This window comes from Sceloporus occidentalis, unplaced genomic scaffold (assembly GCF_023333645.1).
Source record: "Sceloporus occidentalis isolate IW3139 unplaced genomic scaffold, rSceOcc1.0.p SCAF_5, whole genome shotgun sequence".
Lineage (NCBI taxonomy): Eukaryota > Metazoa > Chordata > Lepidosauria > Squamata > Phrynosomatidae > Sceloporus > Sceloporus occidentalis.
The window spans coordinates 26,796,024-26,919,119 of record NW_028316985.1 but is presented as its reverse complement, the minus strand read 5'-3'; the positions used below and the strand labels follow the sequence as shown (position 1 = coordinate 26,919,119).

General features: G+C 39.6%; 4 protein-coding genes across 6 annotated transcripts; 3 read left to right on the top strand and 1 right to left on the bottom strand.

Annotated features, from left to right (window-relative positions):
• Positions 1–31,290: 31,290 nt before the first annotated feature.
• Positions 31,291–32,703, top strand: LOC149311812 (pro-MCH-like). The gene is made up of 3 exons (XM_089526718.1): positions 31,291–31,560; positions 32,181–32,373; positions 32,654–32,703. The coding sequence occupies exons 1-3, from the start codon at positions 31,291–31,293 to the stop codon at positions 32,701–32,703; spliced, it is 513 nt and encodes a 170-aa protein (XP_089382844.1).
• On the bottom strand, positions 32,605–66,117 carry PARPBP (PARP1 binding protein). The gene is made up of 10 exons (XM_089526720.1): positions 65,965–66,117; positions 57,001–57,225; positions 52,287–52,370; positions 50,414–50,584; positions 48,634–48,788; positions 40,540–40,723; positions 39,673–39,839; positions 36,628–36,709; positions 35,479–35,641; positions 32,605–33,343 (listed from the first exon to the last, which is right to left on the bottom strand). The coding sequence occupies exons 1-10, from the start codon at positions 66,112–66,114 to the stop codon at positions 33,006–33,008; spliced, it is 1,719 nt and encodes a 572-aa protein (XP_089382846.1). The 5' UTR covers positions 66,115–66,117; the 3' UTR covers positions 32,605–33,005.
• Positions 66,118–67,629: 1,512 nt separating this feature from the next.
• On the top strand, positions 67,630–97,764 carry LOC149311810 (nucleoporin Nup37-like). 3 transcript variants are annotated; one of them, XM_089527975.1, is made up of 11 exons: positions 67,630–67,712; positions 69,021–69,166; positions 69,627–69,798; positions 73,065–73,189; positions 76,564–76,636; positions 79,634–79,728; positions 90,183–90,273; positions 90,921–91,102; positions 92,328–92,378; positions 93,576–93,669; positions 95,796–97,764. In XM_089527975.1, the coding sequence occupies exons 3-11, from the start codon at positions 69,643–69,645 to the stop codon at positions 95,907–95,909; spliced, it is 981 nt and encodes a 326-aa protein (XP_089384101.1). In that variant the 5' UTR covers positions 67,630–67,712; positions 69,021–69,166; positions 69,627–69,642; the 3' UTR covers positions 95,910–97,764. The 3 variants fall into 3 exon arrangements, with proteins under 3 accessions (XP_089384101.1, XP_089384099.1, XP_089384100.1); XM_089527973.1 differs by having other exon boundaries at positions 69,587–69,798; XM_089527974.1 differs by lacking the exon at positions 69,021–69,166 and having other exon boundaries at positions 67,631–67,712; positions 69,587–69,798.
• Positions 97,765–101,011: 3,247 nt separating this feature from the next.
• Positions 101,012–122,759, top strand: LOC149311809 (WASH complex subunit 3-like). Its single transcript, XM_089527971.1, has 7 exons — positions 101,012–101,152; positions 105,372–105,470; positions 110,318–110,383; positions 111,117–111,248; positions 111,335–111,442; positions 119,387–119,451; positions 120,111–122,759. The coding sequence occupies exons 1-7, from the start codon at positions 101,102–101,104 to the stop codon at positions 120,193–120,195; spliced, it is 606 nt and encodes a 201-aa protein (XP_089384097.1). The 5' UTR covers positions 101,012–101,101; the 3' UTR covers positions 120,196–122,759.
• The last annotated feature ends 337 nt before the right edge of the window (positions 122,760–123,096 follow it).

Below are 123,096 nucleotides of genomic sequence, written 5' to 3'. Positions count from 1 at the left end.
AGCAAAAAAATTAGCCACAGACAGAAAGGAGATTTCAATAAGATTGGATGAACCTCAGTGTTTACCAAATTGTGAGAAGAGAAGATTATTGTTTTGGAAAAAAACAAAAATTAAGGACTGAATGTGCTCTGTGGAGACTATTGACTGACTTTTGGAGTGCAGACTGAAGCAGGGAATATGGACTGAAACAGAGTATCCTGGCAATGTACCAGGGTGACAGGCATGCACACTGCAACATTTCATTGTAGCTGTCTCACTTGTTCAATGTATGGAGAATACCATAAACATGCTAATTTTAATAACCATCTCAAGTGACTATTCCCTACCATTTCTGATTGTAGATTTCAAGACACACAAAATGCATTATGCAAAAGGATCTTGTAGCACCATTCAGCCCATCTGGAAGATAGAAACTAGTAGTATGAGCTTTCATAGACCTGAGTCTTCGTACAAAACGTATTCCCTTTTACCATGCATGGATGTGAGATCTGGACAGTTAAGAAAGCAGACAAGAAGAAAATAAATTCATTTGAGATGTGATGCTGAAAAAGAGTGCTGAGAATACCATGGACAGCCAAAAAGTCAAACAAATGGATCCTAGAACAGATCAAACCAGAAATCTTTCTGGAAGCCAAGATGACAAAACCAAGATGACAAAACTTCTCACATCATGAGAAGGCACAACTCATTGGGGGGAAAATAATGCTAGGAAAGGCAGAGGAAAGCAGAAAGAGAGGAAGGTTGTATGCTAGATGGATGGACTTTTTTATAGAGGTCATAGGTATGAATTTCAAGGAGCTGAGTGAGGCAGTGGAGGACAGGGGGTCTTGGAGATGTCTCTTCTACACGGTTGCCATGGGTCAAGATCGATTCAAGGGTGGATAACAACAACAAGCATGTGACCTCTTAAAGTGTATCTACACTGTAGAAATAATGCACTTTGATACTACTTTAAGTACTGTAGCTCCATCCTGGTGGTGCAGTGGTTAAATGCCTGTACTGCAGCCACTCACTCACAAACCATAAGGTTTGTGAGCAAAAGGGCTTAAGCTCAACTCAAGGCTTGCATCCTTCCGAGGAGGTCACTAACATGAGTACCCAGATTGTTGGGGGCAATTAGCTTACACTTTGTAAACTGCCAGCCACAGATGCTGACGAAACGTCAGGAAGAAACTTTTCTGAACATTGCCACATAGCCCGAAAAAACCACAAAAAACTATGCTTAGGGAGTGCTTAAGTGCACTGATAAGCAGTATAGAAATATACCTGCTATATATATCCTATGGAATCCTGGGATTTGTAGTTTTATCAGATCTTTACCCTTCTTTGAGTGCTGGTGCCTCACAAAACTACACATCCCAGGATTCTGTAAGATGAAGCCATGGCAATTAAAGTGGGGGTGAACTGCATTATTTCTACAGTGTAATGCACCTTCAGTCTTCTTTTCTCCAAGGTAAACATATCCAGCTCCCTCAGTAATTTTTCATAAGGTTTGATTTCTAGGACAAAAATAATCAAGGCTCTGGTTTCCAAGCATATATGTATTTCTAGATAACTATATATTAAAAGCATTTAAACATAGATGTGAAATGTTACAGGTAGTATAAAATCTACTGCTCAAGAAGTCAGTCTAGCTGTAAACATGCAACTAAAAATAATATGTATGTTAAGTCTGTGTGAAATGTGAAATGTTTTTTGCTCATGCCATAACATTATGTAAGCACGTAAACACTTCAAGATCCTGGTGTGGGCACCAAAGAAATCTCATGTGAACAGTTGGTGTACTTAATAGGATACACAGGTACAGAATGCTGAAAAACAGGAATTGCATCACTATTTTTTTAAGGACAAAAAATTTCAGCTCTGGGTTCCAAGTATGAAATGGTGTACCATTTAGTGCTGTTCCAGAAAAGTTGCAGCGTTGAACTGACAACATTTTGGTTCTTAAAAGTGAATCGCTTCCTAACTTGAATCTGGTTCTAGACATTCTAATCTGGCATTAACATTTTGCAGGGAAATTGAATTCCATTGGTCAAAAATTTTTGCTGAGTTGTCCTCAAAATGACTTTGATGTTGATTTGGAGAGGGAGGAAAACAAACATCCAGCTGTCATTCCACAGATGTAAAAGATGTCAGAAACAATTGGCACTGATTGTAATTATAGCATTCACTGCCCATGTGAAAGTCAAAAGCTTTTTGAGCTAAGGAGCCCAATGATTTGGTAGGAGGTCTAAGTGTTTAGTCTTCCTGCACTATTCCAGCATGACAGTTCATAGTGCTAATATCTTAACAAGGTACCAATTCTTCTTACAGTAATTACACCAACAGAGGGCTACCAAATATACTCTCTGCAGTGATGACATAATGCCTCAGTGTGTTGGTAGAAGAAATTAGTGGGATCTGCAACTGCAGTGTGGAATGCTGCTGTTCAGATTCCATCCATGCCATTCCATTCCTTCCTATACTGACTGGGTTTTCAATTTCTTATATGCACCCCTTAGCTATCAATCAATCAACATTCTGTGCTGTTATGCATGCTTACTCCCTGATTTGATTTGGAGTGCTCACCTTCCCACTTAAAATCTTTCTCATAAACATTTTTCATACCCGCCTGAACTTGCTGATACCATCATCTTACGCATGAAGGTGTTATACTGGTTGTATAAACAATTGCCTGAACATCCAAAATATAGACGTCACTGGTCCAAAACGTACTGCAGAAATAATCCCATTCGAGACAGCTTTAACTGCCCTGGCTCAATGCTAGGGAATACTGGGAACTGTAGTTTTGTGGGACATTTAGCCTTCTCAGTCAGTAGAGCTCTGGTGCCAGAATAAACTATGATTTCCAGGAATCGCTAGCACTGAGCCAGAGCAGTTAAAGCCATCTCAAACTGGATTATTTCTGCAGTGCGTTTTGGACCACTGTTAATAACTGCAACAGTGTAATGCAAAATGGAGTGCTCTTGTTCTAGATTCCAGCTGGGCGGTCACACTTCTAAAGGAACCTCCATGTCCTTTCTTCACTTATCCTTCCACTAGCATGTCCAACCTCAGATACCATTTTGTACATCTGTTCCATCCAGTTATCTTATTTGTCTGTTTGTTTGTTTTCCCATTGAGTCAATCAACATTCTAACCCACTGAATCCTTATGGAGCCATTTTCAGACCCCTCCATTTTAAGATGTTTTTCTTCTTCTTAATATTTAGCTGTAAATGTCAGGATTCTAGAGGTCTGCCCATACCTTCCCCCCCCCCCACCTTCATATTTGTATAAGATATAAAGCCAAGGCCCCAGATTTATTAGATAAACTCTTTGTGTGCTGTGGTACATCCCAAGGCATCTCCATCTTTTGCCACAGCACATTGGTTTCATCTCAGGAGCCCAGGCTTCTAATAAAGATGGCTTATTACAGGTAGAGAGAGGTCCTAGTTCCTCTTCACTCCACTCCTACTGAAAATGGTATTAGCATTCCTCTGGACATTCCCCTGACAGTTAGGCTTGGACTGTCTTTCCACCCTCTCTTTGTTAATGTCAACCACAACATTATTTTAGTCCTCATAATTTTGACAGTTTGGCATGAGGCCAGATTCAAATGGGGAGATGGGCCTGCAAACCTTTCCATTTCCTGGCTGGGAATGTTGAGATTGCTTGGATTATGTATTCCTGCATGGCAGGGGGTTGAACTGGATGGTCCTTGTTATGAACTCTTCCAACTCTATGGCCCTTATACTGGAATCATGAGCCAAATGACTCAGAAGTGCGGAGGTGGGATCGCCAGTCACACTTCTCAAATGTCATTGAGGCATTTCGCTGTTCTTCCATCGATGAATCATTCAGAGAGAACCATTTCTGTAATAATGAAAGATCCCGTTATTACAGAATGGCTGCTCCACGAATGATTCAACGATGGGAGAACAGGTCACACTATGATTCCATTATATCCTTAAGGGAACTTGGGGTGCAGGTAACCATGGGGACAGGCCCAACTGGGGGCAGTGGCATCATTAGGGGGGCACAACCAGAAAAGTGGTGACAGTTGGGCCTGTCTCACTCTACATCCCTCCCGGCTTTTCCAAAGTGGCAGAGGCCTCATAAGTAGACATCCACTACCATGGTGAAGGAGAGGGCCAAGCATTCCTTTCCCAGCAGAGGCCTCCCCATGAGAAGAACTCCACCACTGTGGTGAATGACAGAGCCAAACATAACCTTTTGGCTGCCACTCCCTGGCAACCCCCCAGCATCAGGTGACACCACAGGTGGGGATGTCACTGCCTGCCTCAGTACCAGGTAGCAGTGAAACCACTCAAATGGCAGTGTTCCCACATGCTTCCCTTAGCTATAACCACATGGATACTACTCAGCAGGCAGGCCATATGGATGGGATCTCTAGAATAATGCATACTCCCCCCAACTGTCTTGATTTGGCAGGGACAGTCCCAATCAATCCTCTGCCTTCCCGCATTTCATTTGCTTTTAAGATGCCCCAGTTTCTCTCAGCTTTTTCCACCTTCTCCCCTTGTCCTCATCTTAGTGCAGTTGCTACAAACTGAGTTCAAACTGCAAAAGTAGTTTTCACTCAGTTAACTCAGCAGGGAGGAGGAGAGAAGAGGAGGCAGAATCTTACCCTTCCATCCTATTGGGCTTAAGAAAAAGCAAAGTGTGGCAGCCTCTCCTAGTGTGTGTTTTTTTCCTCATCAATATCTTTTTGCCATATTGACCACATTCTGACATTGCTTGGCCACAGTTTTCATCTGTGAAATGTTAGAGGGTATGACGGCATGTGGATTATCTAATCCCTGGATCTGTGCCACATACCCTGCCACTATTATACAGCTGTAAATGTGGCCTTTTTTCTCATGATTAAGAATTATGTGTTTGTAGCTCATTCCAACCAGACTGCCCTCTCACTGCTACACCCCCAAACAGTATTTATTCCACTTGTCAGAGGAGGTTTTTAAAATAAATAAATAATATAAAATAACACACAAAGTTATTTTGTGTGTTAATCCTGTTTTTTTCCCCCATTCCAGGTCTTTCACTTGAATAGAGTTTATAACAGGTTGTGCCTATAATAAGAATGCTTTTAGTAATCTGGTCTGTAGCCCAAGTCAAACTGACCTGGCTGTAATCTCTGGGAAACTATTCTCACACATCTCTCTGACTATATATTACTTTCTGTTATGGTATCCAACCTGAGTCAGTTCCAGGTTAAATTGGGCAGCTGACAGAATTGTTGTTATCATAATCATGATGACAAGCACTGATGCCCTTAAGTAACTGGGACAGACATGCACACATGGTATTAGGAAATCATTATTAACATGAAATTGGACTGATTCTAGCATGCTTGGAAGATGAATGTCTATCACATTCTGTTATATCACACCACCTCCGGTGGCCGACTTACCTCTTCTGAATTTGAGCCAAATTCAGAAGTTACGCTGATTTTATTGCATGGACTTTCCCCTCAAATGACTTCTCGTTGCCCCCAGTGTTGAGTTCGGGCCCTGTAAGTCACTTCAGTGGGTGAAAAGCGGGGTATAATTAAATAAGTATTATTATTATTATTATTATTATTATTCCAATTCTGAAGCTTCCGATTTGGAAAAAATGGCCACTGAAGTGACTTATGGGCGCGAATTCAACACTGGAGACAATGGGAAGCCATTTTGAGGGAACAGTCCATGTAATAAAATTAGCGTAACTTCTGAATTTGGCTCAAATTCAGAAGAAGTAAGTCGGACACCAGAGGCAGTGCAGTAAAGTGGTCTCAGACCCTGACCTAAAGGATGATTGTTTCTGTATTGTATTCCTAGACAAGCCGAAGAGTGTCCCAACAGTGTGCATTCAGAAATAAATAAATAATAATAATAAATAAAACTTTTATTTATATACCGCCCTTCCATTGATCAGGGCGGTGAACAACATGGTAAAAACTATACATACATTACATAGTTAAACAGTACATACAATTAAAACAAATTAAAACAATCATAAAAAACCCCTCAGTCAGCCATCCGACTTGCCGTCGGCAAGAGAGGGAGGCCATCCAGGTCTTCACTCGGGGAATGCCATTTGAAATAGAAGGGTTTTTAAATCCCTTCTAAACTGGGCCAGGGAGGTGGCCGAGTGGAGCTCTGTGGGCAGCGTGTTCCAAAGGGTCGGGGCAGCGATGGAATACGCCCTCCTCCTTGTGGAGGAGAGTTTGGCCCCAGGAACCCTAAGTAATTGCTGCCCAGAAGTTCTGAGGGTGCGGGGCGGAATGTATGGGGAGAGGCGGTCCTTCAGGTATCCTGGGCCCAAGCCATGTAGGGCTTTGTAGGTAATCACCAACACCTTGTACTGTGCCCGGAAGCGAGTAGGCAGCCAGTGCAGATCTTTAAGCACCGGTGTAATATGGCTGGTCCTGGAAGTACCAGTGACCAGCCTGGCCGCCATATTCTGTACCAGCTGTAGCTTCCGAGTATGATACAAGGGTTGCCCCATGTAGAGCGCATTGCAGAAGTCCAATCTAGAGGTTACCAGAGCATGTACCACCGTTTCAAGGTCCCTCTGGGCCAGGTATGGGCGCAGCTGGCGAATAAGCCGAAGCTGATAACAGGTGTTCTTGACCGTCACATTCACCTGAGATGTATGGTGAAGCGACGAGTCAAGAAGCACCCCCAAACTGCGCACGGAGTCCTTCACAGGAAGCGTGATCCCGTTCAGGACAGGTGGAACCACCGCCATTCCTGGACCAGGGGAACCTATCACGAGTACCTCCGTTTTCTCTGGATTCAGGCTGAGTCGGTTTTTCCTCATCCAGCCCATTACCGACTCCAGGCACGCCACGAGAGGAGAGACGCCATCCTCGGTCACTGCATCAGTCGGAGACATAGAGAAGACTATCTGGGTGTCATCAGCGTACTGATAACCCCGCGCCCCATGTCTCCGGATGATCTCTCCCAGCGGTTTCATGTAAATGTTAAATAGCATGGGAGACAGAATGGCTCCTTGGGGGACCCCAGTTGTAAGGGCCCTCCTATCAGAGCACACGTCTCCCAGCTGCACCATCTGGAACCTCCCGGAGAGGTAGGACCGGAACCACTGGAGCGCAGTGCCCCCGATTCCCACCTCAACCAGGCGTTCCAGAAGGATACCATGGTCTATGGTATCGAAAGCCGCTGAGATGTCCAAGAGCACCAACAGGGACACGCTTCCCCTGTCGATGCCCAGACGGAGATCATCGACCAAGGCGACCATGGCCGTCTCAACCCCGTAGCCCGCCCGAAAGCCAGTTTGAAATGGGTCCAGATAATCCGTTTCATCCAAGACCGACTGAAGCTGGATTGCAACCGCCCTCTCGATCACCTTCCCCAAAAATGGCAGCAGCGAGACTGGCCGATAATTATTATGTACCAGGGGGTCGAGGGAGGGCTTTTTTAATAAAGGTTTTACAATGGCCAATTTTAACTCCGATGGAAATTGCCCTTCCCTCAAAGATGTATTAATAATCCGTTGCAGCAACAAAGTTACTGCCGGTCCCCCCTGTGCTGCTAACCATGAGGGACAGGGATCGAGAGAGCAGGTTGTCTTCCGAACACTTCCGAGGATCTTGTCCACATCATCGGTACTTACCAACTCAAACTGATCCAGTTTAATGGAGTCCACGGAGGCTCTGGACACCTCTACCCTAGGTTCTGCTCCAATGCCAGCGTTAAGACCTTCGCTTATCCGAGAGATTTTGTCCGCGAAGAAGTTGTTAAATTGGTCACAGCAGGCCTTAGAAGGTTCAAGGATCTGGTTCGGGGCGGGAGGGATCTGAGTTAGCTCCCTGACCACCCTGAACAACTCTGCTGGACGCGACTCCGCGGACGCGACACGAGCACCATAGAACGAGTTCTTAGCTGCTCGTATCGCCTCTCCATAGTCCTCCAAAAGGCGGTCTAGGAGAGCCTTGTCGGCTAAGCGTAGGTGTTTCCGCCAGCGGTGCTCTAGCCGTCGCAGGACCCGCTTCCTTGCCTGGAGATCTTCCGTATACCAGGGCTTGCGTTTGGAAGCGGGCCTGAGAGGGCGCTTGGGAGCGATACTGTGTATAGCCCTGGAGAGACCGGTATTCCAGATACCAGTCAGGGCATCAACAGAGTCGCCGTCACTTCCAACCATGTATCCCTCTAAGGCTTCCTGGAACCTATTGGGTTCCATCAGCCTTCGAGGGTGGACCATCCTAATAGGTCCACCACCCCCGGGGGGGATCTGGGTGGAGACCTTGATTTTTGCCTCCACCAGGAAGTGATCCGTCCATGGCAGGGGGGAAATATTAGTTATTTCTGCCCACGGATTTTCCGCATCCGAACAGAAGACCATATCAAGTGTGTTACCCGCAAAATGCGTTGGACCCGCAATCAGCTGGGACAGGCCCATGGCTGCCATGGTATCCATGAATTCCCGAGCCGCACCAGGTGGAACATAGCTGGCCGTGAGGGCGATGTTGAAGTCGCCCAGGACAAGTAGCCTGGGCGTCTCCAGCATCAGCTCAGTGACCAGCTGTGTCAGCTCGTTAAGGGAGTCCGCTAGCGCACGGGGTGGCCGATACACTAACAGAATCCCTAGACTATCCCTAGCTTTTAGGGTCAGGTAAATGCACTCGATAAAGGATGTCTGTTGGATGTGAATCTTGACAAACATGTTGATATAGTCTTCCTTGTATATCAGAATCTTGGCATATTCTTCCTTTTATATCAGTGACAACATCCCTGTACATACAGCTGGCCCGCCCCATAGGCAGGCTTGCATTCCACAGCTTTGAGCTTACACGGAAGACAAGCCCCAGCAGAAGTAATGGGGTGCGTACCCATGTTGTGCCATGAGCGCATGCCCCATTATTTTCTATGGCGTTTGAGCATACTCTCTTTTCCCCATACATGAGGGGGGGGTCCAAAATGGATCCCCCATATCCGGGGAGGGAAGACTGTATACACATTCAGGATAGCCATGCTGATCATGCAGTAAAATACAGCAAATAACCTCTAACAAAGGATAAAACTCTTTCATTTGGACTACAGTTGGCAAGTTTTACATACAGCACCTAAATTTTTTTCAAGATGTAACAGATTGAGAAATCCTGTGTTCTCTGTCAAAGAAAATGGAAGTAAGTTTCACACAGAATGGGGACAGCTTGGATCTCAAGGGGAGTTACTTTCTGTTGCTAATAGAATTGAAATTTTATTACTTGTCTTTTATTCCCCATTGTCCCTGGTCCCCACATGGCTAAGAAAGGGAATGGCCTCTCCCTGCACTGAGATCACTTCAGAACTACTGAACTGCAGCAGAAACAACATCTGATACAAAATATAGGCCAGTGACTCTGGCATCATTACTTTTCACCTTCTGTATGATTTTGAGCATCTTTGCTTGATGAAGAAGCCAGTGGAACTTTGAAGCTGGCATGGGGTATTTTCTTCATTGTGGTTGGCCAATAAAGGTATTGCTCTTTGTGGATTTTTATTTTTGATGCATTTTACTCTGTTCAGATGTAAAACAGCATAAGTCATGTTGCTGTGCTTAGGAAATTTCAGATTCCCCTACAAGGCTCCCAGGTTCCTTCCTTCTACCTGCCTTGGTTAAAAAAAAAAACTTTTTTCTGATTGTCAGGGCGAATCCTAGTAAGGTTGTGGTAAACAAACACAGATACTCAGTGCATTATGTACTGTAACATATCTACAGTGAGGTAAGAAAAAAGGAGACTAGAACCTACTGTGAACATCTTTATGTTTTTCTTCCTCCCACAATTATTTTTAAAAACAAGTTCCTTCCTCCTGCTCATGATGAAATCTGGATGTTTTATTAAGATTTTATACAACAAAATTCTCATTCATCTGCGCTGGCAAAATCTGATAGGTACATGAAGAGGGCCATGTTGCACCTACCTGCCATGTGGCTGTTAAAGATAAGGGACTATACACTCAAAGCTCTCTGTGCATACAAGCAAATTTATCAGTATCACTTTCTCTCATATTCAAGTATTATTAATCACAAGTCTGGTCCCTTGAATTTGAAAAGAAACCAAATGAAAATCTGACTGATCCTTGCCTCTGAATGATTTACAGTAGATTACTAAGGATTTCTAGCTCTGAATTTTTTAAAAAATAACAACAGTGTTTTCCACCAACTCATACTGCTTCAACAACAACAACAAAAGACTGAAAGGAAATCAAAAACTGGTTTTTCTGTGAGTGGACAGTGTGCTCTGTTCCACTATAAAAACAAAACTGAATCAATGATCTCCCTGTTTCTGAGCTAAATGCTTGCACATGATTCTAGTTGTTGGATCCAGCTTTCAAGAATGAGGGAAGGAGACAAAGTAAATCTCATAAGCTTATGGTCACCCCACCTTTTCAACTACAGAATTCAGAATTCACACTGATGTTGGTAGTTTACCATATACTGTTTTATATACTGTTTTATTAAATCAGTTATATGGAACTTTATGTCTTGATAATCCATTTATTAGGGATTTTTTATGCCAAGCAAAGGATTCAAACTCTAGATCCCTCTCCACAAATAAGTCTCCATATGTACAACATGGAAGCAGAATAGAACTAAACTTGCTAGCTTACCCACAACACTGTGTATCCTACTAGTCCAGTTTGTAATGTCCACATTGTCAGTGCAGTCATTTACACAGAAGCTGGCGGTTGCATTAGAGTATAGTGCATAGTTAATTCACTATGCCAGAATACAAGATACATATTGGGTATGAAGCTCTGACCTAGCTTTTGGCCTGGCTAGGGCAATAACTGCCCAGTTGCCCTATTAACTGACTTGCCCCGGAAGACAGATGAGAAACTGCACCTTTGCTCTCCTAAATCTCTCAGCAGCACATATTACCATGACCATGCCACCCTATCGGGGTCATCTCAATGAAATGGTAATTAACAGTGCCATGCTGAGCTGGCATCCTTCCTAAATGTTCAGGAGATGCCATTTGTGAGGAGTGCCTTTTTCCAGTTTCGGATGACTTTCCAGCTATGACCGTTCCTGAGAAAGGAAGACCTTGACACAGTCATTCATGCTTCCTTACTTCTGGAAAATGCTAATAACCTCCTCTATGTGGGGCTGCTCTTATACTCATCCTGGGAGAGGAAATCCCATCCTGGCACAGGTCCAGAGATGTTCTTCCCTTCTCTGAAGCTCCATCCCTGCACACAACGTACCTTCCAATTGGGAAGGCAAACTCCAGGCAGGGGGGCTATTGCTGTTAATTCTGTTTGTTTGTTTGTTGGATTTATATCTTGCCTTTCTCCCAAAATGGGATTCAACGAGATAACAGTGGGATTTCCCCACCACCAAGATGTTTGTGTTCCTGTTGGTGATTAAAGACAACAGCCATTGCATTTCATGAAATTAGCTGATTGATAGGGGGGGAATTAAAGTGGGGCTGCATCTCTGTAACATCATCTGGCCATGGGGCTGGGGGTCAGACAAGTGAGTCCACGGGTGAATCCACTTTCTCACCCCTGATCTTCTCTGATCTTCACATTATGGAATGCCTTACCAACAGCAATGTAGCAACTCTCAATATTCTACTATTTTATTCTATATCTTAACAACTGGCTCTTTCATAAGAAGTTTAGTTAAAAGTGATAATAGCCCCTTGGGGGATGTTCTCTTTTTCATTTTGAACAGATATGTTCAGCTGGTGTCCTTATTGGAGGTTGTTTTACATATTTCTATCTCAGAAATAGCCACTGTATATTTACAATAAACAAACAGAACTATCCGTGTTCTATATATAGAGAGTATAAGCAGTTTTACTGCTGGACATGAAAGAAATAAAAATAAATGACTATGGAGGATCTACATAAATTCAACCTAAATAACAAGAAAATTGAAATAGTTAAAGATTTCCCATACCTATGATCAAATATTGACCGGGACGGAAACTGCAGTCAAGAAATCAGAAGAACATTAGAAATGGGAAGGGCTGCTATGAAAGAATTAGATGAGAACCTAAAGTGTAAAGATATGTAACTGAGCACTAAGGTTAGAATCATCCAGTCCATTGGATTCTGCATCACCACGTATGGATGTGAAAGATGGACCATGAAGAAAGTGGATAAGAAGGACATCAACTCATTTGAGATGTGGTGCTGGAGAAGAGTGCTGAAGTAGACAGCCAAAAAGACAAACAAATGGGTCCTAGAACAGATCAAGCCCAAACTCTCCCTAGAAGCCAAGATGATCAAACTGAGTCTAACCTTGGCCACATCATGAGAAGGTAGGACTCATTTAAAAAGGCAATAATGCTAGGTAAAGTAGAAGGTAGTAGAAATAGAGGAAGACCACAAGCCAAATGGCTGAACACAATCAGGGAAGTCATGGGCCTGAGTCTGCAGGACTTAAGCAGAGCAGTGGATGATAGTGGGTCTTGGAGATGTCTCATCCACAGGGTCACCATGAGTAGGGGGCCACTCAAACAGAGGCTAGCAACAACAATACAAGTTTAACATTTTTGCGCTATTCTCATTTCAAGTGGGGGTGGGGATTATATTCCAAGTGATGGGTAAAGTGTGGCCCTCCAGATGTTCTTGGGCTGGAACTCTCATCATCCCTACCAAGAATAGTTAATGGTAAGATATAATAGCAGCTGCAATCCAGTAACATGGATGGTGCATATTCCCATCACTAATATACTCTTTGTACAAAAAGAAGTTTATGAGGGAGAAATCTCAGTTCAGCCTCTTTTCCCACCTTTAAATGCTCATTTCCATTTAAACAGTGAGGTTATCACACTATACTCTTAACGAGCTATGATTCCAGTGTGACTCCTTTAGCTGCCTCCTGCTGCATTCTGGGATTGGCAGTTTTAAGGAGGGGTATTTAGAATTCTCAGGCACAGAAGTTCTCTGCCTGAGAATTCTAAATACCCCTCCTTAAAACTTCCAATCCCAGAATGCAGCAGGAGGCAGCTAGAGGAGTCACACTGGAATCATAGCTCGTTAAGAGTATAGTGTGATAAACATCAGTGTTTGGCCCAGCTTGATTCCAATATTAGAAAGGAGCCAGACAAGTAGAAAGTGACATATAGTAGCACAGCATTTGAGAGTCAGTTTCATTCATTCACCTTGCCCACATAACAATGTTTTTATGGGCTTTGTAGTCAATATGGAGGAGATTCAACATTCAAGGATGGAAATTAAGGTCAACAGTAACAACTTCCATGCCATTCTCTATAAATCCTGTGGCCTAGCCCTTACAAAAGTGTTTTGGATGGTAACTTGATGAATTATATTATTTAAATCATTAGTGTTTGTCATTTAATTGAACTGAAGTCATTTCCCAGTTTCTAATGGTTACATAATAATAATAATAATAATAATAATAATAATAATAAATACATTTTATTTATATTTCCCGCTTCTCCCAGAGATTGAAGCGGGATTACAACAGAATATAAAACAAACATGAATGCTCAACCCTAACATTCCAAGTTTCCTTCCTTTTGTGTAAATAACAACTCTCCATGCTTGCTTTGTATGTAAATGTGTATTTAATAGGGACAAAGTTGTTCCACATCTTGGTTTGGCATATATTGCTAAAAAGGGCAGCAAACAATTTTCTCTTTGTCCTGTGTGTGCTGCTGTTTCCAGGACTTGACCTCTGCCTTCACTTACATTCCTTTGGATACAAAGATTTTCCTCTTTATTATTTCCTGCCTTTATATTCCATCTAAGCCTCTTCACATTATCTACCTCACTAATTTTTTTTAAAGGAGATAATGAGAATAGGGGGAATCTCCATAGTAATTCTATGTTCCAATTTGTTTATATTCACTTTTTAAAGAAAAGAGCCAGACAGCAATCCCCAATGTATACAAACAAATTTTGAAAAAGTTCTTTCCTCTTTTGTTCTGTCATTTTTTTCTTATTCTAAAGAACTTCCCTTTCTTAATCTTTCTTAATCTTAAACTTCCCTAATCCCCCACTTTTTCTCATTCAGTTTGTCTGATCTCTACACCATCTATACTGGGTATTCTTTTCCTGCCTCCCCCATAACCTTCTTCTTCTCCCCTTTACCTTCTTCCACTGTAAATTTTCTTTTATTTACACATTCTCCCATTTTCCCATTACTTTCTCATTAATTTTTAACCTTTTCTGCTTCCATTTTTATTACGTCTTTTCCTTCTTTTTCTGGTGTAACCATCCTGATGAGCATAACATCCAAAAACTTGGATAGCAAGGTGTCCACTATTACAGTCGAAAGTTACAAACATCTTCAGTACAGGAATTTTCTATTTGAAAGGCATTTAAAATTTTGTATGCATTTTCTGTTTGAAAAACTGTCCAGGTCAAGTTTAAGAGGTCTTGGAGAAACTGGTCCACATTTAGTATCTGGACAGCAAACTGAGCAAACACATGGGTCACCTGACCACAGTTTTCCCACTCTGTTGAGATGCATTTTTTACATTTAAAATTATAGTAATTGCTGCTAAAATTTCATTTATACATATAAAGAAACCTAGAAAAATCACTGTTCTTTGGGACGAGTTGATGAAATTACCTTCCTTATAGCAATACACAAGTGATCTAAGGCAAAGTGAGACCTCAGCTATAGAAGATATGTAGTAATACTGGTGGTACCTATGAAGCATGCATGTCCTTCTGCTAAGTCATTACAGTCCACAACCACCAATTAGAAGACAGGTTCTCAAATCAGAATCCGTTTTCCTTCCTGCATCTTGCATGAAACATGGCAGGTCAGCAGTCAGGAATAGGTGGAATTGGATTCACAAAAGAAATCATAATTTCCATCTCACTGTTAAGTAATAAGAATATTTGCAATTAAATTTGCAATTATATTTGGAGTTAAAAACATAAGCATATTGAAAATTTGCTGCTGAGCTCACAAACTAGATATTTCTTTAGATATAAAACACAGGTACACTCAAAAGTATCCAACTACAGTATATGATATGAACATTAATTTAGTATTCTTTTACCTATTGGAAAAGCAGGGGGAAAGTTACAATTGTCTAATATACTTGAGGTGTGTATCTCAATTAGATAAAGAGCTACATGCAATAAACATATACATATAAAATGAGAAGAAAATAGTATTTATATATGGCTTACACCATGGAAACAATAATAAATAAGCCTATTACTGCTATTTGTCATTTGTAGGAGAAATCTTAGCTTTTCAATCCACTTTCAAAATTCAATCAGACACTTGGTTTGCATATTATAACACTGAAACTGCAAAATATAACTTACAAAAATTAGAAAAAGATGGCTATAAAATGTTTAAGCAACCTACCAGAAGAGATTATCACATAAAACAATTTACAGTTTACAAAATAAAATAAAATAAAATTTACAAGCATATACATTACATCATAATTGCCATCTGACTTCATCCCCACAATTCCTTGATGCCACTTTACCTGATAATAGCTCACCGATTCCTAAATCCTTGGATAGAAAACTTAATGAGTAACACAAAATAGACTCATTATCAGCTTGTGAAACCAGACAAGATTGTGGTGCTGGTGGTAGTGATGGATGATGATGAGGATTTTTTAAAATCTTTTTTCATTTTGTCTGATACCAATATATTGATTTTTCATTCTTGACCCCCCCCCCCTACACTAGTGGAGATTAGGTGTTGACACCAACATCTAACTGGTAGAGATACCCTAATCGTTGTGCCAGGAATCACCAATCCAGAGCCCAGATCAATTCATATTAAAGAACTTCACTTGCAGTATTCTTAAACTTTGTCGTATCACTTCTACTCAGCTAAAGCATAATTTGAAAGTCATTTTTTGCTGCAAGTGAAAATGATATTAATTATTCTGCATTCATCAGTGATGAATGTTGCATAAAAGATGCATACTATATGCGAAATAGCATCCAAAGAAGATGGACTGAAAGACAGCAACCACCTGGATTCAACCAACCTGACTATTAAATCTGAATGAATAGGGAACTTTTGGGGCTGCAAATTATTATATATTAATACACAATTATACCTGAGGGCTTTTTCTTCTGTTCAGTGAGTAGAATAACTACAGAACTCACAGAGATTTTTCTGTGTGAGGGAAAAGTTGGCATACTGTTTCTCCCTCCTTCCACTGGTTAGAACTTGATTAGCAAATTATTGTCTGAGCTACCCAGGATTTGCAGTTACTACAGTATAGCTACCTCCAAAAAATGAGAGTCAGGAAGGGATCTGTGCACAAAAAGGAAGGAGAGGAAGGGGTTTTTTTTTAACTTTATTTTTTATATATCAAATTATAAAACAATCAATTCTTCATATACAAAAAACTAGGATTATTATATTCAATAATCCTAAAACTAAGATAACACCTAATATTACTTCCATAAATTGTCTCAATAACTTGTCCTAAAAGAACATGTCATCTACTTGTCTTATTTTTCACCTATAATAAAGAGTAAATCTATATAAAATATACATAACAAGAAAAAGTCAAGATAGCAATTTCTCTCCTTCAAGAAGATCTCTTGGAGCATACAAATTCAATTAAACTTCACAATCTCTGCACTTGTATACCTTAATTCCATCTCAATGTACAAAATTTAATTATCAGTTACCATTCCTCCTCAGTTTGCTTTATATCTTTATTATTTAAGAGAGCTGTAACTTTATCTATTTCTAGCATCTCTAATAATAATAATAATAATAATAAATTTTATTTATACCCCGCCTTTCCAAAAAAATGATCAAGGCGGCTTACAAATGTTAAAAACAGTTACAATAGGATTTACAATACAAATTAAATTACAATATAAAAGTTAAAACATTACTACAAAGAATAGGAACAGGAGTCAAAAAATACACATATCAGGGTACAAACAATCTAATAATTTCATCAGTCAATTTTCTACTCCCGGTATGTCTTTGTTTTTCCAGTTTTGAGCTAAAATTAATCTCGCTGCAGTTATCAAATAGAATAAGATGCGCCAATGCTTCCTTTTGACTTGGGCTGGGATTTTGTTTAACATGTTCAAAAGGTACATTTTTGGCCTTCATTCAAACTTAAGCTGAAAAATCATTTCATTGGACACGTGTATTTGTTTCCAAAATTTAATCAGTTTCGAGCAATGCCACCAAACATGAAAGGATGTACCAATTGCTGATTGACATTTCCAGCATGTATTCGAAACTAGTTTATAAATCTTCACAATTTTGTTAGAAGTCAAATGCCACCTTTGCTCCATCTTAAAATAATTTTCTTTTAAGTTTTGTGATTTTGTGAATTTACTTGCTTTGGTCCTAGCATATCTCCAGCTCTCTAATTCAATAGTTCTACCACAGTCTGTTGCCCATTTAATCATCAGTTCCGATATTGGATCCTCCTATTGCTCATAGTTGTGAATAGTCTTATAAATTTTGCTACTTTTTTTTACTCTTTACCATTGATGTTTTAAAAGGCAATCTTACATCAGCACTGATGAAAACCTAAATTTTATCAATGGGTTGTGATGTCTATACACTTTATCATTTTATTACATGAATATTAATACTCCATTTTTGAAATAATGGCCCCTCGCCCTTTAAAAATTAGGTAGAAATTAATATTGAAACATATGTAATATCACTATTGTCTGATTACTACATGAGATGTTTTCCCCACACCAGTAGCTTCAGACAGGAAACAAGATTTTGGCTCCTGTTCATTTGGTTGCTTGCCTGAAGATGTTTATGGAACCTATGGAAACTATTCAATTTAGGACAGCCTATGGTGATGCTGCATAGAAATATAACATTTCCCAAGGCCATCTATGTCTTTAGAAAGTCATTAGTAGTTTGCATTTATGGTGCATCTTGTAGATTACTGATAAGATTCAGTTAAGCATAATGACATTAGAAAATCCTGCTCTCATTATGAGGTTTATATAGTAAGAAGGTTTTAAAATGCCATTATTATTTCTCATGTGAATTCACTACTGCTAAAAAAAAGTGCTGACTGAAAACTGGCACTGTTGTGTTTTGTATTCACCAAACAGGAAGAGCACTGGAGTCACTTTACCATCATGGCCCTGCCAACATAGACAGGTCCTAGTTTAGAGGTGTTCTGTTAAACTGATGGTTGCTAATGTCAGCAAGTGTTGCTAATGCTATCTTTCAATGGGCCCCATAACAGTGCATTTAATAACAATTTGATGTGCCAACACTGTGGTTGACTCCAAAGAGAGTTTCTGCTCTGCAAACAGACAAGAGATCCTGTGGATAGAAGGATGTTTTCTGTAGCCAAAATAGGGAGTGCTAATACAGCATATATTCTGGTTTCATGCTTACCCTTCCAGTTTGATCATAGACCTGTTAGCCCTTTCTAAATGCCTTGCACTGAAATAGCTAAGCTTCAGAGAAGATACTTTGAATGTAAGAAAATCAAATACTTGAGTTCTCTAGTTAAACGATCCCAAAGTAGTACTGCAAGAGAACTGGAAATATCTTTACCAAAAACTGTTGGAAAGGCACAGAAATCGGAGTAGACAAACAGTGTTAGAAGGATGGATGGTCTGAGTAAGTAGTACATTGTTATGCAATTCCTTTTTTTAAAAAAAATGTAATTTTAGGATAGAGTAATGGATGTTTAGTCTATTAATCACCTGAACTAATAGGCATAGTACCTAAACCAACTGAGCCTAGATGTCAAACCCTGATCCCTCTCTTGTGAGCCTCAGGAAGAGAGGAAAAATCTTGAAAATAAGTTTTTTAAATATTGCTTGTGCTCAGTGTTGCTGCAGCATGTTTTACAGTGGCTGCTGTAGACCTTCCATGTTAAAATCAGGCTTTACAGAAGTATTAAAGCATAGCTGGGCAGAGTGTGTGTTTTTTTTCTGTTCAAAGCAAGATTGGTAAACTTTCTCTAGTTAGACTGTAATGCCTATATGTTACTATTTGTGGCCCCTTCCAACTCTAAGATTCAATGATTTCTCACTCTGATTTGCAGTTGCAATAGCCTTGTGGTCCCTTCCAACAGGATGACCAGATGTCCTAAATGCAAAGGGGGACAAGGCAGCACAAAACATAGGACATTCAAGAAAAATATAGGACATTAGAAAATAAAAGCTAAAAACACTCATATACATGTAAATTCATGCTTCTTGGTCATAAATGGAGAACATTTCTGAATTCCTCCTGGACAGAAAGTTGAAATGTAGGACTCATCTGGGAAAAGGAAGACTTCTGGTCATCCTATTTCCAACAATATGGTTCTGTGATTCTATGAACCTCAGACGTTGTCAGAAATACTTCCATTGTAAATGAAAAACTAATAATATGTTATAAACGGTCTGGAAAATACAGAGCAATAATGTGGTGCAATACTAATATGAAACAGTGAGATCTTTGGGCCTGGTTCATTCTTGAGAGCTTATTTTTTATTTTATAGCCCTGACATTCTCCCAAAATATGACCCTTCACAGCTTGGGAGGATAATGTAGCAATTGGTTACTACCTGAAAACAGTGCATATTTTTTCTGAATTTCCTATTGTAGTAAACTACTTGAAGAGTGAGGCTGGCATGCAAGTGTACTGTTTCTGTAAAATGAATGAAAGCACAACAATGATAGAAAGTTGTTTGCCAGTCATAGTTCTACATGGTTATTTATGAAAAGCAGACTGATTGCATGCTTTTGAGTGTGGTAAGATTGTTGTTGTGTTCAAGTCATTTACAACTTATGGTGACCCTAAAGCAGGCTTATCACAATCTTGGCAAGATTTGTGCCAAGGAGGGTTGCCTTTGCCTTCCTCTGAGGCTGAAATAGTGTGACTTGCCTAAAGTCACCAGTGGGTTTCCATGGCCGAGTGGAGATTTAACCCTGGTCTCCAGAGCTATAATCTAACACTCAAACCACTAAACCATGCTGGCATTCTGTGGTAAGATATAGGTGTAAATTATTAAGCTGTACAAAAAAAGGCCAGCATTTGTAAATTAATAAAAAATCCTACTTTTGTGAATGAATTGCTTAAGTAAAATCTTAGCAACTTCCCTGAATGCTTATTCTTAGAATAGCCATCAAAGTCACAGACCTATCTTCAGCGCACATACCTCCCTCTTAATATTATTGCAGTGTTGGTTTTTCAAATAAATTGTGTTTTAAAGCTGGACTATTCACCTATTCCCAGCTGCCCTTTGCTGTTTTCAATGGACAACATAGTTTCAACTCATCTGCAAAAAATCAACTCTAGTCTCATCGTTTTTGGTACAGAAATGAAATATTCCTGCCAGGTCTTTTTCTGGCCAGTAGACAAGCATTGACAAGCAGCCAGATTAATATTACCAGACTACCTTTTTTAAACTAAAAAAATACTAAATTATTGCTTATAGAGGGAGAAGAATATTTTCCTTAATGTGTCTTCTTCCTTTAAGTCTAAAAGGTCTCCAAAATCATATTAAGGTACTAAAACATGTTAAGGTAAATATAAGATATACTGAAGTTTTAATCTGCTTTGATTATTAAACTGTATAAAGCAAACTTTTTTGTATGGCATATCCAAGAATCTATTCAGAGGTACTGTATATGCCCCCTTTTTGTACATTTTAACATTGTAATTGCTGTCAAGAAACCCGGGCAGGGGGGACTGGGAGGAAAAACGCTTTTGGTCCAACTAACTGCTAAGTAAATTCTCACTGATAAGTGAGACTATTTTCCATGTTACATTCAGTCCCTTAACCCACCAAATTCCCCTGGACTATAACCCTGGTTTCATTTGTCTGCAACCTGTTCTGGGCTCTGGTCTCAGGCCCTCATAAGAAGACATTTAAGATAATGATAGTTAATGATATTTATCATGCCACCTCTCAGTCTTTTCTTCTCCAAGCTAAACATAACCAGCTCCCTAAGTTGTTTGTCAAAAGCATGATTTCTAGGCTTTTGATCATCTTGGTCACCCTTCACTGGACATGTTCCAGCTTGTCAATATCCCTTCTTGTGTTAAAAAAAAATACAGTATGTTGTCTATCAAATTACAATCTTCATACAAAGAAACATCTTTTTAAACACAACACCTAGGAATGTAGTTCTGAAGCTTTTAAATGGAGCAATGACTGGCAACAACCTTGGGTCAAAACAGATGGGCTGGAAAAGTGGTGCTCTTTTTGCCGCCACCATGTGCTCCGTGTGGTGTCTAGTCGCTGTGCTGCAGGAACGTTCCAACACTGTCCTCTGTCTGGGCAGGTGGGCAGTGTGATACCGGATTGTGCATGGCACTGGGGCATGCGTCATCTAAACGTCATACCGCCACGACACCTCCAAGCCTCTGTATCATGCCTATCTGTCACACACACACACACCATCTATTGTATTTGAGAATATATCTTATGGAATTCAGTAGATCTAACCTCTGAGTAGGCATGTAGGAATATGCTGTAAGTATGCACTGATGAACTTAGGTTGTAACTATAACTGGGAGCAGTAACACATTCCATGTTCATTGCAATTATTTATATCTTTCCATTCAGGATAGAAATGCTTCTCAGGCCTATGGCAGATGTTCAGTGATTAATGAGAGTCTGTCCACATGGGCCCAAAAATCCCATATTCCCCCTGGTTTCACATCATTCTGTTTGGATGACACAAGCTAATACCCTTGGGCCAGGGCCATACAGACCAGGTGCTAGTCCAGCAGACCCAGTCTGACAGCAGTGCAAAGAGGCCTTAGCGCATGTCAAAATGACCTGCAGTTTGCTATGAAGTTTCAGAGCAAACCCTGACAGACTTGAGGGCCTGAATGTCCTTTACCTTCCTCCACCATTGCTGCTACTGAGCAGGCTGGGTAGACTGGTAGAGTTACATTTTTAAGCGACACCATCTGGAACCTCCCCGAGAGTTAGGACCGGAACCACTGCAATGCAGTGCCTCCAATACCCAACTCTCTCAGGCGTTCCAGAAGGATACCGTGGTCAATGGTATCGAAGGCTGCTGAGAGGTCCAAGAGCACCAGCAGGGTCACCAGCAGTGAAGTCCCTGCACTGGCTGCCTATTAGTTTCCAGGCAAAGTACAAGGTGTTGGTGATCACCTTTAAAGCCCTTCATGGCTTGGGCCCAGAATACTTGAGGGAACGCCTTCTTCCCTATTGTCCGCCCCGCACACTAAGGTCCTCTGGAAGAAATCTACTACAGCCAAAAAAATCTAGGTTAACATCAGTTTCCCAGAGGGCCTTCTCTACTACTGCTCCTAAACTATGGAACAACCTGCCGGAGGAGATCCGTCACATTTCCACTCTGACAGCTTTTAAGAAAGCACTCAAGACGGATCTCTTCCGGCAGGCCGTTCCAACTTAGTTACCTTCCCCAGATATAGAGATATTGTCCCCTCATTTGTCTATTCTTCCCCGCCGATGTTTCTGCCTTTTTAAAAAATGCTTTTAATGTTTTTCATACTATTATTGTTTAATTCTGTTTTAGTACTGGGTATGGGGGGCGGGCGGTAGGTCTAGGGTTTGATTTTTAACTGTATTGTAATTGATGTATTTTATTGTTGTAATCCGCCTGGATTCTTCGTGATTGGGCGGGCTATAAATAAATCTTTATTATTATATATTATAATATAACAAGTTATGTTTATTTGTTACATTTTCTCATTATTTTAGGGACATAAATGCTATGGGAGCATTTGGAAAGGAAGTTCGAAAATTTTCATAATGATTTTTTATTTTCTTAAAGCATTTTGGATGGACTGATTTCAAAAAGGAACGCGTAACATAGCAAGCTACTAAAAATGCACTTCTAGTATTACCAAGATAACTTTGTAGGGGCCCTGTAACAAGGTACAGAATTAAATACATTCAGAAAGTAATTTTCAAAGCTGCAGGAAGTATGAAGTTTATCTAAAGTTATGAAATCATGCTGCAGATTTATTGTTGTTGCTGACTGCTAAATGTTTTTGGACTGAGCTGAAGCTTTGGGGCTCAGTGTAAGCTTTTTTGTCTATGAATGCTGTGATCTTAACACAAATCAAGGGAGTCACACTCCATATTAAATGTTAAAAAATATTTCAGAGCTACATGTGATATATTTAACATAATGTAGTTAGGCCATCCTATGTTTTGTTACATATTCAGAACAATCAGTTCTCATAAGGAATTTCTGAACTAAGTCTGGTTCCACCTACCCAGCAAGAAGAAGTGGAACAACCTTTAGGTGACATTGGTTCAAGTAATACTTGGGGTTTTTAAAGGATGTCAAGCCCTACGCCCCCATTGCCACTACTCTTAGGTTCAAAATAGGAGTAATTTCCCGCCCCCAGGTTTGACCTATGAGCAGATAGACAGAGGTTCTCTGGAAGATACAGAATAATTTCCTAAAACAAACGGGCTTACTTGTGGAAATATTTTACTGCCAGAAAGCAGTAACCGCCTTTTAACAGGTCTGGACTATAAATGATTAAATCAGAGGAGAGGGAATTGCAAAGTACATTTTCTCTGAGAGGAAAATGTTGAACAAACATATTCCTAGAACAGAAAGACATATAACACTAGCTTCCTTTGCAGAAATAGTGTGTTTAACAATGATGATTTATGTAAGGTGTCACCGACTACTTACTCATAACAGGTCCTAAATACTCTAAAGGCTCCAGATCCCATCTAATCTTGGAAGTTAAGCAGGGCGAGCTCTGGTTAGCACTTTTATGGGAGACTGCCAGGAAATACCAGGTGCTGCAAGCTATATTTTGGTGGAAAGAACTGGCAAAATCACCTCTGAGAATTCCTTGCCTAAGAAAATCCTATGAAATTCATGGGGTCACCATAAGTTGACAGGCATCTTGAAGGCACATATACACACAATGTTCACTGATGTGTGATTAAATACATCTAATTAAAAAATATGTTGTACCAATTCCACATCAATCATTTATCAATATTATCTGATAGTTGTTTAGCTTTAGAATCTAGTCTTCATGTTAAAGTCAGAACAAAGTTTGACAGAAATCATCTCCCCAAAGATTGTATTCTGTAATTTATTGTTTTTGGAATAAGTATCCTACTGTCTGCAATTCTAATTATGTACATATTGTCACAAATTTTAAGTAACAATATGTACATAATTAGAATTGACTCATCCCATTCTATATTGCTGAGGTTAAGAATGTTTGTTATATGGACACAAATCTTACTGTTTTTCTGACTCTGAATAATGTTGTAAGTCATAAGATAATACTGTTAGGTACACAGAGACAAGCATTGTGGGTTGTTTTTTACTAGTTCTTATAGACTGAGAAGATTTAAACATAGGACTTTGTCAACCAATATAAGGATGCCACAGAAACTATTTCAATTTATCTTAGCTGAGATCATACATTTGGATATATAGTACACACATACACACAGAGAGAGAAAGGTTTATTGAAAAATGTATATGCTTTAACTACAAATTGTCTCAACACATCTAAAATTTCAGTAATTCTTAAAATCCTGTTCAACAAAAACATTGGAAGGAAGGAAGAGAAACAAAGAAACAATCAATCAGTGCCCAATCTAGGTTGTAAATAGTTGCTGTCAATATTAAACTAAAACATTTATTCATTAAGCTATGTGGCCAAAGGAGAGGGAAACATTTCCGAAAATCATTAGTAAGAAGTGAGGTGGAAAACTAGCTTAATCTCAGCCTTAAATTTAAAATTATAACTCACGTCTGTATAGTGCAGGTTATATAAAATTCACAGCAATGTTCACCTGATGGCAACAAATTGTGTATTGTACTATATCTATTAATTGGAGATGTCTCAAAACTACAGTAATCTACAGCATAGGTGAAGAATGTACTAGCAGAGTTTCAAGATGCAAGACTACATATGAATGGCAACAGGAATTCTGATTTATGTTACATTTATATAACAAAAAGGAAAACTCCACCCATTTTACTTAGTGTGTGTGTTTTTCACTATGAAATGGAAAAAAAATAAGCCTCAAAATTTATTTGAAAGCAGCATTGTTTAATTACTACTGGCTTCTTCAAATATGTCACTATGGTTAGCCACTGTGATGCAACAAGTGACATAATTCCCTACCACCTGCAATCTGGAAACTATCCTCTAATAGACAACATAGACATGTTTCTGATTTAATATGTCATTTAACAGTCAAAATACTTCAGCTAACATTTCTTTAAATACCTTTGTGATACTTAATTTCTATCATTACTGTATCATATATTCAGACAAAATTTAGGAGCTCTCTTAGAATCAAACAAATTTGCTAGTCTTGGCAGCTTTGCAAATATTGGCAGCACTCCAGAGGCCAGGGTTCAATTCCCAGCTCGGCCATGAAACCCACTGAGTGACCTTGGACAAGTTGCACTCTCTCAGCCTCTGAGGAAGGCAGTGACAAACCACCTCTGAACAAATCTTGCCAGAAAACCCATGATAGGTTTGTCTTAGGGATTCCATAAGTCGGAAATGACTTGAAGGCATGCAACACACACACGGGGCCAACCTATCATGGGTTTTTCTTGGCAAGATTTGTTCAGAGGAGGTTTACCACTGCCTTCTCCTGAAGCTGAGACCATGTGACTTGCCCAAGGTTACCCAACAGTGAACTTAAATTGAACCTATCACATGGTTTTCTGGGGCTGAAAATGTGTAATTTTCCATAGGTCACCCATTGGGCTTCCATGGCAGAGCATGGAATCAGACTCTGATCTCCAAATATGGAGTCCAGTGCTCAAACCACTGCACCACATTGACGCTCTAACTAGCCAGACTGCCAGTGTCACCTTATTTTAGTGCAGGCAATAAGTCAGCATCTCAAGAAAAACACATTACTTTAGTGGATAGGGGTAGGCCATGTAACACTCCCTGTCATGCCGTATCACCTGATATGGCTACCTCACTCTGCCTAATGATAGCTCTGTCCCTGTATCTGGAGATGATTTGGTTAAGATAAGGTCTGCCTTTATTGTTATGCAAAGGAATCTTATAGCATATTTAACTCAGAGGTGAAACAGACCACCCCAAAAGGGCGGATTGCAGGGGCCGCTGCCACCATTCACACAGGGGCCCCTGCAACCACATGCATGCGGTCCCAATCCACGGGACCAAGATCCACTGGGCCGGTGTGGGCGTGGTTGCCCAGCCCGCGGACGCTGCCCCTGGGATTTGCTCCATGCTACTGTAATGTCCCTTTCAAACAAACGCAGAGGCTAGGAATGGCTGTTCAATAACACCACAAACCGCTTTATTTCCACCTCCACCAGCCCCAGCTACACCCAATCCTCAGGTCCAGTTGCCTCACTGGGACCGAGGGGAGTCTTTGCTCTCTCAGCTTCTGGCCCGGGAACACTTCCTAACCCAGTTACTTCACTGGGAAGGTATGTCCCTCCTCCTTCTCGGGGATGCTGCGCGGACGTACTTCTCTTCACAAGGTCCGGGGGCGCTGGGGTTGATAATCCTTTGCGAGGCTCTCTCGTTCTCTGTCCTCCGGGGCTCTTGCCGTCCCACCTCTCCTACAGCGGCTCTCCCGTATCACCCACCAAGGCTCTTCCCCCTCTCTAAGCCCCTCTCACCTCCAACTCCCTTCCGGGTTCCACGGCTGGGCACCTCCTTCAACCTCGCGCCTAGGACAGGCCGGGTGGGTAGACAACACGGGGCCAACCCGGACCCGGCCTCCCAGTGAGGGGTCTCTCTGAGCACGGCGGCCCTCCCCGAACCCCGGCTGCTCCTTCTCTCTCCCTCTCCTGAAGTCTTCTTCCCGTCCCAATCTTCCGCTCTCTCTCTTCTCCTGTTGCGCCTCTCCCTTCCTTCTTATCGGGCTCCCTGGAGCCCCTCCCCTCTCCCCCGGGGTTGCCCTTGATTGCCTCCCTATTTCCAGCTGGCTTCTTCCTGGTCCCTTCTCTTCTCCTGGGTCCTCACGCCCCTCTCTCGCCCGCTCAACCCGACCTCCATTCTCCTCCTCTCTACAGCCGGGTTTGGGCCACCTTATGTAGCCCAGGCTCAGCTTGGGCACAGCTTCAGCATGCAGTGGGGACATGCATCATCTAAACACCACACCCCCGAGGCGCACTGGCTTAAAATGCCCATCTGCTTCAGGCCTTGGTGAACAAAAGACATATCATAAGCTTCCATAGACCAAGGGGCTCAACAGATCATCCCTTTGGAGCGGCCTGCAGCCACCCCTTTCCTCACCAGAATACCAGCCTTTCCACAGCTCAAAAAGAAGCTGCAAAAAGTGGCTCCTTTTTGTGGTGCGGAAAGGGCACGCCAGCTGGGGTGGTAGTGACTTTTCAGTGCTCATGTTCAAACACTGCACCAATGGAGTGCTGTAACACTCCTGCCAAGCAGTTGGGCATGCGGTGTGACGCCGGCATTGGGGGGACCAGCATGCATATGCTACACCCCCATGCTCGTGTATAATGCCGGTCTGTAGAGGCTCCAACTCTACAAAAGCTCATGCTACAAGGTCTTTGCTCAGTTAGTCTTAAAATGATACAAATTCCCTTTACATACAGATATTCCAGACAAACACTGCTATGTCTCTGAATTCCTCTATTGTTGTTTCTTCAAAAGAAGGTAACTTTCTCACACATACAATCTTCTTTCTTCAGGGAAATAAGCTGTAGCATAGATAATTGGCAGCAGTCCTTTAGTCATGAATCTCTTTTGCTCTTTAGATGAGAGCCTGCATACCCTTCCATGGCAAATCTAAGTTTAAATCCCCCAATTTCACACTGTCACATATTGACTCAGAGAAACAGGTTTAATGGCTGTTGTTGGGTCATGGTTGTTTTAACCAAGATACTGCTTTTAAAAAAAATTGTAGAGCTACAGAAATGCATAAGCAAAAGTATTTTGTCCATTTGTTAGATACTTGATGAAGTCTCTCCCACACACTCTTTGATTTTTGCCGACTTGACTCTGTGGGAAGTATAGATTCAAAATTTGAATACAATTAAATTGCTTTCCAACTTTACAATATTAAAAAGATATTTCATCCTCTCCCCCTTCCTACCACATACCATTCAATATACTTGGCAGCATAACCATATAAGAACAACTCTGCATCTGCAAATACTATTAGTTTATAACATTTTCTCTGCACTGTGTTGTTATAAAAGTCATTTCTTAGTTTGTGTTTTTCCATGTTACAGGACTCAAAAAAATCCATTTTCTTTTCCCTGCATAATGACAGTTTTAATTCTGCTGCTTTGGCTGTGTCTAAGCATTTTCCCTGGTCCAAATAAAATAGCCTAGAGCTGGTCTTGAATTACCACTATGAGCTTTGATAGTTAATTAGATTATCAGGTAGAGAGGCTGAGACATGTAAAGCTGAAGGCTCTGTCCTCACTAACTGAACTGTTGACTACCATCACCCACAACTTTGGCGATTGGGTGGTGGCCGCACTGTCCATAAAGAAAGCAGACAGTATAAACCCTGGTCTTTGTTTGAAGCTTTGTTTCTTGATTCCTTCCTTCTCCCTTCTAGTTAGCCTATCTCTTCCCTACTCAATATCCTGGATGGAGCTTCATTTATTGTGCCTAGCTGCAAACCACTACACCATGTTAGGTCTCACATCATGCTGGCTTTCTGAAATGTAGTCTCATACATAGCTGGCACTGGCAATTAGAGATTCAGCTAAGTACTTTTTGATCCTGATTTAATATTCTTACTAGATTTACCTGATTTCTGTCAGTCTGGAGTTTGAAGCTCACAAAAAAGGCCTTGGATGCTGCTTTGGGCCTAATTGTAAGGCAGAATGCTACCAGAGAATGCAATGAACCTTTCATGAAACACAATCAGAAAACATGAAAAAGCAGATATAAGTATTTTTGGCCCAAGTCAGAAGTTTACTATAGATAATCCATTTGTTACCAGACAACTCCAAGGTATGTTACATACTATGGTCAATAAATATGAATATTAGACTCTGATGCATAAGATAGGAAAGCTGTCTGTTGCCAAAGTCTGCACATTGTTGTTTTTTTTTAAAGCATTCTACAAAGTCGGGGCTGCTGATGGTAGCCCGACCCTTTGTTCATCTTGGGAAAAGCCAAGCTTTATTCTAAATTGCAAATGGGAAATTCCATCATTCCCCCTTCCCCTGACGAGGAAATGGTTTATTGAGGTAGCAATCTGGACTTAACTGTCTTGTTTACCTCCACAGAATAGAGACCTGCCAAGCCTGCTCAGACTGGTGTCCTCCCCCCTACCCCATCTGAGTTAACTATCTATATTTGATTGGGTTTGTCTGGTGTATACAACCCATTGTGTCTACTGCTCAGCCCCTACTGCTCAGCCTCTTAAGAGTTATTAGCAGTATAATGTTCACCTCTGCCCCCTGCAATAACAGACTTAGGGAGCTAGGTATGTTTAGCCTGGAGAAGCGAAGGTTAAGAGGTGATATGATTGCCCTGTTTAAATATTTCAAAAGGTGTTTATATCGAGGATGGAGCAAACTTGCTTTCTGAAGCTCCAGAGAATAGGGCATGGAGCAATGGATTCAAACAAGAATAAAAGAGATTTCACTTCAACATTAGGAAAAACTTCCTAACAGTAAGAGCTGTTCAATAGGGAACACACTTCCTCAGAGTGTGGTGGACCTCCTTCTTTGGAGGTTTTTAAACAGAAGCTGGATGGCCATCTGTCAGGGGTGCGTTGATTCTTTGTTCCTGCATGGCAGGTTTTGGATTGGATGGCCCTTGTAGTCTCTTCCAACTCTATGATTCTAATTTTGGGGATTTTTTAAGAACATCATTGAGGTCATGTTTTGACCCACTCAGAGGTGTTCATTTTTAAGAGAAAGCTAGAAAGAGGTTAAAAGATTTTGTCCTTCCACCTCATTTTTACTTGGCGTCATGTTAATTGTCTGTTTTTAAAACCTTCAGCCTACACAATCCACCCTGCACACTCAGAACATTGAGGAAGAATTTACTGGATTATCCAAAAACTAGACTAATATCAACTTCCCATAGAGCATTTACTGCCATGGCCCCCAAACTGTGGAATAACTTACCGGAAGAGATCCGTCTTATTACCACCTTAGACGCCTTTAAGAAGGATTACCACCTTAGACGCCTTTAAGACGGATCTCTTCCGGCGAGCCTACCCCCCCCCCCCGATCTTCTATAAACAACTATAAGAAGACACTTATCCTGAGCATGATTATTTGAAATGAGATGTTGATATAGATATTTTATACAATTGACATAGTATTGTGATTTTATGGATTGTATTTTATAAGTGTAATTTTAATTGAATTGTAATTTTAATTTTATTGCTGTAATCCCGCCTTGATCCATAGGGAGAAGCGGGAAATATAAATAAAAACTATTATTATTATTATTATTATTATTATTATTATTATAGTAATCAACAGTAAGTGAATGTGTTTAGAATCAAACGTGTGTTAGTCTGACCAAATATTATTTTCCAGTCCTCTTTGGAGGGGCAGATCCAGAAAGTTGTGCTAGGGGACACCTGTCCGACACCCTGGCCACTTTTGTGCTTAATGCTTTAGTTCTATCTTTCTAAATTACTGTAAACCTGGAACCCCATTTTGGGAGAAAGATGGGATATAAATCCCATAAAATAAATTAATAAATAATTTCAACAGTGCCCAGCCACAATTCCAGAAGCTGACAAGTAACAGCAGTATGGTGATATGTATTGTTCCCCCTCACTTTTCTCCCTTTTATTTATAAAACATAAAGCTAGGTGCTATGGCTTTGTAACACAATCTTGCATGAATTTTTCCAATCCTTTTAAGGATTAGGAATTACCATTATATCTTGTAGGAGTAAAGAAAAATACTTATTTTTTTTCCTGATCTGACAAAAAATAAAATTCATGCGAAGTGACTTTAAATTCTAGGGATTCTATCTATTTTCTCCAAATCATTTACAGTTTTAAAGAACCTTTACCATGTGCGCTTCATTGATACAACTTTTTGTATCTGTTCTTGTTTCCAAAGTACATACAAGAAACATTTCCCCATTCCTTTTCCCCCCACTCTTGATCAAATTAGTTCCCGTTCTAATATTTTCTGAAGTGGAAATTAATGTCCACTTCAAAAGGAAAAGAAGTTTTGACAAAAGTAATAGTAGTGAATTATTACATCCTGTGATGTGTGATACATTATAATCCCAAGTCTATTAAAAAATCACCTATGGTTCAAAATAAAAGAAATTTAATAGCATACAAAAGGTCACCCTCTTAACTAGTGGCCATCTCACAAATGGCATAAGCCATTCAAGTGGTACCTATTCATTCCACACACTATATAAACATAGTGTTGCAGCAGTCTCCCTCTCAAACAATATTTGAACTGTATTCATTTCCATGCAAACATTAATGCGTCAAAGAATGTATACCTCATTCTCCACATTACTACTAATTTTCTCTCTCTTTTCTCAAGGTTTTTTACTTTCAGTTTCAAAGTCTATACGAAAAACAGAAGATGATATGCTGCTAAGTACATTCAGACTTGGAAAAGTAATACAGAATGGAGGCAAAGCTCAAAAGTCATGGCCTGCAGCTTCTCTTGAACATTATAAAACTGAGGACAACAATTTTCTGGATGAAGACGAAGATGGAGCCCCAAAGTTCTCTGTGAGTTTCTCATTTTCTAAGATGTTATGTTTAAACATATAAGCACCCTCTCTCTCTTCTCAAGCGGAAATACATTTGTTACAAAGTATTACATTTGTATTCCTTGTATGCCAATGTATTGTTATATTTGACTTGGTTAATAACATCAAGAATACACTGACCTTTTCATTTCCATTTGAGAGTATCAGTATAATGTCTTCAAATAACATTTTCAAACTTAAATCTTTAAATCCAATGCACATTATTTTAAGCCATACTGTACTTTAGTTTTTCAAAATTCTCATTATGTTTTTTAGGGTCAGTTAAAAAAATACTGCCCCCATCAATTAACACCAAGGGAATATGAACTAGGATATTCATACTAATCTGGCAAAATCTTAAATCATGGAAGTACCTAGAAGGCTGGAGTCTCAAAATTCAAATTAACTTCCTTGCACTGAGGCATCCCTGGTTTACCCTCCAATGTTTTGCTTAGGGAGAAAGCCCTCAGGCACTTTAAGAACCTGCAATGAGAAAGCCACTCCATATTTTTGAAGAGATTTTTCAGTGGGATTGGGACCACTGTACTCTGGATTCTGGATAGTGCTAGTGTTCCCTTTACATTTATTTTTTTTCATCAGAATATAGGTCCTAAGCATCACAGACAGCCACTGAAGCTGGATATTAAGCGGCTTCCTTATATTGCACTGGAAGGACCAATGGCTTTCCCAGCTGATGCTGAAGTTGAAAGTAATGAATCAAGACAAGAAAGGGGAGAGACAGAAGATGATGAAAATTCAGCTAAGATACCTATTGGCAGAAGAGATTTTGACAGTAAGTGTAATTCTGAAGTTATTTTAAACAGATCATATGGCTGGATTGTTTCAGCAGTAATGTTTGAAACAAATAATGTGGACAGCAGCTATTTCTAAAAATATATAAATGATTTTAAAAATTTATCCTGGAATTTATTTATAAAAACTCACCCAAGTACTTTAAGGATATAAAATTAGGGAAGATATGTTGACATATAACTAAAGATACAAATGTGATTAAATAATTTTATTCAAATATGTCAATAATTTAATATCATTTCTTGAATGTTTTTCTTCAGTGCTTAGGTGCATGTTGGGAAGAGTCTATCGACCTTGTTTGCAAGTTTAAAATACTGAACTTCATCATTTGGAAGAAATAAAATAATTTCTTGACAATTCATTGAAGACGTAGCTGTGGTTTAAAGTATTCCTATGTGTCCGTACATATCCTGAATATTTTTGTCATTATCACCCACACATTATTAAAACTAAGAATTCTGCAAAGCTTGTTGATTCATTTGTATAAATACAGCATACATATAATTTTTGCGTGAGTATTCATAATCATAAGAGAATATTAATGTTGTAGACTTTTCCTTCTTTCAGAATTTGCAGTCAGGATATGTGCAGAAATATTTACAGTAATAACATTTACAACCGAAAGAACTGAGTTAGTTTTGATTGACCAGTAATCAGTTTATTTTTGGCTAAAGTTTTGTTGCATTTCCTCTCTCTCTTTATGTTGCTGTCCAAACTATTCTGGCAATTTGTTGCAGTCTTTGGTTTCTTACTGTGTAAGTGCTGAAGTGGTTCATTGTCATTAGTGAATATGATGTTTTCACTAGTCCTGTCCACCTGCTTCCTCTTTGCGCTCCTGTTTTTTGGCTCACCACTTACTTTTCCTATTTCTTTACTTTTACTTCCATTCTGATGAAGATTTCCAGAACATGTTCCAAGTGCAGCACTTTTAAGATTTGAATGTAGAGAGTCTGTTGGTTAAGAGGACAGGGCGTTTGTAAGGTGGAAAAAGCAGTAAATTATTACTTTATTACACATCATTTTTTTTTTACTTTCTTGTAAAAGAAATCAACACAATCCAATTAAGCAAGCTAAGCTGTTCTTGTTGTTGTTGTTGTTGTTTGCCTCCAAATCGTTTCCGACCCTAAGGCAAACCTGTCACAGGGTTTTCTTGGCAACATTTATTCAGAGGAGGTTTGCCATTGCCATCCTCTGAGGCTGCGAGTGTGACTTGCCCAAGGTCACTCAGTGGGTTTCATGGCTCAGCGGGAATTTGAACCTTGGTCTCCAGAGTCATCAATACTGAAACCACTACACTACACTGGCTCTCAAGAAAACCAAATGTGATATGAGACCTTAGCCATTGTTTTTTCAGAAAAAATTCCAGCAGCCATTCCAGGAAATGGACAAAGGAGCCTGAGTTCAGGGGGGAAAAGCAAGAAAAATGAACGCATAATCTACTGATCTAACTAAAGAAATTAAAACTCTTTCTATTAATATACTTGGAGACCTTAAAAAGCAGGTCCAACAGACATTTTCAAGAAGATATGGAATAGTGATTGAGGGAAGACTAGTTCACACAAGATAATTTACTTTGAGAAGTCCTAACTGCACTTCGGCTTCCGTCACTGATGTAGCAATTGCAATTACCATGATCACAATAAACGAAACAGTTTTCTGATAGTCTTTGTGAACAAAAACATAATGGTATACTGTTTTGTGAACTAACCATTGGGCTTACAAAAACTGCAGCAAGCTATCTCCATTGTTGTCAAACTCACACATCAGTTTGCCTTCCAAATGCACACCCAGTGATATTTATCTATCACATACTAAGCAACAATAAATGAAAACATACAAGGCAATATTATTTTTACTATCAGTGACAACTATATGATTTTGAATGCCTGAATGTTTCACAGTTGAGGTTAATAGAAAGGGCTTTTTAAAAAATAATGGTGGAGAGAAGCAAACAGTGGAGTCTCCAAGGGATCTGCATTTGGATGGGTGGTATTTAATGAGTTCATAATTCATCTCAAATCAGGAATGAGCAGTCTAGTGACTAAGTTAAAGAACAACGTAAAATTATTCAGGACAGTAACAGAACAACAAACAAGTGAGCTATGAAGGGCTGAGAAAGAAGTTCTGGAAACTTGGTGACAGGGCAACAAAATGAAAAATGCTGTTTTATGTACTGGTAAGTAAATACAAATTAATGCACACTGGGATAAAGAAATAATAATTTTCCATAAACATGAACTGATCATTAGGAACCAAAAGTATTGGAGTCCTTGTGAACTGTACAGTGAAAATGCCCTACACAGAGCAGGGTGAGACCTGCTGTGAGTTTGACTGTAATAGTCACCTTAGGTAGTGGGGCCCTAGGAATGTCAAATTCCCCCCGCCCATAAGGCCCACACTGCTCTGGAGAGGGTCATGATTCTCCTGAGCAAGCGGCTTCCTGAATGCCTATCAACAATGGATTCTCACAGCCAGACCCTATAGGAAAAGTTTAAACCAGTGGCCATAACCATCTTTAAAGGATAATTAGCAAATTTGTGAAGTTTATAGTTTTGAGTTTAAGCCAGGAAGATCTGGTTTCAAATGTATCAGCCAGAACAATAGTAAGTGACTTTGAGACAGTCGCTATTCCATCTTTAGTTATGAAAGGAGGAGGCCACAGATATTCTCAGAAGAGATTAAGAAGAGAGGGAGAATTTTAGAAAGTGCGGTATATTAAAATATAGCAAAAGAGCTGGGTCAATAGATCCCATGCCAGGGAATATCCAGGTGCAGAGGCAGTATATGACTATGTGTTAACTGTTGTGAAGTAAACAATAGGGAAATTGCTATTGTCTCAATGACTCAATTGTGAGAGTCTCAGAAACATTTGAATGGCTACTGTGCAAAACAACCTATGGATGAGATGCATCTTTGGTGTTCAAGAATACCTCTTCTTAAGTTTTTATTTCAAGCAATAAATTGATTCCAGTTTGGCAGCATGCAAATTCATTCAGCTTATTAGAAATAGACAATTATATATGAAGAAAAGGAGGGAGATGAACAACAAAGAGGTCTTGAAGGATTTATGACCAACTCGACTTACCTACAGGCAACTCATCTTGAAGGAACAAAGCTGCCAATCTTTTTGGTACAGGATGTATGAATTTTGGGACCTGAAATGAGCTGAAGTGCTTTCTCTTTGACTCTGTCATCTGATCATCTTTATAGGTGCAAGCAAACTGCGATCTAATTAAAGGTTGCTTAAGCTATAAAATAAAACAGATACAAGTGAGCTACTCATTCTTACAGACATAGTTTTTATCTCATGGCAGAAAACAGTCCTGCTATTTTTTAGCCATGTGAAATATCTCTATAAATCCAAGATGTAGCACATAATTAATTTTTCTTATTTCATATGAATGAATTCTCAGAAAATGCAAACCCACTAACATTTTCAGAATGCTTAAAGAAATGTTTTTCTCTTTTTAAGGTCTTCTTACCTCAATTAAAAAGATACCTTGTTTTCCCTCATATATGGAGATACATTAGACATCTAAGAGAATAATCATTATAATATCTATTCAAAGAGGTTAAGCACGTGAGATTAAGTCTACAAGAGAAAAACCAAATTATGATGAAGTTTTTAAAAGATTAAAAACCCAAGCACAAATACATGAAATTTATGAAATCTAAGAGATTTTTCTAATGCTTACATAACAAATCACATCATCGAATAATATCATATAATATGTTGTAAAATGCAGTACAACAAAATCATGGCAGATTTCTTTTTTTTAAAGTTCTTCATATACACACAGAATCAGCCAACCAAGGCAACTATAAGTCTTCATTAGCCTTAGAAAACAAAGGAGAGGATCCCATTTGAGTGTCATGTGTCAGGAACATTTGGGGGGGCCTCTTCCAAGAAACCTAAATACAGTTTACCAGCAACTCAATAAGCTCCATGTTTTTGAAGCCTGAAAACAGAGAGGTTACAAAGTGTCCAAGAAACTGAATACACATCCAGTTGTTTTAAAACAGCTGCCAACTTCTCATTTCAAGTTTTATTTAATTTATATTCTGCATTTCTCCCAGCACATGGCCCAGGGCAGCTTACAACAAAGTTGTAACCATTCTATATTGCTTTAGTTTAATGTTGTTTTAATTAGCTTAATGTGGCAGTGATGATGTTTAGATTTAAATCAAATATATATATATATATATAGATACAACGATTCCACTGTTATTGTACCTTCAGATCTTTTTCACACACTGCTGTTCGAACCCGATGTCTCAGTGGCTTTGGAGAACATCCAGTGGATTTTACTGGAGACCTATATCAGCAGATAAATGATCAGTAAATAATGGTGATGAACATAGTATAAATAGAAAGTTCTCAGGCTGATACTATCATTTTATGTAGCTTTAAAAGGCCAGCATTTTAAGCAACAAAACAATGCTCCCCAAAAGCCAAATATAATGTATGGATCTTAAAGTCACCTGTTGACTTCTGTTGACCATATGAATTTCATAGGGTTTTTGGCAGGAAGCACTCATTGTCTTCCTCTGAAATATACCCTAAAGAAACTGGTATTCCATAGCAGTGCCAAATTCAAGTACTAACCAGGCCCAGTCCTGCTTACCTTCTGAGACCAGATGGGATCTGACCATACCTTATAAAATTAAATGCATTCTCTGAAATTATTAAAAACAGAACTTAATAAATGAACTAGCAAAATATTTTGGCTTCTGCTTTAATGGAATTACCTCTTTCGGCCACATCAGGAAAGACTAAAAGGCCATGCTGGTGAATCAAAGATCCAACTTCATTTAGAGAAAGAAATGCATTTCTGTCCACTACGCTGACAGACTAGAATTCAAACAGAACGGGAGTCCTGAGCCACATGCTTTTACATTTCAAGACAGTTTGCCAAGTAACTCCAGCAAAGAACATGTTCTGGGAAAATTCCATGAAGTGAATGAGTTCAATACAAGTTTTGACTTAAAAATCCTGTCACTGCCTTCTTCTTAAAATAAAAGTGAGCTGCATCCAAGGTTAGTTTAGATAATTCTCTTGTCAACATTCATAAATGGATGATAGTATTATATATTATTCTAGGGCTGCACAAGTTGCGGCCTGGGGGCTGGATGCAACCCGCCAAAGGATTTCTGGAGGCCCGGGGCCCCATTGTCAGGAAGAGGGGAGTCCTCACCTGATTGCATGGGGCTTTGGAGGATAGGAGCAATGGACTCTTCCCCCAGAGTTTACCCCTACTTCCCAGGGGAGCTTTTGCTGGGGGCAGGCTTACAGCTCCTCTCGCTCCATTGGCCAGGCAGGCCCAGATGGAGGAGCTTTTTGCAGGCAATCAGAGGAGACAGCTGGCAGGGCAGAGAGAGAGAGAGAAAGAGAGAGAGACAGCAGACAGCAAGAGATCACAAGAGAGCCTTGGGGGCTTCTTCTGGTGAGTGAGGGGGAGGACAGGAGCAAGAGAAGAGGATGCCCAGCCACCGCATTGTCCTCCTCTGCCAATTCGTTTGCTTTTGAATGGCCTAGGGGTTTTGCCTTTGAGTAGCAAGGCTGCCTGCCTGGCAAAACCCTCAGGCGCTCAAACGTGAACGACTCGCCAGAGGAGGACAATGCAGTGGGCGGGCGTCTCTTTCCCCCATCATCCTCCTCATCCTCTGGAAGGAAAGAAAGAAAGAAAGAAAGGAGGGAGGGAGGGAGAAAGAAGGAAGGAAGGAAGAAAAGAAAGAAAGAAAGAAAGAAAGAAAGAAAGAAAGAAAGAGAAGAGAGAGAGGAAAGAAAGAAGCAAGGAAATGAAGGAAGGAAGGAAGGAAGGAAGGAAAGGAGGGAGGGAGGGAACAGGTAAAGGAAGAAAGGAGGAAGGTAGGGAAGAATGATGCAAGGAAATAAAGAAGGGAGGGAGGGAGGGAGGGAGGGGATGCCTGCCCCTTAGTAGACTTCCCCTCCTTTTCCCAGACATGTCCCCCATCTCGGCCTTCCTTTCCAGGAGGAGGGATTCCACAACGTCCTCCATTTCGAGCATAGCTAAGAAGTATGGATTTACATTTATATGCTTCCAGCTTTTATTTGGTCATGTCCTCCATTTTGCTTGAACGTCCTACATTTCACTGTCCTAAACCTATCGGCGGCCTGAACAACCTAGCCGACCTTAATTTCGGCCCCTACCTCCTTCCAAGTTGGGCACCTCTATTATTCTCTAAGTTAACACTACATCTCAAACATGTGGGTCTCCCTTATATTCACAGTACTTGAGAGGGCACCTCATTTCCAAACAGACAATCAGAATGACTGTGGTACTCAAATGTTCAAGATGGTGTTTTTTTAACTTTTGGTAAAGAAAATTTGCCTAAATCCAACAAAACCTTAATGGATGAGACCAGTATACCATTGAAGCTCCAATTGGTTTTTCAAGATCTGCAATGGGTACCACATATGATCATGGGATCCTTAGCCACACTGCCACTTGCACAAGTGGCTATGCAGCCAGTTGCTCCTCTGGATACTAAGTTGAATTCTTCCCTTACATATAATCCAGAACTATTTTTCTGTGAGCATGTAATTTCTGCTAGCAAAACATCAAAGGTGGATATGGGCAATGAGTAGCATTTAAGTTGCCTAATAAGCATATTTCATGTAACTCCTAGCAACATACAACAGCTCATTTTAGAAAAGTCTTGGTATGTTTTTCTTCATTTGCATTCTTCTTATATGAACAATTAACATTAACATCACAATAATTTATTTGGTTTTACAGCATTTCACAAGACTGATTTTTATTGGTACAGAACATTTTCACCTTTCCCTGGTCATTCTAACCAGGCACAGAACTAATGAATTTGCTTCCTGAGACAACTTGCTGTAAACATACTTCCCAACTATGAGTGTGGCCATTTTTCCCTGTAAAGGTAATCATCTTTGCCTAGCAGAGATTTGGCAATGTGTGGCTCTCAGCCTAAATTTTATGCAGCCTTGTGCAAGTGATCAGTTCAGACACAAGGCAAGAGAGATCTGTCCCTAGCCTAACACCAGTTAGGTGACAAGAATGGCATCTCAGAGATACAGCCATAAATAGAAAGGGGTTGTACAGGAAAAAAAGAAAATGGCTGACCATTTGGGCTCTATCCCTGTCCACCACTGGCTTCAGCCTGATTCACTAACAAAATGCTGTTGTCAACACAAGAAAGATTCAAGTAATCTGCCTTCAAAGAATAAACACTTTGCTGTTATCTCTTCAGTAAGGCTCACTGACAATTTTCACCACTTAGCACTTGCCTGAATAGCATGATGATGGAAGGGAATCCAAATTCTTCACCAAACAACAGTTGAGCTTTGTTGCTGGGTAGTTGATGGGCAGCTGCTTCATCCAGAAGAATCAATAAAGATTTCACAGTATCTCTGCCGCAGGATGCAGTGCCATGGTTTATAGAATGTACTTTGGGCTGCAATTAAGTATTGATTATATTGTTAGCTTTAATAAGATTATACAGGAAGAATTCCTTTGTGTTGCAATTATTGTTCATACTGTTAGCTTTAATAAAATTAAACGGGAGGGATTTAAATGCAGAGTTTTCACTGTCAGCTCATCTAATGCAATTAGCTTTAGTTGAAGGAAGTACAAAATATTGCCTGCATTTTTATTTATGATTACAAGTTTCTTTCTATAATGTAAAATTTCCTCAGAATTCAGGTTTTGTCAACTAACAGTGAACTATTTTTATGCTGATGTAGCATCACAAAAGAACTCCAGTCAAAAGATCACCACCAGCCCATCTGGCCAAGGAAACTCAGCAAATATGTATCATTACCATAAGAGAAGCAAGTGAGGTTTTTAAAAAATATATAAAATGCAAAAGTAGAAATTATCTGGGTAATTTAGGAGGATAACAATATTTGACGGCAATGCAATATCATCAAGAATGTGTTGCTATCAAGTACACAGTTCAGTATTAAATTCTCAAGAAACCTTTTTCATCCACAATTCCTTAGAAATATTTGTCGACATTAGCAAATCCTTGCTTGCAACAAGCCTCATCTTACAGGAAACTTGCATTACTCACTCTTTTGCTATAATTTGGGCATATAAGGAAATATCCTTTCTCTTTCTTATTATTAATTTAGAAGAACAAAGAGGCCCGTTACCCTGGCTGGACTGATTCCAGTGATGTTAGGAGCCATAGTCTCATGCTGAAAATTTTTAATATTTTTAATCCTCAAATCCAAATCTTGTACAACTTCCTCTAGTGCTTGACAGAAAGGATCCTTGCTGTTTCGGCCTTTTGACAAATGCATCTTGATTGTTGATAGAATTCGACCCCCTGCAAGTCTAAAAACAAACCCAGGGTCATTTCCATATTCATCTTGGCACTACTTAATATACTTAACAGTTTTGAAAACAGAGAATCTTCATAGTTAATCAAAATTGTTCAGACAACAGCTTTGATCTATTGAGTTGCACAGCACCATACAATGAGATCTTGCCCTTTAATGCATTCATTTCCTTTTAAGAATTGGGCGAGCACAAGAATTAAGAAGTAGGGACAATAGACTCATCCTTCATGGTTTTAAACAGAAAAAGTAAGTAGCCTAACAATAGAAAGTTTAAATTACATTTTTATCTGTTGGCTTATATTATCCACACACTCATTAATATCAAGTGGAGCAATACACTGAAAAGAATCGAAATCATCAGCACTTGTTATAAAACATTTCTGTTTCCATAAATTCTGAAGTACATAAGCCGTGAGAAGTGTTTTGACTATTATAATTAAGCAGCCAATTTGAACAGAATATTGATGAGCAGTATTTTTATGAATCTGAAATACCATTCTAGTATGAATAAGAAGGATAAGACTTTCTAGTCTAAAGACAAGTTATCCCCATGTACACTATGTACATGGGGATATCACTGTGTATTTTATAAGTTCCGGTACTTTCAGTTGAATGAGTAATGCAAGAAGAAAACAAACCTAGTTGAGCCTATTTTAAAAGGACACAAACTCAATTTCTAATTGCTAGAGAAGCTAGGGAAGGGGAGTTCTACATGGGATCTAAAATGAAAAGCATCTTGAAAACTTTTTGGCTTCCCATCTGTATATACTTTTTGTATGTTCTGCTCTGGACTCTGTTTTATCTAGTATGGATTTACCTGTGTTTCAGATCATGAATTTTTTTAAAGGGTGAAGTCTGAACATCAAGAATCTATGGTATGATAATAGCTTATTGCTATTATTCTTTGGCAGTACCCCACCTCAGCCATTAAAACTAAGCTCACCAACTACCCGATGTTGCTGCTTCAAATTAGCTAATATTCCAATGCCTATTTAATCTTCCCACATTCTTCATTTCCAGGAAAAAATGTTCTAATTTCCAATTAGATACAGTATAACCACTCTAGCTGGAGCAACAAAAAGAAAACATTCATTTTTCATATGGAAAGGCCAAGACAAAGTGCTACTCTTACTGTGTTAGGGATTAGCTGTAAAACACCATGCCATGGTTTTCCTTATTTTGCATTCATGTATGGTATAAACAGACTGATCTTCCAGCTGAATACAACCCATATTTACTCAAACGTAAATCCCACCAAGTTCAACAGAATTTGCTCCCAAATAAGTATGTTTAGGATTGCAGCCGGAAGCTGGTTTTATTAAGTGCTGAAATATTTTGCCAAAGGATTAAGTGTGCTGTTTATAGATTACATAAATGATTTAATCTCAGCAGAAAATCTAAGCAGTTAATATTTGGGGTTACTTAACTTCTTGCTTTCACCTGTGCCATTTTAAGTTCTCTACAAGTGATATTAATGTGAATGCTCCAAATGTGAATTTACATCTCCAGTATAGAGGGGCCCTCAATGCCAACTATCTAAGAGTTCAAACCTGAGGAGTCATCAGTCATCAAAACAGAGAGTAACTAGGTGTGACTTTTCACCACTCCACTCAAGAGAGAGAGGAAGAGACAGGAGGGATGTAAGACACGGTGGAAATAATTCTTGGCCATTTAGAAGAAATCAGCTGACTACCACTCACTGTATAAATTCCTTACTCTGTTCATTGCAAATGTGTCAATGCTTTACATCTCCAAAGAACAGGGGTATGAGATCTCTGGCCTACCAGGTTTTTTCTTTACAGTTCTCATCAGTATCCTTGGTTTGTGGAAACATCTGATGGTCTAGAGGTCCCCTTGCCTCCACAGCCATGGACAAAAAAATTAAACATTTTTCTTCATAACGCTTAACAATACCTTGGTCACTCATAGCTAGTTCCGATTTGCTTGCATCAGTGTTACACAATACCTTTTCCTTTGTTTTATTCCCCCTCCCCTGAAATAAACTAGCAGTCTACTGAATCAGATCTTCTGGTCACCGGACAGAAAATATTTGGGAACAGTTCAATAATCTAAACTCTATAAGAAAGGATACAGATGCTCACTTCCTTCTAACATATGAACTACTAATTGCATCAGTATGTTTACATGAGGCAAATAATAATTGTGTAAACACAATTAACTTCTCTAACAGGAAAAGTTAACCTTACAGTTGCCAAAGGCCTATAGCCAGTTCACTAAACATGAAAAATCAGAAAGGATAACAATGAGTTACTTCATGCATACCCCACCTTTTCTCCCCCAGATCCTATTACACTCCACCACACTCCCACTACTGTGTAAATATGCTTTATATCTTGAAGCCTGGATATCACTCTCTGTACTGCATCTGAAGAAGGGGGTTTAAATTTATGAAAGCTCATGCTAAAATAAAATAAAAACTATAGATATATTGTTGATTTTTGTGGGTTTTTGGGCTATGTGGCCATGTTCTAGAAGAGTTTATTCCTGATGTTTTGCCAGCAACTGTGGCTGGCATCTTCAGATGACACGGGCGCACTGTATGTTACAGTAGCAAGGAGGTCTCTATGATTACATCATTGGGAGGAAGACCAGAAGTCCAGAAACAATTTGACATCTGCTCCATTTAAGGGAGAACTTTGAAGACGCCAGCGACAGATGCTGGCGAAACGTCAGGAATAAACTCTTCTAGGACATGGCCACATAGCCCAAAAAAACCCACAAAAAACTATGGATGGCCGGCCATGAAAGCCTTCAACTTCATTATGATATATTCCCCGCTCACTTCCTCCATTTTATGCTGCATGAGACTAACATGACTACTTTTCTGAAAACTTCCTCAAAGTTAAGACTAAAAGAAGAAGAGACACACTCCAAAAAGCATCCCAGGATACTAAAGACTATTGTAGGTCAATATGTCCCCCTCCCAACCTTCTGCAGGTACCATATACAGTCAGCCCTCTGTATCTATGGATGCAGCATCTACAGATTCACAGTTTGTAAATATATTTTTATTTAATTCCTAAAAGCAAACTTTGATTTTCTCATTTTATATAGAGGCACCATTTTACTATGCTATTCTATATAATGGGACTTTTATCTACAGATTTTGGTATCAACGTGAGGTCCTACAACCAGACCCCAACAGATACTATGGGCCCACTCTATATCTCAAAATAGTATTCTCTAACATTCATAAATCTCAAATATTTCAATAAATAAATCATATAGTAGTGTTTGATATATGTAATCTAAAGCTTTATATGGACTCTGCAAAAATGGCAAGGGGGCAGTGGCAGCACATGTTGGACTTGGAATAGTACAGGCTTCAGCACCTTAGCTAATTCAATAACTTAATTTTTTTTTAAATGATATATGATACCAAGCTCCAAAGAATTTACTGACATTTAATTGTGTATTTCTCTCTGTGGGAATGTATTTTTAATATAATTTAAAGCATGAGAAATCATGGGCTAGTAATTCATCCTGTAATCCTATGCAGTTACATTGCAGTAATTCCCAATAAACACAATGTGACTTTTTTTTTTTGAACAAACTGAGTTGACTTACTCATTTTCCATCTCTAGAAAAATGCCCTACCTTATGGGGTACGCTAAAAGTGAATTTAAAACAACTGTAAAACTGCACCCCTATACACTTTATATATACAGGTAGGCAATCTCTATGTTACACATGAATCTTATGTCAGGACCATGTGGCACACTTGGCCTGGAAATGGCATGGACGTGACCACTAGATGGAACTGGAACAGAGGTAACCACAGTTCAAGTGGCAGGTATGCATGAGTCAGCATTTGGGAGCTGTGCATCATGTGACATCTGATGCAATATGCACAGCAGGTGAAGTCAGTCAAGGGGTGCATCATGGGATATGGTATGATGCAACCTGCCCTGGGGATGAAACCAGCAAGGTTTCATTGGTGGCAAGACACCACATGACTTCACACAAGACCATAAAAGGGAGATGGTGATTATCTCCGGTGTTGGGTTGTTGTAGTAGGTGACTGGCGGAGCACTTTGTCTATTTGTATTTAGATCTGTCACTATCCAGACGGCTATCTAGTACTCTGTGCGATACTGTAAATAGCTTAGAACAAGTGAATTAATGCCCTTTTCTTTGAGTGAGAGCCTTGCTGTCCAGCAGTGTTTATTTCTGCAAGCCAGGAGCTCAAGGCTGGTGAGCCTGTGTGGGTGGAATTTTTCCTTCTCTGCTGAAGCCTTTGCAAACGTCTCTCCAAGAGCCTTCTTGTGGTATCCTGCCTGTGTGGATCAACTCTGCACGTGGTCGTAGTGGATACAGCGCGTCTCTCTACGCTCCAACATCTTAGCCATGCTTTGAGCTGTCTGCAGAGAAGATGTTCATGCTCCTGAACCACTTGAATAGCTATTACATTGTATTGCTATATTAAAATATTTCATACTAAAGTAGGAGCCAGTCAATGAGATGATCCTCCCTGCCCTATTTATTTTTGTGTCTCACATCCACTATCCTCTTTTCCACATTTCTCTGGAGAAGAGAAAGGAGGAGTTGAACGGACAGCAAAGAGAAAGTGATATAAACATAAAACTAACCACTTTACACACTTGTTTTGCATTTTTTGCCTTCTCTTCTTCAGGTGGCCCAAATGGCTTCAGCCAGTCTGCATTAACTGGGGCAGATTACAGAGACCATTGGCTTCCAGTTTGTTTCTGGGCACAATTAAAAGTGCAGGTTATGACCTATAAAGCCCTATATGGCTCAAGTCCAGGCTATTCAGCAGACCACATCTCACTGTATGAGCCCTGGGCTCTGAGATCATCAGGAGCAGCACTTTTCTCAGTCCCACCACCATCGCAAGCACAGTTGGTGGGGATGCAAGAGAGGGCATTCTTGGTAGCTGCCTCTAGACTCTGAAACTCCCTTCCCAGGAAGGCCAGAATGGCCCCCTCCTTATCGGTCTTCCAGTGGTAGGGTGAAACCTTTTTGTTCAGACACGCTTTTAAAGCAGAATATTTTTAAAGACCTGACTAAGGGGTGATTGTAATGTTGTCCCAATTTTTGGGGGGTGGGGGGTTATACATAAGGAAATAATAATAATAATAACAACAACAACAACATTTCAATTTTTTTCAAGCTGCAGCCCATATTCACTTGCCACTTTCAGCTCACCAGTTCCACTCCTTATTCTATTTTCTTTTCCAGTTAACAATTTTCCATGCCTAATTCAAATGGTTCAGTCCTAATTTGATGTTTTGACTTTTTTCATAGTTTTTGTTGTTGTTGTTCAATATATCTTGTGATTCTACCTTGTGCTGATGCCTCTTTTGTATCTGGGGTCTGATTACATAGGGCTTGAATTTTCATAAAGGCTTGAATTTTAATAAAGTCAATTATGAGTCTGTCATAGTAGTGATACGCTAAATGGGTGTACTGTACAATACTGAAAGGCTGTTTCCCTATTAAACAAGTTACTGGTGACCTAAGTTTCACAATCTTATTGAAGCTAATGTTATAGTAAGTGTTGTTTCTAGGAGTTAACATTTAGGATGAGAAAAGCAGTACAGACAAGGATATTATTCAAAAACCTAATAAAGCAGAAAGATTTTGCCAATGAGTGTTCCAAGAATGGCTGTCCCCAATGGCTATTCAACAACTGCTATAGCAGAATCAGCATATTTTATTTTCTTGTCATAACAAACTACAGAAGTATGCATTCATGTTATAATTAATAAATTACATTTGTCATATTGTTATACAGTAGAAATACATAATTAGTAGCATATTAGGAACCTTAATAGCATATTATTTCATAGATTTTGGAAGTTAAGAACTGCCAAATGTAATCAAGGGCTACACCCACAAATTCAATGGAAACCTACCAATTTAAATAAGACAGAATTAATACCCTATCATTCAAGTGACAGACAGAATTACTGTATATAACCGTGTAGTAGCTGAAAAATGTATGACAAAAAAAGAATCAACCACAAATCTGGGTCAGCTTATACATGGGTCAATGCTGTACCTCTGTCTGTTGTGGCACTTCTGGTCTTTTGTAATGCCTGCTCGAAAAAATGTCATCAATGGCAGTTGTTTATTGCTTCCTCACTGGGGTGGGTAGAGAAAAGGGGGTGGCTGCTGCTTTCAGGCTTTCTCGACACAGTCTAAGCTCCAAGAGTCTGAGAACTCAGTCCATGCTGGGAGAGGCCAAGAAAGCAATACCTTCCACTCTCTGACAGCTCTTTTGGGACTTGCCCACTAAGGCAGGGAGAACAGAGGATTTGAGTGAAGCTGAAAAAATATACAATTCACTTTGCGCTCCCCGTTGTGGCTGAAACTCTCTGGCACTTCCAGGATGGGGAGACTGGAGGGCTGAACTTTCTTCTCAGCAGAAACACTCCATCCACTCATGTGCACCATCAGTAGCTTGTTCTGGTTTCCATCCATCAGTTATCCAACAACCTTAGTTTTGAGTGCTTATTCTGACTTTTCATATTTTTTTGGGCAGATTTCAGGTTGAAAAATATTTATGTTGACCTGAATGTTTATTGTAATAAATGGCATACTATGAAGGGCTTGTGGATTTTTAGTTATCTATAGACATCTCAGGTTAGTCTTCCATTATTCAGGGATGTTACAAGCATTGATTACTTGAATATTTTGGCTGGGATCCCCAAATGCAGTTGTACAGTCAGCAGAGTATGACCCAGCTGAATTTGCTCCTAAGTCTCTACTAAAGGTGATCCCACATTGCTATGTAAGAAATTCAGAGAAATGTGCAATATGTGATGGATTGAAGCTACCCTTCAAGATATAGGATTTCAGCATCTTATCAAGTTGACAGGAATTTTTTCTGGTCAAATACAAATGACAGTTCATGATAATTTCTCCTTCCGTACTGGCTCAACAGGCTCTATATTTACTACAAGATTACAGCAGACCTTTTTAAAGCTCATTATCTGTTGAGTTCCAATAGAGTCTCTCTTATTTATACATTCCTACTCCCACTGCAAGATTCATTTTCTTTCTATAGGAGTTTCATCATGCTGTTCAGTATTACATGGAACAACTTATTTTCATTTATCAGGTTTCTACTTCCTCTTATATTCTTACCTCTTCATCAGACCTTTGCATAACCAGTACCCACTGATAACCGACTGCTTCCACTATTTTAATTATCCTTGAAAATACCTGGATTTTCCAGATTGCTCAACTACTGTAAACTGCAGTAGTTGATTTGACTATGGGAGCTGTGCACGAGACTTGTTTTTAAGTAGTTTATTGTGACAACAGCTGTTATTACTATCACCATTCGTTATAACAAAAAGAGAAAAAACAGAAGAGAAATATGAGATTGGTGTGAGATCAGAATGTTTTGCAGTGCATTTTTTATATGTCAGCTTAGAAATCACTCCCACTGAATTTAGTAGGGTTATTTCCCAACAAATGGGTGTAGGATTGCAGCCTTAATCCAACTATTTTAGAATCTTTCCAAAAATGTTGCTTTCCACACACAGAGGTTCATAAGGCTGAAAACTTTCTTTAGTTTTGTTAGGAATGCACATTTTAATAAAATGTATCGGTTGCTTTTTCAAAATCTAGAATGGAATTCAAATTGCTAGAAAAGGGACTCCACTTAAACATTAGGAAGAAATGCCTGATTGTCAGAGTTGTTCAACATTGGAATCAACTGCCAGAGAGGATAGTGTACTCTCCTTCACTGGAGATCTAAACTGAGATTGGATGAACATCTCCCAGGAATGCTTTAGCAGGGGTTTGAAGTAGATACCCTTGGTTTCCCTTCCAATTCTATGATTCTAATGAAATAACATACATTTTAAACTTAAACAGCATAGCATATAGATATGCAAATTAGAAAATTATTACCCTGGATCTGGGATTTCACCAATTATTTCTTCCAGTTTATCCATAAAGTGAATGAACTGTGCAAGACCTTTCATATGAACTCTCAAAGGATCATCTGGAGAAGGGGCATAGCCTTTCCCTCCAAGCTCTATGGTTCGAATAAATGAGGTTGCCATCTAGCAAGAAATACATAATTCAGCTAAATAAAATAGTAATAGTTTGCACACATGTCAATGAGATTAGCAAGAAATTTAAAAGCAGCTTAAGACAACTGACAAAGTCACATGCCACAGAAACCAATCATGCTCCCACAAATAGCTATCTGTTTAATAGTACCAAATAAAATGGCATATTATTAATTTAAATGGATAAAAACCAGTCTAAGTAAGCATAAATGCATTAAAACAGTTTTGAATAAAAGCACATTTTGTGTACTATTTTGAAGCAAACCTATAAGTCATTGGGAAAATCAAACTGATGGATTGCTAAATCCAATCAGAAGAATTCAAAAAAACTATATCAGCAATAAGAATGTGATCTTCCTATTAAACATAAAATAATAGCATTTCTGAGCAGAATTTAGTAAGAATTAGATTTATAATAAATAAAACTTTTATTTCTATCCTGCTTTTCTATAGCAAGACAATCAAAGCAGCTGCCATCTAAAACATTCATATACAATCTTGTACATAAAATTACAATTTACCTCCCTTAAAAAGAATTAAATATATTATGATTCAGACAGATAACATGAACACTAAGTCTTGCGTCAAACTCAACTCATTAGTTCCCAGCTCAAGAGATCCACTGCCTCTAATATTAGAAGTAATATAAAACTAGTAGCCACAGGTGGCTCCGTTTTCCATTCATTTATTATTATTTATTTTTAAATTACTTTTAAAACCATTTAGGTTGACAACCATCACTATCTCTTCTGGCAATGAATTACACCATTAAACTATGCACTGTGTGATGAAATACTTTCTTTTACCTATCTTGATAATTTTCCACCATTTAGCTTTAGTACATTCATTTGAAGAACAAAAGCTTTTCCATAACATGCATGTTTTTATAAATTTTTGTCATGTCTCCCATTGTTTGCTAAGTAACCCTAAACACTGTAATCATACCCTGGTTATTTTGGTTGCCTTTTACCTCTTTCTAGTTCGCCAATATCCATTTTAAGTGTCATGAACAGAATTATACACAGTATTCCAGATGTGTTCATACCATAGATGTACACTTTGGCATTTTACTGCCCATTCTCCCAGTTCAGAATGGTTCTTCATGAGCTCTTGGCAATCTAGATTTGTTTTCATTGTGCTAAATAATTTACTGTCATCATCAAACATGGCCATTTCATTACTCATCCCAGTTCCAAATGGTTTTTCAACAATTAAAAAGAAGCAGTCCCTGAGGGACCCAACTGCTCATATAACTCCCATTCTAAGACCTGACCATTTATTCCAGCTCTCTGCTTCTTGATATTTGTCTGGTTGTTAATCAGTAAGATTTGATAAAATCCCACTCTAAAGACTCCTCAACAAATATAGGAGTCTCTTATCCTATATTTGTTGAGGAGTCTTTAGAGTGGGATTTTATCAAAATATTTTATCAATAATGTCTAATGCAAGGTTGAGGAAATGGTGAATTACATGCTTAATGCAGTCCTAAGACCATTTTCACAGGTCTCTCAAGGGTCTCCTAATGAACCCCTAATGACAAGAGTACTTTTAAAACATGTCATCCTATTAATTTTCCTTGATGGCATCACAAATTAGAGCCAATCTGTCATACATACCTGAAATATGGACATTTGTTTCTTCTGTGCAGCATGTTTTAAGTCAGTGAAAGCTTTTCTTCCAAGCCCTCTGTCAGGGATGTTCAAAATGCAAGCAAAGGCCAGGTCATTCTTGGAGTTAACTAATAAACTTAAATATGAATACAGAATTTTCTTCACTTTCAATGGCAGCTGCATAAAACATAATAGTGTTACATGTTTCTATGAGAACATAACTTCCAAAGAATCAAAAGTTTCCAACATAAAAAAGGAAAAAAAAAACACCACCATTTAGTTAAAGACCAAAGTAAACAAAAATGGGTTAGCATGGATATCTAAGTGTGTGACCAGCATTTTATATTACCAGTACATCACTTTTTTCTCTATTGACTACCCTGATAATATATCATCATGTAATTGTTCACTATACAAATTAAACAAAGTATCCAAGAATATTTTGTTTGATATCTGGCATTTAGGTCAGATTTTTAGGAAGCATATTAACTTCAAAACAGAACACCATGAATAAGGCTCGTGTGAGATAGATAGGGGCATGGACGTAGCCGGGGGGGGGGGGGGTCTTGGGGTCCAGACCCCCCCCTTCCATTAGAAAAATGAATGGTGTGTGCTGCTGCGCCGCCACACTCAAGCCCCATTATAATGGTGGCACTTAGTCTGGACCCCCCCCCCTCCTAAAATCCTAGCTACGTCCCTGATAGGGGCCCAGTACAGATTAGAAGAAAGGGGAGGCCAGAGGCTGTCCCTTTCTCCTCCGGATCATTGCTGCAGGAACCACACGGCTGTGACAACTATCCACTGGAAAAAGGAGCTCCTTCCCACGATGACACCAAGGCGCCATTTGCGCCCTGGGGTGTCACGGTGACATGTCTTGTGTGCTGCGCCATTTGGACACATCACACAAGAACGTCATGGACACACACATGGTATGGATGGCGCTGCGTCAAGATGGCGCCGCCCATACATACTAGGGTTTGGGAGAGTGCATTTGCTGCGCACTCCCGAACCCTAGTATTGGTGCTACCATGCCGCTTTTGGCCCGTCTGTACTGGGCCAGAGGAAGGGAAACATAATGCGAGGATAAAAATGGAATTTGTAACTTTAATTTTACCAATATTGTCTACACATTATAAAATGTTGTTCGACAAATCAAGATACTGACCCATAACAGTAACTCAGATTTAACTCCAAGTCCCCAACTAAAGTGTTTAAAAGCAGCATGAATTTATATGCTACTCAATTCCTCCCTTTACCAGTGGGAGTGAATGGGCAAAACATGTGTCTGTGGTTTACTATGCTTAGTGTGATCCATGTGTTAGGAAATTTGGCTTTTCTTTCCTCAACAGACCGGGGGTGGGGGGGGGGGGAACGTGCCTTATGCTTCTCCCTTTTAGGGACAGGGAAAAGCAGAGTTTGTGGTTCACACAGCCTGCTAAATAGTGTATGGAAGGGCCACTGTTTCTTAGCCCAGGAATGGGCAAGAACCAAGGTTGGGAGACTGTATTGGTCTCTCATAGAAACATAGGTCCAAAACACACTGCAGAAATAATCCAGTTTGTCTCTGCCTTAACTGCCCTGGCTCAGTGCTAAGGAATTCTGGGAACTGCAGCTTTGTGAGATATTTAGCCTTGTCTAACAGAGAGCTCTGATGCCACAATAAACTAAAATTCCTAGGATTCCCTAGCACTAAGCCAAGACATTTAAAACACTCTCAAACTAGATTATTTCTGCAGTGTGTTTTGGACCAATGAATGATGAGATTCAGCTCAAGTTCACATATACCAGAAGTATATAGACAATCTCTGCAAAGCGTGGCTTCCTCTGCCATGCAATATTATGTTAGCTGGAGCTATACAGTAAAAATTACACATCATACCTCTTCATTATCCGGGCTCATTCTGTTGGAATCATTATCATTAGATAAATCCACTTTTCCCGCAATAAATTCTAACAGTTGTTCCTTTGGCAAACAAGAAGAGACGTTTACAACTAAACAATCCTTTACCATCCTTGAGATCAAGAGTAGGGAAAGTGTTGTGTTCATTTGAATGAAAATGCAAGCCTTGGTGCACCTAAGAAATTTCCTTTACCAGGATCTACAATCACCCAAGTAATACATTCAGGGGTAGCCACGTTGGCCATATAGCAAAGTACAACAACATCCAAAACCCACAGAACAGTGATGTCTTAATTTGTCCAATTCAAATGCACAAACTACATGGTGTAAGTTTCCAAAGCTCCACTGGCTTCTTCATCAGGCAAACGTGTTAAAAACCATAGAGAAGAAAAAAATATTACAATGTTAATCACAAGCTTGCATTCCATCAAGATGTTGTTCTTGTGTTGTTCCGTGTTGAGATAGTGTGAAGTAGTATCTATGCAGGCAGGCCCCTCCTCCTTCTGGCCACATGGCACCAGAAACAAAGTATTCCAGAGCCCAGGAGATAAAATCTGAATTGCATTAGCAATACAAAAAGGCACTTCCTCTCAGATCCAAGATGTCTCCATCTCTTGTAGGTCACAACTCCCTTTCTTAGGTTGGGAACACTGAATCTTTAAAGAGAAGCCTCCGTGCTTTTGCATTAGGAAAAATGTAGGTGCTGTTTTGGTAAAAGATGCCAAATGTTTTGTGGATTTTGGATATGATTGTAATCATCCATGTGTTCATCTTACATTCTTGCTTACACTAGAAGCCCCAGGGATCTACTACTATCAATGGGAATGAGGGCACATGAAGTCAGAAAGCATAAGAACATGAGTAGTGGGGTCAGGGCCTTAGAGATGTAGAATTTCTGGAATTTTGACATCATGGGAGAAAAATGGTTTTAGAGGGATGGAATTTTTTTGGAAAAATGGAAAAGGAATCCTGTACAGATCAAAAGTCTCTCTGTTACTTTCGGAACACAAAATGCACAATTATATATATGCACTATATAAAAAACTTGACTTGGTATAAAATTGTGTTTTACAGTTTATTTAGAATATAATTACAATCCACTCATTCCCATAAAAAAACAAGAGTGCATGGCAGGGGGTTGGACTGCCTGGCTCTTGTAGTCTCTACTAACTCTATGATTCTATGAACTAAGAAAAAGAAAGCAAAAACAGGAAGTGTAATGATCTGATGCTCTGCATAGTTTTACATTAAAATTTCCTATTACACAGTTTTAAGAACTGATTTGGGGCAGTAAATATGTGAACACCTTATCTTAAACACTTTATTTATCATTCTAAAAGAAAAATATTCTATAATCTATTATTTACCTCACCCCCCTGCAGAATAATGTCTTTGGTCGTAAATCCAATCCCCGCCCCCCCAAAAAAATGTTTTCATTTTTTCATGGGCTTCTCTACAGTATCTCAAGCTTTTTAATCCTGTTACTATATTTATATCATAAGAAATTCTCAGTTTCTGTAACAGGGCACATTTTATGGAATACGATCCCAAGAAAGATCTATCAGGCTCCACCCTTGCTTGCCTTTGTTGTATTTTAAATTTCTGATCTGCCAATGCTCTTGTTTCTTTAATATGATATATTAATATAGATGTTATTTTGAAAAAATTAAGAAGTTCTATATCTTGTGTTGGATTAGACAGAATTACACTCAGCCCTCCATATTTGTGGCTTTGACTGTTGTGGATTTGATTATTCACAGATTTTATTATTATGTTCCCTCTAGAAATATCTAGTGCAAATCTATGGTCAATGCCTGGCAGATGTCGACCACAGAGTTGCACTGGAGGACCTGGAGATTCCTAGAGAGGTATTCTCTCATGCAAAAACATAGTGTTTTTGTTATTTTTCCACATTCATGGGGGTTCTGTACCCCTAACCCCAGTGAATGTGGAGGGACCACTGTTTTCAGCTCTTAGTAGTTGTAGTTGCTTTGAATATGTAAAATAAAGCAATATACAAACACTATAAATAAAGAAATGTATTTTTGTTTTTATAAGATTCAAAGTTTAATCCATAACAGTTCTAGTGAAAATGACCCAGGAGCAGCTGGTGGGAAGAATCAGACAGACTACAAGGGTCATCCAGTCCAACTCCCTGCCATGCAGGAATACACAATCAAACCACTCACAACAAATGGCCATTCAACCTCCGTTTTAAATCCTCCAAAGAAGGAGACTCTACCACACTGCTGGGAAGAAATCTTGGGGAGCTGTTGCTGGCCACTGTATGGTTTTAGACGAACTAATGGTTTAGGCATCACCTAGGATGTCAGACAGGGAAACTTTTGTCATCACTAGAACTTCAGCAGCCCCAGTTTGTATGGCCAAAGTTTCTCGACCCTGATATGTTCTTCATCATCGCAATAATTTTACTTTATATTGTTTAAGGGGTTGTTCCCACTTAAGATTTGAAACGATTTAAAATACAACGTTTTTAATAAAATCGATTCAAAATAACACTGTTCTTATCCCGCTATCCGAATCGCTTTGTTCATCGTTCCCATCTGGTTATTTAAATCGAAGTTTTTACCTGCAAGCGTTCCTACTTGGCATGAAATCGGTGTTTAAATAAAGCGATTCTTCTCCTCCATACCTTATTTGGAGCTGTCAATCAATAGTACGTCAGAATGACGTAACGTTAATCCGGAATATTTGGAAGCGATTTATCTTTTGGCATCGTTTCCATTTCATTGACAGCCAGGGAGAATCCCTTCAGAGAGCACAGAGATCAATGGGAGAGGCTTCTGGCAAAAAGCGAAGCTCTTTCCAGAGGAACTATGGGATAGGTTTTGGAGGGCAGCATCCTGTCTCCCAAGACAGCCAGGGAGAATCCCTTCAGAGAGCACAGAGATCAATGGGAGAGGCTTCTGGCAAAAAGTGAAGCTCTTTCCAGAGGAACTATGGGATAGGTTTTGGAGGGCAGCATCCTGTCTCCCAAGACAGCCAAGGAGAATCCCTTCAGAGAGCACAGAGATCAATGGGAGAGGCTTCTGGCAAAAAGCGAAGCTCTTTCCAGAGGAACTATGGGATAGGTTTTGGAGGGCAGCATCCTGTCTCCCAAGACAGCCAGGGAGAATCCCTTCAGAGAGCAGAGAGATCAATGAAGGAAGCTGCTGGAAAAGCAGGGAGGGAGCACTCTTCCCAAAGATTCTCTTTCCAGGGTTGGAGGAGAAGGCAGATTCCATTTGAGAAATGGAGGGAGAAAGACTCTATTCCCCCCCCCCCATTGATCAGAGCCCTTCCTTGCCTGGGCGAGATCAGATGCCTCCTCGCGAGGAGCCTTCCCTTCCCTGCCTGGGCGAGATCAGATGCCTCCTCGCGAGGAGCCTTCCCTTCCCTGCCTGGGCGAGATCAGATGCCTCCTCGCGAGGAGCCTTCCCTTCCCTGCCTGGGCGAGATCAGATGCCTCCTCGCGAGGAGCCTTCCCTTCCCTGCCTGGGCGAGATCAGATGCCTCCTCGCGAGGAGCCTTCCCTTCCCTGCCTGGGCGAGATCAGTGCCCAAGTGGGCAGGGAATGCCTCTTTGAGAGGAGCCTTCCCTTCCTGCCTCTCCTCCGTTAGAAATGGGCTCTCCCCACACAGAGGGGAGGTTGCAATCCACCGGGGGAAGCCTTGTACTCCTTTGGCAGATGCAGGCGCTTGAGCAGCCGGGACTTCAGGCGCTTAAAGCGCTGAAGAGATTAAGCGCCTGTAAACCATTAAAATAAAAAATAAAAATAATCCTTATCTCTTATTGAAAGACCACAGCGGACAAAGGGGTGAGGGAAGCAAAAACGGCGACAGCCAGACAGATGGGGACAGAAAGGGCAACTCCCCCAAGGACAGCCCCATCGCACTCCGCTCCTCCCATTCATCTAACGCAATTTCAAAGGCTGTCGTTCTTATTTAAATGCTCCGGTTCCTAAATCGACTCAATGGAAAAACGTAGGTCAGACCCTAGTGTTTTTTTAACACGCGTTAAATGAGGAAAACTCGAATCAAAATTTTATTCCGCTCTACAATTCGATTTGTAGTGGAGACGATTGCGGGTTGCTCTAGAACCGTTCTAGGTTTAAATCGGATCCTAATAGGAACGCCACTCCTTGGATTCGATTCAGAACGCGGGGTTTCACCTAGTGAGAACAACCCCCAAATTAAATTGTCTTCTCTGGGTTTTATTCTGTTACTCAGAGCATCATTTTCATAGTGTTGTGCCAGATGCATTAAAGGGGATTATCTTAGTTCATAAGCCACATTGCTTTTAGCCTTTACAAAGATTTAGCAGGAAAACTAAAGTAGCAAATACAGCTAATATGAGGCTTTGGCATGGATTTTAGGATTACTGTGTAGCTAATTTAGTTCCATCTACATCACTTTCTTGGCTACAACATTTCATTCTAGTCTTTCAATGAGCCCACAAAAATGCTTACTAGTACACACCTAGTAAGTCATTTTTGTAGCATAACAATAACCTGACAGCAAGAAAACCGCACACCCTTTAAGTCTTCAAATGTTTTCCATGCCTATATTGGAAGTCACTGGTGCTTGTCACATTCTACAAGAAAAGTTGCTGTACAGGGGAAAAAAGGATATGAAAATATATACATACATACAGGTTTGCTATAAAAATGCATAAACAGAATTAAAATACTTACCGCAGTTATAGATTCATTTTCCATTGACAGTGCCCTCCATTTTTTATATATGTCTATAAGATCCAGCATATTGCAGCACTTTAAAAAGCTAGTATACACACTTTTGATATCAACGTAGTTTTCAGGAGCTTCCACATTTTTTTGTAATATGCCAAGTTTGTCTGGTAAAAAGTAATTCCACGATAACACAACTTCACTGAGCGAGGCATTAAAATCTCCATGATGCTAAATAAAAAGTTAATGTCTGTGTCATTTATTCAAGAACAAAGCAGTCTTAGAGTGTCAAAACAGGAAAACTATCTGAATTTAAAACAGTATTTCTCGAATTCAAAGTAAAATAAAATATATATATTTTTATTTTTATCCCACTTTTTGCCAAGCAATCAAAGTGGCGTACAACAGGCTAAAATATATCCATATATATATATCGTAACACCTCCCTCCCTTAAAAACAGGATTAAACAGTATAAGACTAAAACTAACATTTTAAAATCCAAACAATAACCATAGGCAGAGTTCGATATATGGGGAAGTCTTTTTCATGGCCGAGTATTTTATTCCGGAAAGACCTGCCGGAACAGATACATCTAAATGGCTTTTTTGGTAATTGGTGATTTGATTGATCTCATCCGGCGGGCCATTCCATAAGTTGGGAACGGCTGCAGAAAATGTCCTCTGGGAGGCTGCCGTCAATCTGGTCTTTAAGGGCTGTAGTAGATTTCTCCCAGAGGACCTGAGTGTACGCCACGGATTATATGGAAGCAGGCAATCCATTAGATAGGTTAGGCCCAAGCCATGTAGGCTCATGATTGTTAAGAGAAAAATATCTATCTATCTATCTATCTATCTATCTATCTATCTATCTATCTTTTTCTAAATCCTTTAAAAATGCATTGCTGTGAAGTAAAATGGTCCTAATCATACTACAAAGAACAGATCTTGAAAAAAAAAATACTCTGTTGATTAAACATTATTTCTAAGGATGTATCTGCACTGCAACAATAATGCAGTTTGACAATACTTGAATTTCTGTGGCTCAGTCCTATGGAACTCTGGGACTGATAGTTTTGTGAGACATTTAGCTTTCTCTGGCAGAGAGCTCTGGTGCCACAACAAACTACACATACTAGAATTCTATAGCACTTAGCTATGTAAGTTAAAGTATGATCAAACTGCATTATTTTTGTAGTGCTGATGCAGCCTAGGTTTAATAGCTACGTAGAACATATGCATGCAAATATAAAGAAAGTTCTCCCATATCTGCCTGAATCCTTCAGGTCATCTTCACAGGTCATCTTATAAGTTACTCCTGCCAAATCAAGTCAGAGAGAAAGCTACAACCAAAAAAGTCTTCTTATGAAATACCAAGAGAACAGAATTGACTTCTCTAGGGAGCAAGCTTGTTCTCTGCTGCTCCAGAGAACAGGACCCGGAACAATGGATGCAAGCTACAGGAAAAGAGATTCCACCTGAACATTAGGAGGAACTTCCTGACAGTAAGGGCTGTTCGACAGTGGAATGCACTCCCTCGGAGGGTGATAGAGTCTCCTTCCTTGGAGGTCTTTAAACAGAGGCTGGATGGCCATCTGTCAGGGATGCTTTGAATTGGATTTCCTGCATGGCAGGGTGTTGGACTGGATGGCCCTAGTGGTCTCTTCCAACTCTATGATTCTATGATTCTATGATTCTATGATTTATGCAGCACACATATTTTTCATGGGCAGTCAAGACATTCACCTTTCCCCAGGCTTTTTACCTTTCACACTGCATTTTATTTCCTGTGCTGATTTATTAATTATTCACTGTGTTTTAATCGTCATACAGGTCATCCAGAGAATTTGTCTTACTGAGCAGACTAAAAGTAGGGTAAATAAGTAAATATAAAAAACTATAAAGGGTTATGATTTACAAAACACACTTTTGGGAACTACGTCCTAATGTCACTTTTGGCCATTCCACTCCCTTCTAATTTTCTCAAGCCTCTCACTGCTTTCACCTCAGTATTTATTGTTATCGACACTAGGTATTGCACATACAGCCTTTCATGTACAAACAGAACAAAGCTTACCCTAAGATCATTCCCTGGATCCTGTTATCACGAAAAATATGCCTGGCAGACTGTGTAGGATCCAGACTAGGCTAGCAGCATTTAGATCCAGCTGAAATCACTGAGGCACGTTAGTCAGGAAATCGATGGGAACTAAAGCAGCAAACCCACACCTACTTACTTTGGAATTAGAATAGAACTGGACTTCTAGATCAGTGATTCTAAGCCTTTGGTCTTCCAGATATTTTAGACCAATACTCTGGCAAACTGGCAGAGGATACTGGAAGTCGAAGTACAAAACAGCTGGAAGATCAAGGTTGAGAAGCCCAGTTTTAGATTGAGGACCTCTTAGAAGTAAGTCCTCTTGGACTCAATGGAATGTACTCTTATGTAAGTAGATATAGGATTGCTGGTTTAGTCTGAATCCAAAACCTCACTTTAGTAACCTTGAGCTCAGAAACAAGCACATGCATCACATCAAATATAAACATTGTGTTGGGTATTCAATTTATTGAAATAAAAATGTTCTAATTTGAACAATATTATTTCCTTATCAAATGTTAAAATATGGGTATACATAAATGTGTGGATGAAAATATGCACACTGAAAAACAAAATATTTTTATTCATATGCAGTGGGCCCTCAATCCGCTGGGGTTTGGTTTCAGAGCCCTGCCTCTGCAGATACCAAAAACCACAGATGCTCAAGTCAATACAGAACTTTTTAAAATTACCTGGGCAACAAAATCCGGGCACCAGGCATGTATTCTTCATGCACTGTTTCCCAGCTTCCCATCATGAAGGCTCTGCCAGAATTCAAACCCTTTCCTGACTCTATTTCCCACTTTCCCAACCTTCCCATCAGAAAGTCTCTGGCAAATTTTAAATCCCTTTGCAACCCACAGAAGGGCAACAGGAGCAGGGCAAGGAGACGTATCTGCAAGAAAAAGACTTAAATTCTGACAGAGGCTTCCTTGCGTGAAGGTGGGAAACAGAGTGAGGCACGGGTTTAAATTCTGGCACTGGCTTCCTTGTGAGAAGATAGGGAAGAGAATGAGGAATAAGTTTAAGTTCTGGCTGTGGCTTCATGGTAGGATTGACTCCCATGAGCGAGAGAGACATTGGCTTGCCTGGGTCTTGCTGCAGTAACCTCCACTTCTCAGGCTAGTCATCACAGGTTAAAAAAATTAAATGTTTCTTTGTTGCAATCCAAGACTGCTCAAATCTGCAGATATCAAGCCCATGAATACCAGAGCCCACTGTGCTAAGTCAAAAGGTGTGTGTGTGTGTGTACGCGCACATATACATGTAGATGTAAAATGAGGCCCAGGGGGGGAAGTCTTAGAACCCCTGTCTTACACAGATCTTGATAACAACCAAACCAAAGCTGCTACTTAAATATATTTTATATGACAGGCCATAAGAAAAAGATCAACTACATTTTTTTCCATATTGACCTAGTAAAAAGTCATCATCCAGACTAAATACTTATATTGCAACATCAAGTTTATTGGTCAAGTCAGCTGACCATATCAAGAAATGCACAATACAAATTGCAAAATATAAAATACTTATATTGCAAATCTATACGTGTCTCCCCAGAAACAAGATCCATTGATTTTAGTAGGGCTTACACCCAGACAAGTGAGTATTGGATTTCAGCCTTCAGGGTAATTAGGGATATTTTTCCACACAAGTTTTGTTTCTTAAACATGTTTTTGAAGCACAATGACTAGTTAAACTCCAGTATAATTAAATCAAAATCTTTTCTCACCAATTGAAGAACTTGGACAGTCTGTGTTGATAATGGTAGTGTAAAAACATTTTAAATGCAAATAAAAATGCTGTCCAGAAATCACTTTTCATGATCAGGTGCCCAGTGCAACAGTATATTATTCATAGAAAGGATTGTAAGAAGTTATAGTACAACTCAGAAAATGTTTTGTTAGGAACAAATGCCAGCTGGCTAATTTATAGAGGAAGTTCACAAAGTTCAGAACTTTAATACTCTGATACACAACAGAAACATTGTATTTCACACGGGTAAAATGAAAAACATAAAGTTCAGACATCTTAAAGGAAAGTAGTTCCTCCCAATATTATTTACAACAATTATGCTCTTTCAGGACATTTTGGTACAACTTTAAATTCTAATATTCCCATTTCTAATGTTTTTTTACAATATGAATTAAGATGATTTGTAAAGTACATACACAAAGAATAGACATAAGCTGCTAAAATCCATTTATACCATGCTAGTGAAAGATTTGAATAGTATCCATGCAGAGAAACTTTTAAAAGTGCGACTAAAACAAAAATAAAAAACACAGTGAGAAAGCAATTAGCTCATTCCATGCCCAAACGAATTGTTAGTCCACAGTCTGTTTCACAAGGTCATATTACTATTATTATTTGGGGAATGAATGAACCTATGTTACCCTTATTAAAGTACCCAAAGGAATATGCAAAATATTAAAAGCACACAATAGAAGCCAACTATGAATAGCTCTAAACAGACTGCCTTGAAAATCAGAACAGCTGTACACTAAACATTTCCAAAGGCTTGCAAAACTAAGTCTAACTCCACTTTTGTTAAACACAGTCAAGATGAGGCAAGGTGAGCTTTTCAAGGAACGACATTCTAAAGATGCAGTATCACTAGAACCTGCCTTCCTCATCTGTGTATTGCATCCATTGTCTTTTTATTTCTTCTTGATCTTGTAGTAGGTTCCTCTTCTGATCAATTTTCCTTTGAATTCCCTGCTCATGTGGAAGAGGTCTCTCTTCTACCATCCATTAAGGTCCAAAACACACTGCATAAATAATCCAGTTTGAGACTGCTTCAACTGCCCTGGCTCAGTACAAGGGAATTCTAGGAATTGTAGTCTATTGTGGCACCAGAGCTCACTGAAATGCAGTCTTCCTCTTTTCCTACTGTCTGCTATCTTACCAAGAATTATTTATTGTCTTTTGTGATGAGTCAGCCATGTCTTCTCATGTATGTCCAAAGTACAGCAGTCTCAGTTCTGACATCTTGGCTTCTAGAGAAAGTCAGGCTTGATTTGCTCTAGGAACCATTTACAGTCAGCTCTCCACATTCGCAGGGGTTAGAGGCACAAGACCCCCACGAATGTGGAAAAATCATGAATAGCCCTCCTCCTCATGAGAAAGCCAGTTAAAGGATGGCGAGGAGAGAGGAGCAGGCTCACATTCCCCTGCCCCACCCCACTCCTTTAACTGGCTTCTCGCCCCTTTCCCAGTAGTCTTCCCCAAGCAGCTCTCCCACCGGGAAAGTCATGGGTGGATTGATCCTCCCCTTTTTCTCATTGGGATAGATGCCTGGGGAAGGCAGCTATCTCACCAAGAATAGGGTGAGAGGGATAGATTCCTCTCCACCCCTTTCTCTGTGGGGTTGCTGCCTTGGGAAGGCAGCTGTTTCCACCGGGAAAAAGGCAGGGTTGGTGCAAACACCCTTCCCAGCCTCACCCTCCTGGGCTTCCCCTCTCCAGGGAGGGAGGAGGAGAAGTGTGTTCACACACGGCCTTGACCTTGCAAATAATCAAAAGCGTGAATGTCAAAGCGGCGAATGTCAAGGGCCGACTGTATTTGTCTTTTCAAGTCTTCTTTTTTTCCTACTGCCTTTTACTTTGCTAAGCATTCTTGTCTTTTCCAGTGAGTCATGTCTTCGCATGATATGGCCAAAGTACAACTACCTCAATTTCACCATCTTGGTTTCTAAGGTGGGTTCATGCTTGATTTACTCTAGGACCCATTTACTTGTTGTTTTAGCAGTCCAAATACCACAGGACAAATAGTGCGAGATCTCAAGTCCCATTATAGTAAATGACAAGACTGCATGCATGCTATACTATTGAAAATGGTGAGGGGCCATCCATGGATGCTCCGATCTGCAGATGGCAAGCCCACCAATGTGGAAGACCAACTGTAAATCATCTGTGGTCATTATTTTGTTTTCTTGATGTTCATCTGTAAACCTGCCTTTGCACTTTCTTCCTTGACTTTCTTCAATACTGTGGGCCCTTACCATCAGCTGGTGTTTTGTTTAAGCACCTGCCATGGATACCAAAATCCATGGATCCTCAAATCCCACTGAACACAATGGCATAGTGAAATGATGCCTGTTATATAAAATGGCAAAATCAAGGTTTGCTTTTTGGGGATTTATTTTATTTTTGAATATATTAAGCCCTTGGATTGTTGAATTTGTGGACAAAAAAAACATCCGTGGATATAGAGGGTCGACTGTAATTGTTCCACATCTCTGCTATTTTCTGCTAGTAGTATGGTGTAATTTGCATATCTTAAACTGTTGATACTTCTTCCTCCAATTTTCATGTCTCCTTCCTCTGCATATTACAGATAGGGTGATAAAATGTAGACTTGTCTGACCTCCTTGCCGACTGGAGACCATTCTGTTTCTCTGTGTTCTGTCCTTCCAATAGCCTCTTGTCCTGAGTACTGGTGATACATCAGGGAAGTAAATGCTGTGGCACACCAATTTCTTTAATAACAATCCATAGTTTATCTTGATTGACACAATCAAAGTTTTTTGCCAAAATCAGCACAGGCTGACTTTTTAAAAAAATCTTTGGGGAACTCCATTATCCAATGTATGCCTGCAATATGATCCCGAGTGCTTCTTTCTTTCCTGAACCCAGCTTAGACATGTAGCATTTCTCACTCAATATATGGTAAAAGTCTTTGTTGTAGAATTTTGAACAATACCTTGCCTGCATGGGAAATTAATGTAATAGTCCTCTGGTTACTTCAGTCCCTGGTGTCTCCTTTCTTGGGGATTGGAATATATATTGAGCACTTCTAGTCTGTGGGACATTGTTTTCTTTTCCATAAATGTTGACAGGTTTTGGTTAGAAATAGAGTAGATACTTTCTCTGTGGATAAAAGTAGCTCTGTTGTTGTGGAATCTGGTGATTTGTTTCTCTCTAATATTCTATGTGCAACTTCCACTTGACTTTTTAAAACTGAAGGTTCAAAGAATGAATCTATCATCCTTTCATATTTTCCCCCCTATGGAGTTCTTCATGTATTGCTTCCATATTCTTTTTTCTTCTTCTTGGTCATGCAATTTGTTCATCACCAATCATAGAGCATCCCCATTCTTGGTTTAAATTTCCCTTTGATTTCACAAATGTTGTGGAAGAGCTCTCTTGTTCTTCCTTTTTTGTTATTGCCTTCTGTTTCTCTACATAATTATATTAGTTCTTCACACAAGCAATTGAACAGTTGCAATCATGGTTCTGACCCTTTCTGTCACCTTTTACTTTTGCTTCATATCTGTCCTTAACTGCTTGAAGAGTTTCATCTCTCATCCATTGAGGCATCTCTTTCTTTTTTGGCTTCCTTCTTGACAATGTTCCTAGCTTCAGTCCAAAGTTTATCAGGCTCCCAGTCAATTAGGGTGAATAGTGCAAATCTACTTTTCACATTATCTTTAAATTCTACAGAGTTGTTCTTCAGGTTGTATTTTAACATGATGGTTTGTTTAGTGTTTTTCATTAGCTTTACCGTAACTTTTCCTATTTGTAGTTCATGATCTGTGCCACAATCTGCTGGTGGTCTTGTTTTTGCAAAGAGAAAGGAGCTTTTCAATTTTCTGCTTCCAAATATGTAGTGTATTTGATTTCTACATTGGCCATGATCTGATGTCCATGTATACAGTTGCCTCTTAGGCTGAATGATTTCATGTGTGAATATTGTTAGTTTTCAATAACAAATTGCTGAAATATTGATGTTCCAGGTCACTTCTGCCTCCAACACCATATATTCTGTTAAAGAAGTAATGCCTGAGAACACATTTACTTGGTTAGCTGAAGTATATCTGTCATCACAGTTCTCCAGTACATGTAATCTTTCAGAACTGTTATTGGAAATAAATGAAGTTTAAGCAATAGATGGGTAAAGTGCAGCCTTCTAGAAACTTGGTGAGTATCCCTTGTCCGGAATTCAAAAATCCAAAATACCCCAATATCCAAAACTGTCCACATGGTGGCTGAAATAATGACACCTTTGCTTTCCGCTGATTTAGTGTCCACAAACTTTGTTTCATGCAGAAATTTACTTAAAATATTCTACACAAAATTGCCTTCTGCCTATGTGTATGTATATAAGGTATGCACAAAGCTATGTGTATAAGGTGTACATAAAATATAAATGAATGTCATGTTTAGACTTGTTCCCCATTAATCCTGACCTAAGAATTGCAGTTCAACAACATCTGGAGGTCAATTTTTACCCACCCCAGGTCTAAACAAACCACAATTCCTCAAACTTGGATATAATGGGAATTTTTTAAAAAACAGCTACTAAAGATTTCTATCTACCCTTCAGCAAAAAGAAGAAAAGGAATATGCAAGCTTGAAGTTTGCTACATACTATTTTTTTTTTTTTAGGGGGAAATCGCTATCTTATTACTTCTGAATCGTCCTAATACAAGGGGAATGGATTAAATGGTCCTTTGGGTATTTTCCAGTTCTATGAGACTTTGAGAATTAGGAAGGATTCCAATAAATTCTAATAAATTATTTGCTTGTTTTACCTTGTTTTCAACATCAGAATATTCTAACAATATTCTTTAATTCAGGGCCTGTACAGACAGGCCAAAATAAAGCTGCTTTGAGTCACTTTGGAAATATGCTGTTTAAATGACACATGCATCTTGAGAGGCCAGAAGTTGTGCCAAAGCTGTGCTCCAGTGCTTAAGGACTGGAGCATGGCTTTGGTGCAGCTTCTGGACTCCTAGGATGCATGCATTGTTAAAACAGCATACCTCCAAAGTGACCCGAAGCAGCTTTATTTTGGCCTGTCTGTATGGGCTCTCAGATACTTAATTTGAGCACCTTATAAATGCAACAGTGAATACCCCTTAGTACACTAACCTTTTTATTGACCTCTGCGACTGACAGCTGCAAAGCCACCAGCATGGAGTCTATACCACATACAGTAGTCCTTTCAGAATCTGAATATAAGCGCCATTCTTTTCGAAAACACTGAATCATATTCAAGATTCTTTGCTGAACAGAGAGCATGGTTGTAAATCTGAGAATTTAAAAGAAAACAAGATATAAAATAAGTACTATTGGGTGGATGGACTTGTGAACATTTAAGTGGTGGGGTTAAACATTTCATAATATTTACAAAGACTTTGGAAGAAAGAGAGAAATAGCAAGCAAATGGAATTCCAACCATGGAGAAGAGTCCCAGTTTCAGCAAAACGAAGGACAGAAATAAAAACAATAATCATAGAATCATAGAGTTGGAAGAGACTCCAAGGGCCATCAAGTCAAGGTCCTTGCCATGCAGGAACTCACAATCAAAGCACCCCTGAGAGATTAATAATAATAATAATAATAATAATAATAAATTTATTTATATACCGCCATTCCAAAAAGATCAAAGCAGTTTACAAAATTACATAAAAACACATAAAATGCATAAAACGGTTTACACAAGCAAATAAAATAAAATCCAGTTTCTGTTTAAAAACGTCCAAAGACGGAGACTCCACCAGTCTCCAAGGCAGTGTGTTCCAATGATAATAATACACTCGTCCCTTCACATTTACGGCTTTGACTTTTGCGGATTTGATTATTCATGGATTCTATTAATATGTTATGTCTAGAAATATCTAGGTCCTGCAGTGGAACTCTATGGTCAACTTTAAACAAAAGTCGCACTGAAGGACCTAGAGATTCCTAGAGATAACACTCCATTAGGCATTTGTAGCTCCTCCAGCTAAATTCTATGGTCAATGTCTGGCAGATGTTGACTACAGAGTTGCACTGGAGGACCTAGAGATTCCTAGAGAGGTATTCTCTCATGCAAAAACATAGTGCTTTGTTATTCGTAGTTTTTCCACATTGATGGGGGTCCTGTGCCTCTAATCCCAGCGAATGTGGAGGGACGCGTGTAATACTTTTTAGATGGCTACTGTAGTTATACCTCTCACAGGAACTCAATGCAGACATTAGCCAATTGAATTTCGGGTCTGGAAAATGGTGGAAGGTTCATGATGCTGAAGAGAAAGGAAGTACAGTACTTCAGCAACTACAATTCACAGTCAGGTTATGGAATTAATTACAAGATGGCCAGCCTGGGCAGAGTTAGTTTCCACAGGATGGTGAAAGTGGTGCCCAAGTGCATTGTTTCTACAGGGTAGATGCATGTTGGGGGGGGGGGGGGGTGTGCACACACCAAACTCCAACTCCCAGAATTCCATAGCCTTGAGACAGAAAAAGAGTTAAAGTGCTACCAAACCGGGTTATTTCTCCAGTGTGGATGCAGCCAAAGTAGATGCACCCTGAATGCAGCCATAGGAATGGAGCTGTGACCCTTAAACCGGTATCAAACTGCACTGTTCCTACAGTGTAGCTGCACCCTCGAAGGTTCTCACCTGAAAAGAACGCCAGGCAAAAAGAAGCAGCAGCAGCAGCAGAAGAAGAAGAAGCCCCGCCCACTCGGCCAGCTGTTTAAATTCGAACGCCTCGGTGTCAGCCAATTGGAAAGCGGGACGCCGTGTGACCCGGAAGGGACTCTCCCGATAGCCGGAAGTACTGTGTCCTCATGAATTCTAGGCGGGAGAGCCTTCTCCGTCCTGAGAGAGAAAGGAGGAGGAAAGGAGAATAAGGTTTGTTGAGGGGGATTTTGGTGCTGCTTTGGGGGGTAGGGGAGCCCCAAAAAGAGGTGCAAGATGTAGCCTGAGTTTGATCAGTCTGCCCTCCTGGCTCAGTGCTAGGAATCCTGGGACTTGTAGTATATCGTGGCACCAAAGATTTTTTTTCTGATAGAGAAGGCTCAATGTCTCACGAAACTACACTTCCCAGAATTCCCTAGCACTGAGGCAGGGCAGTTAAAGCGCTCTCAAACTGGGTTATTTCTGCAGTGTGTGTTTGGGGCCCATCGCTGCCAGCCAAACAAGAAAAGAGGCATAAAGTTCATAGAATCCAAAGGCTAGTCCAAACCCCTTTCATGCAGGAAGACACAGTCAAAGCAATGCCATAGCTGGGCATCCAGGCTCTGGTTGGAAGCCTCCAAAGAAGGAGTTAATCATTGCAGCAGTTCAGCTGTTCATGAGCGGCGGCGTATTGGCTGAGAGCGTGCAGCAGGAGCACTGGCATCAGACGGGAGTCTCCTTCAGTCCAGCCCAAGTGAAGTGGTTTAATACACGAGAGCCAGTCTGGTGTAGTGCCTCAGAAGAAGGCAACGTCCAGCCTCCTCTGAACAAATCTTGCCATGAAAACCCCATGATAGGGTTGCCATAAGTCAGAAACGACTTCAAAACACACAACAATGTATATATATTGTTGTATATACTATATAATAACATATAAACCATGCCCTGTGAGAAGAGATTGAGGGAGCTGGGGATGGTTAGCCTGGAGGAGAGAAGATTAAGAGGTGATTTGATAGTCCTGTTTAAATACTTGAAGGGATGTCATATTGAGGAGGGAACAAGCTTGTTTTCTGCTGCTCCAGATAACAGAACCCGGAACAATGGATGCAAGCTGCAGGAAAAGAGATTCCACCTCAACATTAGGAGGAACCTCATGACAGTGAAGGCTCTTCGACAGAGGAACACACTCCCTTGGAGTGTGGTGGAGTCTCCTTCTTTGGAGGTCTTGAAACAGAGGCTGGATGGCCATCTGTCAGGGATGCTTTGATTGAGAGTTCCTGCATGGCAGAATGGGGTTGGACTGGATGGCCCTTACGGCCTCTTCCAACTCTATATTTCTATATATGTGTGTGTGTGTTACTAACTAAAACATAGATGGGGAAACAGTTCCTAATAAACTGACTCCCATCATTTTTTCTTTTATTGCGGCACTGGTTAAGGCTGATGGGTAGTTCACCCCAAGAGTATCTGTTTCCTGTATCTCATCTAATGGGGTTGTTTACGGAATAGAATTAAATAACTGAACCACTTATATCACCTCAGTTTTCAGATCTGAGGGAGACAGTATATAGAAGTTCTTCTGGAGAATAAAATGTTAAGAGAAACAAAGCCAACCAGGAAGTAATCTGGCATAGTCCCACTGCACAGCTGTATCATCTGGTGTCAGATATTAAAACACCTGCGTCAGTGTAAGTACTGTCACTGACTTATTTTTGTAAAAGAAAAGGAACCATCCCCTGGTGAAAGGCAAGTGTGTAATCTGTCCTTGAAGCACTGACCCTGCTCTACTCTCTCATCCAGCCAGCCTTTAGTGTGAGCACAAACAGTTATGCCTGCTGGAATTTTGTTCTTTAGCATTGTTTTCCTTTGCTTCATTCTCTACATCCTTTGTTACATGCCCCTAAGTTTTACCCTCGACATATCCACGGATCATATCAAAATCTATCATTTTTGGCCCCAAAATCTGCCTTCAACTTATACATGAGGTTGTCTTATAGTCGAGTATATACAGTATTACTGCCTTAAAGTAGAATGGCTAGAACTAATTTCTTATTTGGAAGAAGATCTTATAGAAGTTAGTGAGACTTTTAACTGTCTTTATTGTTTAGTTCCTTATCCAGCTGAAGAATCTGCTGTCTTATTAATCAGAATTCTTCAACTGAAGATGAAACAGGAGGCTTCCCGAAGCGCATCTTATACTGTGGAATGTGAAGAGTATGTACATGTGGTGGAATTCAGCCCATTTGAGAGCGGAACAGCAGAGTCTCTGATAGCATATGGTGGTAATAATTATGTGGTTGTTGGAACTTGCAAGTTTCAGGTTAGTATTCATTATAGTTAATAATACCAGGTACCTTGTTGACAAGCAGGAGTGTGTCCAGAGGGGGGCAACCAAAATGGTGAAGGGTCTGGAAACCGTGCCGTATGAAGAGAGCTGGGTATGTTTAGCCTGGAGAAGAGAAGGTTAAGAGGTGATATGATAGCCCTGTTTAAATATTTGAAGGGGTGTCATATTGAAGATGAAGCAAGTTTGTTTTCGTCTGCTCCAGAGAATAGGAGCAATGGATTCAAACTATAGGAAGAGATTCCACCTAAACATTAGGAGGAACTTCTTGACAGTAAGAGTTGTTCAACAGTGGAACACACTCCTTTGGAGTATAATGGGGTCTCCTTCTTTCGAGGTCTTTAAATAGAGGCTGGATGGCCATCTATTGGGGGTGCTTTGATTCTGTGTTCCTGCATGGCAGGGGGTTGGATTGAATGGCCCTTTTGGTCTCTTCAAATCTGTGATTCTAGTTTCCAGTGTTTGTGCCTGGTTTTGGGTAATAGAGACAGGTTGGGGAGGTTGTTGATATATATCCACTGCACTATGTATTTGCCTACATAATGTGATAGTGGTCTTGGAAGTGATATTGAGAACCCCTTTCCTTTGATATCCAAGATGAGGGTGACATTTGGAGCAGCACAGGACTTTATTTATTTATTTATTTATTTAGGTATTTATATCCCACCCTTCAGCCCTAATGGCTCTCAGAGCAGCTTACAATAATATTTTTAATCAGACAGTTCCCTGCCCTCAGGCTTACAATCTAAAAAACACGAAACAAAAGGAGAAGGGAATGGTGGAGGGAAAGGGGATGAGGTCCAGTGGTTCTTCTCTCCTTCTAAGGCCTGGACCAAGGCAGATGGATTGGAGGGATGGCTCTTCCTTCTTCCAGGCTAGCCCTGATGGAGCTGGACCTGCCTGATGGCTGCCTTCATGGCTGCCAAAATAATATGGTTGTATATTAAAGTATATATGACTCAATAGGTGTGGCCGAATACATTACGTTTTATCTGAACTGCTATGGCAATTCTGCTCTTATGGGAAGATCACTACTTCATCAAGTTGGCTTGTATGCTATCACTAAAAGGTGGAGACCAACTTAAATGGCTTGCTCTTGACAATTGAGAAATCTGGCCGCTTTGCTGATATCCCTAAGGGGGTTCACCACAGAACTGACTCGCTCTCTTGCCAAAGCTCCTGAAAGAAGGAGGGACTGGGGCTGTTGATATGATTGCTTTCAAATATTCTTATTTCGGCCAAACTATGGATATATCTGTTCCTAGATGTTCTAAATACGAAATGGAAATGACCGTGTCAGTGATTAAAATGTAGTTAATACAAGTAAATTTCACCAGTACAGATTAGATCCCATTATAGGGACCACTTTATGGCTGTGATGGTAATGAGAAAAAAAATTGTACCTTTTCCACTATTGTATCTACATGATGTTGACCAAGGGAACATCTGAAACTTACTTGATACAAGCCCCAAAAGTCAATAGTAAGAATTTTCATCAACGTATTGTTTTCAGGTTGTATTACATTTTGCAGATACAGTGCGCCCTTGCCTTATGAAGGACATCCATTCTGGACCCCTCTGCATAAGTCAAATAGCGCATATGCTTGAGCCGCATTGAAAATAATGGGGCTCGTGCATGAAGCATGGTACACGCATCACGGGTGTGTGCGCCATTGTAACTTCCGTCACGCAGCTTTCAGCGTAAGCAGAAAGCTGCATAAAAGGCACCCATGTATGACATGGGCGTACTGTATAATTGTTAATATCAATGTGATGTGAATGCCACAATTTTGACAGAATTGGTGGATTTTTGTAGTCATGGCAAGTCCTGTTGGTAAGGATATTTTTCAGCTTGTGCAAACCAAACTACTTGCATTTTAGATCTTTGCAAAGTTTGGCAGAGCTAGATGTAGAAAATAGATATCAGAAATGGTCAGTACATTATTAAGGGCTGGCAGTTCTAAATGAGGTAGCAGTGAAAGTACTGTTAAATAAGATAATCCAGATATCCTGGCTATAGAGAATTGTCACCCAGCTTTAGATCTGCCATTCTTGAACAAGTTCTTGGATCAGGTGCTGTGAGGTTAATTCCAAGTAGTTTTGGATAGCACAGATTATTTATATGCAATCTAGCCTGGCTTCCTGCCTGAGGTTGAAACAGAGTGCCTTGGTTGTCCTACTGAATGGCTTCTTGCGCTGTTTTTGAACTTTGGATAGAGTTGTGATTATGAGGGCTTTCATATTCAATATCTGCACTATAAAAGATACTACAATTCCACTGAATGATTATGGAAAATAGTAACTTTTCTCAAATGCACCATTTTGACCAGGAACCTAGACCCAAATTATGAATAATCACAGAATATTTTGCTTCTTTCCCATAGAGCTTTGGTGTGAATTTAGGATGTAAACCACCTTAGTAGTCCTGGCAGTTCATTTATACTAAGGAATAGACAGGGATAATGCAGTTTTATGATTTGGTTTTTTAGTAGCTTTCGCTAAGATTGATTATGGCACCCTTCTACCTCATTTGTCTGAGGTGGGGCTTGGCAACAGTGTTTCAGCAACTACAGTCCTTCCTGGATGGAAGGACCTAGAAGGTGCTTTGCAGGACTCTTGATTTGTTCTGAGGTGCTAGCGGTATATAACTAATATGCAGCTTTACTTCCCTTTTTAGCCGTCTAATCTCAGGGAGGCATATCAATATTAAATCTAACGCAGGTAAGACAAAAGTAAAATGTACAGTCGTCCCTTCCGATTCACAGCGGATCCAGAATGGACCCCCCCCCCCCTTTTCCCGGCAAATCAGAAAAATGACAAATATTGGAGCCCCATTGTTTTTAATGGCCCTATGTGCTACTTTGTCCCTCCTGGCTTCCCATCCATGGAAATTCAAAACCGCGAATGGGGAGTCAGCAAATCCAGAGGGACCACTGTAGTAGGAAATGTAGTAATCTGGAAATAGGTTTAAAATCTGATTTTAAATAGTCTTACATTGGCCTTGTATGCAGTCTGTAAGTGATCCTGGACTCATTTGTGTCCAAGAAGGTGCATGTGTTGCCATGAGTGCTTTGGACCACCTTTGGCTATTGACAGTAAGCTCAGGTAAACATATTTTAGCAAAATAAATGTAAAAGTTGCTTTTCCTAGGCTAAAGTGGTAAACTGACTGGTTAGTTTCAAGTGTGGCTAAGATGTACTTAATAGCTACTTAGCTTTTTATGGTATTGTGTGTTTCTGTAGGAGGAAGATGCAGAAGTAGAAGGAATACAATATAAAACAAGAAGAGTATTTCATCATGGAATTAGAATTGATGCCATTGTGTGGAGTCCGGAAAGTAGACTTGATGCTTTACCTCCTCAGATACGGTAATTTTGCTGGTAAAATTGTCATTTTTGTTGTGCTGAGAAATGTTAAAAACATACAGCTTTTTAGTGCAATCTTTTATAAGACCATCAAGAAGTAAGTTCTATTGAGTTGAAGGGAGGTGATGAAGCTTAACTATTGACTCTTTCTGTGAATGGCCAACTGTTAATGAAAGTTAATACAGACGCAACTTTGTGGACTTAAAAATAAATCCTACATACAACAAGGGTTTTTAGAGTTCTGTATTAGAACAGTGAAATGTGTGCAGGAATAGATAATGCCATAAAAGCATTATTAGAATATCTTGGGTATGAAGCACTGCTTTTACTATTTTCTGAAATCTGTAGAAATTTGTCTAGAAAATTAGTATGGCACTGTAGCACTAGCTGAAGTGGATTTTGCCAAAGTATCTTTTGTTTAGTTAATTTTTTTTCATAAGTTGCATCAAAAACAATACTTGACTGTGATTGCTGCCAGATCAGAAATGTAGAAGCAGTTGTTCTCAGTTCTCTGGATGATGCAGAGGAACAATCAGCAGTCATTGATTTCTCACTGTCCCTTCTTACTTTATTTTTCCTGCCTTGCCATTGCAGGTCATTTAGGTCTCTTCCTTCAGCTCTTCATCAATGCTATATCTAATATTATATTTCTTGTCTATAGTTTATTTGTCTATATTTTGTCTAAGTCTGTTGTGTCTTTCAAAAAACAACCTCACCTGTCTGCCTGTTTTTTACACCATCAAAAAAGATAAAATTTCTAGTTTACCATGCTCATGATCTATGTTCCAGGATAATTTTTGGAAAAGAGAAAACATGCAGCCTGAGAATGGGAGGCATAAAGCAGACAGAAAAGTATGGCAATTTAATTGCTCTGAGTCTTGAAGTGTTGTTAGAGGTTTTGCCAAATATTCAAGGGTAGCAACTGTCAAGGCTCCAGTAAAGAATAAATGTAGAGATATATTTATCAAATTTATTAATGAAGAAAAATGGGACAGTGGTTGGTAGGAGATAAAAAATAAATCTCTCTCTTACTAAATAATTTTGTACAGCTTTTTCAAGATCCCTGCCAGCAGTCCCTACAAAACAGAAAATCCTTGTGACTCACAAATGTGGCTCACAAAAGAAATCAATTAAAATCTTCCAATACAATGTTTAAAGCAATATTTTAAAAACAATTAAAATATTGCATTTAAAGCAGTATAAAATTGGTAAAAATAAAAAGGAGAAGGAGTGATGCAGACCTTCAAGGAGATATTATACAGGAAAGACCTAGGAAGTGTTCTAAGAGGAGAATATGGATAGAGAAATAGTAGTATTTAGAATGAGGATTTAGAGGATGTGGTAGCAGGACGAAGATGTAGTAGCAGAAAACTTTAATTACTCTGATGAGGATGGAGGAAAGGAAATGCATTCAAATAGGTTATTTTAAAGTGGTTAATTCAGCATTTTGTTGAAAAAAGTGTTGCAGGTGCTGGTATTAAGTGATTCAAATGAGAGTTCTCAACTTGCTAGCTAAGGTTAAAAACAAGTTAGTATCAGTTTTCAAGAGACAGATAGGTGGTTGGAGATGTTCAAAGAGCTCATTCAAATGGAATGGAAAATTTAAAAAAAACATACTCAGTATCTTTATTCTTTTAATAAGAAGGAGGAATAGTTCCTGGTAGAGAATCAGCTTGGCATAGTGGTTAGTGTGTTGGATTGTGATAGTTTTTTGTGGGTTTTTCGGGCTATGTGGCCATTTTCTAGAAGAGTTTCTTCCTGACGTTTCTCCAGCATCTGTGGCTGGCATTCTCTAAAGATGTCAGCCACAGATGCTGGCGAAACGTCAGGAAGAAACTCTTCTAGAACATGGTCACATAGCCCAAAAAACCCTCAAAAAACTATGGATGCCTGCCATGAAAGCCTTCGACTTCATGTTGGATTGTGACTCTGCAGACCAGGGTTCGATTCCCTGCTTGGCCGTGAGACCCATTAGGTGGCCTTTGCAAGTGACGTGCTCTCAGTCTCACAGGACAGCACATACTTCCCCTGAACAAATCTTGCCAAGAAAACCCCATGATACATTAACTCTAGGGTCACCATAAGTTGGAAATGACATGAAGGCAAACAACAACAACGAGAATTCTTGAAAATCCCATTATTGGGTGGCCCAATTTCAGAAGCAATTGTCCAACGTGATAGAGCTGCAGCTTTTAAGGAATGGTTGAGAGAAGAGCAAAAAGCTCTGAAGAAGGCTCATGAAGCCTTGGCTTTAACAGTAAGATCATCAGTAGCAACATCAATATTTGTTTGGACAGCTGTATTGTGGGCACAGGAAATTTTGGAGACTCTGGTTTTAAAAGTTCAAACATTGAACTAGTGTTAAATGTTCAAGCACTGAACTTTGGGTAGAGTAAGGAAAATGCTACAATATGTTGCAGACACATGTCATGATTCAACAGTTTCTGCAGGATGAGATATGAAATACAGGGCGCCTTTCCCTTATGCAGGGAATCCATTCCAGACCACCACCCCGTGTAAGGGAAACTCCGTGAATGCTCAAGCCCCATTTAAAACAATGGGGCTTGTGCACGCAGGGCAGCATGGGGTGTGCGCCATGGGCACACATGTCATTGCCTTTTATGGTGAGCGGCTTTCACCATAAGCTGAAAGCCGCATAAAGCGTGCCCTCATATGACACGGGCGCACTGTATGTTACAGTAGCAAGGAGGTCTCTATGATTACATCATTGGGAGGAAGACCAGAAGTCCAGAAACAATTTGACATCTGTTCCATTTAAGGGAGAACTTTGAAGACGCCAGCGACAGATGCTGGCGAAACGTCAGGAATAAACTCTTCTAGAACATGGCCACATAGTCTGAAAAACCCACCAAAAACTATAGCGCAGTTAGAGTTTATACAAAAAGATCTTCACAATTAAGACACCAGATGGTTTATTCATTTCATTTTATCCATGAGCATTAGACGAGAGAGCATCAAGGACTGTGATGTGCTTGCAGATTTAAGCAGGTTTAGGTCAGGGCTAGATGATTTAACTGACAGAGGAGTCAAGGAGTACTGATGATAATACTGTAACTGTAAAATAATGTGGGTCTCCTGCCTAATTGGGTTGGCACATGGAGATTAACCAATTGTGGTTGATTGTTCATCCTGCCATCCCAGAATAACAGTAAGTACATACTCTAATTTAATTGTGCCTGGCTGTGATTTGATATAGACAGTCAGACAAATATGGTAGTTGAATGTATCTTCCACTTCGTAAGAAGCAACGTGAATTTACTTTGGGAAATAAATCTGTGGTTTTTTTTAGAGTACTGGCTACATTTTAGTTGTATAACATCATATAATATGTTGTATTGCTTTTCTGATTATCTTAGGTTTTGTACTGCTGGTGCTGATAGGAAGTTAAGATTATTCACATCGGATTTCCAAGACAAGGATGAATGTAAGGTGAGAAGGAGAAACAATTGTAAAATGGATGTTACTATCTTGGACTCTTGCTTCTGTATGTATTCTTTTACAGATCAATTAAGGCTGCGGTCATCAATTTGTCTGACACTGAACTCTGTAGAATATGCTTTTGCCAGACTTGATTGATATTACCTTGTATGGATAGGGAGTGTTATGCTCAGTTCGATTATGTTGTATTGGTTTGATATTTAGTAAACTTCTGATTTGGTTGTAGTAATACTTTTGCCTCCTAACTGTGTAGCTTGCTAGTCTTCCATTTGTGAGTGTTACAGAGACCATGAAGAAGAGGGACAGGTTGCATGCCTCTAGCTGTAGTTCTTCAAGTGGTGATCTGTGAACTCTCACAATCCTATCCATCTTCCCCTTGTCATGTCTTGTCTGTCCTTTGGATTGCTGCATCAGTGTCCATGGAACTGGCATCTTTGGAAGGAAGCTGTATAGAGGAGATGTAGGTGGGCAGGGCTACTACCAAAATGTTTATGTAAAGCTCTAGAAGGTTCCAAAATATACACTGCCCAGGTGCAGGATAACCCATTTGTTTGAATTCACCAACCTGTCCCTTTATTTATCCCTCTTTATTTTCAAAAGACTGAGAAGCAACTTGGGAGGAGTGAAGAGACCACATGTGGAAAGTTAGAAAATTATTTTCTAGAGGAAAATTACTACTACTGGCAAATATTCTTAAGCAAAGAGTCCAGGACTTAAAACTTGGGTGGCTGCAGAATGGGCAGATTTTATCTCTGGCACAGTGTGAGGATCAGGGTCTCCAAAAGCATTAAATATTTTTGACAAATTATATGTGACAAACAAAACTGAAACTAGGGGACAAGTTTCCAAACTATACAAAAGGATTAATAGATGTACAATTTAATTCCCTTAATGACCTAGACTATCTTGGGAACGAACTCTCAAAAATACAAATTCCTGAAAGAATATGGAGCAAGATACAGTATTCCCCATTTTACAAATCATTCTCAGCTTTACGTAGAGGAAATACAGTTGTCCCTCCATATTCGCTAGGGTTAGGGGAACAAGACCCCCATGAATATGGAAAAACCACAAATAACAAAAACACTGTTTTTACCTGAGAGGACACCTCTCTAGGTCCCCCAGTACAACTCTGTGGTCAATGTCCAACATACACTGACCACAGAATGGCACTGGAGTAGCTACAAATGGTCTTTCAGTGCAACTTTTAGTTAAAGTTGACCACAGAGTTGCACTGGAGGACCTAGACAGTCCTAGAGAGAACATATTAATGAAATCCGTGAATAATCAAATCCGCAAATATGGAGAGATGACTGTACTTTAAAGGTTGTGCATGGATGGCATTATACTACTAGGAAACTAAAACATGTCAAGAAACATCTACCCCCACTTTGTTGGAGGTTGTTTGGAGCATTTGGCTCCTTCCTTCATTTCTGAGTCCAGTGTCCAAAAGTAAATGATTTTTGGAAATCTGTTATAAGGGAAGTAACAACACAAATTATATAATCAGGGCGCTATACAGACGGGCCCTATGGGGCGCCATCGTCACGTGCGAGGGGCAGCACTTCCAGACGCCCCTCACCCCTCACACGTGACAAGGGTGTCAAAATGGCGACGCCCTGTACACATGGACGTCGCCATTTTGACATGATGGACGCCTAGTGTCCACATGCCCTGGCGTCATTGTGACACCGCAACTGCGCCATTGGTGCACTGCGGTGTCACAATGGCGCAAGAAGAACCCACTTTTTGCGGGTTCTTTTTACTACGCGAGGGAGCCATGCGGTTTGTCCGCTGCGGCTCCCTCACGCAGCAAAACAAGGCATGAACAGACCGCCCTTTTTGGGCGGTCTGTATCCCGCCCAGATTAAATAATGGTTTGGTTTTATTGTCAATATTACAAGGCAACAATTACAATTCACAGAATAAAGCATTGATACTATTTTTAACAGTGGCTCATCTTGAAGAGAGTGGGCCAAAGCACGTGGCCCAGAAGGAGCAGCCTCTGGCTGCCTCAGCCCTGATTGGACAGTGAGAGCATAAACCATTCCTGAAGTGGCCTGCCACCAGTCCCATGCTAAATTGACTCCTTTTTAGGCTGGCTATTCCCAGTATGGCATAGCCTCAGCGCAGCTTCCAGCCGCTTTGGGAGTGTGCGTCCTCTAAACGGCATGCCCCAACATGGCCAGAAACCACCTTATTTGGTCTGTGTGTTTCAGGCCAGAAACATCTGGATGGACTTTCAAATTGTCAGCTGCATGAGCAGAATTTGGAAACTTGCTCTCCTAGAAAAGTTAAAGTGAAAAACAGGTGTCTATAGAAGAACCAGAACACTTTTTTTTCCTGCCTGCCATCCCTTTATTTCCTTTTTAACAAAGAGTCCAACACCCTGGAATACCTGTTGTAAATGGTTAGGTTTTGGGGAGACACATTTAATGGAGACTGACCAAAACAACAGTGCCATATCCTGATCATATCAGCTGGTTCAGTTGTCATTATTCTGTGCTATTTATTTGTTTGTTAATATTTCAGTCATACATCTGTGTGTGTGTGTATATGAATGAGATTGCTTCTTTATTACTGTGCCTGAGATCACAGATTGCACTATGTAACTGGCCTTACTCCACATGGAATTAGTGATTGTAAAATTGAGTCTAGAGTGCTACAAAGCAGTTTACACAAGGCTGCTCTTGATGACTTTTTGGAATCATAATTCTTAAACATAACAGCCTCCTAACAAGTTTAGTTCTCTGGGAACATAATATCAGTGGTCCAGTTTCCATATCGTCTTTGGTTTTACTTCTAAATACAATTTAAGATGGCTGTTTTAACCCCTACATACTGTTTCCCCCATATGGCCTTTTCTTATTATTAATCTCTAATTGCTTTTCAGACAGATGGATTTACTTTGCATTTGACAACTTTTTCTGTCTTTCAAATACTTTTTCCCCATTCTATAATAAAAACATTTCCCCTTTCCATCAATAGGTCTTTGAAGGCCACTCTGATTACATTAATGATTTAGTATTCTCACCTAAAGATGGTCAAGAAATAGCAAGTGTGAGTGATGACCACACTTGCAGGTATGTATTTTTGTTAACCCAATGTGAATTTAACTCTGTTTATATCCATTTGTTTTTGTTTGTTTGTTTTTCTGTGCCTTCAAACTGTTTTTGACCCCAAGGCAAACCTATGACAAGTTTTTCTTGGCAAGATTTGTTCAGCAGGGATTTGCCTTTGCCTCCTTTTGAGACTGATAGAGTGTGATGACTTGTGCAAGGTCATCCAGTAGTTTCCATGACCAATTGGGGATTCAAATCCTGGTCTCCAGAGTCCAGCACTCAGACTACTACACCATGATGTCCATACAGGTACAAAAATAGAGCACACAAATTGTTCTCATAATATATTTTCTAGTGAGAGGGCTTTTATTCAGCAGTAAAGCTTTTTCATAGAACAGTATATAAACTGAACATAACATATTCCCTGTGCATTATTTAATAAAGTAATAATGAACATACTAACATATGGTTGGCTAATAATTGCTGTCCAGTAGCAATTTGCTCCCAATTATATTGTTCTTTTGTTACGGAAATCTAGTAATTCTAGCATTTTCCTAAATTATTATCTGCTGTGTTTTGTTCAGAAGGTCTTTTTGCCACTCCCCTTTTTGTTTTTGGCCTCTTCATTCTTTGGATATTAAGATGGATACATGGTGTAAGAACTCAAAGAAAAGATGAATCCCAAGAGTATTTCAGTGTGCAGTTCCTCTTTTCTCTTTTGATCACACTTTCTGCCAAGACATATTGTTCTGGGAGTCATCCTGCACATTCAAAACTATTGGCAATGCTTAAGAAATGTTTTCTGGTTCTTATTTTCTGCACTCAACATTTCACCTCTCTTTTACCCCTCATTTTACATTACTTCAGTGGTAGGGATATATGAACCTACTGTGCCAGTTTACAGGTCAAAGTACTGCCCTAACAATATTAACTTCAGATTGGAATGTTTCTGGGTTTTGTTCTGTTTTTGTTTTTTTACTCTCTGCATATTTAGTAGCAAAAATAATGTATCTACTTTAACCTATAATGGAAATGGTCTACTGCATTTAGAACATATGAATGTCTTGTTTCCTCATGGTAAATAATAGTACAATTCTGCCCTGTGGGTCTAATCAGAAGTATGCCCAATTGCACTGAATTGGTTTTACTCCTGGTAAGTGTGCATTCAATTGCAGCTTTAATCTCTTTCTCTCTAAAGATTTGGACTTATCTGACAGTCTCTAATGTAGGTGTTATGTACTGTAATACTTTAATCTTAGCTGAAATCCTCCCATAGTAAAGATGATGACATAAGGAGAATATTTGATGATCCGTAGATTTGTAGTTTTGCCCATTTTTTTGAATTCAGATATGTCTTACAGATGTGGCTTCTCCCCCCCCCCCCATTTAATCATTTAATCATTACAAAGAGCTAGGCAATATTAAAAGTTATGTCTTGTTACAGTGTACAGGCATTCTACAAATAGAGTGAACTCTCTGAAACAAATATTCTTTAACATATGTTACTGATATTAATATTAGGTATTCACTTCACACTATTGTACTGCTGAGAAAGTGATCTTAATGAATGCCATGCACTTCCTGGTTGTCATTTTTACTGTGTATTAGGAAAGGCATATCTCTAGTCTTCAGATACTTTAGACATGAAATCATTTTATTGAATTGTCTTAAAAATAGTGCATAGAAACTTTAAAGTCATTGTAGAGAATCAAATTAATTTGTATGGATAATTAACTTTCATAAGTGTTCCATTTTGCTAAGAATGGAAGTTAATAGGAAAAAACATATGCAGTATATTTTCACTTATTACCCATTTCCTATATGTGAAGTGTTATTACCCAAGGGTTGCATATTGTTTCCTCTCCATATTTTGAGAACCTTTCTGTATATAGACAGAGCTGAAACAATGTATCAGCATTGCAAGGAAGAACATAGATCAGGATTTCTCTATTATTGTTCCCTGGAATGCTAGGCTTCTGAAAGAGATCACTAGGGTTTCCACAAAAGGTTGTAACAGGGGGAAAATAACAACACTTTTTTGACCTATAGATGTAATTATTTTTATGCAAGGGATTCTTGAGATCTGAAAATTATTTCAGTGGTCCCTCCAGGGTAAGAAGGATGAGAAAGGCTGGCATAGATGTTGCTAACACAGTTTTACTATTCAAGATCCCTACAAATCGCTGTACGCTAGATACCATGCTGTGCTTATAGTAGCATTGGAGTTTGTCTCTTGTTATCCTGTCACTAGTTTACCAGCAGGTTTTCTAGGTCACATGAGCTTCAGGAGGAAGAGAATTTTTTCGGTTCATGTTAGAGTGGCAAATACAGTAGTAGTAACAACAACTAAGTCGGGGTTGGGCAACATGTACTTCTGCAAATATTTAACTTGAGTTTCCATCAGCCATAGCCAACCTCCTGTTTGGTAAGGGATGATGCATTTGGTGAGGGATGATTCCTGTGCTTAGACCCAATTCTGATCTAAGGACCCAATTCTGATCTGGGCAAAGTGTGACCCACAAGGGTGTTTTTGTGGCCTTTTCAGTGGTCAAAACCATTTTTGCAAAAAACAAACTTTTTTGCTCTAAAATGGCACCAAATGAATTCCAGCGGTGTGTGGAGGACATTTTTATCATGTTCCAAGCCCTCCTGGGGGCATCAGGGCCTCAAAACAATTTTTGCTCCCAGATACTCCAATAATGTACACTAGGGACATGGGGCGTATTTCTTCCACACTTTGTGGGACACCCCAGGCCAATCTAGGTGCAGGAGAGACCTTTTTTGATATCCAAACATGGTGAAAATGCCTCAATACACCCTAGATGTATTTAAGAGCAAAACAATTTTTAAATTATTTTTCAGGAGCAGGTAAGGCCCTCCAAGGTCTCTCAGGGGTCTGTTGCAGATCCTAGCCTTCCAGTTGCCCACCCCAATCTAATAACTGGGAAGAGGGCATTTTTCACTATGATTCCATGCTTTATTTCATCAAACAGTTCTGCTTTTTTAAAACAATTCTTGTGCTTCTCTGATTTTTTTGTGATTTTCTTTTATTATGGTCTCTCAGCAAAAAAGCATAGTAAAATATTTTAGCTATATAAAATCATATTTTATGTTTTACTGGATTTGAAAACACCACATCTTTTTGTAATGCTTTCAACCTGGTCTCCTGGAGACTGTTCTGTCTTGCCACAGGAGCATGATGAGTGTCTGGTCTATATATTGTTTCCAGGCACATTTTCAACCTTTGAGTACTCAGTGCATCTCTGCCTTCCTGTCTGTCTTTGGCCAAACTGCGGAAGGGCATGCAGTGAGTTCTAAGTGAGCAATGATATTTTGAAATTTTTAAAATACAGAATTCCAAAAGTAGCTTGATGGGTTACATAAGAAAAGTCATAAGGCTCTTTCTCCATCTCTCACTAGTGGAAACCACTGTATGTATGTCTAGGATTACCTGGCATTGCACTTTTTGACATTGTTGCCAGTTAACAACAATTCTTAAAAAAAAAAAATCCTGATCTGGATCACTGTTTAATCCAAGTTAGTCTGACAAACTAAAAGTGTGTGGATCATAATTACTCCCATCCCTACCACAACTTACTTGTATCTTCACATACAGACTGCATCAAAAGGAGAAAATGCTCATTGTAACTTTACTTGCTATGATCGTAAGAAGAAAATGGTGGCTGGAGTAGAAATTATGTATGTTGTGGGATGATGTCTGCCAATGCTTTTTTTGGAATGAGAACAATTATGTTAAATCCATGTTTGTGTGGGAGAGGTATTTTTTCTATATTTTTCTTCTACTTTTTCTTAAAAAGCATTATGCTGCAGCTAGAATCATAGAGCTAGTCCAACCCCCTGCCATGCAGGAAATCTCAATCAAAGCATCCCCAACAGATGGCCATCTAGCCTCTGTTTAAAGACCTTTAAGGAAGGAGATCCACTACACTCCGAGGGAGTGTGTTCCACTGTTGAAACAGCCCTTACTGTCAGGAGGTTCCTCCTGATGTTGAGGTGGAATCTCTTTTCCTGTAGTTTGCATCCATTGCTCCAGATCCTGTTCTCTGGAGCAGCAGAAAATAAGCTTGCTCCCTCTTCAACATGACATCCCTTCAAATATTTAAACAGGGCTATCATATCACCTCTTAACCTTCTCTTCTCCTGGCTAAACATCCCCAGCTCCGTAAGTCGTTCCTCATAGGGCATGGTTTCCAGACCCTTCACCATTTTAGTCGCCCTCCTTTGGACATGCTCCAGTTTCTCAACATCCTTTTTAAATTATGGTGCCCAGAATTGGACACAATATTCCAGGTGAGGCCTGACCAGAGCAGAATATAGTGGCATGATTACTACCCTTGATCTAGACACTATACTTCTATTGATGAAGCCTAAAATCGCATTGACCTTGTTAGCTGCCGCATCACACTGTTGACTCATGTTCAGTTTGTGGTCTACTTGGACTCCCAGATCCCTTTCACACGTGGTCTTGTTCAGCCAGGGGGTCACCCATCCTATATCTGTGCATTTCATTTTTCTGCCCTAACTGCAATACCTTACATTTCTCTGTGTTGAAATTAATTTTGTTAGCTTTGGCTCAGCTTTCTAATCTATTAAGGTCATTTTGAATTTTGATCCTGTCCTCTGGGGTATTAGCTACTCCTCCTAGTTTGGTGTCATCTGCAAATTTGATAAGTATTCATCCAAATCATTGATAAAGATGGTCAATAGCACTGGGCCCAGGATAGAATCCTGTGGGACCCCACTGGTCACTTCTCTCCAGGATGAAAAGAAGCCATTGTTGAGCACCCTTTGGGTTTGGCCAGTCAACCAATTACAAATCCATATAATAGTTACCTTGTCTAGCCCACATTTCACGAGCTTGTTTGCAAGAATGTCATGGGGAACCCTGTCAAAGGCCTTACTGAAATCAAGATATACTATATCCACAGCATTCCCTTCAACTACCAAGCTGGTAATTTTATCAAAAAAAAGAGATTAGATGACTTGTTTCTCTGAAACCCATTTTGACTTTTTGTGATTATGACATTGCCTTCTAGAACCCTGCAGTGGTTTAATGCCTGTAGTGCAGCCATTCACTCACAAACCATAAGGTTGCGAGTTCAATACCAGCGAAAGGGTTCAAGCTCGGCTCAGGCTTGCATCCTTCCAAGGTCGCTAAAATGAGTACCCAGATTGTTGTGGGCAATTAGCTTACACCTGTAAACCGCTTAGGGAGTGCTTAAGTGCACTGATAAGCCGTATAGAAGTGTTATTGCTATTGCTATTGCTAGATGTTCACAGTCTCTCTGTTTAATGATCTGCTCCAGAATCTTTCCTGGTATTGATGTCAGACTAACTGGACGATAATTGTTCGGATCCTTTTTTCCCCCCTCTTTTTGAAGATGGGGACAATTTTTGCCCCCCTCTACTCTGCTGGGACTTCTCCCGTTCTCCAGCAGTTCTCAAAGATTATTGCCAGTGGCTCTGATATTACATTTGCCAGTTCTTTTAATACTCTTGGATGTAGTTCATCTGGTCCTGAAGACTTATATTCATTTAGATTTTATCTCTTTACTTATTCTGTGCTGCATTTCCCCTATTCTGTCCTCTGCTCCATTATCCTTAGGTTGAGCACCCTTTTCCTTTTCTGAGAAGACTGAGGCAAAGAACGTGTTGAGTAATTCTGCCTTTTCTCTGTCCTCAGTTAGCATTTTGCCATCTTCTCCACGCAGCGGCCCTACTGTTTCCTCCTTCTTTCTTTTGCTGTGGACATATCAGTTACTAGGAAGACCCATTGAAACCAATGAATGTTAATCCCCATTAAATGTATTAGGGTACACAGATTAGTACAACGAACAATATTAAATGCATAGTGTGACTGACACCTAGCTTTTGCTCTCAGAGCAAATCAATCCTGCTTGTTTTGGTTGTCAAGATCCTTTAATTCAAGAACCAAAACAAAAATGATTTCTCAGTTTTCAGCTATTGCTTTTTATACTATATGTATTTTTGTTCATGCTTCTAAATCAAGCTGTTTCCCAAATTCAGTCAAAATGCCTGCAAAGAAAAATCTGCCTAGGATAGTCCATATAGCAACAATTGTAAGTTCCTTTAATTTTAAAATTAAAAAGGAGAGCAGTATTGCCCTCATAATTTGTGGTTGCCTAGAAAACCAAGCTAAACACTAATGAAGTATCTTCCAAATTATAAAATTTTTCCCCAAATTCAACTTGGATGTGCATGAAAATGTTGACTAAGTGTCTGGACTTGAGTATTCTGTTAGCATATTTTATGCTTTGTTTTCTACAAACCGCTGCCCAGTGTTTTATTGCTGTTTTCTTTTTTCCCCCTAAAATCTTTTGTGTTTTCTTTTCCTTGAGGATTCCACTGACTTACAGTGATTGAATATTTTCCTGTTGCTTGTCTGTTGTCTACCTCCTTCCCATCAACTATTTGTTGCTTTAGATAGGTTTCAGAAGGAAACAGTTAAGGAAAACAGTTTATCTTCAGTTTTATTCTTTTGCATCTGCAAGCAGTTTGTTGTGGCAACTAATTGATTGCAGTTTTGTTTGTCTATTGACTTGAAATTCACCTGTTATTTGTGCAGCTAAAACAGGAAATATTTTGAATGAATGCTCTAATTATTGACAGGCATCAACTGAGGACTATCAACTTTTTCCAAACTAATGACTCCACAATCACTAATTTTCTGCATGGGTGGAGTATGGGTTCCGCATGTTCAAGATGATGGAAATTTTTAGACGATAGTAAACTGAGAGGGGTAGATAATACCTCAGAAGACAGAATCAGAATTTGAATTGACCTTAAGAGATTAGAGAACTGGGTCAAAATTAATAAATGCACATCAGCTGTGATACATGTAAGATACTATATTTTGTCAAGAAAGTAAGGTACAAAGAAAGGTCATGTACAAATATTGGATAGTTGACAACAGTGGGTAAAAAGACTGCAGGCCTTTTAGTCAACCATGAGCTAAGCATAAGTCAGCGGTATGATACAGAAGCAAAGTCTAGTGTGCATATCGGTTGCACCAACAGCCTATACAGGTTGCATCAAAAGAATTATAGCATCTAGATCAGTGATTCCCAAAGTGGGGGGTATGCTCTCTCCCCCAGTGAGCGGAGGAAAGATCCAGGAAAATGGTGAGTGGGAAAATGGCAGTAGGTGGGCTGTGAGAGAAAATAAGGTGGCAGAGGGGCCTTCAGTCAGCATATTGGTGCACAAGAAAGACAAGGGGAACCAGCAGCTTTTAGGACCATGGGGGGATGTGAAAGATGGAGCAAGCTTGTTTTCTACTGCTCCAGAGGATTGGAACCTGAACCAATAGGTTCAAAGTTCAAGGAGATTCTATCTAAATATTAGAAATAATTTCCAGATGGTACGAGCTGTTCAGTAGTGAAAAGCACGTACCTTGCAAGATGGTGGACTCACGGAGGTTTTTAAACAGAGATTGGATTGCCGTCTACTGGGTATGACTTAGCTGTAGATTCCTGCACTAGAGGTTTAGATTAGATGAGTATTGATGTACCTTCCACCTGTACAGTTCTGTGACTACCTGAAAACCGTCATTAATGGTAATGATAATGTTACTTACAATTTATATAGCATCTTAAATTATTTTAAATGTTTCACTGTACCTCAGTTTCTAAAGAAATAGTGAGGTTAGTCTTTTGCAGTAAAAAGTATTTAAGTAGTCTTGTGGTTCTCAAGGACTAATACAGGTACGTTTATTCTCATAAGTTTTGATCTATACTCATGTAAGGGAGTTCAGTATTATCTCCATATTAGTTTGATAGGAGGACTAATACAGTTATTAGCCTAGGCTATCCACATATTGTTGGAGTTTAACTCTCAGTATTCTTCACCACTGGCTCTGCTGGCTAATGCTGATGGGACTTGTAATCCAATACCATATTCATAGCTATTTTTTCCAAACTTTATGGTTCTTCAGGTCATTCTCTTAATCATTTCTCTACATGAGCTTTATTGATTGTGAACAGATCTTTTTGCTTTATTTTTCCCTATTTTCTCTGGTGTACAAATGTTTTTCCAGATATTTTGGACTATTACTCCCATAATCTCTCATCATCATTCTTCATATTTCTAAGAGTTAAACTGCAAAATACCTGGAGGGCCAAAGGTTTCCCTCCTGTTCTGTACTAAATGCTTTTTTAAGTGGCCCTGGCAAAGCTAAGTTGTGCAGAGTGGAGAAAAGATGGGGAGAAAGATAGAAAAGTGTGTTGGGATGTACCTTGCTCTCCAAGGACGTTCTGTTACTGAGCATGATCTTACTGTTTCAACAAAACATAAAGCAGATACAGGCTCTAAATCATAAATTGGAGGAACAGATATAATTTTCTATTACTCCCTGCATCTCAGCTTCTTTGCTTTTTGGGAAGGGGACATGATGTTCTTTGGCCAAAATGATTCACCATTTTGAATTATACTGTGGTCCTTTTCCCCACATATTAAACACACACATGGAAAGTGTTGATTTGACTTGGAAAGATCTACAAGGCAAAAAATTCTGGCAGCAGAAGAAAGGGCTTTGTCTGTAAATTACCTAATCAAGTAGATGTTCTTTGTTTTCACAAAATGTGTGCAGTTTTTTGAAAAAAATAACAAGGATGCTGATCTCTCCAAATTTGGAGGCCCTAGGATTTCTACAGGGAAAATAAATACTTGATCTGTAGTCTTGGCACAGGGAGGCTCATGCTGTTAACTAATTGTATTTATTTTATTTCACATCTATTTTGTCTAGACTTGCAATATCATTTACTTAAGAGTGTGTTCCGATTCTAATAAAAAGTTTTCAATTTCCTGGTGAGAGCTAAACTCAAAAGATGTCTCAGCAAATCTCGTTTTAATTTTTTTCTGATTACTTTTTTTCTTTCACTGGAGATTAGATTGAACATTTTACTTAAACTTGTATTAAAAATACTTAACACCATGATAAAATTACATGATAATATGGAGGCTTGTCCAGTTAGACCTAGTTCACCTTGTCTGGTACTCATAAAATTTGTTCCCACCAAACAAGCCTGAGAAGGTGGTGGGACAGCAAGAAGGGCTTAGAGCTCTGCTGGCTTATAAAGCAAGATGTCGGCCTTCAGATAGCCTGGACGCAAAGCTGTTTTCAAAGACCAGCACTTTAAATTGTGCCCAAAAACAGACTGGCAGCCAGTGGAACTGTTGCAACAAGGGGAGTTGTTTGCTGCCTGTAGCCAGTCCCAGTTAACAACCTGGCTGCAGCTCTTTCGGCCAACTGAAGTTTCTGAGCACTTTTCAGAGGCAACCCATGTAGAGCGCATTACAGCAATTCAAATGGGATGTAACCAAAAAAAATGTACCACTGTAGCCAGATCTGACTTCTCCAGGAACAGGCACAGTTGGCAAACTAGCAACTGCACTTCTATTCACCACTGAAACTTAGGCCAGGAGGCTAAGAGCTACATCCAGGACTGCAAAGTTGTGTTTTAGGAAAATATTACCCCATCTAATACAGGCTGAATCTCAGTTCCCAGATCTATCTTATAGTTCACCAGGAGCACCTCTATTAAGCTTCAGTTTGTTTGCCTTCATCCAACCTATTGCAGCTGCCAGGCACAGTTTAGCATGGAAACAGCTTTCTTGGAATTAGGTGGAAAGGAGTAGTAGAGCTGGGTATCATGAGCATAAGGTGACCTGACCCCAAAACCCCAGAAAACCTCTCCCAGCACTTTCATGTAGAAGGAAGCATGTAGTTTCATGTAGTAATAAAGCATAGGGGATAAGACTGAACCCTCAGGGTTTCCACAGGCAAATGACCAAGGAGCCAAATAGGAATCCCCCAGGACTACCCTCTGAGAGCACCCCTCCAGGAAATAATGGAGCCACTGTAGAGCGGTACCTCCAATTCCCATCCCAGGGAGGGGACTTAGTAAAATATTATGGTTGATGGCATCAAAAGGTCCAGCAGAACGAATAGGGACCCACCCCCTGTCCCCCAGTTCAGTTCCCTGTGTAGGTTGTCTACCAAGACAACCAAAAGCTGTCTCCATGCTGTAACCAGGCCTGGAACCAAATTGAAATCAATGTACATACTCCACCTCATACAGGACCCCCCACATGTTCTAGTACCTTTCCCAAAAATAAACGTGGAAGACTGCCCTATAGTAATCGTGTATAGTAAGATCCAGGAAAGGTTTATACCATGAAGTTATACCATGGACTCCTTCAGATGTGTTGGCATCCTGTCTTGTTATAGAGAGACATCTTCTGGCCTGTTTAATAAGCCAGGAAGGTCATTCATATTCATTGGCTAGCTTAAGTACATGTATGGATCCTCTCTTCTGCCACCTGTGTTTGAGATCAAACAATGGGTGCAGACTGTCTTACTAAAACCTTAAAAGAAAGACTGTTGACATGATTGTAGTATTAAATCTTTTTGCAACTTTAATATTCTTTACTTGTAGAGTCTGGGACTTAGAAGGAAACTTGAGAGCTTATTTTGTTCTACGTTCTCCTGGAATGAGTGTAGGCTGGCATCCTGAAGATGAATTTAAGGTTAGTTAGTATTCTACAGGTACTTGTTTCCTTAGCCCAACATGAAGAGACTTTAATTATGTAATAATAGATTTCAGAAACAAAGCCTTCAAGAATTCTTAAATGGTGTTCTTAAACAGCTGGAGATCTTGGGAACATATAGCTAGAAACACATTTCCTGTTTTTTATAAAATAGAAACCACAGTAGTAGTGTTGGATAATATTAGAGTAGGAGTAGAAAATTGAATAGATCTTTCTGCCAGGAAGTTCTTCGTAATGTTTAGGTGGAATCTCTTTTCATGTAATTTGATGTACTATATAAATGTCATATTATGTTTTGTCACTTGATGTGTTAATCTGTATATAATATCATGTGTTTGTATTATCATGTTATGTGTTTATAGCACACTGAAGCAGTTTGGATTAAGTTACATCATATTAAATATGTTTATATGTTATACTTATGGATTAGTAGTGTTGACTTCATAATATCGGTGGGAGTACATCTTTTCTTTAATTAGAATTTAACTCCTTCATATTGGTTGTACATCTAAAGCCTAGAAAACATTATATATGAGTAATTCTCAAGTGCAAGATTACAATATTAGATTTATTAGCTAAAGATATAAATACTTGAAGTTGGTATTTTCTGTTACCTCTCATTCTAGGTGATGGTTGCAGAGAAGAATGGGACAATACGATTCTATGATCGTGTGACCCATCAAGCTGTTTTGTCTCTCACAACTGATCAAACACCCCTGATGTCAGCAAGCTGGTGTTTAAAAAATACTTTTAAAGTTGGAGCAGTTGCTGGAAATGACTGGTTTATCTGGGACATTACTCGATCTAGGTACAGTTTTTGATAACTCTGCCCTTTTAGTACTTACAGCTTTTGATATACTTGTTATATGTTAGGGATTTTTTTAGAAATGTATAAAATACTTCAACTTCATCTATAAGGATGGTGTGTCTCCTCTGAATGAATTCTTGGAAGACTTAATTAGTTGGATGAAGAAAAACAAATTGAAAATGAATCCCAACAAGACAGAGGTGCTTACTATCAAGGGTCTTATTCTGGGTCTGGAGGTGTGTCAGCCACCTAAAGCCTTGGGGATAGATGGGAAAGAAATATTATTGTCATTATTATATTATCTTTCCCTCCATCCAGAAGACTACATGCTCCCTTTGTTCCTCTACAAATTATAATATAGATAAATTAAAATGCAAGCATTGTAACTAAATCGAACAAGGAAAAGCATGCAAAGTTTCGAAGGAAATAAGTGAGAGGGTATATGTGGCTTCTGTTTCCATCTATCAGATTCTATTACTGCCCAGAGTATAAACCTTTTCCTGACTATCATTACAAATATATGTACTCTAAATCAAATAGGGAAAAGAATGCAAAGGTTAGAAGGAAGAAAGAGAGATTTGTTTGTGGCTCAAGTGTTCATCTGTCAGATTCCATTACAGCCTACAGTATAAAACTATTAATGCTAATTTCTATTTAAATCTGATTGTTAGGCTAATATGCCTAATATACATGTGATACTGTAAAAAAAGGAGAGGTTGCAGAGTTAACCTGAGTTGCCTATAATGCAGAAAAACACTATATTATCTAGAAATTATTTTCTCAAATTCCTTAAATAACTGTAGCAACAGTAATAGTACTTTTGCCCCCCTCCCCCAATAATCTAGGGTAGAGTGCAGAGGGACAAGATGGAAAGATGAAGCCTGGGAAATAGTAGTTGATACCACAATATTGATTTGTTGTTCTGGTGAATTAAATCTTTCTTGTGTACAGGCAAAAGAATTAGGAATGTCATACACTGTCATTATCAGCTCTTTTGTATGCTACTTCTTTCGCATGCGTTCCAAACTCAATGTCCAGTTTTAAAATTGGACTGGAAAATATAATTTTTCTAGTTTTAAGTGCCAGCAGTTTACAAATTAGGTTGATAAGGCAAAGTTGTTGTGCTTTTCTGTGGTTCTCTGTACAGGGGGCAGTGATTTTCAAAAGAGCTATGCGGTTTCTCTGGAGTGTTTGTTGCTGCCTTATAAAATATTTTCTTTTACAGTTACCCTTTGGATAAGAGACCTGTCCATGCAGATAGAGCCAGATTATTCAGGTATATGCATTAAACTGATGTTGAATCTAATGATATAAGCACTAGATTGTTGTTGTTGTTGTTGTTGTTAGTCTTTGAAGGTGCTGCAGGAACTTTTATTTAGGTTTTTCTGTCATGTTCATAGCCTTCCAGAAGTAGTAATACTTCAAATTAAGTTTTAGAGATATTGTGTAGAGATTTTTTTTTCTCTGAAGTTTGTTATTGTTGTTAACCACCTCAAGTCATTCTCGACTCATGGCGACCCTGTGGATGAGACACCTCCAAGACTCCCTATCCTCCACTATTCTTCTAAGCTTTTGCAGATTCATATTCGTGACCGCCTCAATTAAGTCCATCCATCTAGCATGTGGTCTTTCCTTCTTTTTACTTCCCTCCACCTTTCCTGGCATTATTGCCTTTTCTAATGATTCATGCCTTCTTATGACGTGGCCAAAGTATGACAGTCTCAGTTTTGTCATCTTTGCTTCCAGGGAAAATTCAGCTTGACCTGTTCTAGGACCCATTTATTTATTCTTTTTGCTGTCCACAGTATCCTCAGCACTCTTCTGCAGCATCACATCTCAAATGAATTTATTCTCTTTTTCTCCATTTTATTAACTGTCCAGCTCTCACATCCGTACATGGAAATGGGGATTGCTTGCACAATTCTAACTTTTGTGCTTAGTTGTATATCTTTGGTCTTTAGGAGCTTTAGGTTTTTGTTTTGTTTTAGTTTAGGAGCCTAAACTATTTTCCATTTCTTATTAGCCTGTTGAGAAAAAAAGACTAAATTTGTGAGTGAAAGAATTATATCAAATTTAAAAGTCATTTTACAAGAAAAAATCTGTGAGTGAAAGAAATATATCAGATTTAAAAGTCATTTTACAAGAAAAAATAAATTTGCTTTTTGTGTTTATGATGGTGTCGCAGATTATATTTCACTCTATGTGACAGAAATGAAGCCAAGGTTCATGCTTGCAAATGTAGAAGAATATGAGTGTGTTGCTACAGAATACTTGTGCACACCTACATTTTTACTGGAAACAATTCTAGCAAAATTTAACACTGAGCACCACTGATCTCAGTGGGACTGATGTAAGCCTTTTGCTTAACTCTCCCATGTGCTTAACTTGAGGTCATGACCTATGTATTTAGTATCTTTTATTTTAATGTTTCTGTCTCTAATAATCTTTGTGGTTTGGACCTTTACATGTATAGGTGGTCTAGAGTCAATGAAAACCTGTTTGCTACTACTGGCTATCCAGGAAAAATGACCAGTCAGCTTTTAGTTCATCATTTAGGACATCCTCAGGTAAAGTTCTGTAAATTTAAGATGTAAAGATCACGTTTGCTTTTTTTCCAAATTACAAATTGCTCTTTCTAAGAACTCTGTATGATTGTAAACTAGATGAGATATAGTCCAGTGTAAGTATGGGTCAAAATGAATACAAGTGGACATCATGTACTTTAAGCCCACCTTATCAGAACATCTTAAAGAACACTGTCTGCAGTTGTATTGTCCTGAATAAAGAAGAAAAAGCATATAGGCTCCAGTCCAAAGAGCTACTTTAGATGTTGTGTTCAGTTTTAATTTGCTGTTTCTGGACACCACCTTGGGTCCCACTCTAGGAGAAAGGCAGCAAATAAATGAATAAATAAAAATTCAAAGATTTAGGTATCCCTTTGTGTGTGTGTGTGTGTTTGATTTTTTTAGAAATTACTGTTAAACAGCAAATTTCTGTGGCATATGACAAACTTTTGAAAAGTTGCCTCAGATTGAAACCAAATAGAATTGAGATCTTCTGTTTAAGAAACGAACCCCTCCTAAGATTCTACTTCTGGATGTATAGCTATAAATATTATTAAGCACATGTAAAACACATCTGGATTCAACAGGCAATAAGTTAGCGAAACTATGAGTCCCATTGAAATGCTAGTTGTTAATACAGCTGTTCAGTTTTCATAACTCCTAAGAGTCTCATCTAACTTCTGATATCTATGGATATACAGTGGGTCCTCGCCTTACGCGGGGATCCGTTCCGGATCCCTCCGCGTAAGGCGATTTCCACCTATGCTCAAGCCCCATTGGAAACAGTGGGGCTCGTGCACGGCGGTGCGTGGGGCGCAACATGTGTACCTGGTGCCCTGTCATCCTCCTTGCTCTAAAAAAGGAGGGATTAACCAAATTAAGCATTCATATGTATACTCAACATAATATATTCAGTCAGAGTCATGACAGAAATTTTACAAGTGTAGTTCTTATATCAAATACAAAGGATTCCCAGTAGGATATAGGGAGAACCAGCCAATAGAATCACTGAGATGATATAGCATAAAGGACAAAGAAAGTTGTCTCTGGGTTTCACTGAATTCTTCATTTAAACAGAACAAATGTTCAAAGCATATAGAAACACATTTTCTATACCAACCCCCATGGAATGTTTCCAAGAGAAGTTTTGATGATAAAAAATTTAATATAATATCACAAATCAACAAACAATAAGCCCCAGCAGTTAAAGGTATCAGATTCCACATTAAAAATCAGAACTTTAGAAATCTAGGAGAATAATATGTTCAGCTAAACAATTGATGCTAAACAAGTTTCTCTCCTTCATCACCATCTGAGATCATATGGGCACTGAGAAAACAGCCTCTATATATGGTCTCATCATACACGCAGGTTAATGTGGAAGCAGATATTGCTTCAAGTACCAGAGTCCCTTGTTTGTAGTGTTTTAAAAGTAAGCAACAACACTTTGAATGGTACCACAAAATAGGATGACAGCTAAACTTTTCTAACATTCATATTGGGCTCTGCCTGGATGGCTTGTTCAATGAAAAGAATTGTGGCTCTTTTATTCTCACCAGTGAACCTGAGGATTAATTTGTAGTGACTGACCAAAGTTTGATCTAAACCTCAACATTTGGTCTCCAACAGTAGCCAGCCCAAGATGACCAAGAAATCACAAACCATCTATAGTGGAGAAAGCCATTAATCTCCAGTATCTAACACTTAGAGGCATCCTAAGCATAGAGCTTGAGGGTTTGGTAATTCTGTGGTCTCATCTGCACTGCAAAAATAATACAGTTTGATACTGCTTTAATTGACAGGCTCTGTGGTATGGAATACTGGGATTTATAGTTTGTTGTGGCACCAGAGTTCTCTGACAGAGGAGCTAAATATCTCACAAAACTACAAATCCCACCATTCCATAGCAATGAGGCATGGCAGGTTACAAGGAAGCTCTCTTGAGGTTTATGAAATAATGAAATAAATTTGGAAATCAAATGCAGTGCTGGGGGTTGATTTGCTTGGTCATGGTATAGCAATTGAAGAATTTAAAACATGTATTTTGAAACTGATGTCTTGTTGCAATATATAACTTGAATAGCAGGAATAGCTAAATGATCTCTCTTTCTCTTATTCTCTCCCTACAGCCCATCCTTATTGGTTCTGCTCCTGTAGGATCTGGTTTAACCTGGCATAGAACACTTTCACTATGTGCCATGGGAGGAGATCATAAACTTTTTTTCTGGGTGACAGAATTGTAAACATTTATGTATAGTGGTTAAAAGGTTTGGATATGGGGGTGAGAGTGGTTGTCACAAATACTGTAAAAAGTTTGCTTGTTTTATGTAGCCATTTATTAACCAATTGATCCAGATTATGTTAACTATATACAAAAAATAAAGAGTGTTTGTTGGGAGGCACTACTGCAACCATCTCTATCATGTGCTATCTCTCTTTACAGATTTTGGGGGAGAGGTCTATCTCCCCTCAGTCCTAGTTTTCATAACCAGTAGTGAGGGGATATGGGATTTATGGTCCAAAAACGCCTGGTGGAGTTCCACCCCTGAGCTAGAAAATTATAGTTGCAGTTGACAATGGTGGGAACTTTAAAGTACATTTTTTAAAATTGTTATACAATTACCATTGACTCTGTAGATTATGGGAAACGTTTCAGGTAGCGCTGACATTTTCTGTGTGTGCTTACACATACAGGGTATTAGACACATGTTCATCATTAGGCGAACCAGAGAGGTTTACTAAATAGAGTGCTGGATTTGAACTGCCCAAATTCAAATCCCTTGGGCAAGTTCTACACATTTTCTCAGATTGACTTCCTTATAAAGTCACTGAGAGGAGAAAAACAAAATAACCTTCAAGTGTGCTACTCTGGAGGTAGGATACAGATGCACTGAATACATGGAAATACATGGGTACCTATTTAAAAACCAGTCAGTTAATTGTGGTCAGAACTGTCCCTGAATATGGATATATATCTAATATACCTCAAGGTGCCTCAGGAATATTGCACACTGATGGGATCTTGAACAAATTGCCTTAAAATTTAGCCAGTTGAATGATCATAATCACCCACCAGCATGAGAACCACAATCCTTCAAAGCCAAATATATCAAGAGAAAGAAGCTAGATAAAGGGGAAAAATAGTTGCAGCAGCAAATGTTTCCCAGCCCTCACTTAAATAGTGATGGCACAGCCAATATACTAGCTCAAATCATCTGTGTACACACACCCTTTTTCAAAGCCATAATTATCAGAAGGCTACTGTAGTTTGAGGTGTTGAAGGGGGTGATAATCTGACATACAGATTTAGAATATATTTACTCTGAAGAAAGTCGCTCTCAGTAACTTTTATCCAAACCTGCTCCCATATATGCAAAAATATCTGAATATATAGCTTGGTCTGCAGATAAGAAAAGTGTTCTCTCTCTCTCTCTCTCTCTCTCTCTCTCTCTCTCTCTCTCTCTCTGTGTGTGTGTGTGTGTGTGTGTGTGTGTGTGTGTGTGTATCCCCCCTTTGCAGATTTAGGGCAATTAGCAAAATCAGGGATCAAAAATAACTCATCAAGTAGTCCTGCACATGTTTACTCAGAAGTATATACTACTAATTTTTCCATAAGGCTTACTTTCTTATGAGTAGAGGATTACAAGCTTCAGTTCCTTTTAAGTAACTTAAATCCTTTATCAGTAACAAATCCCATTGATGGCATTGTTCCTCCAATACAATCTTACTAAATTGTCTTGAGCAAAAAGAACAGCAGCAGAAGTTCATGGGAAACGGAGTGAGGTAGGGGTGGAAACCCTACTTTTTTTACCTTTTCAGCTGTTCACTGAATTGCTTTAGTAAACATAATGCCCTGATGGAGGATCAGGTTACACCATATCCGGAAATGGCCTTGGACCAGCTTTTTCTTTCTATGTAACTTTCTGCTTATTTCTCCAGTTGTTTTGACTTCTATGCTGATTATTAAAGGAACACCTTGGGAATTTGAAGATTTATATAAGCAAGCATATGAAATTCATATAAACCATTGTAAGGCAAAGGCCTTCTGGCTGGCCTGCAAGGTTCTTTGGCTACTTTGATTACTGATAATTAAAGTGAGCTGTTATGGGAAAGGTCTGCTTTGGTTGCTGTTGTTTTTGTATGTATGTTTATTTGAGGCCCTCAGTTGTACAGTTATGCTTTTATGGCAAAGAGCTTGACTTTTCTTGATTCTTTCCTTGTTTTCACTGGTGAGGAAGAGAATTGTCTGATAGTACTGTAGACATCACTTGGCTAAACTCCCTATCTCCACCCCAATATTAATCTTCTAACTGAGTTGATTTATTTTTTTATTATTATTATTTTTTAGTAATTGCCCTGCAACTGAACTTCTTTGGTAGGAAAAAATAGATTGGCTCTGGGTTTTACACACAGTTGAGTTGCAACTTTACCCCACCCATGAGCTGGTCCCTATTTCTTTAAAAGCAGCCTGTAAGACAGAAATGTAACTTACAAAGAAAGGTTTTGCCATTACGGTATTTAATTCCATGCCAGCAATAGTTTTACTTAAATTGCTGTGGAGCAAACTGTCCTTGAAAGGGATAGGACATTCTTTGTTTCTTGTGTACCTTGAAGTTGTGGTCAACTTACAGTGACTCTAAGGCAACCCTATCATGGGGTTTTCTCAGCAAACGTTGTTCGGAAAGTTTGCCTTACAGCTAGTAAGAAAGGATTCCTTGCAACAAGAATGGGGAACATAGGGCCCTGCAGATGTTGACCTGCAGCTTCTAGTCAGCAGCGATGGGAATTGCTGTCTAAAATTTCCAGAGGGCCACACATTCCCCATCCCTGCCCTACTGAATTCTGATCTTCTTCCAGTACAGTAGAGAAGCACTCTCCATATATCTCATGAACGGGCCCTAATTCACAAAAGCTCCAGAGGCAATAAAGGGTTACTGTCATAATAAGATAATAATATCATAGAAAATATACATAACATTAGTTTTTTTGTGGGTTTTCCAGGCTATGTGGCCATGTTCTAGAAGATTTTCTTCCTGATGTTTTGCCAGCATCTGTGGCTGGCATCTCTGAAGATGCCAGCCACAGATGGTGGTGAAACGTCAGGAATAAACTCTTCTAGAACTTGGCCACATAGCCTGGAAAACCCACAAAAAACTATGGATGCCATACATGAAAGCCTTTTTTTAAAAAAACTAGCAGCAGTAACAAAGATCTTGTACAACACATCTTAATTCCAAGAGAAATTAAAAGATGGAAGGGGGAGGAAACAAAGAAATGTGGCAGAAGCTTTAAGACTAACTGGGGGTGCATGTACAGTGTAGTAAGTAATGCAGTTTGACACCACTTTAACTACCATGGCTCCATCCTACAGAATCCTTGGATTTATAGTTTTGTGAGGCACCTGCACTCTAGCAAAATAAGGCTAAAGACCTTGTAAAAATGCAAAATCGGAATTCCATAGGACGGAGCTACAGCCTTTATAGTGCACACATCCAGTCTCTCTCCTCTCTCTCTCAGGGTGCATCTACAGTGTAGAAATAATGTATAACACAAGAAGTTACTTTTTCCCAACCCGATATTTGGTTACTCTCTGAACACCCTGCTAAGTAGTAAAAAGAAATTAATTCTAGGAAGTCATTCCCAAAGCTTGTTTGGTTGTTTTGGTGCAGAAGACTAATGGAACGATCATTCCAAAAAGTCAAGAAGGTAATTTCAAACATGGTCAGAGGGAGTAAGAAAGAATAGGTGGAATCTGGACTCCTACAAGACATGCTGCTGTCTGAGGCAAAGGACAGGATGCTCCCCTCTCTGTCCCATTTGAACAACGTATAAATTCAGAGCACAGAAACCCACCCAACAAGCAATTCATCCTACTTTTAACACTGGCACTGTGACATCGTATTTATAACCCGCTCTTCAGCCACAAAGGTTCTTCATCACTGCTCCCTGCCCTACACCAACAAGATCCTGCCTTGTTACGGGTGCTGCATGGATCTTTTAAACTGTTCCCTTGTGTCTACTAAATGACCTCAGTAAGATCTATTCCACACTCTGGCCCAAATCCAGATAAAGTAATGCCACAGTGCTAAATTAATTTACTGTGGGTTGAAGTGTTGCCGAATTTCAGTCATTTTTACTTCTGAGTTGACATGGGTGCTGTTCTCCCAATGGGCTCCACTTGAAATTATTGCAACTCTTTTGTCCTATTGAATCCAGTTAAAGCTAAGCATGACTTTCACAGGGTTTGTGACAGTGTTGTTTGGAGGAGACACAGAAATTAACAGCCAATTTTTTTGATATATTCCTTCCCTGGAATATTTTCTAAGCCAAAAAAACCAAATGTTTAGAATTCAAAGAAAAGTACATATAAACACACACACTCTGGCATAGTAGTTTGAATATTGGATGATGACTCTGGAGACACGGGTTTGATTCCCAGCTCAGCCATGAAACCTCTTGGGTGACGTTGGCCAAGTCACACTCTCTCAGCCCTTCTGCATTTTTATGCGGCAGAAGAGGAAACAAACTCATTTCCAGTTTTAAACCAACCACAGTACCTTGTGTGGTCCAAATACAAGACACCTTGACTTGTTTAAAGAATGCCTATTGCTGGGGTGACCTTGGTCAAGTCACACTCTCTCAGCCTCAGAGGGAGGCAATGGCAAACCTCCTCTGAACAAATGTTTCCATGATAGGTTTGCCTTAGGGTTGCCATGAGTCATAAACGACTTGAAGGCACACAACGACAGCAGCAGCAACATTAATTAACACTAATGACACACAACATATATATGCACACACATACAGATATACACATGTACACACACAAACTACATACAAATGTATACACATACACACGCATAGACACACATATATAGACACAAATAGACATAGAAATATATGCATTCATATATACACACATGTATACACATATGCACATATAGAGACACACGTACACACATACCTATTCGCACATATAGATACGCACACATGCACACACACATATACAAATATATACACAAACACACACATACATACATGCACACATATAGACACACAGGTATACACACACATATATAAGTATACTGAAATGGAGAAGTAGATGTATATTGCATTATATATAAAACTATATATATATATATATATATATTGAAATAGACAACTGCGGAGCCTGCGCTGGGGGAGGGGAGGCCAAAAGGAGCCCCTCTTGACGCCCCAGTATCATTCGAAAAACCTCCGCCCCGAAGGCTTCCGGGCGCCCGAACTACAACCCCCATGATGCAACGCGGCCTGTGGGACGCCGATTGGGGGCGGGGCTAAGGGCGACGTCGGGGGATCACTTCCTGGTGCCGAGAGAGGCGGCGATTAAGGACGGGTCGCGGGAGGGTCCTGGAATGCTTGGTTGTGTGGCTTCGCGCCGTCCCTTCCTTTGGGGATGGACGAGGACGGGCTGCCTCTCGTAGGTTCGGGCATCGACCTCACCAAGGTATTACTGGCAGCAGCAGCAGCAGCTCCAGGAGGGTCCTCTGCAGCAGGGCCTGCCTCCCTTCAGCCATTTTGAGGGGAAGCGCCCATCAGGAGGCGGCAGGGGTGTCCTTAGGGCTGGGGTCGCCCCTCCATTGACCTCCTCCTCCTCCTCCTCCTCCTCCTCTTCCCATTCCACGCACCACGCAGAGCCCTTAGCCAGGCTTTTGGGGCACTCATGTCACTCAGAATTCCCATATACATACATATATATATATATATATATAGTACTGAATTTTTAATATATATATATATATAATAAAAATTAAAAATTAATGTAAAAAATTGAACATTTTTTTAAAAAATTAAACATAGTGAAGATGTGGTTAAAATGTGATGCGTTTAAAGACAATTTTAAAGAGGATTTTAAGAAATTAAATATTTCAATTTTTTAAAAAAAATATTTAAAATTTTGAAATTTCACATTTTCAATTTTTTTTATTTTTAAAATGTTTATCCTTATGCCACCTTTCTCCCAAAAGGTACCCAAGGCGGCTCACAACATACACTACACTCTTAAATATACACTACGCTCATCCCTCCATATTTGCGGCTTTGATTATTCACGGATTTGATTAATATGTTCTCTCTGGGAATCTCTAGGTCCTCCGGTGCAACTCTATGGTCAACTTTAACCCAAAGTTGCACTGAAAGACCTAGAGATTGCTAGAGAGAATACCCTACTGGGCCTTTGTAGCTCCTCCATTGCAGTTCTAAGGTCAGTGTCTGTTGACCACTGGAGGACCTAGAGATTCCTAGAGAAGTGTCCTCTCAGTTAAAAACGTGGTGCTTTTATTATTTACAATTTTTCCATATTCACGGGGGTCTTGTGCGCCAACCCTAGTGAATATGGAAGGACAAGAGTACACTCTTAAAGTGTTGCTATTCCACTTCGACAGCCTCCTGTTGCATTTGGGGGTTTGTGGTTAAGTGAGGCCTAAGAGCTCTCTGGCTGAATACAGTGGTCCCTCCTCCACATTCGCTGAGCTTAGTGCTGAAAGACCCTCCATAAATGTGGAAAAACCACAAATTAAAAAAACCACTATTTTTTTTATCTGAGAGAACAGCTCTCTAGGCATCCCCAGGTCCTCCATTGCAACTCTGTGGTCAGCGTCTGCCAGAAATTGATCACAAAATCATGCCAGAGGACCTACAGATGCCCAGGGAAGTGTTTTCTCTAGGAGCTTCTAGGTTCCCCAGCACAACTCTATGGTCAGCGTCTGGCAGAGTTGCTCTGGAGGAGCTACAGATTCCTTGAGCAAACATATGTATCAAAACCACAAATAATCAAACCCTCAAAAGTCAAAACCGCAAATGCGGAGGGCCAACTGTGCTCTAAATGCCCCTTGCTAAACTGCAAATCCCAGAATGCAACAGGAGGCAGGCAGAGCAGTTAAAGTGGAATAGCAGCACTTTTAAGAGTGTAGCGCAATAATCTCTTTAAAGGGAAGCAGGTGGATGCCAAAAGGTAGGTCTTTGAGGAGCGGTGTCACCTGGTGCGATCTGTACACCCCAAACCCCCCAAGTGATGCCATTGGCGCAAGGGGTGCGGACCACGCCAGGTGACACCTGAAGGGGGGTTGAAACCATTGCTCCCCAAACAGGATGACCAGATGTCCTCACTGAACAAAGCACCACAAAACGAAGTGTCTGCAAGGAAATACTGGAGGATATGTCCAATGAAATGCTACACAACACTCCTGTAAATGTCATATCCATGCTTCTTAGTCAGGCTCAAAGGTGGAGGACATTTTGGAATTCCCTTCTGGACAGGAAGGCTGAAATGGAAGACATGTCCTGGAAAAGGAGGATCTCTTATTACCCTGTGTAGAGTAAAAAGTACAATGACATCCCAAATCCACAAAACGGTGGTACTTTTAATGGGGACAGCCTAGGGTGGCCAGATCTCCTAATCACAGAGGAGGATAAGGCACTGCAAAAAATGAAGGACCTTCAAGAAAAAACAATAAAGGGACATGATCAAAGAAAAGCTAGAAACATTCCTATAAATGTAAAATTCATGCTTCTTAGTCATGCTGAGAATGGAGGACGTTTTGGAATTCCTCCTGGACAGGAAGGCTGAAATGGAGGACAGAAAAGGAGAGCCTCTGGTCACCCTGTCCACAAACACTTTCTGCCTTGGGGCAGAAATACGCTGTGATGTTTACTTGTGTCCCTTTAAAACACAGAAGAGATAGTGGAAATAGGAGGAGGCTCAGTGGGAGAAGAAAGGAACCATCCCCTTCTCTGAGTAGAGTGACAAAAGGTGAGAGCCTAATCTATACCAGAAGGACCTAAAAGAAGCACTGACTACCTCTACTTTCTCCTCCACAGCTTCTGGCCTTTCTGAATGCCTGGATGGGAAAATAGCTCTGGTGGCTTTTGGGCACTTTCCCTCAAAGGACCACCAAGAGAGTAGAGGGGCTGGTGCTTCTTTTAGGTTCTTGTGGGGCTAAACTCTCACCTTTCACCACCCAATTCAGGGAAGGCAATGTTGGTTTTTTTTCCAGAGTTAATACTGTACCTTAACTCTTGCTTTTACATCCGTTTGAGCATAGGTGCATTTTCCTAGCCCCACTGGCACCTGGATGCCTCCCACATGCATCTTACAGCCACCATTTGCCATATCCGTTTACCATTATCCATTCAGCCTTTAGGATGAGCTCAAATAATTATGCCTGCTGGAATTTTGTGAGGTTTTTGGCATTGTTTTTCTTTACTTCATCCTTTCTATCCTTTGTTTTACCCTCAGCTTATCCATGGGACATATCCAAATCCATAATTTTGTCCCCAAAACCTGCTCTTGACTTATACATGAAGTTGACTTATACTTGAGTATATATAGTAAATCATGATTTAAATCACATCCCTGAAGGACTGAGTGATTGGAATTTCTGTTTAAATATTTAGTCTGTTTAATAATTTTTCAGCAGAATATTTAGTAAACATTGCTATTTAATATAACCGTAATAAACCTTTAGAGGAATTATTCTGAATTGCTTTTTTTCATTTTCACTTGTCAAAAATGGCATTCCTTACATTTGTATCCAGACTTCTCCTTCAAGTCTACTTGGTCTTCCCAAATTTTCTATTCATTGATCTTCTTTATGTTTGCATGCATAGAGAGAAGCAAGGCTTTTGAGAGTGAGTATGTAAATCATGTGCATTATTAGGAGAGTGAGGTTATTTCTCCATAAACGTAAACACAGACGTAGAATTTAATTCAAAGTTATATAATTAGAATTTATGATAACATCTTTGATTCAGGCTCTAATCATTGGAAAAAAAATTAAAATGTGGCTTAATTTTTTTAATCCAACAATTTTTTTAAAAAATGAATGTAAAAGAAAAAATATTTGTATCCACCATGGATTTAGATTATAGTTTTTGTGTAACTGTGGGGCAAAGCACACGGTTGGTAAAGAGCGGCCACAGGCCACTCTGGCTGCAATTGAGTCGGGATCAGGCGGACTGCATGATTCACTCCCAAAGCGGACCACCACCTGCCATCCCAAAGCTGCACCAGCCAGGAGTCAGTTTAAACCAACTTCTTTTTGCAGCAGCATTGGACCACTTCTGGTGGTTCAGGAACGGCTTCCAGCCACTTTGGGGGCATGCATCATTTGAACACCATGCCCCCAAATTACCACCTTATGTGGCCCATGTGTTCTAGACCTGTGTTTAATATACTTTCAGAAATCCATTCTGTGTGTTTTTCAGGATGTCAGTCTTATAGTATATGTAAGTTATGAGTTCAGTGGGAGATCAGAGCTCATAGTACAACAGTCTTCATTTTCAGTTGTGTTCCCTTTTATGTTCCCTGCCTGCCACTTTCTTGTAGATCCAGTTCTGTTCCAGAGTTGCATGCATCGCTTAGATGAAAAAGAATGTGTTTGTGCCATTTGCACATTCAGCTAATCTGGAAGAAACAGCAAAAGGATAAGGTTACACTTGGATGACTTGGAGCATGACTTGCTTGGCATCTGACTTGAATGACTTGGAGCATTGGTTTGAAAATAATACATTGGAATTCAATATATCTGAAGCTAAACCAAACCAAATGTGTACATCCAAACTCTGTGAGAGGGAATTGGCTAAGCTTTGTTGCCAAAGAGAAGGACTGGGAGATTATACTGAATCAGTCTCACTGTTGTATTTTTGTTTGTGTTTGTATAATGCAGGTTCCAGCCATCCAACAGAAGAGAACAGTGGCGTTTCTAAACCAATTTGTAGTTCACACTGTTCAGTTCCTTAATCGATTTTCCACAGTTTGTGAAGAGGTACGTAGACATTGCACGACATTGTACCCCTGCCTTTAGTTGTGCTTGTATGGTACAGACGAATTTGTATTGTTCGTTGTTTAGTTTGCAACAAGCTTCATGACTTGATGGAGTATCAGGGAAGATTGTCAATTTCATTGCCTTCGTAGGATGCTCTTAAAATATATAAACACTGCATAAGGGCCAGCAGTCATCTTGTACCTGAGTGTTGTCTCTCAACCTGTGGGTTGTAAAACAGAAAAGAAGGGCTAGAAACATCCAGATGACTACTTAGCAGTTACCTTGAGATTTCTCAGTGTGGAATTCCTGCATGCAACTGAGAATTTAGGTGAATAAAGAAAGGGGGACGATTAATGTGCGCCAGATTGTGAACTGGCAGGTATATCTCTCATCAGAACTATATTCTTCACCAGCTTCATGTTCTTCATGTTATGGTTTATACTAACTTTTCTCCACAGGTTGATTGTCTCAATGACTGTTCCTCTTTCAATAGCACAGCCAGGGAAAATTTCTTTTTTCCCCCTTTAAACAAAAACTTACAAAATCCCCCAACCAGTGTGGCTGTTGACTATATTGACTGGGGAATTTTGCAAGAAAAAGAACTTTCTCAAGTTGTGTTCAATAGTCAGTGGCAAGGAAGTCACTGGATTCCTTTGGCTTTTGTAAGTCAGCCATTGCACTATAGAGAGCAGTTAGACAACATGGTAGGACTATTTTCTGTTGTGAAAGGGAGAAAGCTTCCCATAGGAAATTTCCAAGGAAATGAATAGTGTTGATCAAATGGTTACTTTCATTTTAGTTGAATTTGTTGTTGCGGTGCTGTCTTTGTAAACAAAGCTTCCCCTACTTAATAATAAAAGTAAAAACTAAAAAAGAACAAACACATTATGGTTCTGGGAACTAAACAAGGGTGGATTGAGACCCTGGTAGGATGCATACAGCCACAGGGCCTGAGGTTACCCAGCCCTGCTTAAATCCTCTGGCATAGGGACTTATCCACTTCATAGGTCAATTGGAGTGGTATTACAGGAAGTACAGTAAAAACTTCTATATGGTTATTTGCTCTAAGGGCATGCAGGTATATAGATGTTGATTCCCAGTGTTCCATCTCAGACCAGTGAGCAAGATCAAGAAATGAATCTTGTGATGGGTTTATACAAATAAAAAGAAAGTTTGATTTCTTTTTCAGTAATTGGGGTTCCTAGGAGCAGAGACCAGTTTTAGCTTTTTCCCTTTTCTAAAAAGGTGAGAGGATGTAGTTTACTCATGTGAGGACATGGAGCACACTTATTGATGGGGTAAACCTGTCCTTTGAACTGTGTGTCTTATCACTGTAGGGATCCAGAGAGGGCATGTATGTGCTAAACATTCTAGATACATTTGCAACATATACGCCTTTCCTCTACATACACCTTTATTTGTTTACATTTGTGTACTCCTTTTAATTAAAAAAAATTCCAGGCTACCTCTTATTGAAATATGTGGGGAGAGGAGCTGCTTCAAGTTGCCTTTTGACTTATGGTGACCCCATGAATTTCATATGGTTTTCTTAGGCATGGAATACTCAAATATGGTTTTGCCAGTTCCTTCCTCTGAAGTATAGCACATGACACCTGGTATTCATTGGTAGTCCCCCATCTAAGTACTTAGGACTGATCCTGCTTATCTTTCAAGCTCAGACAGCACCTGATGCCTTGAGGGGATTTAGGTCATATTTAAACATAGTGGTTTGAGTGTTGTTCTAGGAGTCTGGGGGACCGGGGTTCAAATCCCTGTCAGCTGTGGAAATTCACTGGGTGACCTTGGGCAAGTCTCTTGATTCAGATGAAGACAGTGGCAAGCCTCTTCTGAACAAATCTTGCCAAGGAAACTCCATGATAGTTTCAACTTAGGGTTGCCATAAGTCAGAAACTACTTGAAGTCACATAATAGTAAGAGAATAAAACCAGCACGAACAACAGCACAGGAGACCCAGTTCATAAATTGTTAGGCCCAGGACAACATAGAAGCCTTTTGTCCAGAGCTAAAATGACATCAAAGTTGATGCCGGGCAAGCTCTGCACTCTTTGGAGTGCCGCCATTATGGATGTTCTCTCCAACTTGTGCCAATCTGATGGGATCTCCAGGAAGGGCACAAAAGGTTCCTGGAGGGTGGGAAGAGGCCCCTACCAAGCCTAGAGAAAAGGGTGACAAAAGTCGTGGAGAGCTGCTGCCAAATTGAAAATTGGAGAGGGCTTCTTCATATTTAATGGTTGTATAGCAGAGGGGATTTCAGCAGGTGTTGCTTGACAGCAGGCTTGCTATCTAAAAGCACATGATGCAAAAAGAAAAAGCGATGAAAAAGGAAAAAGCAGGTTTGATGCTTCTCACCCCATCACTTAATCTCTACCTGCTGCAGCTGCTGGGGTGACAACTTAAACACTAAGTTTAAAATGTAAGTCCTATCAGATAACCACCTTCCACTGTTGTTGTGGTTTCTGGTATTTAAATTATTTGAAATGAAGCCATTTCAAAGAGTTAATTTCAAAGAAGATTTTTTTAATTGACAACCCTACATCCCTGTGTGTGGTCTTTTTTCTTCTTGAAGAATGACATCCATCCTGAAGAACAAAGAGGCATTCATAAAATATAAAAAAGTGAGTGAGAAAGAGAGTTGGAGACCAAAAAAGCCCTCTTTTTTAAAAAAAAACCAACCTCATCAACATCTGACCTTCCCCCCCCCCCCCCCCCCCCCATATTATGTTTGCTGAATGGCATGTTTCTCAGGGTGTTAAAAACTTTTGGCTCTGGGAGCCTGGCAAAAATGTATTGTGGTGCCAGGAGGCAGTGAGAATGCTACAGATCTGCCAGCAGATGCACTTGCCAAAGCTGGTTGCATATGGCAACGATTAGTTAAAGCCACCATATCAGTCTTAATAGTTTTAGTTCTTAGTTTTAACAAATAAACTAGCAATTTAAAAGAAATCTTAAATGTGTTGCATCTCATTCCTTGAAATCTGATTAGCCTTTACAGGTACGGCTGGAAAATATTTGTGATACTTTCCTGAGTGATATCAAAAGCACTCCTGTCTTGAGTGAGATGTGCCTTTAAGTGTTATTTGTTTGGTTGTGGCACACCACGTGCCTGTAAATAGGCAATAAAAATGGTATTTCCTGAATGGCATCTTTGTTTTTTAGACTGTAGTTTTATACTTCTTCTGTTTTTTTTTAATGTTTATTAGAGGGTGAGCCATGGGTTATGTTTTAGAATTGTAGAGCTGGAAGAAACCACAAGGGCCATTCAATCCAACTCACTACCATGCAGGAACACAGAATCAAAGCATCCCCGACAGATGGCCATCCAGCCTCTGTTTAAAGACCTCCAAAGAAGGAGACTCCACCACACTCCAAGGGAGTGTATTCCACTGTTTTGTACACTGTCATCCAAAATGTTGTTGCAGTCAAAATTGTGTCAAGTCTTAGCATGTGACTTCCCAGCATTTCAAAATTTAGTTTCTCCAATACTGCTTTTCATGAAAGGAAATAAATAAAGTACAGATATACCTCCATTTATGAAGCTTATGTGTCCTGAGCATTACTACTTTAACAGAAAATTCTATGCCAGGTGCAGAAATAACTTGGAAAGAATAGGAATGGGTTCCTATGGCACAAAAATGTAGAGCAAATGTATTTCAGAAGACATTTTCTTCCAAATTAGCAATATGCACATGTCAAACAACCAGGTCAGGTAAAACTTGTAGAAGTAAAGAATATTTTGAACCTGCTAGGGACTATTTGACGGCTTCTTCCAAAATTCATCCAAGGATTACTTTTAATTTCATCTGCCTCCACTTTTCTTATGATTACCATTTTGGTAGCCAGAGTTCTAGATCTATGTTTCTTTCCAAAGTGTGCTGGGGGTAGTTGTGAGGCTGGCTCATCTGCTCTTCCCTTTTCTGTTTGTTTTGCTATTCACACATAGTAAAGGATTCTGGAGGCAGCAGCTGTTTGCTTTACCTGTTATAGGCAGGCACACACAGCTACCAGAGGGACAGCTAGAGTACTATCTCTGTACCATTTCAAGCTTAATTGCATCCTTTACTATAGACACACTGTAGCAACCTGACACCTAAAGTCTGTGCTTCTCCAACCTTCTTCACCACCTTCCCAGTGCCAATGCTACTAAAAAAAATCTCCAAGCTAGACAGGGCAAGAAGGAAAGATGAGCTGGTCATGCATAAAAACACTTTGGAAAAAGGAGCTTCTTTTTCAAAGGCTCTGTTAACTGAGGTAGACCTGTATACCAGTATCGGTTAACTTGAAAGAAATTCTTTGTGCCAGGCTTGTGCATATATATTGGCTGTGCTTCCATGTCACAAGAAAGCCAGAGAAATAAACCAACAGCAGGTCATTTTCTTTGGAGAGGCAAGAGTGCCAGGTTCAAATGTTATAATAAGCAAACTGGGATGGCAGGTCCCTGCCTGTGGCAAGCAAGGAAAGAAATTGTGCAAAAGTCAACTCTTTTCTTTTTCTTAAGCCACAAGTAGTAAATTTAGGGCGAATGAATAATTAAACATTTTTGTAAGCTAGTATCTGTTTGCAAGTTTTCTCTATGGTATGTGTACCACTGCTTGTATATATTAGGTTTATGGTCCAGTATTTTTATTAATGATCAGTCATGAGGTATTTCAGACCATCTGTGTAACAAGGCTTGCAGTATACTTGTATGATGTGCTTCATATTCTTTTCTGAAAGACTGAGGTAATATGTGACCATGGGGAAGGCAAACATTATAGGAGAGGAAGGGCGTAGGAGAAAATTGACAATGAGTAAAGTATTGTTTAATATTTCACTTCCTTTCTTCCCAGAAACTGTCTGCACTTTCCCTCCGTATTCAACAAATTGAGACCACACTCAATATTCTGGATGCAAAGGTTTGTCCCTGATACATCCTTTCTTATTAGTCGTGGTTTTCTCTATACATCTTCACTGTGTAACTCCTAAAGCACAATTGTAATCAGAACTACCGTATATACTCAGCTATAAATCAACCTCATGTATAAGTTGAGGACAAGTTTTGGAGCCGAAATTGTGCATTTTGATATGACCCATGAATAAGTCGAGGGTAAAATTTAGAGGTATATAGCAAAGGATCTAAATAAAGCAAAGCAAAACAATGTCAAAGAACTTACCAAATTCCAGCAGACATATAGCTCTTTGTGCTCACTCCTACAGCTGGATGGATGAGAGAGTAGAGGGGATCAGTGCTTTTAGGACATATTATACTCTTCCTTTTCCCCTAGGGGATGGATCCTTCTTTTAAATAAGAGTTAAGATACAGTACTTACAGTGACCTGTGGATAAGTCAACTCAGGTTTTTGGGGTCAATTTTTTGACCTGTATTTCTAGACTTATACATGAGTGTGTACAGTACACTCATTTGCAAGTAGTAATGAGTGTATTTTTTCAGAAGGACAATGTAAATGAAAACAGATAGACAACACAGTAGGACAATGGAGGTGAAATTTTTGAGAGCAAGCAAAGCTAGAATGACAAACCCTTCATTAATGTAACTAAATTCTGAGGCATTGCTGATTAAGCAGCTAAGAGTTTTTGAACCCTACTAGTAAAATGTAGTCTTCTGTATTCATTGCTTCCCACCTTCAGTTGTCTTCTATCCCTGGCTTAGAAGATGTCAAGTTTGAAGTATCCAGCACCAGTGGCAACAGTATTACTAATGGCCTTGTCTCACAACCCTCAATAGATCCACAGTCAACAAATGCATCCCCACATTCTGAGGTAAAAATTAGCATAATTCCTTTCTGAAACACACACAGTCTGCATGTGTTTTTAAAAGACTGGCCCGTGTTTTCTGTGTTTGCCAGGGCAATTCACCAGAAGCTGAACAACAGAAGCCAGAAGAAGCCACAAAAAATGTCACAACTGTAGCAAAAGATCCACGTTATGCCAGATATCTCAAAATGGTTCAAGTGGTAAGCCAATTTTGCTACCCAGGCTTTATCACAAATGCAAAATGTATTCTATAGCCAAACTGTCTTTGAAGGCAATTCTCTTGACTCTTTCCTTTAGGTGCCTGTTAATCCCCTATTTTTTTTTTATTTTTTTTTTTTATTTTTTTTGCATCTCCTCTTCTGAAATAATATGTGACTTCTAGGCTTCCTAGGCAGTTACCTAGCATTTCCAAGGTTGGTGATTTTATTTGGGATTTCAGTGAAACAAATGTTTGACTGGCAGCAGTGGTGTACCTAGCATATTTGTCACATGGTGTAGATTGGGGTCTTTTTTTAACACTTCACCCACTGCACAAATTATATTCAGTAATAATCATGAAATGAAACAAATAATAATGGCCAAAAAAGAAACAGACAGTGAAAATTCTCTTTTGTCTGACTTCTTATATATAATAATGTAATTAAAATTAAGTAGTTAATAAAATAATAATCTTTATTAAATTTTAATTGGTTTAATTAAAATTAATTAAAATAAATATTACAGTACAAATCCTCAAAATACAAAGAGTTAATAAATTTAAAATAAATTAATGTGTTTTGAAAAAAGGGGGAAAAACCTTCTCTAACATACATTTGCAATATGATCCCTAGTGCCACTTCCTTTTCTGAACTCAGCTTTAAGATATCTGAATTTCATGCTCTACAATTAAGGTCTTTGTTGTAAAATTCTGAATATCACTTTGTTTGCATGGAAGATTAATCCAATTGTCTAATAGTAATTGCACTATCTGCTGTCCTGACTTCTTGGAATTACAATGTATGCTGACCATTCCCAAGCTATAGGCCATTGTTTTATTTTCTATATTTGTTGGCAAAGCTAAGCCCCAAAGCTAAGCACCACTGTAGATAGTAGTATGGTTGTCCACTCCCGATACAAATGATGAACAAGGCTAAGGATATATCCTAGGAAAATGTACAGCCTTCCATTTTAGTCTGGATTAGTCTGGCCATGGACAGAGACATTTTTTGTCATCTTGGTGAATGACCTACTCCAGGAACTGGACAGGGGGAGTGTGTCTCTGTGGGTTTTGCTCTCTATGGTTTTTAATACCATTGACCGTGGTATTCTTCTGGGCCATTTTATTAGGAAGAGACCTGGAAGCACTCTTTTACAGTGGTTTCATTTCTTCCTGGAGTGGGAAAGCCAGAATGCCCATTAGCGCTGAGAGACTCCCTGTTTATCTCCTTGGCCACTGTCCTGTGAGGATCTCTCAGAGTTTGATTTTTGTCCCTTCCCCCATATACTAACATATACATGAAACTGCTGGGAGAGGTTGTCCAGAGGTTTGGAATTTGGTGCCATCAATATGTGGGTGTTGCCCAGCTTTACTACTGCTTTTCACCTCGATAAAAGGGAGGTGTCATGGTTCTAAACTTTGCATGAATAATGGATTGGATAAGGGCAAACAAAGCTTAATCCAGACAAGATTGTCAGTTTAAAAGCAGATCAGGAAAAAGGGATTAAGTCTTTGCTAGATGGTGTCACAGTCCCCCTGAAAACACGGATTCTCAGCTTGGGGAGGGGGGTACTCCTGGCCAGAAGTACATCTACATAGTTAAGGCTTATATGCCAGCTGTGCCTCTTCCTTGACACATTGGATCAGGCCACAGTGACATAGGCTTTAGTTGCATCTCTTTTGGATTATTGTGACATGCTCTATGTGGGGCTGCCTTTGAAGAGTGTTTGGAAGTTTCAGCTGAACCAAAGAGCTGCAGGCAGATTGTTAACTGGGCTGGCTACAGGGAACACACAACTCCCTTACTGGACCAGCTCTATGGGGTGCTGGCCTGTTTCCAGATGCAGTTGAGAATGCTGGTTATGACTTATAGAACCCTGTATGGCTCAAGTCCAAATTGTCTTTAGGACTGTGTCTTCCTAAATAATATCTTCTGAGGAGATCCTTCTGTCTGTCCCACCACTTTCACAGGTACATGTTTTGGGAATATGGGAGTGGCCCTTCTTGGTGGCTGCTCCCAGTCTCTTAAACTTCCTTCCCAGGGAACTGGCACCCTCCTTGCTATCCTTTCGTGGGCAGGTGAAGTTCTTTTTATTTCAATAAGCCTATGAGGGCTGGCAGAAAGACTCTTTCTTATGCTATATTGTGTAGATTTGTTGTTCTTTTTAATGATTATGCTTTCAACTGCTTTTAATTTTATCAATAATGTGTGTGTGCGCGCGCACGCACATTAACTTTTGCATGATATAAATTTTTAGCTGTATTAGTTTTAACTTTTGTAAGCCACCTTAGGTCCCAAACTGGGAAAAAGGTGGTGGTGTGGAGGCCATTCATTCTTTTCCCTGGAATGTAAGATGAAGGCCTTCTGTATCTCTGTGGAGACAAGAAGGCTGGCAGAAATGGTTAGGTAAGAGTGGCCAAAAGCCATTCGGGTTTTTCATTCTCCAAAGTTGTTTGGTGGGGTGAAGGGAAAGGACACACATCCATATTTTCCTTTGCTGGAAAATAAAGGAAATGAAGGAAAGAAGCCTTCACACTTTTTCCTAAGGATTGCTTTTTGCCTTCACGCCATGCAAGCTGGTCTTATATTTAACCAGCCATTGGCATATTTTCCCCTTTGGATCAAGCCTTCTTCAAATTAAAATGGAACTAACAGCTTAATTGGATTGCTTGTGCCCAGCAGTTGCTGTTGAGTCAGGCTTCAGTACAAAGCATTCAGATTCAGTAGGTTGTTAGGATATTCCATCAGGCACCTTTGCTGGCTCAAACAATTTTCCTGTGAATCTGGAGTGGCGGACTGGTATCGTATGGCACTTGTATAATTCCCACTGGATTCGGAAAGACTGATGTGGCTGAAAGGAGAATGCATGGCTCACTCTAATGCAATCTTACCTAACCTGGTGCCCTTTGCCTGTCTTGGAACCTGGGGCCTACTGGACGCGTCCAGCTAAAACTCCCATCATCTCATAGCCAGCATAGAGTGCCAGGTTGGGCAGCGATTGCTGCAATGCATATGGATCTGTTTAAGGGATGCCCATTTCATAAGAGGCACATTTGAATTAAATTAGGTGTTTCTCTTGTGAAGGCTTTCTGTAGTGGCACAGAAAGAGAACAAACTTGCTCTTTTTCACTTGCGTGCCTTTGACATGAAAAGAAGATTTCAATAGCTTGATTAGAAGCTGATCAGTGTTCTGAGGTTTACATATTTTTGCCTTTCCCCATGTTGGAAGAATGGTACAGCTGTGCATTTTAAGCAAGAACATGGTCTTATTTATTTATTTGATACATGTTTATACTATAAAATAAATATACCCGGTGGGTAATTAAAGTTGACTCAATAATCAAGAAGCCTCCTAACAGTTTAAATTGGCAGAATGAAAAGATGTGTCCTTGTACTCATCCTAAAAGCAGTGAGACTAGGACCTGATTACTCAGTCAACAAACAACACAGGAGAAAACCTCTTCTGTATGTCCTTCAAATGAACCTCTGCAACCAGTGATAGTGATTCTCAAAAGGGTCTTTGTAATTTGTCCTTATAGGAGGAACACTCATATAAGTCCCATGATACCTTGTCATTGGTCATACAGGCTCCAGTTTCTGGAAGTTGAAGTTCAACTCCCAGAAGCTGGAGCATGCATGACCAATGACAAGGTGTTATGGCCTAAAGATTTTCCATCAGGCTATATATTGCAGTTGGAGGGATATTATCAGTTTTAGGACAGATGCCCCCTCCCCTCCCCCACTGAGCATATGTTCAGGTTTCTTACATGGAGGTTGTGAGCTACAGTTTGACCACTAAGGAGGTGGATATATTCTGACCTGGTAACCAAAGAATTAGACAGCCTCTCTAGCAAATTTAAAGCAATATTAATGATGGCAAAAATCCATGGAAAGCAAATTGCTTCAGTGGGTGTGATAAGTTCAGATGTGCAGTGCAAACCTCAAAATTGAAGAAAGTATAAAGTAAAGAGCCATCTGTAGCAGTAACCAAGCCAGGTCTGACCCTTAAGACAGATAAGCTTTCTCTTTTAAATTGAGAGGGAATGCTGTGATTCACCAGTTTAAAGGATGGGTCTGCAAGTAAATTATCTTCTGCTTGGGACAACTTCTCCACCTGTTTCATAAAACCCTAAGCTAACCATTTATAGCCCCCCCAGGATATGATCTTAAATTCTTCTTGCATTAGTTATGTGATCCAATTCATATGTTTTTATTTGATTATAAATCATTTCAGTGTCATATGTGTGTTAGATAAAGTTTCTCGCAAGTAAAAATTCAACTGCATCAAAGCATAGGTATGTAGGTGTGGACTTCATCTTACCAATTTCTTACTTCATATTTCCCATGACAGTTCCTGGAGTTGAAGCCTAGGTGAGATCCTTTGGGGGCTCTCTTTTTATGCCCTGCCATGGCTTGAAGCCTTTGAAATGGGAAGAAAATGTTTATCAGACGGGAATCAAGCTATAGGCCCCATCCCCACCCATTTAGCCTCCATGCTTTTTCCATATGGCAGATGGGGACGCCCAGTCATAAATGTTCTGCGTGACTTCTGATGATGGCAGCTCTGTATATTCCCACTTTTAAACTGCTGAGTTTAATTGTTTTTATTGGAGATGGCCAGTTTTTTTTCTTTTTGCAAGGGGAGAAAGTCCCAAATACTGATGTGTACAGGAAAATATTAATCACCAAATTAGCGCAGCCTTTGCCCTGCCAACGTTGACCGCTTTCTCCATTTTCCTCAGTGACGCTAGTACAGACACCGTTCTCTGAAACGCCAGCCATGGCTCTCTGTTCCTTTTTAAAAACTTCTACTTACCTTGGCCAAACTACATGTGTTTTGTGCCAAAACCAACCACATACTACTGTTCACTTAGATGTTGAGGCCTCTCACGTCCTTCTCAGACCTCCAGTAGACCTTGGAAATCAGAAATTGGATGTTGTTATTTTTTCCTTTTGACCTTTTGCATCAATGATGGCAAAGCGACAAGTTCTTTTGGAGCTTCAGCAGCAGAAACACAGGAGCAGATTTTCTTGGATTGTCCCTAGCCAAGAGTTTGGACTTCAGTTTGGTCTCTGGCATTCTGCTAGAAAAATATGAAAGGAGGTTGTTTGAGTCTGAGGGATGGTATTCTCCCAACTGTGGGCAAGTTTACAATTAAAGGCTATTCAAAGTTAACTAACACCCACCACTATGCAGAATTGATGTTTCAGCAGGGGACTTGTGGTAGAATTTGGAGAAGCTTTTCTGAGTTAAACCTTTTGGTTGTAATTATCAAGAAACTGTCAAAGCGAATGAGGAAAAATGCTTATCCATTCTTACTGACTTACACACTGCAAGATCCTTAAAGCTAATTTGCTGATATTGGCTCACAAATCTATCAGCATTAATTTACCTGGAGGAATCTGCTCAAGAAAGGAAGTCTAATGAGCATTATGACTTCCTGTGCTCCAGCTAAACATGAAAGCATAAGCCTGTTAAAATAATATTTATATTGAGGATGTAGTAGAAAGGGGGATTACCACTCCTGGACTATGTGCTGATAACTAACCAACCATATTGGAAAAAAGAATTTTCTAATCTGTACATATTCCAGTTAGGAGACTGTGGATCAGTCAGATATGATATCATGCCGCTTCTGTTTCTTGTGGCTTTAGACTCTTGATAATGGATATATTTTCTTCTGTTTGGCAAATATTAGCTGCTGTTGAACTGATCCTGCAAGCTCTGCTGTTCTGTCTTCCAGACAGAGAACACAGTTGTGCTTCAAAAAGCATAATAATATCTGTAGCTGGTGGCGCAGTGGTTAAATGCCTGTACTGCAGCCACTCACTCAAAACCACAGGGTTGCAAGTTCAAGACTAGCAAAAGGGCTCGAGCTTGACTCAGGCTTGCATCCTTCCGAGGTTGCTAAAATGAGTACCCAGATTGTTGGAGGCAAATTAGCTTACAGTTGTAAACCGCTTAGGCATTGCTTAGCGGTATGAAGCGGTATATAAATGAAGCTTGTTTGTTTGTTTAGTATTAGACTGAGGATAGAGTACTAGTGTTCAGTTGCTGTTGCTTTTCTTCTTGACTAGGAGTGGAAACCCAGTGACCTTCCAGATGTAGATGACTGTAGATCCCATCGTCCTTGATTATTGCCTGTTCTCTGTATTTGTTTAGAGCTGGATTCAATATTTGGAGGAGCACAGATTTCCCCAGTGTTATCCTAAACCAGGGGTAGGCAACCTGCGGCCCGCGGGCCGGATGCGGCCCGGCAAGGCCTTGGGACCGGCCCCAGCCCAGTCCTGCCGCCAATTGCCGCCGGGGCCTTTGGCCTCTCACGCACAGGGGCAATTGTCTATAGAAGCCTCAGAAACATGCATTTATATTAACATTTTTTAAAAAATCAGCAATGTTTTTCATGTGTCCTCCACTTTTTTTAAAAAAGTGTCCACCATTTGAAAATTTTGTCCTACATTTGTCCCGGTTTATTTATTCATTTAAATTTTTTAAAAATTATTTAGTTATTTATTTTTTGGCTTTGGCCCCCCAGTTGTCTGAGGGACAGCAACCTGGCCCCCGGCTCAAAAAGGTTGCCTACCCCTGTCCTAAACAATATTATTATGCCTATACATACCAGTGGTTGGGAAACATGAGCCCAAGTATTTTATTGTATTCATGTCCTGCTTGTAAGCTTCCCATAGGTGACTGTAGATCAGAATTCTGAGCCACATGAGTCTGCTTAAAATGTTCAGTATCTGATTATTTTCCTGCACGTACAAATCCTAACCTCTACATCTCTCTTGGGCTGCAGTTGGTAGAACAAAGGCCATCCATGTGGATTTGGACTTTGACTTACGATTGGCCAATTTTAATAATAATAATAATAATAATAATAATAATATTTATTTCTATACCGCCCGGTGGCAAAGCCAATCTGGGCGGTGAACAACATAAAAATTTACAGAATAAAATATACATAAATATTTATACTCCCTTCCCCCCCTTAAAAAATTATTAAACACTTAAATGTATTAAAATGGGACTATAACAATGTATAATTATACTATCCTAAACTAAACCCCAAAACTCTCAGTAATCCTCACCATCAGGGGATGGGGCCACAAGAGGAATAAGGGAAATTGGGGAGCCCGGGAGCCTGGGCCGGGAGAAAATTTAATCTGAATAATAATAATAATAATAATAATAATAATAATAATAATATTTTACACATTTTTTTATTTTCTTTGCAGGATCTGCTTCTCATTTTCTTTGGCTCTTCCACTGTGATCATGTTGTTAGACAGTGATAACCTGACTTGATCCACATTACACATCTGATATGGGTAGTGGCTAGGAAGTAGTACTGAATGTCTTGCATCGACTGCAAAAGAAATAAGGGAAGTAATTTACATCAGGCATGGAAGATAGTGAAAGAGGACACATACAGCAGCTGTCTCAGCTACTCATTTGGGATTATTTTAATTAAACAAAGAGGTATCCTAACTGGTGACTCTGAAATAAGTCAAATTACAAAAAAACTGAACTCGGTTTCTCCAGCAAGTCCTCTATCTCTTGTACCTGTAAACTAGGAGTGTGTAGTTTGTGGCTGTTCAGAAGCTCTTGGATTGTAATTCCTATCAGCCGGTGTACTCGGTGGTTTGAGATCATGGGAGTTGTCATCCAACCACATCTGGAGGGCCACAAGTTGTTTGCCCCTGCTGTAGGATAGGAAAACCTAATCATCCTAATTCTGTTCAATGAAAAATATTCATGTATCATTCCAGAGTCTTTTCCTTAAAGATTTTTTGAGGGCTTTGTTGTGGTGGTTGATTTGGTTGGTTGGTTGATTGGTTGGGCAGGACTTGCAGGTTTTCCGGCATTTAATTCAGCAGAACACTGGATTTTGAGTGAGGTTCTCTTATTGAGCATTATTATGGACTTTAAAAAAGTTTTCTTCCACAGGGTGTTCCTGTAATGGCCATAAGGAACAAAATGATCTCTGAGGGGTTAAATCCAGATCTTCTTGAGTAAGTGACACCTCCTTTTACCTTGAATATTACTTTTATGGAGACTTGATGGGATTGGGGTTTGCAGCTAGGAAGAAAAAAGTGTATGTTGATCCTTTGGAAGGTTCAGGGGAATATAATCTGAGTAGCCTTGCAAACAGAAAGAGCAATTAATTAAATATTTATAGAGTTTGTGGAAATAAGATATTTTAGACCCTTCCAGGTGAAAAGTTTGTATTGTTTGGAATATCTCCCACATTTTGCACCTAAAGAAAAGGCTCAGAAGCTGTGTTTCCTTTCTCAGAAGTAAATCTAGTGCACAGCACCCTCTTTTGCCATTACAGTTTGGTGTGGGTGTGTATGTGCATGCATGTGCACGCATATGTGTATGTTTACCTATATGTATAAATACAGCCTCCTTGCACACCCTACCTAACTTGTATCTTATTGGTCCACCTTCATGTAGTTGATTTAGGTATTCTCTAGGAAAGTCATGTTTCTTTCTTGTAATGTCTCAAAGCATTAAAAAAAAGAATACCAGTAATTTATTTTCATTTTTTTTACTGAACTTTTGTTTCAGGCTAATACAGCTACTCTTTTGGAAGCACTTAAGCTTTGACACTTAGTTTTTATGTCTGCTGCCATTCTGAACAACAAGAGTTGTGATTTTTCCCTTTCAGGACACCAGATGCTGCAGTTCCTGCTTGGGGAGATGAGGCAAATGCAGAGGAAACATCTGACAGTGAATCCTCCTTTAGTGACTAAAGGCTGTGGTGTATGAGTGTGGGGATGGGTGTGTGATATGTGTATATGGAGTTTTTTTTCCATTGGCCCTTCTCAAATTTTCTTTATAAGTGCTTAATCTAAAAGATTTCCAGATAGCTTGAGCCAAATGAGGTAATCTTTAAGAAATAGTTATGATGTACTGTTATCTTCTCATTGTCTTCCGCAGAATTTTAAATGGAGGCTCCAGTCACTTCTGATGGGAAACTGGTAGGCTGATTTAGAATGTGGTGGCCTTTACATATATTATGGTTGTTCCAAGAAAGCTCAGGGTGAAGTTGAGATGTGAAAGAAACTTGCATTTTTATAAAGTCAATAAAATTCCATAACCCAGACCATTCTTTGGGCAAAACCCTGTAAATTACCTCAGTGTGTTTTGGATCCCCCCCTCCTGTAAATGCTGATTTATTGTTTTTTGCATTGTGTTCCTTCAGTATACAAAATGCCATTTACATATATTGGGATAAATATGCACATTCAGTTTGTCCCAGTGATTTAAGACTTGGGTTTGTGGCTCTGGGGGAGAGGGGGGAGAGGGAATGGTGACAGATAGGAGAAAGAAGCTTGGTAGTTATTTGAAATGAACCAATATTTATTCCGTGGGATAAAACTACTGGACAGTGATGCTTCACTGCTATGAATCTTTCCCATTGTCTAGCTATGTTTTCGCTCCTAAAGTAGCACAGCAGCAAAATTCTGCATTTTGCATCAATGCCAGCAAAGCTAATAGGATTTCAGTGGGATTTCTGTGACTGCTGTGCCATTTCTGTTTAGAACTTCATTCATACATATTACAAGAAAGCCAAGAAAGAAACGTCCAGGTTGCTTGAGTGGAGAGAACTCTTATTTTCTTAGAAAAGTTTAATACAGTAAAGCAAAAATATCCATTACTTAGGATATGAAGAACTGCCTCAGTTAAACAACTAACCAGAAGTTTACCTCATTTTTGAAAGGCAGATTCCACAAAATGCACACATGGACACCTACCATTTATTTTAAAACATATGAGTTTCCTTATCAAGAGGTTTGAGTTTGTGTACATGTATTTTAAGTACACTTGTCTTAATGGGCGGGGAAAGGAGAATGGGAAACAGCCTTTGCAGTCCATCAAAATACAAATTAAGGAATGCATAAACATTTTGAGGATTGAGTCTTAATCTACTTGGAGCCCATTCACACTGAACAAATAGAGTGCTATATTCCACTTGAACAGCCATGGCAACATCTGGAATCCTTGGACTTGTAGTTTGAGGAGGCACTGGTGATCTTCAGTTAAGAATTTTAAATGCTCCTTCCTAAACCGCAAATCCCAGGATTCCATGGGACGGTGCCATGGAAGCTAAAATTGAATATAGCATTATAATTGTGTAGTGTGAATGGGCCCCAGAAGGTTTTCACTTTTGATCTTAAGCTGTTTTAAGATGACTTCATATTATACTCTGAGCATTATTTAAATGTACACATATGGGTCCAATTTTCAAAACCAGTAAGCCAGAATTCTAGGGAATCCTGAAATTCACAAGTAAAAACATTGCCCAGTTGCTCCTACTTGGCTTCTCATACAAGCAGAAGTGGCTTCAATAGTTGGAGAGTCATTAGGATTAGCATTCCAGTTTAGGAGGAACCTCTGCTATACAGTATTGGTCCCATGAGAAGCCAGAGACTGAAGACAGAATCTTAGGTGGGTTTATGAGTCCTGGCTTGTTTGGAAATGACAAACAAGGAGTCTGGTTTGGGCATAGCACTAAGCTTTTTGTACCTAATGTGTTCTTAGTTACTGAAATCACTTTCTCTGGTGGGAAGAGCTGAGCAGAGTGTCATTGGGGAATATACACTAGCAACTTTGTGAACCATAGGCCAGGATTCTCACTCCATGCCAACACAGGTACACTGGGAAAACTATATCAATACTATGTATACTCAGTAAGGAGCTGCAGTTGATCATGACTTCATCATGCATCACCATGTTGCAAAATAGATGTGTGTACATTAGACACATTGTTTATTTTTCACCCTGTAACAAACAGATGACAGTCTCCAAGTTGGCCCTAGCATGTTCCTACCCCACCATTTTGAATTTCCTTTGTGTATGCTAACTATATGATATGTACAACAAAAGCCAAAATGGCCTTTATGCATCAATGCCCAGTTTGAAGTTGAAACATGAGGGGTCAGGGATTTATACTTCTCGTAGTCGGGAGAGTTATGGCTGCAGCAGAGAAGTCAAATCTCACACAATTTTTCTAGTTGGGACATTCCAAGACATTTGTTCAAGTCTGAAAATATGAGTTCCTTTGGAATTGGTCAAGACATTTTGTTTCAAATAACAAATCTGAAAGTTTAACCTGTATCTAGATTTTTATTGAGCCAAATGCAACTAGTATTATCAATATCTGTTTGTCAGCAGTAAATAACTTACAGTGGTAAAATATGTGTTAACCGATGCTGCCTAATAAGACATATGTTGTGTACTAAACACTGGGAACATGATCCTCTATATTTGAAAAGCATGCATGCATAATTAAAGGTATCTTTTGTAAGTCAAACGTGTGATTCTTTGTACTACATGTAGATACAAATAATGGTGTAATCTGAAAGACCACATCTTTATTTTGAAAGTCTCTTTATTTATTTCTCCTTTAAATAGTTCACTTTTATCTTAAGAATTACCTTTAAATAGGTTTTCAATAATAAAAGAAATAAAACAAAAATCATAATACAGTACCCAGTTCTTTTAAAATCCCCCAACAGATGTCCTGTTTCCAAAGGCCAACAACCTGTGTATGAGCAAAACCAATTTGGCCACAAAGGTCCAAAACACACTGCAGAAATAATCCAGTTTGAGATTGCTTTAACTGCCCTGGCTAAATGATAAGGAATTCT

Excerpts from the sequence above, each read along its gene's own strand:
- PARPBP (XM_089526720.1), bottom strand. The coding sequence starts at position 66,114 with ATGCTCTCTGTTCAGCAAAGAATCTTGAATATGATTCAGTGTTTTCGA. Across the intron at positions 52,371-57,000 it reads AAAATGAATCTATAACTGCG|GAACAACTGTTAGAATTTAT; the intron begins GTAAGTATTTTA and ends TGTTTGCCAAAG. Across the intron at positions 40,724-48,633 it reads GGTGAAATCCCAGATCCAGG|ACTTGCAGGGGGTCGAATTC; the intron begins GTAATAATTTTC and ends GTTTGTTTTTAG.
- LOC149311809 (XM_089527971.1), top strand. The coding sequence starts at position 101,102 with ATGGACGAGGACGGGCTGCCTCTCGTAGGTTCGGGCATCGACCTCACC. Across the intron at positions 101,153-105,371 it reads CGGGCATCGACCTCACCAAG|GTTCCAGCCATCCAACAGAA; the intron begins GTATTACTGGCA and ends TGTATAATGCAG. Across the intron at positions 119,452-120,110 it reads TTAAATCCAGATCTTCTTGA|GACACCAGATGCTGCAGTTC; the intron begins GTAAGTGACACC and ends TTTCCCTTTCAG.
- LOC149311812 (XM_089526718.1), top strand. The coding sequence starts at position 31,291 with ATGCAAACATTAATGCGTCAAAGAATGTATACCTCATTCTCCACATTA. Across the intron at positions 31,561-32,180 it reads ATGGAGCCCCAAAGTTCTCT|AATATAGGTCCTAAGCATCA; the intron begins GTGAGTTTCTCA and ends TTTTTTCATCAG. Across the intron at positions 32,374-32,653 it reads TGGCAGAAGAGATTTTGACA|TGCTTAGGTGCATGTTGGGA; the intron begins GTAAGTGTAATT and ends GTTTTTCTTCAG.
- LOC149311810 (XM_089527975.1), top strand. The coding sequence starts at position 69,643 with ATGAAACAGGAGGCTTCCCGAAGCGCATCTTATACTGTGGAATGTGAA. Across the intron at positions 76,637-79,633 it reads AAGACAAGGATGAATGTAAG|GTCTTTGAAGGCCACTCTGA; the intron begins GTGAGAAGGAGA and ends TTCCATCAATAG. Across the intron at positions 91,103-92,327 it reads TGGGACATTACTCGATCTAG|TTACCCTTTGGATAAGAGAC; the intron begins GTACAGTTTTTG and ends TTTCTTTTACAG.